Source organism: Netta rufina, assembly GCF_964035555.1.
Source record: "Netta rufina genome assembly, chromosome: 1".
NCBI lineage: Eukaryota > Metazoa > Chordata > Aves > Anseriformes > Anatidae > Netta > Netta rufina.
This window is the reverse complement of record NC_140123.1, coordinates 110,916,670-111,042,232: the sequence shown is the minus strand read 5'-3', so window position 1 is coordinate 111,042,232 and position 125,563 is coordinate 110,916,670. Positions and strand designations below refer to the sequence as shown.

The following is a 125,563-nucleotide window of genomic DNA, read 5'->3' as shown; positions in this document are numbered from 1 at the left end:
ACCCAGTATAGCCATCTTCTTTCCCCCGAGGCTCCCAAACACACATTGCCTAAGCTTTAGATCCAAGCGAAGGGTGAGGGAAGGCCAAGAGGGAGAGAAGTGTGCGCACACTCGAAAGGACCCTGAACAGCAACCCAACCAGTAACCTGCATGCCACCACGTGCCGTGCTGCAGATTAGACCACAGATAAACCAACCAAACAACAATCCCAAACCCAGGAGCGACAAAATGTTTCCTTTGGCAAGACAGATACAAGGAAAAGAATTCATGAGCAAACATTTTCCTTCTAACACAGTCAACCCCCCGCTCTGCCCCGACATCCACCCGCACCCACCCGACCCTATAAAGTTGTAACCTATAAACAGGATCTCAAATACATACAGCATAATCATGTTTATCAATCATAATAAACATCAGTTCAACTAAACTCTACAGCTAAAATTATCTCCACTATTTATAAAGTTTGCTTTTCTCTTCTGATTTTTCAGTTTAAAACCAGTTCTGCGACAATGCTAAGCTATGCTGAGGTATTTTATGAAGGTGCCAGAAGCCAGCTGCTACCCACGCGTATTGTTCTCAGAGCTGTATGGTGCTACCTTCCATAGAGGGCAGACAGGGGAGGAACGAGGAGGGAAGGGGGGGATGGGAAGGGGCCCAGATTTTTCCAATGCAGGATGGTTCTTAGCAGCGCAGACCGAACAGAAAGCAGCCCCAGAGGTTGCTCCGTTAATGGGAATTTGGTCAGAAAAAAGTACCTGATACATCCTGACCGTATCTGTCTACTCCACTAAAAGGTGTCTCTTCTCTTCTCCTACGGTAAAACTATTTGTAAGTCCAGTGCAATCTTCCTAACACCCTGCTAACAGCATCCCAGGGAGTAACAGCTGTGAGCAGATACCTGCTCAGAGCCTACTAGGAGAAGCGGGAGAGCAAAGGTTGGATGAAGATACGTATGCTGAAAGAAGACCAAGCACTGTCTCATGCGTTGGTTTGTCTGCAAAGATATGTAAGTACAGGAATCTCCTCTTTTCGTCATTCCAAATGCACTGGAAGGACTTTTGCTGGTATGCAGGGAGCCCCGTACTGCTTGGAGCATGTAGCATAAGATATGAGCATTTTAAGAAACTGCAAGCCACGAGTCTACTACCAGCTCTGCGTTGCTTTACAGAGCATATGATTCTGCAGCCCTGTGACATCTCTCTACGTAAGCTCCACTCTCATTAAAAGCAAAACCCAAAGGCATGGGCTGCAGCACCCTTTATGACAAAGTCTGTCAAAAATCTGTTCTAGTGGATTCCATGCTGGATAAAGAGAGAGGTTCACAAGCAGCAACAGGAGTTGGATTGAATGACTGAAAAGAGCAGAACCTCTGCAACTATCTATCTTGAATCCTGTATTGCTATAGTATTTTGGAAAGGGAGGGAGAAGTAAGAAGAGGTATTGTTACAAAAATACAAATATTCTGAGTTGGCTATGTGAGGATTGGCAACCAGAAGTCCAGTGGGGAGCAGCAGGTCAGCTTGCTCCTTTGGTAACATTCCACCCTCACCAATATTCAGATGTGAATCCAACAGGTGTACCCATGCCCTGTGGATAAACATCATGTAACTGTTTCAGGCAGAATAAGAATAGTGACCTTTAATACAGTTAACCTGGCAATACATTGACCTACGTTTTCAACTCCTGGTTTAAAACCAAGTATCGTTGAACGTTTGGGCCAGACAGGCCATTTTGTCTGGCCCAAGACAACCTAATGGCCACAAGAAGCTACTCGTCTCTCTAAGAATCATAAAGTTAAATTTTATCTAAGGTATCAATTGGTATTTAAGGTAAATCGGATGCTTTGGTTGAGTATCTATGGTAAGGTTGCAGCTGTAACAGATACTGTGCTCCTTTTACACTAAAGAAAGAGGGAACTTCTGCTTAAAGAAAGCTGCTCCACAGGAATCTGTACAGAGTTAAGGAATTAACACTGCTGTCTCCTTCAGTAACAGCTGGAGAAATCAGTGATGAGCCAAAGCAAACTGCAAGGCTTACACAGGAGACATTAGAACAAACTAAAACATCAGGACGTAGTTGCAAGTGAAGTTAAAAAAGCATAAAAACTTTAAAAGAAATCGTTGCAATGGATGCACATGGAGAATTTTCTCCAATGCGTTTCAGTAACAGCCATTTTCTTACTGTCCCCTGAGCATAAGTGTTTATTTTTTTGCTTTTTGGTTTTTGTTTGTTTTTAAAGGAATTGATTTTCCTAGAAGATTTTTAGAAGATCAGATGTATTCATTTTTTGTCTACATCTACTGCTCACTATGGAATTAAAATTAAATTAAATTAAGAAAAGGAGTAAAATAGAGGCAAGGGATTGCTCTCAACCAAATGAAAAGCTATCGTACTATGCAAGAACATATGCTGTTGCGTGTTAAGACCAGCAGATAGCTACTTTGCTCAGCGTTGGCATCCTCCTTATTAACCCTAAAAGGTACAACAAATCACAACCTGTAAGTACTTCGGGATCTACACTGTTTTTGCTGCAAATCCTTGTCAACCTGTTCATTTCAAGATAAAATGCAAACTTGAAGCTGCTGATGTTCTAAAAGGTCCATAATTCAAGCCATCAGAAAGAATGTCTTCCTCCTAATGTTCTGGCATTTTAGTTTTCCCTTGCAAGGCAAACCTCAGTAGCACTCAGACAACCGCTGAGCGATAGCAGCAGCACACTCCTACATGGAGATCCAACTAACTTTCAAGTATGTTCTCCTTGAAGGTTCATCAGAGCACAGATTTCTCATTCTTGGCAAAATTACTTTTTCAATCCAATTTAACTTGTATTTTTGACAACTATTTACTGAAGCAGAGGATCTGAAGAAGTTGTGCTGCAATGATGAGTCATCACAAGTTACTCAAAGAAAAACTAAACAGTGAGTTGAAGTGACACGAGCCAATTGACTGGACAAAATAAAAATCCCTTAAAAACCAGCTGCTTCTGCATGTAACAAGCATGCTATCATCCCAGCAATTTTTCTGAGTGCATGCACATACACACCACTTCAAAGCTACATGGTAAAATTAAAATCTACTCAGACAAATACATATTAATAGCTCAGAAACAAAAGAAATCCTCTTAAGGAGATTTAGACAGATATGACTCTTGTAAGCAGCAGTATCTCTGTGTACTTTTAATGATCTGTTCACCAGTCATTCTACAGTAACTACAGAGGGCAGCTTCTGAGGAGTTCAACTGTGCTGAAGACAAACTGGAATAAATTTTCCTAACAGAAAAAAATTTGATCACCAGCCTACAACACCTCACCGTGAAGCCGTTGCCTGTTTTTTTCTTCCAGACCTCCAGGGTATCTGTGGCTATGTAAATCTCTCGCTTTTTGAGCTAACGGTCCTTGGCTATAAACGAGAGAGTTTTTCACCCTCCCTTTTCCTGCATGTATCCTTTGGCATTGCAAATATGAAAAATAACCCTCACACCTGTAAACACGGACGCATGGAGCTCAGAAAGAGAGATGCTATAATCCTTTTCTAACACTCTGAAATTTCTTGTGATCCTGGCTGACAAGTCAATACAGGACCAAAGGTACCAGCATGCAGCTAAAAAACTTCCCTAGAAACTAACATTCTCAAAGAAAATCTTCCCCTAACAGAGGTAAGAATTTAAGACTGTGACCACGTAATAGAAAATCACTTCTGTTCACCATATGAACCCACCGATACTGGAATCAGAGACATTACTTTGCCTCACTGGAGCAAAAAAACAATTCCATTTGCAAAATGTATGCCCTGTGACTGTCAGCCAGTTTGCAACAATACAAGTCCTGGACTCATTCCTGAACTGTCTACTGGGACAATAATTCTCCATTTTAAACACTGGTAAACTCAGACAAAGATCCTATTTACTAGGTCTGTACACAATTGTCACAATCTCTTTTCAGATTCATCAATTTCTGCTGTTAGCATGATTACGATTTTAAAAAGAAGCTTTAATTCTAGTACTTGATCTCATTCACATTCCTTTCATGCTCTGAAGCTGCGTATGCGTCCTGTCCTAACCAGACAGAGACGTACACCTGATTTCTGTCTTTCACCCAAAGACTGGAGGTTGCCAGCACCCATGAGACAAAACGCTGCTAGGGAAGAGAAGCAGGCTCCAGGATCAAAAGTCAGTCACTGGGATGTTTTAGGAAAATGAACCAGAGCGCACTGGGGTTTAACCAAAGCATGCTGGTGACTGAAGCCAGGGGATATGTGCTATCTGGGTATTATGTCAGGTTCCACAAGCAAAATGAAGCCCTTTCTGGATATGTGGCTATTCTGAGTTTCCAGTTTCTCTCAGAAAAAGACTTGCTAAGAAATTCCCTGGAATCTGGGCCCCAGAGAGGGTGATGGGATAGAGAGGAGGAGGGCAAGGGGGTATATTAAGGTGCTCACACCAAAGCCATGTGACCAATGCAAAGGTAGTCAGGAAAAAAAAGCAGATTTTTATAATAAATAATCCATCCAAGCTGCATTAGTGTTCCAGATACGTACTCAACAAGACCCTCTCCCAACCACAAACCAGCAAGAATGGGACATGAAAACTCATTCAGACAGCTAATGGCACAGTCTCTCTGAACTGTGGAGAGAGGATTTCATGCTGATTAAGGCCCACCCTTCTTTGAGTTTCCTAGATATATGCAAGGGCCATGCCCCCACCCTGCCACAAAATCACTAGGGAATAGAAGATACATCGGAGAAAAGACCGACAGTATCTCTCTTTAACAAAAAAAAAAAGCTTCCTGATAAATCCTATTTTTGCACAGGTGTGAAAGTAAGTGGGAACTTTCAGACTCAGGAATGAACGTCTATAGCTGCAGTCTTCCCCATCCTCTTACTTCACTGAACTCAAGCCCCATGGGGCTTGCATTCCTTTGGTAGAAACTAGCCCACGCTATGGCCTCCAGACCAATATAGTGGGTACCAGCATCTCCTCTTCCACTTCTTCCCTACCTCCCTGAAGCTCACCCAGCTTACCTTTTTCTGCTCTGAAGCTGTTACTGTGGGAAATTTACATTTATGCAGTATTATTCATAGCCCTAAAAGCCTTCTGTGCAGCCTGAAGTCAAAAAGACATCAGACACATCAAAAATGTTTAGATTTATCCATACTGGTGGGATGAGGGTGGGACCTGTTGGATTAACAAACCCCTGACATTGCCATTCTATTTACACGTCAAACAAACAAACAAAAAAAAAAACCAACAAATTAAAATCAAGTTAAGAGTCTGCCCCAAGGATAATACAAATTACCAACCAAAAAAAAAAAAAAAGATTAAAAACAAGCAGCAACTTTTATATAAAATTAATAAAAACAAAAGACAAATGAAAAAGAAATTGTCAGTAGCATCTATCGCCTCTCTGCATCTGAACTGCACTTATACAAACTAGTCCATTAGTACAGCAGCTTGCTAGAAATTGACTTTGGTTCAAGCTTAGTTTTAAAAAAATAAAACATAAAAAAATCAAAAACACATTAGAAACGGTGGACGGACATTTGTTAGTTTCCCTGCTTGCAGTTCACTAGTTCTGAAGTTTTTTGGGATAATTGTTTTAAATATTCAGTAAAACAGGAAGGTGGAGATTTAGAGATGAACAGCAAAACCATGGCGGTGGGGGGAGAGATAAGGGATTCTGCCACTTGAGTGCAAACACAAATCCCACAATGCTCAGGTCGCAAACCAAAGCATATGTAGAGTTTAAAGTTGCTGCCTTCTGGATCTTGGATGAGAAACTCCAGGATCCCCCTGAATCATCAACAAAACAAACATAGCTGCATTAGCTCATTATTTTTGAACACTCTGGTGACAACAGAAAAGCAGGTGGGAGGAAGGGACTCTTCTAATAACCTTGCTAACTAAAAGAAATTTAGTTTTATACACATGGCAGAAACCTTTAAATCCATCAGGAATGGAAAGTTCAAAGTGAACTGCATTGCAGTGATCCAGTCTTCTCTTTTAAAATTATTCTTTTTTTTGGTTAAGATACTAGATTGTATATTTAAGAATATACAGATCTAACTTCTGTACAGTTTGTTATTCTTCCTCATCCACGTAGATATTCTTTGCTACATGGAGCAGAATCAACCTCGAAAAGATGGTTATGGTGGCAGGTAAGTCCTGACACTCTGGTCAGAGATGCTTATTGCGGTGTTTATGTAGCTCGCAGCATCACAGCTCAGACACCCCATGAGATCACCAAGGTATGTGCAAAGCCCCAGAGTCAACTCTACCGTGTTGGCATCAAAGATGGCAGCTTCTGTTCCCATGGTTTCTGCTGCCGTCTTTTGCAGGCAGAAGCACTTTTTACTAGAAATTTCTCCTAAATGCAACGTTGGAAACATTAGAAGTAAATGGAGAGGAATACTGCTATTTTTAGTGAGAGTCTGACATTTACACATCCTGCACCAATTCATCTGTCAGAAATCTAGGACTGTAAATGCTGCTCTATGTACTGACAATTAGCTTGAGCAACTCAACCTTTTTAAATATTTGTGTGTGTTCTTAACAGCAAAATCAATTCAACAGAACAAAAGAGCCATCAGTATGCCACACAATCTAGACTCAGGAGGTCAAATCCCACTCTCCTAAGGAAAGAGGAAACATGCACACGAAGCTAAGAGCAAAATTTGGCCATTTCGCCTAGGTAATCGAGGGAAGAAGAACTGCAGTTCAGAACTAATTCCTACCTCTGCTAAAAAGCATAGACCAGCCTGGAAGTTTGCACACCATGATCTCTATGGCTACACTGAGCTTCCTGCACAGGTGATGGAAATTAACTCTTCTGACCCCTTTAAGTAGCCATTAGACAAATTCAAGGATGAGGAAACTGTTCAGAACATTCCCAGAAGATTAGGACAAAGTCTATTTGTGCTCCATTCTTCCTCTCCACCCTCCCGCCCTCCCCCCCAGTGTGGGAGCTCACTGAAAATAATCCAGGAGCAGAAGACAAACGCGTCCAAACTATATATATAAAAATAATAATAATAATAATAATCATAATAATAATAGAGATACACCAGTAATACAGGCCTGCCTAAATTGTACCAGTTAAGAAAGGAACCCCCAACACGATTGATACGATTATAAACACCTTGTATGACATAATGGCCTGTACAACAGACCAATAAAATGATAATTAAAAAAGAAAGATATTTAGACCAAAAAGAAACAAGAAATCCCCTTCCTATGTTTGAATTGATAACCCACCTTAACTTGTCATTGTGACTGCTGGAAATGATAAGTAGTCCTTTCACTTTTTTTGTGTTTTTTTTTTTCATTTTTTTGTGTTTTTTTGTTTTTTGTTTTTTTTACATTTTTGGTTAGAAAGTTCTCCGATCCATGAAGCGATCCTGAAAAGACAGTGTTTATTATAAAATTAGGCAAATGTCTGTCCCAGCTTTAAATCCTTCCTGTTTTGCTTTTGTTTTTATCTTTTTCCTTCTCTCCCTTGTCCCCAGCAACACGGCGAGAGGATGCCCATCACATTTTTCAGTTTATAAACCCCGCTGGCAGCCAATCCCACCGCACAGTGAAGCAGGCTGCTGGCAGCACAGCTCAGCCTGGCTCACTGTGCCTTGGAGGCAGTAGTGGTGGTGGACGTGGCCCCACTCGCAGAGGCCACCGTGAGGAGAGAGTTCTGGATGGACTCGGCTGAGGTGGAGGTGGCGTGAAGGCTGGCGACTGGTCCAGAGGCCCCTGCGGAGGCTGCAGCTGCAGAGACCAAGCTAACCGGGTTGCTGGTGAGCAGAGAAAGGTTCTGAGGGTTCAGGAACAGGGGGGCAGTTACGATGTTAGGAGTACCTCCAGCATTGGCAAACACCAAGTTTCCAGTTGCATCCAGTGATGTTATTGGAAGAGAGCCACCAGATGCAAGAGCTAAAAAAGGAGAACATTAAGCAGGAAGGAGATAACATTAGTAGTAAGCAATAATGCAAAACCTGACTAAAAGCAACAGGTCTCTGCATTTGCTTTCTCTAGTGGGAGTGCTCTCTACCACTAAGGACAGTCATCACAGGTACCTGATTTATTTTTATTTTTTTTGAAACAACAACTTTTTATGAAGAGCAGATGAGACCTTGCAGATACTAAGATGCTTCTGTCATCTGCTCTTAATTCCATCACGTTTTTCTTCAGTTCTGTAAGCAGAACACTGGTCTATGTTTTCTGCCAAAGAAAAACTGTACGCTCAGGTAACCTGTATTGGAAAGGGTTGAGATGTGTGTTCACATAAAATGACAGGTATCAAAAGATGAACGCAAGGTCATGTAACCTTGAGTGTAACTTTTTAAATGCTGACATATAACCATGGTTACAACTCACTCTCACAAGGCTACAGGGTTCACTGCCTTACATTATGGTCTAGATTTAAGTGTGACACTTTATGAAATCTTTTTTTTTCTTGTACACTGCAAATAAGATTTGTTAAGCTAGTTTAGAAAATATATGAATACACAAGGTTAGCTAGCTGCTTAGGCACTTGCACCATCTAGTTTTTACAGATGGCAACTTATGAACTGAAAACAACTCTTGTTAAAGTCAGTGGAAACTTTAGGCTGCATGGCACTTCCAAAACAAATCTTTATTCTTCTGAATATGCATTTATGGATTTAAAGTTCCTCCGTAAGGACTTTAGGGAGGTAGGATCTTCTTTCCTCATTTGTTTGTTTAAAAGACATATGGGACTTGAATTTAGGATCAAGTCTTGCTCAGAACTGCCCCCTTACAGACCTCAAAACAGCGTGATTCCACTCAAGTTTACATTAGAAGAACTGTAAAACACGAATCTCTAACCTGCTGGAAACACGTGTGTTTTTATGCCTATGCAGGGAGGATAACTAAATAAATTCCAGATCACATGCGGCATCTTAAAGTCTTCCTGTGGATCTCTACAAGATCATACATGGTTCTAACCCGCTTTCTGAATTTGCACCTGCTCTTGAATCTGTGACACATAAAATGTATTTGGGCATTTGAATTTTGAAAACCTTTACTCTTATAACACTTATGCCCAGTGCTCTTTTTTGGTAGAGAATAATAAAGCATAAATTCAAGTTGTACGATGGAGACGCATTAGAAAGAATACTACTGACCTTGAATAGTTGCCAGTGTACTGTTGCTCATCAGGGCTGGGCTGAGAGCACCACCTAATGTCCCTGGATTGAGACTGAGTAAGGCACCTCTGCAGGAAGCAAGATCATGGAAGAAGAAACAAAGACAAAAGTGTTAAAGTGGCCACTGTTCAGAAGTACACCATCATGTTAAAAAAAAGGGGGAGGAGGGGGATCAAACATTAAGGCCTAATTCTAGTCTTTATTTTCGTTCTTCCTTGATGATGTCTTGAGTAGATGTGGCCTTTCAGCTCTGTGGTTAGCAATATGCCTGAAGTACAGGCACTGAAACTACATGAGTTGTATTGATTGTAGCTGTAAAATATTCTTGTAAGGTATTTGGGGGATACTGCAACTTGTTAGAGAGCTATCATCACCTTCCAGATTCAGATAAAAACGACGTCAGTCAAGATGAAATGAAGAAACAGAGTCATCTTTCACAGCAACTCTTCTTAAAACTAAAACTTCACCAATATATCTTAAATATCTTTTACAGCTTCTTGGTCATGATGAAGAAATGAATACAGAGGTGAGAAGTGGATCTAGGCTAGCTCTCCACTATAGATGATTCTATGATTCATCGCTAAGTTGCAGTCAAACTCTGCAGTGGGATGGATGACTTAGCAAATCAGAACATTGCTGCAACACAGCTTTTTCGTCTGTAAAACGAAAGCAGTATTTGTGTACATTGACGGGAATGGCAAAGTCTACTATCTGTAAGTAAACCTTCAGAATTTCAGGTAAAAGACACGAGAATCGCTGAGCGAGCTACCAGAAAACAATGATACATAAAAGCCCATGCAAATTATTCCAAGAATTCTCCTTCCCTCTCCTGTCACTTAACTTGCTAGCGTGTAAAACATTCATCCTTACCCAGCTGCAAACTGCGAGGATGCCATCAAGCCTGGGTTTAGTCCTGCTGCAGCAGCCATGGCAGCGAGACTTGCATTTGCAGGCAACTGTGCAGCTCCTTGTAATGCGGCTGCTGCCGCTGTTTGCAACCCTGATGCCGTTACCATCACCTGGCTGGTCCCAAGAGGGGAGGACAAGGGAGCGGAGGTTGTCTGTGTTGTGCTGGTCTCACTGGCACTGGATGCCTCTGAAGTGGAGGCTGAGGCAGACGGGGAAGGACTCATGGAGGGTGATGTCACTGCTGAAGAAGCTGGAGGTGCTGTTGAAATCACTGTTGCTGTGTTGTTGGAGTTGGTTTCTGTTGTGCCTAGAAGATTGAATCTGGTTAGATTGGTACAAAAAACAGATATAACTGAGCTGAAACCACTACCCACTTGAACCTGTATGTCCAGCTGAAAGGGAGAAAAGTACACATTTCTATAGGGCCAAGAAGCCCCCCAAGTGCAAATGAGAAGGACTGCTGAGTTTGGCTCAGACTACGATGAAATGTCACTTCAAGAGAAGGCTGAGGAGCTAGCAAAGGAAGGTAGCATCTTTCACTTCACTATCACCCTTGATTTTATCCCCAGGAAAGTCAACCAAATGGTCATAAAGACTGAAGTTTCATCGTGGAGAAACAAGGAGCAATGACAAGTGTCCTGGGATACCTGAGTGACCAGTACTGAGATAAAGAAAGACTTTCTGAAGAATATTAAGGGGAAAATGGCAGACGTTAATGTGGGGACAAGGGAAATCAGCACAAGTGTTTTTTTAAAATTGAGAGAAGAGGAACACTTGGAACCAACATACAAAAACCAAATGTAGGATATCTCAAAGATTCTTTATCTGTTATAAAAACATTTTTCTTTCCTGTTTTCCAATTGCAGCAAAGCAGCTTATGAATGTCTGAGACATCTTCACATTATGCACAGCAATAAAGCAAAATCAAAAACCTATTTTATATGAAACTTGGGCAATAGAACCCAGAGAGTTGTAAATTTATCCTGAATAATAAACTATAAGACAGGAATTAGAAATCCAACAAAATCTTTACCTTCATAAAATCTCAATTACTTGTTTGACATAGTAACTTACTTGACAACTAAGAACAAGTGACTTGTGAAGAAATGCTCATGGCATGCACCTTACCTGTGACTGACAGACTAGTTACAGCAGGACTGGTCAGAGGGAGCACAGGATTGACAGTCAGGGTAGTAGCTGCACTGCTAGTCACAAGGCTTGGCGTGGTTGCCACCTGGAGGTCAAAAAAGAATACAACTGTTAAACTGTTAAGGAAAAAGACAAAAGCAGTTAGCTACTAGACTTGCATTTCTTTCTTCTCATCCTCAGCTAAGGAAATTACCAGGGAAAATACCATGCATACACTAACTTTTTTGTAAATCCATTGCTTTAGCATTCAGTGGGCCAGCCATAGTATCTTCTTTAATTACCACCAATATCTTTATTCGTAATCATTCAGCATTTGAAGGCAGGTACATCCATTATACCCATACTGCTTCAAGACTGACTGTAAGTTGGCCCTCCACCTATCCCTCCCCACAATGACAGAACCTTGCTTTAATAAAGTCACTTTTCCAGAAAGATTTACAAAACATATTATTTATTCATAGTGTTTTCTTGCTTAAATGTCTTTTCAGCTCCAAATCTCTTTCTCTGATAGAATGACTTAAACATCACAGCATTACCAAAGGTATTTAGAGTAATGTGTTTACATGGAAAAACAGTATAACGTTTCCCTTTTACTGAACCAAACTATGAGCTCTATCTTGGTAAGTTTCCTTGTGTGTGAGGAATGTTCTATAAATTAAAAAAAAAAAACAAATGTCATTAGCTTATTTTACTCAAGAATAGCTTAAAATAAGCAAGCTACAAATAAACAAGATAATGCAGAGAGAAACATCCTAAGATTCAAGGCTGGAGGAGCTAGCTTATAAGCAAAAATTAAATATAAGGAGAAAAAAGGACTTTTTATGGACAAAAATGGTGTCCAACAGTAATATTTGAAGGCTGTTATACATCAATGAGAGAAACAAATACTTAAAAATTTCCCAAGAGAACATAGCAAAAATACAGGCTAAAACCTTCCTCCTTTCCCATCTCGTACCTAAGTTTATTATCAGAGAAATCTCCCTCATGCTGAATATTCTCTTATAGGAAGTCAAATGTTTTATGCATTTTAAACAAGGCTGGGGCAAGTGGGACAGGTCTAAGAGCTTTCTGTTCATCTCAAATAGTCCATGAAATAAAGAAGCACTAGATATACAGTATACTTCACACTAACATAGCCTTCACATCTGTCATCTGTCCACCAAACAGTGAAGGCCAAGGTCAAAATCAATATTTCAGGGCAGTAAATGACCTAAAATTAATACAGCTAACCCTTGTGGTTACGATGACTGACTTAAGCCAATACAAAAGGAGGTTGCCATCTAAAGGAGCATTCACCTCCAATCCTGTCCCAGAGCTCTAGTACTTGTGCAGTCAGGGTGCAAGTTAAATTGGTTATCCAGACATACTGCTGAAAATTAATCATTGTTCTTCACATGGTTAACTTGCAGTCAGGCTGGTAAACTGAGCCCAATCATCCTACAGACACATAGTCTCCAGACCTGACACAAGGAATCAACAGAGCATATAGCCAGTGAAGGCTGGGGGTGGTAGGGCTAGAATGTCCATTTGAGGGGTAGCACAATCTTAAAGGAAGCTCACAATGAGTGAAAATGCTTAGGGAAACATCACTGAAATAATTGAGACTGTGGTTAACATTTCAACTTCTCATATACAATGGCAGTTTATAATAAAAGAGGAATTTACGTAGGGAAGCTTTCTTAAGTTGCAGTCCAAGTATGCTTGCATGGTTATTAAAATACACTATCACAAATCTCACTTTGGTAGCAAGGCATGTAACCTTGCTTTCCAATTGTGGGTGAAAGAAAAGTACTAAGTACAGTCAACACATCCCTTCCCCTCAAACGAAAAGTTGCATGCACACATCCTGAGACAAGGATGAGGGGAAAGAATGACGCATCACCAAAATTAATGATTTAATGAAGTACTGGAAGATATTAGCTACTACAAAGATGAAGGTGGAATAAACACTACAAAAGGACAGCTACAGGCTACATCAATTCCACCACAGTCCTATTAGCATAGCTACTATTAAATCTAACAGCTACTGTTTCAATTTATGAAAACAGACCTCCATGGGCATTGGTAGCAAAGGAGCTGAAGGAACCTTGATGCAAGTGTTTTGTTACTCTTATTTTCATGAAGTTTGTGTTTACCTGAGGCAAATACAAGTTTGGGAAATTAATTACATGAGCATTAGCTATTTTTTTTTCCTTTGTTCCATGCCCTTTTTTTTAGATGTAAACCATCCGTGACCAAAAGTGACAACAACAATAACACTGGACTTGCGTGACTAAAGTCTCCAAAATACATGTATATGTTTTACTGATGCTCATCTACTTATCATTGCAGACAAAGTAAGATGGGGGGGGTAGAACTGTTGAGCAATTTTTATTACTATTATTTTATTTTAAAAGGTTTGGTCAAGAGAGAAAATCCAGAAATAAACCAGAGTTACTACCTGGCAAATTTACAAAGCAATAACCCAACTGCAAATTTGCTGGCCAAAATACTTAGTCATGAGCTGGCTAAATAAAATACTTGAACTGAAGACTGCTTTGTAAGCACTCCCTCTCTTTTGTAGTATGCAAGAAGGATATTTAAAATGCCAGTAAAATACAGACTTGTGAGAACAAGTTTGCTGTATAAAGAAGGTGTAGTACGTGCAACTTCCACAGTGAGCACAGTAAGACTATCTCTTCCAGTGATCTTTGCCAACAGATTCTTGACTCTTACCAGTGAGGTTGGGCAAGGGAAAATTGCTTTGATGGGCGAGCTGCTGGTTCCACCACTGCTGGGTGGGTTGATCCTTTTCTCCTTCTGGCGCCGGTTACAGAACCAAACGCGGATCACCTCCTTCTCCATGTTTAGCTGGTCAGCTATCATGGTGATCTCCTCCGAGGTAGGCTTTTGGTTCTGAGAAAAGGAAACAGGTACTTGAAAAGCTGTGAAATTACCTTCTGACATTTTACATTATAGCTTTTATAGGTTCCTTAGGGCAGCCTGCTCTAAGCAACCTGCTTTGGCAGGGGGGTTGGACCCAATGATCTTTTGAGGTCCCTTCCAACCCTTTCAATTCTGTGATTCTGATTTTCCTTCATTAGGCAGAAATGTGGGTGGGCCATTTATACCCAGAATCTGTGGTACACTCTCTAGAGAGAGACCGTAATAGATACTTCTGCCCTACATTTTCCAAGTTGCAGGAAAATTTCTGCCAATGGTAAGCTGTGTTCCTCATGGATGGATGATGAAGACTAAACCAATATGCTTCTTTTTGAGAGAAGGGATCTGACTTGTGAATAATCCTTCAAGGAATTCTAGATATTGATAAGGAAATCTTTCTTTTATCATCTCCTAAAAAGTAACAGAAAAGATTAACTACAGCACTAGCCAAACGAACCTCAAGTTGTCTCAACTTATAATAAAAGATAGATTGAGGCTATCTGCACATACAGCTGCACAAAGTGCCTAACAAAAGTAATATAATGCTAGCTAAGAACTTCATCTTATGTATGTCTAGACTGTCACATCATTCATCCAACCTCAGAAAAGGTAATCCTTTTTTCTTATTTTTGAGGTGCATAGTAACAAACCTTGAGCTATTGCTCAGTATCACTCGGTCAACAAACTGCAAGAACCATGAGATTTTGGTGGGGTGGTGGTATGGTTTTGTTTGTTTTAATTAAAATAAAGTAGGCACTGATTGTGTGGTCCTTGGAACAGCCTTTGTATTCAACTTCTTTAGCACAAGCAGTTTCCTAAATGGTATAGTAATAGCAGAAGCAACGTTAAATGAAATTTCTTCATTGCTGTATAGGCTGAGTTGAACAAAAGTGATCACTGACCTCCAGGAAACTCTTCTCTAAGGCCACACGTATGTTGGTCTCTATGCTGGTGCGTTTCTTCCTCCTACGGTTCAAGCCTTCGCCCCCCAGCCCTGGAGAATTCAGGGCACTTGGGCTGGAGAGTGTTGAATCAGATGAGAGGTTTTCTGAAAAAAATAAAGTTAACACAAATGAGGAGATTTTATTTGAATACACTGCAATTTCATGCAAGTGTTCTTCAACTGTGCAAGGCATGCTATAATCCACTCTGTATCTACTCCAGATATATAGAGATTTCTGAAGATCACATTTATTAATTACTGTACTTCAAAATTACAACATATACTCAAAACTTATAAGCTACAAGTAAGACCAGAGGGTGCTGTCTTTGTTCCTGTATTCTACCACAGTACCCCTTTTATTATATCTATACAAAGTTTCTTTCTCCCTAATCTCATTCCAACCCACACTCACTCACTGCAATCACAGTTTAAAGAAAAATGCAGTAGCTGATATCTAGAAGCCATAGCTATAAGCCACAGACTGAAAAAAATCTGAGAAGCCTGAAATTTCTCTTACCTACTCTGCAATACAGTAGAAGAAGAAGAAAGCTCACAGCCAGGTTTACAGTGTTCAACCTCTTTTCTCTGGAGATCCTAGCGGATATTCTGTGCTATGCAGCTCGGCTAGATAGCCTACCCAGCCAACAGCTCCCCCTCTCCTTAGCTTCAGAAGGTCTCTCTCTGTCAACCCCTAATCCTGTCTTTCTGGCTCCACAGAAGACTGAAGAGAGGACACACTTTAATCCACTCTGTACACCAAAGTGCAAAATAACCGATAGCCAGGTTCCAACAGGAAATTTTATCAAAATGACTAATTATGGCTGCACAACATTGCAGACCCCTCTCTGAACAGTGGTTTGTGCCTGATAAGCAGATGCCAGAGATCACAATGCCTTAGACCAATCTGCTGGGCTCAAATGGGCAAGTACATTCACCACATTATTTTCTAGATTACTTTTTTTTAGTAATAGCACCCATAAATCTGCTGGAACTCTTCTCCCTTGTGAAAATCCCACAGAACAAGCTGAGTTCTATAACAGTAAATTCTCCAACGCTCAGATGTAACATAATGGAAAGCATCATTGGTATACTTTTGCTGCCTGCTTTTACGTAAAAGTAGTTGAATGGCCTTTATGGTCACCTGAATCTTTCTTCCAAAGATTTTCAAGAAACTGAATGAGAGCCAAAGACAACGGTTCCTAACTTCCAGGCTGTGAAGGACCCCAACATTGTTTACAGTCCTTAACTTCACTTTACAGATCTAAGTATTTCTTCAGGTTAGAAGAAAAAGGAAATTATGACACTGGTTGCAGCATCAGACTTGCTCAGTATTGCTGCAAGGTTTGGGGACGACTGTCCTGTGGACTAGAGCATTTGCTGCAAAGATCTTTCTATGTTTTCTATCATAGATCCCAGATTACCTAAGGATAGCCCCTGTCAGCACAACAGAAATGACAATTCCTTCTTTCAATGTAGGACAAATTTTAAACATTACATCCAATTAATTTCAAAATTTCAGGGAATACTGTAGGCTTTGGCATTAAGCCCTCTTCATTTTGATAAAAATAGGAGGGCACACACTGTCTCTGCCATATGTTTAGCAGATCCATCAGCAGTTTTGTACTATGTACAGTTGTATCCTTCGAAGAAAGAAACGGCTGACAGCACTCTTAAACGTTTTCTATCCTAACACCTAGCACCATCATCCAAGCTCCTTTTGCTGGCACAAAAGAAAAAAAAATACATGCTGTCATCATGAATAACTTTTCTCCCAGGAAAAAAAAATAATTCTGGAAGGAAAAAAACCCTAAGCTGTAAAGAACTCTTCCTATGGGGAGAAAGAGAGCATTTATAAGGACCCTTGGAGAGAGATGAAAAGAATGCACACAGGGGACGTGGGAGGAGATGAATGCAATAAGCTCTGCTTACTGAAACAACAAACCATGCAACTCTCTCTATTACACATCTGAAAAAGAAAGCTAGAAGAGGATTAGAAGTTATATGCATTAACATACACGAAGGAGGAAAACCATGACACACATTATACCTCACCCCATGCAATTATTCAGCTGACTGCAGAACACAATTCTAGAAGTTCACAGTGGAACTCTTTCAGATGTACGTGGGCACATAAATAGGGAAATATGGACACTTATTCCTATACCCTTGTTTGTCCCATGGACAGTTACAAAGATTGGTGGCTTCATAAAACCATAAGGGCACCAACGAAGCAGTTTTTCAGTTTTTCAAAATCCTACTGATTTTGGTAGGCTGGTGAAGAAATACACAGACTCATTCACCTGCATCATTGAGCCACTTTTCCAGAAGTGGCTTTAACTTGCACATGTTCTTAAAGCTGAGGTTCAAGGCTTCAAAGCGAGAGATGGTAGTTTGGCTGAAGTCATTTCCATAGAGTTTGCCCATAGCGAGCCCAACATCACCCTGGACAAAGAAAGAGAAAAAAGGGATTCACTAACACAGGTACTTCCAAAGCAAGGAATCCTGCCACATCCTTGTGTTCCTAGTGACTCCACTGCTGGGTGGGATTCGGTTTCACAGAAACTTGCTTGGCACTAACAAGATTCATGCTAAAGCAAATAATGATAAAGAAATGTTATCTTTTCAAACTACAGGCAATTTAACCATGTAACTCTTTGCAGAAATTCCCTCATGCTCTGTCTTTTTAGCATTATCACTAAGCAGAACATTCCACTGAATATTAACTTGTAATTTTTCTCTTAGTTCTTTAAAAAAAATGAAAAGCCAAATGCTTTGGGAGCAGATTTAAGTATCTACATATTTCACACTGAAGAAGAAAAGTTCAAATAAGAAACGCAGTGAATTCATGTCCTTGTATTAGTAGTAAAACACTCTTGAAGAGATGAATGAGGTTTGTCTACAAACTTACATCACATTTAAATAAATGCAAAAATACTCTTATCTGAACTTTTAGTACCTTCTGTGATGTTCAAATCAAACTTTTCCCCACAGATATGCATTTCAAAGCAGACAAGAAGTTGAACCATATCAAATACTGATTAACTGTAGTCTCTGCTACCATTACCCATCTGCTAAAAGCTATCCACAATAGCTTTTATGCTATACAGACAGATAATCACATCTTTACATCTGTTATTTCTTTTCAAAACTCAGTTTTAGCTGGCTTTCAGACATTCTGCTCATACCTAATACACTTCTATATAGTTTACACTTGCAGAGTCTCATTTAAAAAAAAAATCCATTCTTGATCATAGCCACTAAAAAAACCCATAATGTTCTCCGGTTTTGTTTTAAAGCATGAAGGTCCTGCCCTTTCTGAAAACTTAGTAATTTTTTTGCTATATGCTCTAAATTAGATAAATTTAGATCTTTAAATACAAGAAGCAATGAAAAGTCTAGAAGAAAAGACTGAAGAGCTTGAGCGTAGTTAGTGGAGCTTAATTGCAATTGAGTTAGTTGGATGCTGCATAAAGCTTGCTTTCTTTCCTTTAGGTCAGATCCACAACCACCGCTTGAGACACGTATACTAACAGCATGCAGAGTGGCTACATCCAAGCAAGGAAGAGAACCTTTGCTAAGCCTAGCAAATTGTGCAGACTGCATGAAGAAAAATTCCTTCCTAGAAGGGGACCAGAACAATTGGTTTGTAAGCCCTTCAAACAGAAAAGGAAATGTGTGGAAACACATTTGTATCTCTACCCATATCCCAGGATTTTGTACATTTCAAACCTCATAAATCATTCCAAGAGAAGTAAGTAACATGGATGCTCTAGTGAGTTTATGAAGAAGAAAACCTGGCTATGTAAACCATTTTAGAGATAAGTTGATTTATATCTCGGCAGGAAAGACTTATGAAATTTGCTCCAGTCCCCTGACCAAATTTAATTCTGGTATTTATGTTGTTCTTACTAACATTTGCCATCTGATTTAAAATGAATAGTTAACCATTTCTTTGTCAAGAGTTTTTGATGCCGAAAGGTGGCAGCATTTCAGCTGTAGGCAAAGCAATTTATATATTAGGATGATAATTTTATGTTTTGGGATGGGCCACTGAAAGGATGGGTGGAACAGAGGATGAAGGTACGATGTCTGATCTACTTAATAGATTGAATGACACTCTGGTAATGAAATAAAACTGATTGTAAGGTACATCATTCTTGTATATGTTGCTCTGCTAGGAAGCTTGGATGGACTAGCAAAGGCAATATCTTGTAGAGAGCAACAATAACATTGTCTAAAACGTATGTTCACATAGCTTCAATCTGTCCTGACCAATCAGTCACACATCTGCAATAACACTAAGATGCAATGTGTTCATTGTATCTCTGTATGTCAAACGTAAGAGACATTTTTAAGGAAAAACAGCTAAACAAAAAGATTTAAATACGTCTACTCTGGAGAATTTTGGGGGCAGGAGGAAAAGACACTACTCAAATTCAAAACCTTTTATATTGCTCTATGCAGATAGAATAAACTTAGTGATTAGTTTGCAATGCAAACTTAAATCTTTGAAAAGCAGGGGTGGGGTGAGTTTGAAAAAGCTTACAGTACTACTGTAAAAAAAAAAAAAAAAAAAAAAGTATTATCCTCTGAAAGGCAATCTATTTGTCCAGATATAAGAAACCAAATAAACAGGGATTTCTAATTATTCAACTATGCAATTAAATAGAAGTTATTAGAGCTGCCTAATTATATAGGTACACACTCAATGCAGGGTAAGAATGACTGAATGCCATTTGATCACTTTCTCTAGGTTTACATTTTTTATACTCAAAAAAATACTGAACTGCAAGCCTGAGCAGTTATGTTCATTTTTCCTGACCATGAAAATTCACAACAGGGTCAATAAGGAAGGGTTAACCCATAGCTTAAAAACTTGAGTTGAGGCTTAATAATTACCTCACAGTAGGGCAGATTAAACGTAATTAACTAAAGATCTACATGAACCTCCTCAATCAGGCTATAAGGAAGCTTTTATATTTTACTCTGCTCTGCTTTATTCTGTTTTTCATGTTCATCCATCACTGCTGTATTTTGTACCTCCCTCTAGTGGAAAGAAGGAAGGGAAGAAGGCACACATGCCACCAAAACACACCTAATTTCACTAGCAACATTCTGTTCTTCAGTTATAATTAAGATGCTGCCAGGAACTTTCATTATGAACCCTGACTTTTCAAACATTTAGAACTTTATCAGAAAAATAAATCTCACTTCAGCACAAACTTTCGACTAGAGTAGGTTTACTTATTCCAGGGGTGGACAAATCACATATAGTGGGTTGACTGCTGAGCTCAGGATTTTAAATACCTACTTTGATTTTTGTTTGGTATTTCTTCTGGCAAAACAAGCCTGTGCTTCACATAGGCTCCTGCCAAAAGGAATTGTTTACCTGGACAGATTATTTTGTAGGAAAACATTTAATTTTTATATTAATAAGAAAGGACTCTTGTATGCAAGCAGCATTTCCCTTCAGCAGAATAACAGAACACAGAACTGCACACTGTACTTTTAATTGTACTCCTCATTCAACCATTTTCAATATGTTCAAATTAGTTTTCTTCATCTCTGTTGGTATTTCTGAGCTTTTAAATAAAACAAAAAAAAATCACTACTCCAGTTCACCTCTGTAAGCAGTGAACTTCAAAGGTAACAGCCCTTTCAGGTTTTGTTTAGGAACCTTAGCAAAAGCATTAAATACAGAAATCATTGATGTTTAATAGCAAAATACGCTTGAGAGATAAAAACCCTTTGACATCCAAAGCAAATTCACAGTTGTGACATACTTTTTAAACACACAGAGCAGTTAATTGTGCTGTATGATTTTCTGGAACTTTGTACTTCTGAAGGCAGCTTTAAAGTGCTTTGTCCCATTCATTTTAAATCCTATAGAATGAATAGAGCACATGCAATGACATCTGGAGCTGGTAAATGCATGGACCTGCTGGGAAAACAGCTATGCTTTAAAACCAACAGGGATGTAAGATGTATGTATGGCTTTTTCTGCTATTTCTGAGAAATCCCCTACATAAAGGCCAGAGCATAACCCTATTTAAGAAGGTACTCCTAGGAAAAGGTGGAATTGTAGTCTCCCTCCAGACTTGAAAGATGAGACCTCAGATTCCACACTGGCAGGCACTAAGGTACGCAGTCTCACCTGAGTGAATCCAAGTTTGATCCGTCTTTGTTTGAAAGTCTTGGCAAACTGCTCAAGCTCCTCAAGGTCACTGGGCTCCTCCAAGCTGGGAGTGTCAATTCGCTTTGGTGTTGACTGGCTCTGTGGAAGTGGCTGAATGGGGGTCGCTGCTATTGTGCGTGTTGGGGTTGCTGGCTATTAAGACAGAGAGCAAGGAAAAGATGAAAATCAGACTTAAAAGAATACTCAGCAAAAATTAGATTTAGAAAAGGTACATATGGTTTCTATGAGAAAGATCAATGAATTTGGCATTTCCAGTAATCTGAAAGTTCTTCCAATTTATTTACATTCCTCTCAAGTCATAATCCAGAAAACTGTATTAGTATGACAGTCTTTTAAAGGCTCTGTCAGAACCAATTAAAGAAAAGAGATGTTCAGTGCAGCACATAACCAACAACTTTCACTTGCTACAGAAGCTGCTCAAAGAAAGGCTGAACACTCCTACTTCATACAGTTCTATCATTTATAGACTGCTTGACATTCATCCCCTTTTAATCATTTTTAAATTGAATTTACTGCTTGTGTGTGGTGGCAGATTGTCATCAGACCCGAAGATTCAACCCTCCTATTGAATCTTGGAACAGCAAGCACCTACAGGGACAGCAAACATAGGAAGTTTCCTCTAATGCCATCTCTTGGGACTGACTTAACTCTTCCAGTAAGAAAAAACAGATCTCTCTCTAACCCTTCCATTTAGACTTGCAACAATAAGGGTAGATGCCCTGGTGATATGAGAAATTAAGCAAAAGCAACCTAGGGAAAATAATTCCTTTTAGATCTTTTTTTTTTTTTTTTTTTTTTTTTCCCAGCATAAAAGGCTAGTTTTCCAGGAAGTCAGCACAAGGTTCAATATTCCTGAATATTAGCATACTGCTAATATTTTGCTATGCAGCAGTAAGAAGAATCTGTTAAAAAAAAATAATCAAAAAACGGAGCATGATGGAAAATATTCGCAGGTGAACAATATATATTAAGATCTGGTATTGCACAGTGCATGTTTTATGTGCAACAGAAACACTGGAAATATGTTTTGTGTATAACTCTACTTTTTCTGTGCAATAGATAAACTGAAATGCAGAGACAAATCTTTCACTCTAGTTAAATTCTGTTCAGTTCAGTTGAATAGGTTTTATATCTTATGCCCAGATCTGAAACTACAGGCTTCTTCTGCACAATTAAGAACAGCTTCAAGTCTATGCAACACCAGAATAGCTTGCAAATATCCAGAAATGGCTGTTCTAAAAGAAATTCTCCATACATAGCAGAGTCTTTACGTAGCTCCGTATGTTGTTTTTCTCCTGGCTTAGTACAGCAGTATTGTGCAGTGTACAACAGATGGTAGAGGAAGGTCAGCATCTATAATTCCATTACTTGAGAAATAATGTGATCATATATGATCTTTCTAGGATTGCAGATATGTGTGTCACCCTATAGGGGGTTTTAGAGTTTTTAAATTTACATTAAACATACTGGATAATTACTGCTATGTCTTTATTGGCTTCATCCCCATTATATAATTTGTTTTCTCTTTGTGGTTTTGAGACTTCTTTTAATCCAAGCATAATCTTTAGCAGGGAATCATGCTACTAACCACAGTATGAACTACAGAGGTGAGACAAATTCCATTTTCCGCATAGTACATGAAAAATACTATAGGTGGTATGACAGAAAATACAGTTTTCTAAGACTCTGATAGACCCAGGTGTCTTATTACAGGCTAAAAATTTCTTACATGTAGCCAGGTTGGCAAGGAGATACTGGATGATATTACACACTATTTTAGAAACAGCATGCAGTCATGTAACTAAACTGCATAGTAAAATCCAGAGTGAATCAAAATTAAATTTGCAGGCACGTGCAACCTTAAAATTGCCTTTCTTACAGTCTGAAAGCTTAATCACCGAGCTTTAATATTTTAACATATATCTAACAGAATATTTTAATGCATTTCTGACAATACCTTTGCCTTCAGAAAAGGTAACTAATAAGATTGGCAATGTCTTGGTAATAATAGCAGAACAACTAGGCAAGAATAGAAACAGATTACCACTGCAACCTTTTTTAAAAATAAAAAAATAAAAAATAAAACGATACTAATCTGTAATCTTCTTTTTGAGGTTTTTGGGTAGCCCACACCTTGTTCCTCTAAATTTAAGAAACTCTTATATTGTCCAAGAAAACCCTACAGGAGATCAAACGCTGCTGTAGTCCCATTAACTCAAAATATCAAACATGAAAAATTTCAGCTAAAAATAGAATTTAAGGGTGTTAAGTGTGGAGGAAAAAAAAAAAAAAAAAGCATATTAGAGTAGAAACTTATAAAACTGAAGTTACTGATACTTCAGTTCTATACTGAATCTATCCAGAAAGACAAACTCACTATTATTGCTATATTTGCAGCTATAATTTAGCTGCATTTACTCCTGTAACCAATACAAAGAGTCCCCTCACTCGTAATAATTCACGGCCCCCCCCACAGCAACTTATGAACTGTAGAAACAAGCCTGACCTGCGAGGCAAGGGTGATGCTTGGCTGAGACTGCAGGAGGTTGGCTTGGCTTTGCTGAGGTAGTTGCGTTAAGAGATTCTGCGCTTGCAGGAGACCTGGAAAGAGGAAAGGGTGGTTTTGGTTCATCTGTACAGCAACAACTAGAACATGACATGAGGTGAAACAAGACTCTTGCCAAATAATTAAAATTATAACAAATTTGAGAAGGAAGCCTTTATTTTTATCCCTGCAGAGATATTTCCAGACCTTGGACTTTTCAATCCAAAACATCCTTGTATTTTCCTGTAGCATTTACAGTGACAGGTGAAATGAAGTAGCCTCTGCCACACCGCTCTGTAGAAACTGTAATGACCTAAGTTCTTCCAGTTCTGTATGCAGGAATCATTTATTGCCCCTTTCAGCTTACAGATGTTACAGGTAAATTTCTTTCCGTAATCAAAGCTGACCAAGAGTCAGGGAGCAAAAAGGACTTCAGCGACTGAATATTAATCAAATACACAGACTGGGCTCTAATCATTCTTCTCTCTCTCCATGCTACCCCATGCCAGCCGCCTAACAAGAAGACATATGTCTCCAGCAAAGCAAATCGTGCCAGAAGAAAAAACAAGCCCAGATTACCTCCTCCTGGCTGAAATAAAGAAGGAATCTTTTACAAAAGTAACGAGATATAGAACACTGTTTGAATTGCACAAATAGAATAAACATTGCACTTAATATATGAAAACCTCCACTATTATGAAATGACAACATTAAAGAACAAGTGAGACTGATACAACCAACATACACAATATGCTGTCACTCTAAAAATAAACTCTTCCAGTCTGCTATTTGCACTGTTTATCAAATCTCTCTAAAATTGAGGTATACTCTTGAATCTACATAATTTAAACAGGAGTTATCTATTTTTTTTCTGCATTACTAAAATACATTTTAAAGGGTAAGAATCTTGACAAAGATAGACCTATGGTTAGTCAACTCCCTCGATTTTATTATGAATAATACTGTACTCTGTATGTAACTTCTGACTACATCTATCAACTTCCCCTATAATTATTTTAGAGCCTGACTAATTAAATCTATGTTTAGCAAACATCTTCAATATACCAAGTTCCTAAAAACAGGGGTGACATGACAACAGATGGACACTATAGCCACTAAGAGGACAGAACACCAAATAAGTATCACATAAAGAAAACTGTGCAATTTGAGTTTAACATGGCCTGTTTTGGCACATCAGCTGGCCAATCCATCATGTGCACCACTCATGACCAGCTATCTCTTACCAGAGTACAGACATGGGACGCAGGAATTCAGGACTTGATAAATAGTGAGTGGGAAAGTGGATGTTTTATGAGAGGTTAAGGCCATAGGAGACAAAAGCTAGGACTATCATGGAGTACGAACGAGAAAATGTAACTTCAAAGGGGGATACTGAACTACAGAACTGTCTTCTGATCTTATCATAAAAAAAAAAGCAACAAATGTTGAATATTTATTTTTAGATACAATGCATTACTGTTAAAATGCTCAAGACCTACAGAATAAAGCTGGCTGCTTATGCAACATAATATGGCACCATAGACAACTACATACATTTTCTTTGTGTCCCGTAATCAACGTGTTTCAGCTGCTTTTTAAAAGGCCTCAGGGTGGGAATGGATCACTTCAAGGAATTTCCAAGATCACTACATACTGGTAGCTATACAATACTTTTTGCAAGGCAAATATCTGCTCTCTTGAAAGATGATCTCAACTACCCAAATCTAATTATTAATTAGTGATCAGTCATCTATACGCGAAGAGTTTTTGAACTTTATTTAGTGACTGTAAATTTTAACTAACTTGAAACAGAAAGGGACAAGCCATCGCAACGATGCTATAGAGCAGCTGACCAACAACGAAACAAGAAACAGGCAGCTGACAGTGACCACATTTGACCCGTAATCCACCTGCTAACACAATCGATCACAAGTTACTGACTCATCTTGTGACTGTAATCAGAGTAATTAGGATTGTCCTTTTGTGATTTTTTTGTCCTCAAAGAAATCCCAGAGGATATTTTTCTGGCAATAACACTTCTACTGAAGAGCATGAGATGACTACACTTTTCCTCATTTTCTTCTCCCTTGTACATTCTGAATTAATTATCACTGAAGGACAGAATAAAATATTCTGAACGTGTTCCATACACTCAGTTTTTACATCATTTTATCCTACTTAGGAAATACCCATACAAGGTCTCTCAGGTAGAAATGGGAGAAAGAACAAGTCTGTTGAAGCCGAGCCACTAGCTGACTGAAGTAATAATTGGGAAAGCAGCTGAACTGCTTCAGCAAAGCATGTCATGCATATACTTTGGGCTCTTAATGGCTTCCCTAAGTGGGCAGCTATAGTTTAGCTTTTTTTCCAGACATGACTTAGACTAGCCTAAGCTTCACCTTCATTTTCTCTGAGAAGAGACTATTAATCCCCACTTTGAAGATAACTTCAGTGACAATATACAGGGCGCATAGTACTGCCTTTAAATATAGTGTAAATTCAAAACTGCACCTCTTAGGTAACTGCTGTGGTATTTGCGTTTCAGACTTTTTCATTTCCTCAGGGAGTGATATGGGTGCCAATGCTGATTAATGTCTTTACTACAAAAATGATGGAGCAGAACAAATTTTCAGCTATTTTGTGGACAGTATCCAAAAAGTAGAGAGTAGAATATGTTGGAAGCCAGGGTCTAGACTGGCTGGACAAATGGTATCTTGTGAAGATCAATGAAAGAAAATGTGAAGTCCTAGTTATAAGCTGGAGTGACCCTGTAGTACAGCAATAAAGGCCAGGCATTGTTAGCCTAAAAAGCAGTTTTGCAAAAAATGACCAGGTGATGCTGGGGGAAAACACAACAAATATAAGTAAGCACCGTGCCCTAACGCTGAAGGAGGCTAACCACATCCTGGGCTGTATTAGTAAGAGCATAGGCAGCCGGTTAAGGGCCGTGATTCTGCCCCTCCGCTTGGCACTTGAGACACCACAGCTAGAGCATTGCGTTGAGCCTTAGGCTTCCCAGTACAAGAAACAATGGCATCCATGATTATACACATTCAGGGCCCACTAGGATGGCTAACAGGCTGGAACATCCGTACAAGGAAGGAATAAGAATGGGTACAAGTGCTGGATTTTTCGGCTATTGTTGTCCTCAAGGACAGAAATGGAGTCTTCTTGAGGGTGCGTGCAAGTAGTAAGCAGCTATAGATAAAAACCAGAACATGAAAAACTTCAGCTAGAATTTTTCCTCTTCAAGGAAGGGGGGGTTGCTGTTAGGTGGGTATGTTTTTTTCTTATTGAAGCAGGTACCTGAAGAGGTTGCAGAATCGCTAGCCTTGAAGATGTTCAAATCTCCACTACTCATGCCACTAAATACCCTACTGCAACTGCATGGGGTGTGACCAACACTACATGATTTCTAGAGGTCTCTTCCAACCTATATTTTTTTTTTGAATCTGTAAGAACTACTGTACTTGCATACCTAACTTTACAGAGGTAGAACCCAAAGCAGAGGGTCAGAAATAGCAAGAGCCCAGTAGTATTACTGCATTAAAAATATCAAATAAAACACTTGTGTAAAGCTCCAAAGAATGGTCATATGGACATAAAGATTTATGTAATAAAAGTATCATGTTTTAGAGGTATCTACTTTTGTTTAAAATAGTTAAAATAAATCCATCTACCATCACCCAGGCTTTTTCCTTTAATATCTACAAACAGTGTGAATAATGGCCCAAAGCCAAAAAAAATCCTCCTGCCAGCCAACAGTCCCTATGGACTGACCTGGGCTTCAGCTGTTACTGTCAAAAAAGAAACCACAGATAAAACTAACATTTAAGTGCCATTTTTTTCAGCATGATTTTTTTTAAAAGTTGGCCCAGACACACAATGCATAATTCATCTCTAACTGATCTCCCTAAAAGAGTGAAACTTTTAATCGAAGAAAAACCTGACTGCTTTTTCTCTGCCAAATATGTTCATCTTCTCACTAACATATCCTGGAAGTGGGCGTGTAAAGCTAAACCATTACAGTATCTTAAATTGATTAACTGAAAACAACAGAGAGGGAAGAAGAATGGGTATCACACTACACATTACATAGTGTTATTTGATTAACTTTGTTGATAGCTGTTGATGCAAAGAAACTCCAGGGTGCTTGGGTGTGCCTTGTTTCATCTAACCCAGTCCTTCCAAAGTGGGGACTCAGAAATGAAATCATACTGGGAGCGAAAACAGAGAAAGTACTGATTTATGGATTCCTACCAATGTGTTGCACTGAGATATTAAACTGCTGCCCCTTTTGCAGTACCAAGGCATCCTTTAACATCAGTTCAAGAACATGTTGCAAATATGCTGTGCAGTTTTGAAGACTATCGCTTCAGTGATCCATGAAAAGGTGCTGCCACACTACTACAATGAAAAAAATCAACATTTTCACCTATTGATGCCACTTGGATGGTTAGAACCAGAAGACTTTCAAAGTAGGCAGTAAGCATTAACAATTAAATTTATAACTTGGTAATGAGTACTTGCAGCCCAGGGAGAAGTCACCCTTTAAATCACTTCGTCCAAGTTCTTTCCCATCCCACTTTAAGATTTTCCCTCATCTGGGGCACAAATTTGGGTCAGTAGTTGAATAAAATGCAGTTGTGTCACCAAATACGCTGTCATTAAGATTCTCTTGAGAATGAAGAACATGGCATCCTCATCTGTGTTCTGATGGCACCAAAGCACTTATACCTGGTTCACATAGCATATTATCAACAAAATAATGAGTCCTGTAAGGGCAGTGCAGGTGCACAGTCACAGATGAGATTAACATTTGTGTTACAAATCTGATGCATATGAGAAGAAGCAGAGGCAACTTTTTTTAATCTGTAGTACAACTAGACAGTATCCAAGAACAGGGCTGGACTGGGCTTGCTGCCATCATCTCAGGTATTTTTACAGTAAAAAAAAATGGAAATCGTGTAACACATTTAATAATAAACAGCAATAACTTGAAGAGGTAAGCCCAGACTTAATGTTTAAAGCTAAACAGGAGCTTGTCTTCCATATTTGTTTTTCTAAATACTTTCCTTATCTTGTTTCTAAACCAGTTCTCACGCCTTCGTAACAATGCAGTCTTTTCTCACATTTTAACTTTTGTTTGCAAGATGAATTTAAATGAAACGCAGCACCGTTCCCCTTTCTCCCCCTCCATTCAGATTTTTATCAATATAATTTTTATTGGCAATATCTTCCACATAGAAAGGTGAATGGTCATCTGAGCATATTTTTAAAAAGCAAGTACAGTTACAGTAAATGATGTTGAACTGATGATTCTAGCAACATATCTATCACTTCACAGAATAGATACAAGAGGTATGAAGAGAACATAACATGCTACCTTCTTGCCTGCAACTTTAACAATAACCATATAATGGTTTGAATTTGAAGGGACCTTAAAGATCATCTAATTCCCATCCCCCTACTATAGGCAAGGACATAATTGCTCTAAATAAAAAATTGTTCCAAATTTCTACTTCCATGTAATCTTCTGCTTATCTGCTGAGGCTTGAAACAATTCCTTCAGGTATGACATTACCTATTAAAAGTTACAAAAAAACAAACTTTTTTTTTTTTTTTTTTAAAACATAACACTGAGTAAGTAGAAATCGTGAAAATGGAATTGGACACGTGGCAGTGGATTTACAGGGAAAAATTCACATCTGCTGCTGTGACCTGTGTGTTGAAGAATACAGAATAACAAATTAATATTTTTAGTATTGAATTTCCTAGAATTTTGCAGAAGTGGGATCTTAAGGGCTTAAGCCACGGCATTCAACCCCTTCTAAGAATCTATATAAGGCTGCTGATGATCATGTTGCTCGGCCCCCATCATCTCTTCAAGTAAAAGAAGTTTCTCTATCAAGTGTTTGCATGTCTTCTATGACATTGCTTAGGCATACTATTCTTTACTCATTTTTTTCAATACTGTTCTCCTGTATCAAAAATAATGTCTCACATATATGACATGACAAAAAATATGTAGTATAGTATGTAAAGCAACAGATTTCTTCCAGAATAGGTAATTGATGAATAAATCTGAATTTTTACTTAACTACTAAATGGGTGCATATATATAAAGTTGTATGCAATACCAATAAGGCATCCAAAAAAAACCTGAATGTCATTAGTTTTAAATAAAAGCTTTTATGCTAGTTTCTTCAGATTATTTATTTTATGAAGTTGACTAATGCAGCAATAGGACAAGAACAAGGAAAAGTCAGCTCAACAGCAGAGACAAAAAATACACCCTTTCTCAATCTCTCTCATAAATGATAACATGCTGTTTGAGATCTTCTAACAATAACTATGAAATACTGCAGAAAGCCATACCCAGAAAGTAAGATAAGGACTATTATGACATACACGTTGCTTTATCACTGAGTGCTCATGAAGAAAATTAGATCCATTCAAGCATTCCAGTTTGGAAGGTTGTCACACTAGTGGCTGATGGTCAGAATACAGAATATAAATCTTCCTACATTTTTGAACTATTCAGTTGTCCAGGCTGCACATTACCAGTAAAACATGGTGTTTCCATACACACTGTGTCACTGAAGACAGCAATATGCAGGTCTTAACTGTAGTCAAGAAATCATTCTCAGAGCAGGCCCCTGGAAAATATACTATAAAAGCCTCTTCTGGCAGTTATTCTATTTCAGAAGACTTAAAACAAAAAGCCTTCCTTCCTTTCTATAATGCAAACAACTCATTTTGAGAGATGAATATAATATGCTTCTGTCAGTTTCCTTCTTTGTGAAGCAACTTCAGAGACTTTTTAGAAATACAGATATTACAGATATTTAGAAAACCCAGGAGAAATTCCCTGAGAACTGTAGGCAGACATGAATGCTGATTATTGAGTTTTTCAAAACAATGCTTTTTTGCCTGCTGTTAGCTTAAAAGAATATTTTCAAGTTTTAACAATGCTGAATATCCTTGAACAAAACTTTAGTGAAGTTCCATGTCTTCTAAAAAAAAAAAAAAAAAAATCTTTTAAGTTCTGCTTCATTTTAAGAAACTAGTACAACACTAAATGCCTCAGTCTTTTAGTCATCCTCTACCAGTGTTGGTATAAAAGCTCTCCTAAATCAAGTACTGTTAAAAGAAGGTTAATTTTGACTAGCCCTTTATTCAAATGTTAGAGCATTCAGATGGTAAGAGAGCTTCAGCACAATGGAAAGCCAGTTCTATCCAAGTCATAGCGTGTAAGAAGAAATGATGCATGGAACAAAATTGAAAGGAATAGAAGAAAATGAGGTGCAAAGAGCTGCTTTACAGGACAGCCAAACTCTGGAAGACTCTTTAGCCATAACAGGATATGCCTTCTGAACAAGAACCTTTGGATTACTAGACCTGAACAACTAAGTGGAATTCATGTAGAAGAGACAGGAAAAAAAGGCCACTGGATTCTATCGGCATTGGAGTATATCAGCCATGGCCAAATACAGTTGCCTGAGGGTATCAACAAACAGTGTAATCGGTACTGTGATGTATTTAATCATGAATGCATTAGTTCTTAGAGTGAAACTCCTATACAGCATCTTAACTGGTCTAGCGCTACTACCTACCAATCAATTTGCATTTAACTTGCAAGCCATACCGACTCTATTGCCAAAATAATCTTTACAAGTGCTGTTATATGAAAACAAGCATCCTAGCTGTTTTCCCCAAGGTATAGTAATTATTTCAGTTTATGACAACATTACCTGTATTCCCTTTAGGCTTAAGGTCTTTTTTAGTCTCCCACAAGAATGGTAGATTTTGTAACCTTTTTCCAGTCTGAGAATTCTGTAACCCTTTTAGCATGGATCTAATCCAGAAAGCCCAGACTCTCTCCAGGTAGCTACTTCCTAGGATTATGACTATGAGTTCTGGAAAGTAGTCTTCCCAGGAAGCTTCCTTCTCTAGACCCTGGCCCAGAAATTCACGTGCTGCATTTCCCAAGAGTCCTTGCTAACTAATGTTCCCATAACATAATCTCTGGGCTGATCCTTGTAGGGAAGTAAGATACAAACTTTGATAAGGCTGAGGTCTAACACCAAGAAAGAGCCAACCTGTTAAGAGTCTCCTAATTGCAATACTCTTATTTCTCCAAGGGAATATCAACATCTAATGAAGGCATATAAACCTCCCGAGTTTCAGCTTTTCCTCCAAGAAGCTACGGCTGTTTTTTTTTTGTTTGTTTTTGTTTTTTTTTTGTTTTTTTTTTTTTCTGGCAAGGAGCACTTACCCTGCTGCCCCTGCGGTGTTTGTGAGATGATGAACTGTGCTGGCTGCAAGTTGGTTGTTGGATGCACCAACACAAACTGTTGCAGGTTGAGATTCTGCTGCTGAAGCTGCTGCAAGTGCTGCAAATCCTTAAGGAAACAGGAGGGGGGGGGGGGGAAGGGAAAAGAAAAGGGGGGAAAAAAAAGGGGGGGGGGAAGGGAGGAAGAGAGCTGTGTGTTAGACGTTTAAGTCATCCATGAATCCCAATTTAACTACATTTCCCAACCAATTGCATTATACCATTCAGACATAAAAAGTGGATGTCAAACACAGCAGTTCTGCTACTAAATATCTTTTAGACTGGCAATATGAATTTCACCGTCCTTAAAAAAAAATGCTTACTAAATAACCCATCAAAGCCTTTCTAACAGTGTTCTGCTTTTAAAAAATAATAATCAGTTCCCCTCTCAAAGTGTGTAAGTTTTCAAATACTTTAGCATACAAATACTGTCAGCACTTGCATTTCTCAGACTTGTTTTTTGCAGATGCAACTCTGCTACAACATTCATTGTTGCCAAATCAAGCACATTAGCTAGGAGCTATTTTTGTTTATAAAAACAATCTGCAATTAGCATTTTAATTAGCAACAGGAAAGCAAAAAATTAGATTCTTAGTATGCACTCTGGTTGTTTAGGTCAAAATTTGGGAAGCTGCTAACCCAAATAGTATACAATCATATTTGATTAGTTTTGAATGAAATTACAATAAGCTTAGTAGATATGGCTACAACTACGGGCAAAAGGAATAACCTCAAACATTGCACTATTGTAGAACCCTACTTTTATGTATTTAAGCCATTCAGAACTGTTAATTTTCTATAATTAAATGATTGGTCTTGATGTAAATGCTAATCTCTGAGAAACTGAATCATCACAGTTCAACTTGCTGTTTAGCTGGAGAATGAAAACAAAACTACTTTTTAAGAAAATCCCTCAAAACTAGCCCTTCTTTTCCAGAAAGGACGATAATTGAAGAAAATTAAAGCACAGCATAAAAACAGCCAACTGAACAGTCAATATGAGAGTTATCCATACACATATGCAGAATCTTTCAATCTTCCCCAGAAGCAGCTATTTCAAAACAGCTGCTCCCTGCCAAGCTGGTGAGCAAAGTCAGAAATACCTTCCATTCTTACAAGCCCCAATTCAACAAACAAAACACGTCCCAAAGCTTTCTTTCAAATAAGTCACCCGGATACCTGAGTATCTGTTTGTTGACAGATTCCCTCTGCTGGGTCCACCTGTGTCAGAAAACATTAGCAATGCCAGCCTAACTCTTAAACCCTTGCTCAGTCTGATTGCTTGAACAGAGCTGCTCCCATTAACATACCTCCTAATGTACTTCAATTAAAGTGAGCCAGACTAACAAAGACCTGCTTCTTAAGGCTTATAAACTAACCCCCCATACATTTTGACTGACACAAGTTAGTGAGCTCTCACACAAGCAGCTCTGCCAGCAGATGTGACAGGCCATCAACTGCCAGAAGCAGAAATGGTGATGAAAAGTCAAGACATACTGACAAGGATAACTTTTTATTTAACCAGCATTAACTACTACCATTTGCAGAATATATCTACCCACCTGTGCCCTTACGGTATTTTAAAGATGCTAAACTAAGACCTAAAAGCTGCAACCATCTTTTTCTGGGGAAGGGGGACAGGAGTGTCAGTGGGTGGAAAGGAAGACTAGGGGGTTGAAGAGTCCCTTGATTTATGAGACCACAAACATGCATTACAAGAAAATGACTACTTAACCTGCATTATAAAGACACTGGCCATCAATCACTGAGGCAACTTCGTCACATTAAGTCAAAAGCATGCAGTGTAATAATACGGTAGACAGACACCAGATGGCATTGACCAAACAATGCCCTTTAAGAAATGGAAACTTCTATTTTACAAGAGAATGGTAAAATAATTTAAAAGCGCCCCCAGCACAAGAGAGTGTTTTTTAAGTTAGCTTTCAGAAAAATTGAGAAGTACTGCAGCCATTCCTATGAAATCAAGGTCAATTTCTTTCATTACAAAAAAAAAAAAAAAAAAGACTTGCTCCATTTTTTTCCCCAGGAACATTCTATGTTTCTTCTGGTTTCACGGCAAAGTTATATTGGACGAACTGCTATTAAAAAAAACTCCTCCTACTTCTTGAGGCCAGTGTGACATAGACCTCCACTCATTTATTCATTGATATTAAATACTCTACCGGTTATCTTTGCAAACTGAGCAGACCCTCCAGCACAGAGGGCCTTACACTGAATTGGACATGAGTACCATGATGTAGAGAAAGAAAAAAAGAGTAGGGCAAGGTGACTAAAGGTAGAGAAACCTGTGTGGAAAGAGACAAAGAGAGGCTGAAGGATGAAAATACAGGTGGATAAGAAAAAAAAAGTATAAATCCAAAAGCTAGAGTTCAGAAGAAAGTTTTGAAGAAAAGAGCATGGACAGAAATATACAGGTTGCAGGCTTTCCAACACTAAAGAAAACAAATGTAAAGTCCCCAGATGACCCAGTAGATCTTGCATGATTTGAAAAACCACCACGGAAGATAAGAATTATGTACAAGAAAGAGTACAAATAACAGGACAGGGTATCGAGTAGTGTATTTCTAAGATCAAAGCGAAGGAGAGCTTTTTGTTTAAGACCAAAATATTCATTACACAGTACTCAGCTAAAACATTGCAGCTCTTATCATCAGACTCTTATACTTTAATATGAGAAAGCTGTTTTTAAATCAAGGCCTCAGGATAACTGGTATAAGCAATCCTATTCTCTGCATCTGTCTTGGTAAATGGTATCTTGGCTGAGTCTTGTTTAAATACAGAAATATAATTATGTAATGTAGAATGGAAGTGATACCTCCAAGGCTAATTGCTCAAATAGCCCTACTGGTGCCTCAGATGCATTTGAAATCCAACTTTATTTCTACCTTGGCAAAGTTTGATTATTTCATTAATTGTCTCACTACAATAAATCTCCCAATAGCAACCATGCAAACAACTCCTGACATGGTTTTCCTAGGCTGTTCTTTGTTTTCTGAACTGTCAACTCTACAATACTATTGCAAGTGCGTAGAAAGAGGTAGACTGATTTTTGTGGAAATGTCTTTTGGTGCTTCCCAAGAAGCTAGCAAGATCAAAGCAATCCAATTCCTACTTCAGCAGAATAATCCACCAAGAAAAGTGGAATATCTTGATATGAGGACTTTATTCAAGCTAAAATTCTAAATTTGATGCCATTATTTCAAGTTAGATCTTCACTAAATTCCAGTATGTCTGCCATTTTGAGGTTTATACCATATAAACACCGACGATGGATCTGAAAACAAGAAGTTTACAAAGTACTCCAAAACTTGGTACAACTGTTTAGTGATGATTTCGCATCAGCCCAGCAGCAGCACTAACATCTTAACAGATTTCTGCAGCAGATACCTTACGTTAACTGCAGTGCACATTAAAGAAGTCATGCTTGTGCAATTAGTTAATTAAAATAAATATGGTAATCCCCCTGCTGCAGAGACCTGCCAGTTAATCAATTATTCAAAAATCATCAAATAAAATAAACACTCAGCTATTTGTATAATCAGCTATGTGTTTACAATAGCAACACAATGAGAAGCACTGCTCATAGAACCATGTTGAGACAAGTCAAAAGACATACTGATATCCTAGTACAAACTTATACAGTTTTCCATAACATATCACAAGCTATGTCCAGCAGCTGCAAAAAAGTTATGCCCTGAACTTTTATTGTAAGAGGAAGCTAGAACAAATCAACAAATCTACACTTATATACCAGAATAGCCTATCCTAAAGGAGATTGTTAAATCACAAATTTAAGAACTCAGAAGCCCAAGAAAACAAATGAAACGTTAGTTTGTTCTACTTGCACTACACATACACATTATATAGTGGCAACTACATGATCACATGCTATTTTTCCATAGAGCCTCATTCAAGCACACAAGACAGACAATGTTCACTTCAGAAGATCCTGTTTGATGGCATACGCTTAATCATTTCAACTATACAAAAAGTCTTCTCAGAAGGCTTTGCAAGTTCTAGAGAAAAACCCAGCACTAAATAAGTAATTGGAAGTGCACACGTTCTCATAGCCTCCCACTGAAGAGGAAGAACAGGATAGCAACATCTCACACGTGAACAAAAATGACACTGAAAGCATCGACCATGTTGGCCAGGAAAAGGTAAAGCCAGAAAGCTCAAAGTACAGATTTAATATGAAATTCTAACACTCAGTGTTTCAGTAAAGCAGACCTTACTATCCTTAAGTTGTACACCCAGAGGATAAGAGGCACACGACTATGGATCACTTACATTTAGGTCAAAAGGTTGCGTAATAGCAGATGAGAGCTCTGACACATGCACAGAGAGATGCAAGAAACTAGCTGTCAACTTCCTTGACATGGACATTTTCTATTCTTTTGTTGAAATAAAGTCTGTCTTAAGGCTATATACAAAGGCTTAACAAAATGAAGAGATAGTCTTGGTAACTCAGTTTCCTTAAATGTTATATCCTCGAATCATCTCCAGATCATGACAGTACGCCAAGAGTCTCATCAGACAAGGTCAATACTAGCCTTTGAATCTGGGCTTCTCGTATGGCATCACAGTAGCCTCTGCAGGGACTGCCAGAGGTCAGAACATTTAGACCAACACCACAAAGAGTGGCTTCAGCTAATAAAGAAAAAACAGTAACAGAACCAGGCTCCACGGTGGGCTTCACAAACAGCTGTGATATTTCCATTCTTAATCAGTTCTCATCTTCACTTCTTAGACACTTCACCCCAATTGAATGCAAGTGAACAGTCTGAATAGAAAGCATTGGAAAGCCTTTAAAAGCTGCTCATGGTAAGAAGCAGTGACCTTGGAGATTACCTACCCAACATTGTACAGCTAGACTAATCATACTGAAATATTACATATCAAGAACTTTACTCTCTGGAGAAATGGACCCCAACACTAGCAACACAATCACCTGTAAATAGTACTCATGATACCTATGCTCTACATTTGGTTATTCTTGTCCAGAAGCCTAAGCAGTTTCAACACTACATGTGTTAGTTGTTGAGTCAGTGGTGCCTCATTCTCAACACTAAATTAAGCCAATACTGGAAGATTCAGGAGGATCTTTGCTGCTCCTAGTAAGTAGAATTTCCTTGGCAAGCAGTTCGTCAGAGGTAAGAATTAACAGGTCTTTAGCAACAGGCCATAAAACTAGACAAATTCTGACACGACTCATTCTGGCAAGATTTTCTCTAGACAAACAGGAACACTAATATTCTTTGTCACTGAACTCTGAACATTAAGCACCAAGCCAAGTTAGCACACTTATCTGTCAAGTCAAGCTGCCTTTTTTCAGCTGTCATTTTATTGTTTGGACCTAAGAAGCATCTTTCATGGTACGTGGATATTTCCTTCCCATATCTAAGTCTCAACAAGTGGCATTTCTATGGGCCTCTCTCTATCCATTTTTCTCCCCTTCACGCTAACTACAAGGAGCGAAATACTGAAAATACTGTATCTGCTCAGCTTCTGGAACCAATTCAGAATCCTAGTGGAACTGTTAAGCACCTGGTTTACATTCTCAGCTATAGCCACCAACCTCACAGCTAAGGATGAGCAAGGAAAGACTAAGAGTACCTCAAGGATTCTGGAAACTCATTGAATAAGGAATAAAAATATTACTTCAATGATGCAATTTGTCAAACTCCTTCATTTTCCACCCTCTCAAGCCTCAAGGCTCACCTGTGCAATCTGTATTGGCTGAGATAGAGGGATCTGCGTCATCGGCGTTGCAGCAGAGGCCGAGATGGTGGCACCAGCAGCGCTGTGCTGCTGACTGGCTGAATGCTGCACTGCAGCTGCCAGCAACTGTGCCTGCGCCTGTTGTAGCAATAACTGTTGCTGGGCTGGCGTCAACGTGAGCTATAAATAATTAGAAAACAGCCATTAATATCGGGAACAGCCACTTTAGCTACAGAGTCATTAACTAGCCCATTACTAGTTATATTAACCAGACATTCTTAGAACTATTACTACCGTTCAGCCATTACCTACCCAATGACTTTGGCCTTAAATAAGGACAGCTGGCTACTCAAACACGCTGTATGAATCAACCTACCACAGAACTGACATAAACCAAACCGAACGAACGGAAACATTGGCACTTACTGGAACCCACTGAACCTAAATTTACTTCTAAGTTTTCTCCATAACTCTACCAGGAGGTTCAGGGAAAAGGTAATTAAGTAGCAAGCAAAAGAAAAGAATCAGTAATGCCAGGACTTGAAAGGAAATTTACACCCAGCAGAACAGCAAGTGATTAGCCAGATGAATGAGAAGCAGGAATGCTGGCTATGGCTACTGAACAAACTGATAACACCCCAGCTGCTTCACATTAGCATGAATCCCTGCCATATTCCATCATTTCCATTATGCCCTAAGATATAAGTAAAGAACATGAGATCCATTTGTTTCTCTCCAAGTCTCCCCATCCGCCTTTTTTTTTCATTGTTATTAAATAGAATAGAGTTGGCAACTTTACATCCCTTTCGTTTCCCAAACACGCATTATCTCTGTGAAACAGGTGGCAGCAGTCTCTCCTTTACATGTAAATGAATCCTGATGCCCATATTTACTACAATCCATATCTGCCTAGTCCTAGAGTTCTGTGTCCCACTACTGCAGACATTCATAGAACAAAACCAACATTTTTCTCATTCTCAAAGTCTTGAAGTTATTAAACCCCACACACTCTATTACAACAGTCTCACTTTTAAAACTTCCAAATATAATTAAGCAGAAGCTACATAGGATGTTCCTTGCAATATAGCTTACTAGAAGATTCAACTATTGAACATGAAATTAAGATAACATTTCATTCAGCTGTAGAGATGACCTAACTTAACACTTCAAATTATAAGTATATTGCTAGAACTACCCTAAATTCCTTATTAACATGAAAACTCTTAAAGCTGCAAAGCTGATTACATGGAAGCAAGTTTGCTACCCAAACCAGCCCATTCACAAAGCTTACTTTTTTTTTTGTTGCTATTGGTGTTTTTAAACTGACTGAAAGCATTTAGGACTATTTAGAAGCACCAATTGAACACCTATCCTACAATTCCTCCAAAAACTTTGCAAAACTCAAAAACTCAAAATTGGTAAGTTAAAATAGAAGGATTGAATAAGCTTAAGGCGCAGACCATCAGAAGTTACTTAAAAAGAAATTTATATGAAAAGAGAAAATTAGTGACAGCAGTTCCATCATTTCTGTTCATTATCTTAACTCAGGTAATCCAGTATGACATGTTCTCGTCCTTGCACGCCTCATTTTAATCTTGCAATAAAATAAAAATTCCTCTTTAAGACATCAGTGAAATCCTGATGTGTACACAGCTTTATTGCAGAATTTTATTTTTATTTTGGGGAATGCCAACAGTTTGCAACAAAAACAGATGACTGAAGTGTGCTTCCTTGAACAGGAAAATATTTTCTAGTTCCTCTTTCACTCCAGCTTCTTCCTATATTAAAGGAAATGACAGTAACCTTCACTGACAATTCTACGGGGACAGCAATAGTGCCATCGTTTGCCGGACAGGAGGCTTTACTACAGTACTCGTGGGTAAATCTTACCCCGGTGATCTGTCCTCCGGCCAGCATGAGCTGGGTTTGGGGTATGGCCGCCTGCACTGAAGGCTGCTGGGAAGGCTGGCTTGGCTGCTGAGAGTCCCCAGATTCTTCATTAGATTTAGACTAGGAAGAAAAAATACAACTCTTTATAGTGTAAAACAGATGTTAATGTATAACACTGCTATCTCAACACTGCACAATAAAAATCTTTCATCTGCATACAAAAAGCCCTTGGGTTTATTTTAAGAGTGGGTTTAAGCAATGGCTCTGTGTGCCCACCATCTCGGCTATGATTGCTCAAATATGTCTGTAGGTAATGCAGTTTGAACAAAACAAAAAGACTCTCAGGTCTTTTGTGACTCTGACATTATTTTCAGATCTCATTTCATTTTATGCAATGCAACTGAAGCTGACACTACCTTGCACTGTAAAGAAAGAAAAGGTTGTTAAAATTATTCATTGCCTAAAATCCTCAACAACGGAACATGGGAAAGGAGATTGTGTTTCCATTTTCTGTATTTGCATCCTGCACCTCTAAGTCATCATATTGTTTGGCTTATAGAGAACTTGTCTGAGAAATCCTCACAGGTTTATCCACTTAGAGCAGAATGCACAGTACATACAGTGCTTCAAAATAATCAAGGTTTAGCATTTAATTGAATGCTGCTTTATTTTGAAAGGTTTGTTGTTATGTTTTGTTTTTTATTTTTCTTAAACAGAAGAAATTGTGAAGACATGAGGGAGGAAATGCAAGTGCATGAAGAGGGGGAAGAGAGTTTTATGATAATTAAAACTGGTTATGCAGAACATTAAAATTCAGCATAGATTTGCATATTTTCCACCACCTGTTTTGGGGACTGCAGAGCAGGCTAATTAACATAAAGGCTCTGATTAATTCTGCCAGTCATTGAGCGATAATTACAGCGCAGGACTGTAAACATTCTGCACTGGAGATACAGCCTGTTTGCCAACATCTCTCTCAGGGATGGAAGTTTACCATGGCAACCAAGGCAATTTTCTGCCTCCTTCCTCTCAGAAAGGAAGGTCACTATACCTCCTCTTCTTTCCAAATTGTTATTATGTATAAGTGGGTCCACATTCTATTGCATTTCATGTAATGCACTACCTACGTCCTTTAATAACAAGCAATACCGAAACCAGTTTTCAATAAAACTATGTCCCTTGCCCCTTAATATAGTACTGGAAAGAAGTGGCACGTTAACCAATACGCTGAAGTGTTCAGCATCATAAAAAGTTTGAAAGCTTTGTTGTCTCACATACATTATTAAGCAATTACTTTGACTTATTGTGAAGTTACTGCATGTTGTTTACACAAGCAATCTATGCTAGCCATATTACACAGCTAATGTCATGTTATATTCCTATATTCAGCTACCAGAAATAGGGACAGTTTACGAAGTAATACCTGCTATGTTTAAAGGAAGTGAAGTGGAAGAACATGAAATACTCCTGGAGTTGTACAGCTTTCACAATACATTACAACACCTGACTGAACATCAGAACAAAATGAAGACCACTGGATGTTCTAACTACCTCAGTTTCTGCATCCTTACAACCCTAGTCCCAATTTAGAGTTGTGAAACTACTATCCCTCTGTATCTACCACTTGCAAGACCTATCAAAACGAGAAAACAGAGTAACATATCAGGGGTTCAAAGGTATCTCTGACAGGATCAACAAGTTGTTTAGAAGGCAGAATGAGAGAAGGACGAACAGCAGAAGGAAGCAGTCTTTACCTGTACATTTAAGGACTGAGCAGCAGCCTGTAAACTTGTTCCAGCGAGCTGGACCTACAACACAGTGCAAAAATGGAAGTGAAGTAATGCTGAATCCACAGAAAACAGTGTAAGAAGGAAGTACCCACCCCCAAAAAAAACTGCCCCAAGAACAATGCCTGTCCCTCTAACACTCGAATCACTGAAATATAGGGGATGAGCTTCAGACCGGAAAAAAAAATTAGATGTATATCTGTATGACTCAGTGTTATTTGTCTATCTCTTGTGGAAGGTATTCCTGCCTAGGGACCCAGATATTAAAGTGGAATTGAGTAGAAACAGAACATTTTCAGGGTGGACAGCCTATTCATTCTGCTTGCTGCATAAAAATCCACAGTTCAGGGGAGGGTGCTAAGCTCTACTCATCATCCTGCTAGTATTTCAGAATAGGTCTTACCCCAAATATGCACACTGCATTCACCTGCTTCCTTATAAGACAGAGGAGCAATCACCTGCATAGCACAAAACCCACAGCAGAAAACTCTTCCACAGATCAACCCGATGAAGTATTTGCAGTCAGTCCTCAGCTACTGAAAAGACTGTCTCAAAACAGAGGACTGGAAACGCTTCACAAAGGTGGTATTGATCTAGGTATACTCAAAACTTGAATTCAACGTTTGTGATTAACAGACAGATCCAAAGTAGATCTTGAGTTACCAGCAAAAAGAATCTGATGTTTCAGAAACAGGTTTTTAAACACTGGCATTTTACCTATAAGAAGGATTTTCTCTGTATAACAAATGCTAAGTTTTTATTTACTGAAGACTGTTTGAATCAGTTTCTCCTTGTTTCTACCACCACTCCTGCTACAAATGAGCAATTCCATGTAATTACCAACACTTTCAAAGGTCAGATTAACAGCCTGTAGTGAAGTCCATCTCTAACCACGTTTGAAAACCACAGCTCATTGGAAAGACAGATAACACAAGAAAAAAATAAAGTCAAGATGCACCACTCTGGCATCTATAAAAATATGTCCACACATAACATACATCACAAATGTGTCAACATATGTGTAAGCACAGGAAGGAGAGTTTTAATTTAACATACTTCAATTTAAATTAGTAACTTGAGTATTTGAACAAGCAACCCTTAAGAGTCACTATGGAAGTATTTCCTACTGGTATGGATGAAATCCTACTAGACTTACTAAGCACGTTCTATATGCAAGCAAACACTCTCAGAAAAGCTCCTCCTCACCACAAGGAAAGTACCGGTTTCCAATTAATGTAATCTGAGCTTTTAACATGAATTAAGAGCAGAATAATAAATAATAAATCTAAATAATAATATCCTATTATCCAAAGTAACAGACTCAGGGTTTTTTTTTTAATCAATTGCATAATGATAAGGACCATAAAAGACTAAGTGTATCACACTCAGGTACAGCCAGAATATTCTTGAAAATCTCTCTGAACACAGTCTGGACACCCCTTCCACACACATTCTCTAATTAGGAATTAAATTGCTCCTGAATATTGCCTATATACCAATATTTTGTATTGGTCTGGAGGAAAGCAGCATGTGTTAAGGCTGAATAACATCCCACAAAGAGCAGTTATACTAAAAGAGGATAGCCAGTTTTTGAGTACCACACACCCACAGGTACATAAAAACAGTTGAGATTTTTCTTTGAACTAGAGTTCCAAGAAATTAATCACTTTACCAAACATGAAGTTACAAAGATCCTTACAACTGTTTAACTAAATACATTTCCAGAGCAAGAGAAAGTAGTGCACTAAATAAAACTACTGCCCTCTATCAACAAAACAAAGCCTAAAAAACAACCAGCCAACAACAACAAGCCCCCTAAAAACTCTTCAGGACAGCTCTGTCTCCCTGTTAAACACATAGTGACAAGCCACAGATGACAACATAGAAAGCAAAGCAAGTTCCCAACATTAACCCAATCATGCTTGTTTCCACCAACATCTTTCCTGCTTTTCCATAGGCATGAAATGCAAGGCCAGGTTATGCTCTTTTAGGATGGCATAAAAGCCTCAGTAGCTCAATTACACCGCAACAACCGTGCAACCCCAGACCCCAAGCATTCAAGGTCAGCCAATTATCTGCAGTATTTTTAAACTTCAAACTTGATGTCAAGGAAGGGAAAGAAATTAGGACATTTGTTTTCATATATATAAAGCGTAATCAGGTTAAAAAACTACAAATACACGCCTCATGCTCTTCTTCACCTAAGAATGCCCCATTTTGCTTCAGCCTACATCTAAAGATCTGCTTTGATTTCCTAAACACAGTACCAGAAGAATAGAGGGACGGTAGTAGAAGCTATGTACTGTCTTATACACAGGTACTTTTTCTTTAAATAACTCTTTAAAAACTCACAGAACCATATATGCTTAGTACGTTCCATCATTTCATATTTTTAGTTACTATGTAAGAGCTCAGAAGGCTGGAACATAGTGCTGACTACCCTTCAACACCATTTTTGTTTCCCTCGCTAGGCAGTGACAGTTTCAGAGTCTTGGCAGCTGCTGGGCTAACGCAATCCTTTAGCAGAAAGGCTAAATTTGACCTTACATTTCAACTCTGTATGTCCATTAACAATTTTAAAAAATATACTTTAGGCAGTTACAAGTCCCAAATAGATGCTTTCTGGTTCTCCCCAGTAGCTCTCACCCTGACACAGTCTAATGCAATGAAATGAGTGCCACAGTAAAAACTTTTCCCTGGCTAAGCTACTTAAGCATGTGGTGTGCCCACATATTCCTTTACATGACTACCCATTATTCACAGAAAAAGAGTACACAAGAGAAGTTGCATTTGTACCTGCCTGAGTCTCCTTGACTTTGAAATGGGTCTTCTCTTACCTGATGAAGGTGCCCAAGGAAGGCCTGGGCCTGGGCTGTAGAGATTGCTCCTCCGACAGGCACAGGCTGCTTTTGAAAGTCCAGGCCATTTGTTTGCGTGCCTGGAGGAAAAGAGATATGAACTATTAGCTATGATGTTTACTGAAAGAGAATATGATTGTACTGAGACTTACAAATATTTCAATGTAATTAGAAAACACTCAAGAATAACAAGAATTTAACTGAAAAGAGGTTTTTAACTGAAAAAAACTGTCACTTACAGATTTTGATAATATACCTTTCCTCATTTGAACTGAATCAGCTCCATACTTAAATTCTTTAAAATCACCTTCCCTACCCCATGTAAACTGTTATCTCCATCATTCTTGACCATGGTTTGTGAATCAAATGGCTGCGTGCTGATACGGTTGAAATGTTTCAGTTCTGCATACACTCTCTATTCAGTACCTGAATACAATCTTTAAGTTCAGAAAGCGGCAAGAACAAGGTTCAGAGATAGTCACCTTTCATTCAATATAGAAAAATAACACGTGAAGCAAACAGAAGTACAATGTACATAGCAGTTATGGGCCACAGTTTATTGATAAAAGATCTCTCCCCATTTTCATGAATAATTGTGCAGAGCTCTCATGACATAACTGACTGTGCTTACTTTTGCTCGTCCACTTGCATGTAGCTACAAACTGATTATTTTCCTACGTTTTTGTTGTCTTCTTCCAAGAGAGCTTGGAAGACATGAAAATCCTCAAACTATCCCTAGGTAATCATATTGTGAGGAAGACAACTGAGCACTTTCTCCACAAGAATCAGAAAACTCTCTTCTGCAAAGAGAACCATAAGCTATACTATGAACTACACAACTATAAAATTCAAAGAATCATTCTGTGGGGAGATGATAAAAATCAGTGTTGGGGACTACCAGTTCTTTATGTTGGGTATTACTACCTACCATGGCTAACAACAATAAGGAAGAGCGAGTTTGTCTGGCTGTATGGAATTTCTAAAACTTATGATGCAATCTTAAAAATAAATAAATAAATAAAAAATCAAGTGACTAAAATGAAGTACAAACAGCATTAGACTTGCATGTTCATATCTTCACAACAGATCTTGTTCATTGCTTATGGACAGGTGTTAAACTAATTCCTGCTTCAGAACTCTTTCATCATCTACATCTTTTCCTCCGCAAAAGCCTAGCTTATCTACTATGCAAAAGAGTCACCGTTGTTAAGTAACAACGGGGGTTTGCTATCCCTTAGAAATATCTGCAAAAAGCAAGGAGGCACAAAACTTGATTATGAAAATACACTATCCAATATTTTACACTGCAGTTTTGACCTACAGCTTACAGAAATAAAATTCCAAAGATGAGGTCACAGTTCAATTAAATCCAGATATAATGTAGACAGTCAAACACCCATTAAGGTGTACCTAAGGCGGCCATTCGATGTGTGTTTCTTTTGGTGGAGGTGGTGTGAGGGAAGAATTGATGAACTCTGTTTTTCACTCTGTGCTTTGGACCAGGTTTTACAGACTTAGAGAAATCTATTGCAGCCAAAGATCCATAGACAAGTTAAAAATACTGAAATTTCTAACTACATAAAATTATTTTGCACAGTGAATCTAAAATTCCAATTCAAAGTGCATGGAAAGACTATCACTGGCCTGAATTGATCATGAATATGAGTCAGTTGCATTTTGCCAAAGAAAGTTAGGTAAGAAGATCTGTTGGAAGAGCTAGAAGAGTTATGTCCACTCTTTAGAATAAACTGCAGAATTCTCTCAATGCAAAAGTGGGATTCTCTCAATGGGAAAATGACTAGGTCAATATAAAAAATTAAACTCCAATGAACAGCTACTGTAATTCAAGGAAAACAATCTACAACCTCCTAATTTAAACAGATGCTTTGAATCAGTTGTTTCCAATCTGCACCAAGGAATTGCCAAAAACAGGGAAAAAAATAAAGAAAATCTAGTGTAAGGCAGGTGTTTCTCATTTCAATCAGAAACTTGCAGGTTTCAAAAAAAGTGACCCATTTCCGAGCAAACTACCTGGAACCCTCACCTTAAATAAACAGGTGAGGTTGTCCCAGTTAGTTGTCTTACAAAAAGAGCTTCAAATCATGATACCATATTAAAAAAGCACTGCTACAAGTGCGAATAGAGATGCTCCAAGCTGGCACTTCTGTCAACTCTTGATATGGAGACTTGAAACAAGCCCCATAGGTTTGACAGTTTTGAACAAAGCAAGTTAAAAGGCTGAGCCTTAAAATATTCATTGGTCCCAAAAAGCTGTTTAGACAGGTACTGAGAGAAATTAACATTTTCTTTAAGTCAGTCCTTGAAGTACTATAACTCCTTCCCCCCACACCTCCCAAATTTCAACTCCAAGCAAAAACAAACTAAACCCCACCTGTTCATACTCTGTGCTACTTGCACCCTATGCTTTCTTTCATAACTGGAAGTAGTGTCCCTTTCCCCTTTGGATGAAGCCTTAGTTTTAGAAGGAACGCTACCAAGGTTGCTTGCATTTATCACAGGATGCCTACATCTTTTGAAGAACAGCAGGGAAAGTGAACTTTGAGTCCAGGATACAAGAGGCTTTGCTCTTAAGGTGCTCCTAAGGATGTGACAGCATGCCTGTGGAATCCAAGAAATCTGGTAAGGAGACTGGAAAATGAAGCTATCAGAATCAGAAGGCCAACACAGTGCAAGGACGTGGAAAGACCAGAGTGCCACTTTTCTCAAGATGAGTTAAATGTAAAAGAAAATATTAAGAACATGGCAGATGGAATCACAAGTACTGTGATTATAATACAAGCATTTACATGTTTTCCATCTCCTTCCTAGCTCTCACATAACTGCCAGAGCTGATCTAACAGCTCATCAACACCAAAAAAAGTGGGAGTAGAAAATCTCAGTCTCTTATCTCTTTGTTTCCAGATACATGATACCTGTTCTACCCCTTCTGATATTTCATGGACACAACAGTAAGTCAATTCACACTGCTAACTGAGTAGAAAACTATTCTGGTGAATTGTTCCTTTTCGCTTTTGGACAAGTTAATTCATATCTCACTGAACTGGCAAAAAAAAAAAAAAAAAACCAACTATCTTAGCTTAGGGCCTGATAAGCAGCAGATGATGCAAACAAGGGGAGAATGGAGAGTTGGCAGTACGCAAACAAGCCTCCCCCCATTTCCAAGTTGCTGGGTTGCAGCAAGCACTAGGATGAAATTTCACCCTTATAGCCTGAGTCCAATGCAACTTAAGCACCTTTATATTCTGGAATAAATTTAGTCATGAAGTTAGCTAGTTCAGGGAGCTGATTTGGATGAAGACTAATATAGAAAGTGCAATTAATTTTCAGATGAATCATATCTTTGAACCATCTCACTCAGTGCCACTCCAGGGAGAGGAACAGAACATGAACTACTGGGGCAGCCTGAGCTTGGATTAGTTTGTACTGTCTTAGAACCATACCCTCCAGAGGACAAACAGGACTAAACAGAGCAGGAAGGAAGCACTGCATCAGCAATCAGAAGAAAAACATGCTTTCAAAATCCTAAGACAACAATCATCAGAATTTAGCCCAATCTCACAAACTGCCCAAGAAAGCAAGAGGAGAGAAGAACTACAAGTCTGGGGAGACATGGAATAAGGTACGAGAAAGGTCTTATGAAGGGACAGCAAGCAGAGAGAAGGAAGATTTCCAAACTAACTTGAGTGTGTATCTATCTGCACTGTGCCGTGGGAGACGTCTTCTAGCACTGGCATTACATTTCCCCATCTATACTGTGAGCAAGACAGATCCCCAGTACCCAAAATTTGTTGATTCCTTATCCACATTACTAATGAAAAGTTTAGTAGCAATACACACCCAGCATGCTAGCAGTTCAAGAATATTTCACAGTCCCTCTCTCATAGACTTTCTTCTTCTGGAAACTGGAAATTCAATTTCAGAAAATGAGGCAAAGCAAACAAGAATACTTAGAAACCTTCTTTCAAATACTACACTTAAATTTTATTATTTTGCTGCTATGTCAATGCGTGCCCCAAGGCTACAGTTTTCAAAAGACATTATAACTTTGGCTTTCATACTACTGCATTCACACAGCATTTTAAAAAGAATATGCACTAAACAAGAAAAAAAGTTGAATTGTTCCGGAAAATTTTCCTACATAAAGGAATCAAAAAAAGCTATCAGTTTTCTTTAAGACAAAGTCTTACTTTCTCTCGTTTTTTTGTTTTTTTTTTCCAAGTAGATACTAGATGGCCTATCCAGCCACTGCTCAAGGTTGGAAAAGAGTTGTGTGAAAACAGCTGTCCAACAACTTTTGCACGCATTGAGACTTCGTTTTTAATTCATCTGAAATATGGGTTACTTTTTCAGATCCTTGCATGGGAAGTCAAATTAACACACAAAGTTAAAATCTGTTTCAGGCATTTTATTGTGACTAATTTCAGCGAACTTCACTGTGTTTTCTAAAGAGTGTTAGAAATACAAAAGCCTCATTTGTTAACTTTAATGAAACTTCATTATCAACTGAGAACTTTTGATGTTGTCATCTTTACCAATGGTAACTGTATTTTTATTCTCCTTCAAGTGTTTGCTCTGCCCAATTCCATATCCCATAGTATTTTCTCTTAAAATTTTCAAGTCCCATCAGCTCACTGCACTGAAAGCAGGAATGATCCAAACAGCCACTGAGGATCAAGAGACAGACGAGCAGTGCTTACACGGCAGACTCAAGTGATTTATAAGTGTCACCAGGAAACAGACAATTACTGAAAAGCCACAAAAATCAGAACTCTGAGCATCCATAAAAATAATCTTCATGCGTGTAACTTCAGAGCTTATGCTCCCTAGACAATCAATGGCACTCCCCCTTCCTTAACATCTGACTTGACTTCTTCTTACTAAGTATGCAGAGCCCAGAACCAAAACCAGAATACCCTGATCAGAAACCTAAAATTACTTTCCATGAGTATTGCTTTAAGGGTTTAATGTCTGTCAGTTGACTAACACAACTGAGACCCCAGAGAACATCACAAAAGTTATTAATAACTACCTCCAGTGGTTTATGAGCACTATATGCTTGAGAACAAAACAAAGACCACAGAACAAAGGGCCCTCAAAATTCCAGTATTGTTGTAGTCTGGGTAACTTTAGAAAAATAGATCACTAAAAGTCATGAAACACATGAAATGAATGACTGGGAACATTTAAGTTACAGAAGCAAGGTTTGCAGAAGGTCCAAACAACAATAAGAGTCAAACATTGTTAATAAAGTTACCGTAGCATGATAATAAAAAAAATACATTGTAATCCCTTTTGTAATAAAAGCATCTACAACAATTCTTCCTTTCTTTGTACCATGACCACCATCCTTACACTGACAAGTATGTGCCAAGGGCAGCAGAGCCAGGGTTCTGCTTAAAGCAGGTGTAACACTTCCGTGATAATGGACCACCTCCAAATAAACCAAGTCCTCCTCCTGAACAGCTCAGTTGAAGCAGAAATGCTAGTTAAAGCTGCACGTAAATCTAAACTTTCGAGAAAGTATACTCAGGGAACTGAAGTCAGACAGAGCAGCAAGTCTGAGTTTTCTCAGAGGTTTATACAAACCTGTCAGATACAATGGTTCAATAAGAAAAGGGATATTTAAGACCATTGTTCTCCTGATGCTTTGATTATGAAATATTTCTAGCCTGTACATTTTTGAAATAATGCTATAAATCATGCTAAAGGAGTATTAAATAGATAATACATCATTTTCGTACATGGAAAGCTATTTGTAATAGGGGAAGCACCAAACAACTGCAAGCATAAAAATAGAGATGCCAATAAAAAAAAATACATAGGTAAATGAGCTGAATTCCTTTTGACTGACCCCATCCATGACAGAAAACATCCAGCCCCTGAGATCAGCATCAGGAACATTCAGTCACTGTTAGCTGTATTGAAATCTCATACAAAGAATGAGGAAACACCAGCATAAAGTAAATTGCTAATTCAGCACATCTTCAGAATTTAAAATAAAAATTATTGAGCAAAAAGGAGGAAAATAATTCTCCTCACATAAGGTAACTAAACTTCTCTTAACTCAAGAACAGGTTCCTTCCTATTACAATTTTCTCTCCCTGAGAGCTACCCTGAGCTCAGAGAAGATTTTGAGTTTGATAGAACTATTTACTGTCCATTCAGAATTGTAATTTCTCATTTCTAAACTGAACCCTAAATTACCTGCAGAAAGGAATTAAGGCATGAGATAGCATGACTGAGTTATGGTGACTTAAACTTCTTTAACGGCTTACAAATTGGCCACATCGTGATGATGTGCCCAAAGGTACAATGGCCCCAATACAAAAGCTACTCTGTCCCAGCCAAATTTCAAGGTTCTGTTCTAACACATGACAACATTACATAGAGGACTAACAGTTTTTTAACGTTGAGGAGTTATTCGTTCTCCCTTTGCCTTGTTCCTGAGAACTGCTGTCACTTGGATAAAGTCTAAAAATGGAAATAAGATTAGCCAATAGCCCACATCTGCCAGGGAAAATTTCAGCCCCAAAATAAATGGAGGTTAGAGGTGCCAAAGATACATTCTGACAGGAAAGGATGGGATGACTTATGGAGAACAGTGGCACGAGACTTTCTGTAACATCAGAAGCATTACAAATAAGAGGAAGAAGGAAGGGGAGATCGTATACAAATATTGATAATGTGTGAGTAGGGCCTGCATAGAGCAGGACTAATGATTTGTTTTCAGCTTGGAGACAAGCAGCCTTCTCAAGTCTCTAAAAACAGTAGGTGCAGGATTTTTCTGGGGTGTGTGTTGCTGTTCCTGTAAACTGGTAACGAAATTTCACTTTTCATTTCATATCCATTTCATTCCATCAGAAAGTATCTGTGCACCAATTCAGCATTTCTTACCTGTGTTCCCATCTCCACTCTCCATCGATGGTTTACTGGTTTCTGACGGATTGTTCATTCTTGAGTCTGCATTGAAACAGAAACAAAGATGAAGTAACACGAGCAAAAAACACACAAACCTATCTATGCTTCCTTGTCCAGGAGACATACAGAACATCTGGGATTTGGTAGGTAGCTTACCCTAATTCAGCTGATTTTATAATAAGAAATGAACAGAAGCAGAACACAATACTGCAACTTCCAAATAAATACTGTTCCAACATTTTTTGTCATTGTGCACATATGCGAAAGCATAGAATTGAAGGAATAAAAGACAGCATGTTGGAAGCCAAGGATAAGTAGAACTTTATTGTAAGTTCAGTGGAACTGAAAAGCAAGAAGGAAAAATAGTTAAAAAGGAAGAAAACTATGAACAAATTCAAAAATACTAGGTCTGACCACCAAGGCCTATATTCTCCTTAAACCCTCCACAAGAAAAAGAAAATTCAGGCAACATAATCAAATAGATACCATTTATGTAATTCTTCATTTTTATTTTACAGGAATGTCACCGATATTATTTGGGATTCCCTATGTATTCATGCAAAAACCTTATGAATATGAAATATTTCTCTTCCTTCTCCCTGTAGATCAACCTATTGAAAAGTCTGCTCTGGACCTGAAAGCTTGTCAGCTGAGTACAGTGCAACAGAGAGGGCCTCTCCAGATGGTAGGCAGAGACTAATGTTTCCATACATAGGAATCCATACAGATGTTCTGCGTACAGCATCAGCTCCACAGCTTATTACCCCCTCCTTCCTAGCTACCAACCGTAGTGTGTCACATTATTGCAAACCAAATCTATAAAAAGAATCTCAAGACAGACTAGCTCATGAAATGAAGCATAAGCAAATCCTTAAGCACATTCTTCCATTCCCATAGCCCGTTAAATACAAATCAAATGACCTCAAAATTAAGTCTTTAACCTCAGGATTTCTGTTGCTTTCTACGTGCTTAAAAAGGTTACCTCTTTCATCAAAGCAGTGATTTCCAAAATACCAGTGGCCTGAAGAGGAATACAGTAACAGCATAAACGCCTGTATCTTTCCCCAGGTATTTCCAAGAGAGCCCAGACTCTTCATTGCTCTGCAGTCTAGGAGAGTTGCAGATGAGAAGCCAGACTATTGCCATGTGCTACCATACCATGTGCTGCTGCCCAGAGGAAACCAGTGCCCTCCTCGGGATATCAAAACCAGGGGCAAGGGCAGAGGAGGGACACACATATGAACCAAACAGAAGACACTTGGGCAGTGTCTGAATGAAAACCGGAGTCACATCAAAGGGCGTATTGATTAACTAGATGGGGAAACTAGTTAGAAATGCAGCATATAAGACAGAAAAAGGTAGAAGATGTAACATTTGGAAAGACTCCAGTAAGTATTGTTGTCTTAAGTCTTAAAAAATGTAAATATTTTTAAAACTAATGTAATTTTCCACATAAACAACTACTACAGTGGAACCAAGTGGGGCCTAGAAAATCCAGCGGATTGTAACAAACAGGAACCTGCCTCAAGTTAGTTCAGCCTCTCCAGAGTCTCAACTCTTCTTTGCGAGTTTCTATGGCTATGGATCACATCTTTTAAGTGTCAGCTGTGTGTACACCTGATACCTCAACTGGCCTCAAACATACTCCCTTATAAATGTTACTCTTAGTACAAAGGCAAATGCATTAAACTGCCTTTTGGAACAGGGAGCAACTGAGGAGAGCCATTCCAGCTGAGCACTCCTGGCCCACATATCAGCAAAGGGCTGAAGTTTTGCCCTGATTTCCACAACCTCTGAGTAGCACATTCAAGGTAAGAGTTTGCAGCCTAGAACAGAGCTCTGCTAAGGCTGCAGGTACAGAACCTGCTGCTCCCCAGCTCCTCACGTTGTCATTTTACACATTTGGATAACATCATACACACTTCAGAAGCAGAGAACACAGTTCCACTGACTACGCAGGAAATAAGCTTTTTTCATGTTGGTTGACAGCTTAGATGGGGCTTTGAGCAACCTGGTCTGGTGGGAGGTGTCCCTGCCCATGGCAGGGGGTAGGAACTGAGTGGTCTTTAAGGTCCCTTCCAATTTAAACCATTCTGTGATATGCCACTGCCTGCTGATGGGTCTCAAAAAAGAAATAAGTTATGGTTTTATTTAGTAGCTATGTGTACCTTGAGTTTTTTGTGGTAACAGCACACTTATTTGAAATGACTATAGGTAACATTCATTTGATAGCATTGATTTAGTTCCTTGACACACAGGTGGCTATTGAAATGTTTTTTGGTTCAGAGAACACTTGAACAGGACACTTCTTTTGGACACAAATATGAAGAGTGCTCATCCAGCAGGAACATGAGCTTACAAGCCCAATATACCCTGCTGTGGAAAGTAGGCTAACTTATGGGGCTGTTTGATGTAGGATCTCTTTTTAAACCCACAGCAGGAGAGCCTGAGCTCATGATAAGACTGATCACAGAGGGGAAGAGCACAGGCTGGGGAATCACCTTTCAACAACATAGGAGCTGCTTGCTGAACACCTTTGTAAAGCTCTTGAAGAAAAGCATGCAGCACCCCGTGCTACTACTTTGTAGCAGAAACCAAAGCACTAGTACCACCAGGAAGGATAGCTATCAACCAATGGCACCTGGAAGGGGACAGGTCTGTCCCCTCAGCAGGAAGCCAAGCTCTGCACTGACTCTTCCCTCTGCACGAGGATGCTCATACAACACATCTTCCTGCATGACAAGCAGGTTGGTTCAAGACAAAGGCAGAATGGTACAGGCCCCTTTCCACAAGGCAAGACATGTTTTTCTGCCAGGCTATAGTGTAAAACCAATCATTTAAAAAAGGGGTTCCAGTGTTTGCTAGTACTAGACATACAAATAAAGTTTACTCAAGTAGCAGAAGTGTGTATAAACGACAAATAATTTATTGTAAGGATTTATCCCTGACAAAGACCTCAAAAGCTGTAATTGTGAAAAAGCAGCAAGTTGGATGAAGAAACATCTTTCTAGTACTGCTCATGTTCAAATGAAGGATAGCATCCATTATTCCACCAGCTGACTGCTACTTGTTCAGTCTGTGGGCCTTCTGCATGTAAAGCATCAAGAACAATGCCGCTATTTCCATTGCAAATGGTATGGCATACATCTGAAGCACAGAACTGCCACCAGCAGAACAGACATATTCCTGCAGGATACGAAACCTACAGATTCATTATCAACAGAGATTTGCTTTATATATATACTCATAAATTCTCTGCTTTAAAGTTAAAAGAATAAAAACATGAAGTGGGCTATATATATATATATATATATATGTGTGTGTGTGTGTGTGTATATATATATATAAAAAAATAATATATATACATATAATAATAAAAGAAATCATAATGCCCTCACCTTTTCTTCTTCCTTTAGACCTTTCTTGGGTTTCAAATAAAGGCCCTGGGCTACAACTTAGCCAACATCATCTCAAAGTAAACTCCACAGAAGGAAGGATCGAAAGCAGCAGGTGCATGATTGAAATCAAACTCTCAGGAGTGATTCCAGTCAGTACTGCTGCTCTGCTAGCAGCAATGAGCCACGCTTTCGCAGACCCTCAGTAACATTTCAGAAGGCATTTGGAAGAAAGAAGCAGACACCGGACCAACATGGACTACTAGGAACTGTATATGCCTAGCAAAACAAAATCCTAACACAGAATTTCTCTTGCTATATCCTTTCATCCATATGAGTGAAACTGGCTAATACTCCATCACAGCCAGCAAAAATGTCTCACTGATGCACATGGAAATAAAACAAAGTTCAATGTGAGTGCACACATACACACCGAAAACTCAGCTGAAGGTTTAGAGTAGATTTAGAGTAGAAATTCATTTTCAGAAAACCATTTCATGTTCAGAAACAAACATTCATGTGTCTGCTTTAAAATTAAAATAAGAGTGCAAAATTTTAAATTAAAATAAGAGTGCAAAATTTTAAATTAAAATAAGCGTGCAAAAATGCACTGTTTATGAACATATATAATGCAATTAAAGAAATCAGTATAGTGAAGCTCAGAGAAAGAGCCTTGAAAACAAAATCTATTGCAAAACTAGAATGATCTTTTTTTTGAAAATAACTTAAAAATACATTTAGAAGAAATTATGGCATGCCTGTTCTGTAGTCCTGATGGAATCTCAGCTCAGGAAATACATTATCCCAGTAACCTTAGGCACAGCTTGCAACGGTATCAATGGCAACCACTGTGGACTCCACCTTATTTTCTCTTACGCTTGAAGAACCCTGCTATTACATTAAAAACACACAGATATAATATACATTCTGTTGGGAATGCCTCAGTGCAGCTAGTAAATTCTTTGAGACTGAGACCCCCCTCTTTCTTATTTTAATGCTCTGAAATTTCAGATACACAGACATGCAAGTCAAGTCCTAAGTCTCAATGTCTGTTAAAGGCTAAATGCTTCTCAGATTGAAATCTGAAAAGCAAAAGGTCTGTATTAATATCATCCAAGCACAAGCTTAACTGCAAATTTCTTCAGTGCAGAGGAAAAGAATTCTCCTGGATTGAGGGAAAGTGGGGAAAAAAAACAACACATTTCCCTGGTATAGATACATACAGTATATACATATCATGCAGCTACTTGCTGCCGATTCACTGGTGAGCTTCAGCCTTGCAAGCACCTTCTCTAGTCTCTGCATATGTGATTAAGCCTCTATGCATAGTCAACCTCACACCCTCTATTTCCATATTAAACGCTTATAAGAAAGAGCTGAGCTGGTACCCACCTAGAACGTAGTCACTGCAGTCCAGCATTGCTGTGGTATCCTCTACAGGTTCAGACAGTCCAAGGAAAGGGAGAATGGCAATTTCTATCAAATCTACACTACTGCTCTCAACGGCACAAGAAAGGGAGTGGGGAGGTGGGGGAAGAAATACAACTTCAGTTACACCATAGCAATCTTCAACTGAACAGGGAAACTTCAGTTGCTCTGTGGAGTTTTAGTCTCTCCTACTAGCTGTGTCTGACATTGTCAAGGCGACTGAAGCGTGAAAAGTTCCCCTTTTTGTAATAAAATAGAAACAAAGATTGCAGCTGGCAGTTTCCATAATGAAGCTTAATCAGTATGCGCCTGATTAGGGCCTTATGCAAATCTCCCCTCGTTAGCACAGCAGCCAGCACTTTGAAGTCCATGAACAATTCATTTGCAGAGTACACTGAAAGCGCTCCCTGCATAATTTAAATCACGGTATAAATATTTATCAGCTCATTTGCATATTAATTGGCAGTGCATGAAGGGAAAAATTATCTCCTGAGTGCCAGCATAATAATTAGGGAACAAAATGAAATTTCTTCCAATAGCTTGGCTTCTCAGCCCTAACTCAAGCACAGTACCACAGGGGAGCAGGGAGGGAAGAGAGACAGAGTTCTGTTAAAATGCCACTGAAATGACATGTACAAATTAGAAACAACTCTACAGACTTAAGCACCTTTAATCTTATTCCTGCTGGCAACAATAACTTCAGTAATAAAGGGGATTTGGAAAAAGCTTTCTACACAATCCAAATAATCCCATGAAAACAATTAGCAAGGTAGAAGCCGAACACAGAGCTGTCAAACTGGTGCTTGCACATCTGTGTGGCGTTTTCCACATCGCAACACGGACTGTCACAAGAAGGTCCTGGGCAGGAAAGAGGAATACCAGGGCAAGGAAGCAGCACAATTCTTTTTAAATGGCTAAAGAGCTTGGTGATTCATTATCTGGTAATCCCTTTGCAACGGCCAAGTTAACAGCAGTGGATGTGTCAAGTATTGTGTAACATTTGACACCCACTAATCTATCCCAAGTGAAATCAAAATAGATTTAGTTTTTTGCTTTCCAATGACTTCCAAGGAAGAAAAAAAAAAGCTATTATTAATCCCTTCCACAAGCAAACACAATATAGCTAAACAAAGCTTACTGCGGCGCTACGATTTTTAAAAGGGACATTTTACACCAGGCTTGCAGCTTTGAACCACCCAACGATAATCAGAGCACACTTGCTGCTGTGTCCATAATACGCTGAAGAACTGGGAAATAGGGAAGAGGCTTTGGTCTACGGAGGAGTCAGTCCTCTTTTCCAGAAGTGCTCCACAGAATTAAATGTACCAAAGAACTACAATGCTACACTGAACCACTGCAAATAGTTTGATTACCATTCAAATACCAGTGTCCAAAACAGCAAGAACATTTACATCAAAGTGTAATGTGGACATCCCAACACATAGTATTCCATGTTCTGATCAGAAAAAGAAGTGTGATGCTCAGTGCTGGGGACTACAGGGTTGGGCCAGATGTTAATGTGAATTTAAAGATTTATTTTATTTTTTTTAAGCTAGCTGTACTTTTCTTCTCCTCATTTCTGAAGTGAATTCAAGCACCGCCTCTCCAAACAAGAGAGTGCGAGAGAAAAGGGACTTCTCAGTCATCCACTACTGACTGGAATTTATTTCCACGCTTGACCTCTTCTTCTGTTCAGGTTCATATCTCTACTTAACACAAGACGTTCCCCACTATATATTTAACATGAGTGATCTACACTTGAAAAAGATTGCAAGAAGAGAACGTGCTCCTAACCACAGGGAAACAACCATGTGTACCAAATAGCTTTTCCTAATACCTGGTTTCCAACTGTTTTCTAGAGAGTTGAGAGTCCCATCAAGACCTCTGAGGCGCATCACGGTTCACAGACTTTCACTAGACCACGTCCGTCCACGCATGCTTTTGGATCACGCTGCGACATAATCCACCTGCTTCATCAGAGGAGGCAGGACACGAATGGTGACACTGGACAAAGCCGGTGCCAGCTCCAGCACTGGCTGAGCCCAGGCAGCCAGCAAGAGGTCAGCAGTGCCGTCCCTGGGACCCTCCTCTAACAGGAGGAGCTGGTCCCACACAGGTGCAGCATCAGAAGTGTGCGAGTGCAGGAAGCGACCGTTAAAGGCAGGCGTGTGTGTAGTGACACGCGATGCGTGGCTAACAGCACGACGGTGAAACAGTAAGCCAAGGCCAGGGAAGGATGTGCCTCAAGCAGGGCTGGCAAGTGCCCTGGAGCACCCCAGTGCTGGACAACAGGCACACTACCAACCTTATGCTGACAGCTAACAAGGAAAAGGCAACCAAGTTTTCTTCCCGTTCTGACTGTGCTGGACGATATTCCTTAACATACCCCCTCAGGCAAACATGCACATTTGAATGTAACTCCCATTGACCTGCTAATTGCAAAGCCACATACTTTGACTATTCAAACTAAACTTGACCAAAAGAAACAGTACTTTCAGTGACCACTTCATTCTTCATAATGTTATCCTGCATTTTATGTAAATTATGAATTTTTGGCCTAAAAAAAAAAAAAAAAAAAAGCTGTTGTTCCATCTAGGCTGCACTACTCCAACAGTTTATCTGGTAGGCCACGGAAGGAGGCCTGAAGACCGAAGTAGGAAAGCGCTCGGGGAAGAACAGCATGGACCACCTGGCCTCAAAACCAATGGCAGAGCACACAACTTTCTGTTTAGGTTCTGCCATGTCGTTGAGTACTTTTTGTGGTGAATTCTCACGTTAAAAGTTACTTAATACCTTGAACCAAAAGTCACACCTGTGGTACCTGCATTTAAACAAAATATCACTCCAGGTCATGCCTTTTCCTCCAAAGGCGCCTCCAGAAAGAGAATGGTGCACACCTTGTGATCATCTGTGGAAAAGTAAAACCCTCTCCATTTCCCACACTGTTAAAGCAATTCTACAACTGTGATATTGATGATTCCTCCCTGCCCCTTGTTCTGTTCATATTCTTCCATAAAAGTAAAGGAACTGAAGCCACTGATGGAGGCAGGTATGGCAAAGGCAGATATTCTTCAGTCAAATACTGCAGAAAGGTTTCAGAAGACTTTCTACCCTTTTTCTCTTTGCTTTTTGAATACCTTCCATACCTTCCCACTTTAAATGTTTTTGCTTCACTGTCACCACCAATTTGTCACTTCATTTACAGAGTCCTAATGATTATACTTGATAGTTTACCCTTTCCAAAAAGTAAGGTATATCTCATTTCCCACTGCAGCTTATGCAGCTCCTGGTTAGACTTGCTTTTGAATCTTTTATTCCTCCTCCCACTTCCTCCATTTATTATGCCCAATTCACTGTAACTGTAAATTCCACAAAATTATTCCCCAATGTAACATATTATAAATAAAATGGTATAAATAGGGAAGGTTGTTATAAACTAGGAGATAAGGATATTTAAACCCTTATCTTCAGGTGCCTTGTTGGTTTTTGGTGTTTTGTTTTGTTTTGTTTTTTTTTTAGGAGGGAAGGCGGGGGGACTACAGAAACAATGCAGAATTAAAAGGGATAAAAGGCAAAGTTATTACAACATTCTTTCATTGTAACACCTTTATGGAGAAAAAGCACCTCCATTTTGATATAGGCATGTTTCCATATATTAGTAAAATGTCATTTATTACATGCTCCCAATGACAGCTAGGAAATTTCTGCCACTAGGCAGCTCTGTGACAAGCGTGACCTTTGTAAACTTCCCGACATGATTTCTGATGGAACATGGCAAGATTACCCAATAAACCAACAGCACATTATTACACTGTTGTACACTGTACTTGGAACAAAACATGGTATTAATCACAACATATTAGCATTCTGCCTTCATTACTGCATCAGTGTCTAGTATATTTTACTGTGAAGAACCACTGAAGAAGACTGGTAACAAAAGCATTCACAATGGTGCATGACTTAGCACTCCAACACACACTGGATACACTTGGAGCACGGCTGCTTTCTATGCGTCCTGCCAACCAAGACCAGTAGATGCAGCTACCTCTAGTCTGACATTACACAGAGCTACTACATTTTAACTCGAGACATTTCCAAGTCTCTGTTCCACAAACTAAATGAAACCCAATAAAAGTTTCAAACAACTCCAATGTGCTATTAAAAAAATAAAAAATCACGTACTTCAAAAATAAACTGTGATTAAAGTTGGCACAATCCTCTTAGGGTAATTACAGACAGACAGACAGCAGCCTGTTCGTAGTTAGAGCTGCAAGCTAAGCTCTAATTTTAGCCACCACCTTTGACTTTGGCTAACAAAATTGATTTTATCTGAAAATTGCTGTTTGCTCTGAAAGCCAAAGAGCAGTTTTCTGGAAAAGTCTAATAAAATTGGCCTGTTTTAGAATTACAGGTCATTATACAATTACTATGAACTGGAATTTCAGTCTACATCTAATTTGACTTCTCTCTCTAACTCAAATCGTAACTATCCTTTCAAACTTTCCATTGCAAAGTGTCTTTCATAATTCTCTCACATACCTTTTTTGAAGGCTATTAAGTACAGAGACAGCAAGCCATAAATGCTAATTCATCTTATCAGTGCAGGACAGCAGACATTCATAAGCACCTGACACATTAATATAAAGGGTTTCATTTGTGCGTTTAAAAATCTCACTTATTTTTGTCCTCAGATGATAGTAGCTATAATGGTTTAAGTCATTTTTATGGTAAGAGAACTGTGGTCATGAGAAACTCATAGTACAGTACCACCTTATGGGCAGGGGAAAAAAAACAGGGCGAGTAGTCATGGAGGCAGAAGAGAAATTAAACACACTTAATTCAAAAGTCACAGTATTAAAGCTTAGTTTGCTTGCGACAGCTATATTTGAAACTCATGTCTGATACTGTCATCCCAGTGCATCATCTCAACAGTTTTGCCCTCCCCTTAAGACATAGCTTACAAGAATGGATCCATATAACATCTACATACAAGTCTCTGTTTCATTTTGATTGTTTTCTTTTCAGGAAGAAAGGATATAAATTCAGTGCAAGTTTAATAATTCTGTAGTACAGACAGCCCTTTGTGTTCAAAACCACACCTTCGATCCACAAGTCATAACATTTTCTTCAAAACCATGGAATACTTGGAAGACCAGCAAACATTGGATCTTCACGTTTTCTGATTTAAGAACTCATGTTTCACTCATATCATGCTTTCAAGGTTTTCATCACCATCACATAACGGCTTCAGGCAGTTTTATTTATTTTTATACTGAGCACTACATCATAAGCACTGGCTCCAGGAACTTAATTCAAAAAAAAAGAAGTGTGCCCTACCGCACATTTGAGAACAAATTTGTGTTAACTAGGACGCTGAATTTGCCATAGGGCTGTTGCACAGTTGCACTTTTGAATAGTTGCAGTAAAACACTAACTAAAAATAGCATGAAAATGAGCAAATCATGCTTGGATTCTGCCACGCTTGGTATGGATCCATAACATTAGAACTGATGTTCATTCCTCTACTACATTCACACATGGTACTTTCCATGTGTAGCATTCCAAAGTTATGCAGAAATTTTTAAAGTCTGTCAAACCATTTTTTAAATGTAAATATTTGAAGGGAGACACCTGTTTGAGTTTTTACTCACATATATCTAGGTCTTGCCTTCCTTTAAAATTGCTGTTTTGTCCAATTTGAAATACTTCACACTGACAAATATTAAAACACCCAGAGCAGGTGCATATTGTTTAACTAGTGAACTTTTCTTATTATTTCATTACAAGTTTTCACACCCTACGTTGCTTTTCAGAGAAGTACTACAGGACACCATCTAGGGGAAGACTGAAACAAAGACTGATGTGAAGTTACATGAACAAAACACAAGGGAGGGCTGAAGAACGCTATCAGTAGAACTTCAGAATTTAATGAATAAAAAAAGGAAGCAATCCAAGGGCACAGATCTGCATCACAGCAGTACTGAAACTAAGGAAAAAAACAGTCTTGCATGCTTTTGAAAGCTTGCATGGTTTTATGGTATGCATGCAGTAGCTTGTGCGATCTGGAGAACCTGGAGCACTCCCACCCTGGCAGTGTGAGGAGCAGGGTGACTTGGCTTCCCTTCCCTTGCCAGGAAAGCCAGCCCATGCTCACATATCCCCTGGGGCTCACACCAGCTTCCAGAGCACATCCCACAGTGGTCGTTTCTACTAGCCACGTGCTGGGATGACATTTATTGGAATGCATCTGCCACACGTGCAGTGGCTGCTGAAACCACTGTGCATGTGTTTGAATGGACTATATAATAAACAGCTCATGCTGTGTCATGGCACCCTTACTATTCTGCCCTGCATCTGCCCTACATCCCAAACAAGGAAGATAGCAAAACAATTTACAATATCGAATGTTATGCCAATAGACATTAAAAAAACAAGCATTTGAGTAAAAGACTGGAATACGTAAATCACAACACAATTGATTTGTCTGGCAATATATGAACACTGCTTATGCTAAGTCCAACTACTGAACTGTAATATTTGTCTTAGCGGTCCTCTGACCTGTTGTATTTATGAAATAGCACTGCATGTGCATTCCAAAAGCATTACATTTGCCTCCCCATGCCCACACATAGCAGGGACAGGCACTCAGAAGTGAAACACATTATTTTTAAACTCACCTGTAAATCAAAACATAATGCATTATACAAACATGCTGTTTCTCTGTTCTCCGCTTTGATAAAGTAGCAATTACTAGTCTAGCTTGATGAATAGGGGCTCTACAAAGAATAGACTAATTCAATATATAACTTAACCATACAATTCGGCTCAATTCAAATCCCAGAGCCTCCACACTACCTGTCATTAAATACACTACAGTTCACTCTCAAAATACATAAATCAAAGTCACCAGTTTAAGTTTATTATGATTGCTGCTGGAGCCAAGCGGATACATCAAGATCAGCCGCAGAGGTGGTATTTAGCTCTAGTTAGCATTCGGAGTGTTTGACAAACAAATTAATAGAAAAAAGCCCATGCAAAACATCTACAGATCATGGTATGAACTGAAGTTGCACCACCATTACTACGATCTTTTGCAGAAGCTGCTTTTGCTCTCTTTTCCTTAATAGCTATCTCAAATCTGAAGCAGGATATTGCCTTAGTGCCCTTAACACATTAATCCAGACACTATTAACACCTGTAGTAGGAACTACGAGGTATATCATGAGAATGCTACTTTCTGAAGCTTAAATTATTTGATCTTAAAGAGGAAAAGGCCAAATTGCAGACAAGCTGCTTTGTATCTTACAAATTTAACAAAAACCTGCAAGATGCAAGGTCCAAAAGAAGCAACAGAGCTATTCACACTGCAGACACTGATTCCATCCACCCGCAAACCTACTGAGCATCTATCGTTTTGGCTGGTCAGAGGTAGCATAAGATGGAATTTACTATCAATCAAAAAGATTTACAGGGCACCTGGGTCTTTAATTTATAATTTAGGAACAGTAGAAAGTGAAAACCTCACCATAACTACACATACGGAGTATTATCTGCATCATCTACATCAACTCTTCCAGGAAACGCTCACAAGCACAGTTTTGCCAGTTTTAGCAGCTATGCTAAAGCAGATAAGACATTGATTAGCTTTTCCAGGAAATAACCACAAGAACAGTTTCACTAGCAGTAATGCTGCAGGGCATGCAGTAGCACTACCACCTGCGGCTATGTTTGCAGAGGATTTGCTGGGAAGATGTGCACGTTTTCTTTACATGCACATAGACACAACTGAAGAAAGGAATGTGATATTTATTTCTAGAGCAAACTGTAGCAGAAAAACTTTTCTGAACTGTCCCAGTTTCTGTAACCTGGTTTTGATTGGAATCATTCATTGACAGATACAGAATCCTCTCCAAAGAAATTCATGATCTAGCCCCGAATTACATGGTAGAAGAAGTCAACTGAACAAATTAAGTCAAAAGAAGCAACAACAAAATTTAAAAATTGATACCCAAAAGATTCATTTATTCCTCAATAAAACACACTTCCTACGAGCACCAAAAATTAAGAATTGGACACCAAATTTAGGATCTCATGTAAATGTGAGCAGGCACTTACAGAGGGCCATGGGACACAAGTGCTGAGTCAGCAGAGGCAGCTGCAGCCCCTTTCATCCCCACCGCTCTGCTGCCTCCTTGCTTGTGCTGCCATGCAGGGAACTACACAAGAGAATTGATCCGTGTTAAAACTAATCCAACCACAAGGAGAAAACACTAACCCAGCTCAGTTTCTTATAATCCATGGGGAAAAATGTTTACCCCATTGAAGTGCAAAGGCAGCACGGAGGCAGAAACGAACAACCAGGGATCAGGCAGGACTGCTTCAGCAGCAGCAGTATTAGCTTAAAACTTTCACTGGCTACAGCTTAAATCCACTTGTATGTTATATTTTGGGTTTGAGCTCTATCACACAACTTACAACTTCGGCAAACAGAAGAAATCAACGTCTCACAACAGCTACTATTTCCTCTTTGGGACACTGACTCTCAGCCGTAATGCTGATGACTCAACCCGTTAGCGTACTCACACATGCACGCACCGTTCCAATGCCACTCTTCAGTAGATACTTTTTGATTTCTGGTCTCCCCACATACACCACTTCCACGCTCAAAAATAGAAACTCAATTAGTACACTGTAAGACTTAATTACTTAAACATTTGTTTCTAAATTTTTTCAGATGTGTTGCAGAAAACATTAGAACTAAAAGGTTTAAAAATTGAGAAAATGGGATGTGCTGACAAATAACTAACAGAGAAAGAAGCAGAGAAACATCTGCAATTACACCAGCAAGACTTTAGCTAGACCTTGCTTAGAATGCTAAACCCCAAATTCAAGAAACTGCTTTGAAGAATTTTGAAAGATACTAATTAACTAATTCGACAGCATCATTACAGTCTAAAAACCTGGATCTTCAAGGGAGAATGGGAACAATCTGATCTATGCTGATGTCACCTGATTTAAGAACAGAACATTTACAGGCAGGCAGCCACCCATAATCCCTCAGATTTTTATTAGTTTATTATTAAGCATTGAGGTTCTCCCATATTTCTCAAGGTTTCCACGGCCACTGTTCTACAAAGAGTTTACATGCTCCAGTAAGGCATTCCTGCAGCAAGGTACCAAGGAAGTCTGCCAGTTCTGTGGTACGAAAACAAGAGCAGGTGAAAACTGAAACCAGCGGAGGAAATAGCACAAAGAGCACGTCAGCATACAGTGCTGTTTTAATCACTTTGTCCGGTCTTGGTCAACAGGCAAGTTGATGTAGCAAGAATGAACAAGAAAGAAGCAAAGTACTTATGTGCCAGGACGTCATAATCCACAGAAATCCAGCTACAAACAGCCTGAAAGCTGCTAGCTGACCACTGCTGCTGACTTGAATGAAAATTGTTCCGCAGCCTTCTTAGGAAGTCGTCACAGTCATCGCTGGAAGAAGAGCAATTTCAGTGTTCAGGAAAAAAAGCCAGGCTAAGCTCTCCAGCAACACAATATTACACTGACATTTTAATATCGCACTGACCTGAACTAACATGCCAGCTTAAAAGAATGACCTGTGTTGCATTTTGCCTTCCTAATCCCTCACCATCACCAAGTAATTATTCATTACATATGAATAATTGCTAAATAATAATACTAAAAAAGTTTGCAAATTCACCGAGATTTACTAAGTTAGAGGCATTAACACCAGAAGCCCCCTGTGCCATTAAATTTCCAACAAGCCTCACAACAAAACGCATGAAAGGCTACGAAATTCAGAGCCCTGCATGAGTCTGCAAGAACCACAAATAAGAGCAGCTTTGCTGTCCAAAGTGTCAGTCTCCAAATGACAAGCCCTTTCTGCCTGCCTACTGGCTAGTCTACACTCCTTTTTTCTTCTTTTGAATTTTCCCCAACTTAAATTGAATGCAAATAAGCCAGGTGTGGTCCCCAGAGCAGTAATCTGCAGATAGTCCCCACCGAGTTCCCATAGCAACTTGCACAGCTGGCCATGAGAAAGAGGTTGTATCTGCTTCATTTTGGCTACAGTTTAAACACTCAGCAAGTGAAACACCAATTATGGCATCCTGTAAAGGAAACATCTACTAAAAAGCACATCCATTTTGCCTTGATTAATACAGGAAAATAAAAGTATGGATACGCTCCGAAGTTCAGCAGCCGCTCAGCATGCAAAATGAATATCTGCTATTTACAGAACAGGAGGCAATGTCTGCAAAGGAAATAGCTTTTCTCTTCTGCTGCAAGGTACTGAAGTTTAAGAAACACTACACCACTCAGAAAACGCCTGTCATCCTGCAAATTGTAATCAAGAAAACGCAGCAGAAAGAGACAAAAGATAAATACAACTCCTGCAGATCAAGTTATAGGTCCTCCACAAGACAATGGCTCTCCTAAGTACTTTTTAGGTATTTCCAGTTTTAATTGTATTCTTTCTGTCTCAGTTTGCTAAGTCCCCATCTAAAGACACAGCTCTCCCGTGACTGACAGGCAAGAGAGAGTGGAAGACTTGTAGGTAAGGAACGCGGTTTGTTGCTTACAAGCACGTATCCTATCTTCTGCTCATCACCCTCCTTCCTGCACGCTGCACGTGTAGCTCACTGCTCCTGCCTACGCCCACACCTCTGCTCCTGGTTGCTTCCCCCAGCCTCTCACCACGTCCCCATGGGCTAACCCAGGGGCAGAAGGCCAGAGGCGCACCTGAAGCTGCAGGGAGTTGACTGGCCATACGAATGTACCTACCTGCTGGTCGGCTGAGCAGACAAGCAGCAAAGGTAAGGACTGTGCTCTGTGCTTTGCCTTTAACATCGTCACGCACAGGACATCTCCCTGCTACTGGGTCTGTCGCAAAAAGCTGATATTTAGGTGAAAGTGCAAAAACACAGAAGGCACATAAGACATCTTCCTCCCCCCCAACGTTCTTTCTCCCACAGATTACAATTCAGGCTCGTTGGGGCAGTGGATGTTTATCAACACTGAGCAATCCTTGTGGGATTTTTCTCCCCCATGAATCTTTTCAACATTCCTTTGAGTCCATGTAAACTTTTAGGAGCCATCCTGCAGCAATAAGTCCCATAGCATAAGCACACGCTGAAGACCTTCCTCTGTTATTTTTTTCATGTTTTCTTCTGCAGCATCACTCCATTCCCCTAATTCTTGCACAAAGCTGACAATCTCTAGCCTACACAGACATCCATAAAAGTGGGAATGGCCTCCTCACAACGATCCCCAATGCTGCTTTCTGCATTTTTTTTCATGTGGGGGGAGAAGAGCTACGCAGAACAACATAGCATTAACAGACCATGACACAACACTTTTTTTCTAATTTTGCTCTGCACTTTGTTCTTTTCCTGGTGAAGTCCTGGCATTCAATTTGCTTTTTGACTACTCTTGAGCACAAAAATATAGCAGGCATTTCCATGAGAAATCGTACTATGAAAGATCTTGCACCTGGAGCGGGAAGAGTGCTTATCCTACACCATACTTAGGATCCTCTCTCTGACTTTTTCATCACTTTCATGAAAGCTACAGGAGCTTGGTATCATTGAAATACCATTTCTTTAATTTGGTTTCAATTGGCCAATTCCTTGAGGGAGAGCTGAAAGAAACAGTTGGACAGAAATGACACAAGCCTCTCTTTCCTTAGAAAATCTGGCTAAATATAAAAATAACAACATGATGCTTATTTATTTCTGAAGAGTAGGCTGTTGATAGAAATAGACTCAATATCAGTCAGTTCCATTTGTGCTGACTTCTCAGAACGCCTGTCCTTGTACCTTGTTTAACCCTCTGTCTACAAGAGATCTCTCTTTTTCAAGAAGATAAAGGCAAGCTCACCCAGGAACATTCAGCTTGTAAACATATGAGGGGCCACTGTTATGCTAGCCATCTTATATAAGATTAGGCATTTATGTGTAAAAGGGAAATAAGCAAACAGAAACAGTTTAATGTATAGCTAACTTCCAGGGTACACATTTTATTCATTCATCCATCAACATACATAAAGCACTGTAAAGCTATGAACTTCACCTGTTACTTCACCTGTGGGAACTATCCTTCATCCATCAAACCTGAAAGCTTAAGCTCATTTGCTTAAGTAGTTTGAGTTTTCCTTCTCTACCCTTTCTGCATTCCCTTCCAAATTTCTTTTCAGACTAATCAGCAGCACTTCAAAGGAACAGCTGAGCTGGTGGCATTAAAATGACCAGGGAAACGCACAAAGCTTTAACAGGGTACAACCACTGAGCAAGTGAAACATGCCATTTAGTGTTAAAAATGACTGCAAGCCCACTCAATTGAAAGAAATCATGATTCACTAGGGGTGTGATTTGTATTTCTATTCCCATATAGGCCTGGCACAGTTTGCACTTCTAGAACCAAACACCGTATTATTGTTAACAGTCCATCTTAGATTAATAAAAGGCAAAGAATTAAAACCTGAAGTCTTTTGGTCTGTATTGCAAACAACAGGCATATACATTTTACAGAGAGAACTGAGATGGGCTTAAAGATGGCAGAGTCTGGAATTTGCGAATGTGAAAACTCAATAGATTCTGCACTGGAAACAGAAATGGCATTTTAAAAAAATACAGTACCAGTTAATACTGGTATAACAAAAGTATTTAATGTCAGGTGTTAAGGAGAAGACACTCCAAATGAAGTTACAGGTATGCACACACACAAATACACAATCTGACTCAGATGTATCTTTTCTACAATGAAGAGGCAGGTTTTAGGAATCTCAAAACCACAAAATATTTAAGCACACATTGATTCTGTTCTCTACAGCTCTTATCTCTGCTGCAAGTTTCTATTTGTGAAAGTTGATGCATGGTGAGGATAAACTTGCAGTGAAATTGCCTATGTGTGATTACAGTGTCACTTAGCCAGATCGGCACTTATAAACAACTCAGGTGAGGGGGTAGATGCAGTTCTGGAAAAGGCAAGAGGGTGGACTGAAGGCTTTCACTTCTGAAAAGTCTTGGAGACAAGCACAACATTTTTTGAAACATTAAGCTCTCCTGTCTAACTCAGGCCTCAACTACCAGGTGATAGGAATTATACGAACGATAGCGTACCCTCGGTGTAACACTCCAAGAGATGGAGCTCCATTTTCTTAGCTTCAGCTACAAACTTGAGGCCCCCCCCACCTTTTTTTTTTTTTTTAAATATATAAATAAAAGGCATGTGTCAAGACTAAAATCACCCAGAATCAGCTTCCAGCAACTGGGTCTTGTCATACACCTTCGGTTGGTTAATGAGGCTTCCTTAAACTGAAGTCCCCTTACACATTGTGAGCACGTTGCTTGCTCTAACTTGGGTTAATCAAAGATTCTGAATTTTAGAACAGCTTATCAAACTGAATTTAACTCTGAACACATCACAACTCTTCTCAAAAGCATCTTTCTTTTGCTAGCAACTTTTCTAGTACTACAAATCTCCTATTACCAACCTAAGTGGTGGTATACCAGTCTAAACATTCCCAAATTGTAATTTATCACAATTCAATTCATATTTAGAGTCCACATGCTTCGGAGCACAGGCTTTTCCAGAAGTGGAATCTACATGTCTTCCACTGTACGTTTAGCAAGCACTATTGAGGCTAAATTAAAATACCTGGTTTGTTTCCCAGAAAGACTAGTGAATCTTAGATCCCATTGTAGTAACTTATCTGATATCTGTAACTCCACCCAGTGGCCTTTGAATCCTCTGAAAAACTTGACCGTTTCCATATTTCTTCCTGATCACTGGCAGATACAGAAGAGTACTTACCCAAGAAAAAGACATAGCTAGTAGATTCTGACTCTCCATTAACAACTACATTGGATTTTTCAGTTATCCTGTCCTTAATCCTTTTAGTACGTGTTCCTATTGATTTTGTATCACTTTAATTTGTTAATCAATACAGCAAGCCATTCTAAATCAAATGTATTATAAAAGAGTGTATTTTATCAATATAATTACAAAACAAAGCTTTAATCTTAACAAGGAATGAAAAAGCTTACAGCAAATTCATCTGACAAGACCTTCTCTCCTTCCCCAGAAAAATCATATATATTGACATGAGATAATTTTTGATCAATAAAAATAATCTAGTCTCTCAAGTAAGTGCAACTGGCTTCTAGTCTTTGAAATGAACCTGCACATTTTTCACATTATTGACCCACTCGTTTTTCCCACCACCTCTCTGCAGCTTCCTCGACAATTTTAGATTTACTGAAATGTAAGATCAACAAATTAGAGAGATTTCCTTCCAGTCACTGTAAATTACTAAATGCAAACTGACTCATGCTGCAGATTTTAGAAATCCAGCTCAGATATAGCCTGAAACATTCCCCCCTCTCTTTCTGTGTTCATTTACTTTGAGAAGAGCATTTTATCTCCATTTTTAGGAAACACTTAAGGCCACTCAGAAGCAGGTAGGTATCCAACAACGCTCAAAGCCTGCATTCTCACTCATGACCCTGATGTTACAGAGTTAAGAACCTGTACAACCTTTTCCTTATCAGCAAACACGGTAGTTTTCAGTCATGCCAGCTCCAATCAGCAAGTTTAATGGGGAGAGGGGGGAAAAATCTCTTCAGAAAACAGGTTTGGAAGTCTGCAAATTGCCAGCTATCTGAGGTATAATGCAGGCTCACCCTCGCACGTTTCAGCAAGTGCCTGCAGACCGCAGCTCCACAGGCTGGTCAGTCAACCTAACAACTCACTACCACCGGTGGGTGGGGGGGAAAATAAGAAGCCTAAAGAAGCCTATATCTTTTTTTTTTTTTTTGTCCTCCAACTTGGTTTTGGTTGGTGGGTTGGGTTGTTCTGGTGTTTGGAGGCAGGGGGAGAAGTGCTGCTCCTTTCAACAGCAAGCTGCTGTGGTGGTTCACTTTGCCTCATGAAATCCTATCTGCAGAAATATTCATCCTTTATCAGTGACACCCAACTGAGGGTTATATGTAAATTCTGCAACAGAGGCATTTACTGGCATTGCTTGAGCTTTATCAGCTTACTCAATACAAGCAGGAAAAGCAGATTAGGGTATTATTCCAAACAATTCTTTATGCACTTGTATTCCGATAGCTCAAGAAAGGCAGACATTGTAATTCTGTATGACTGCATCAGACAACGTATTCCAAACCACGCCTGTCCTCCTTATTTGCCAACCATGACATGACCACTTTGGAGAGAAAACACAGGCTGCTGCTTCCACAGGGCAGCAGGTAGCAGACTGATGAAGCTGTAGCTGGGACTTCGTCTCCCAAACCACCAGAAAGGTAACTGAAGACCAGACACCTAGCTGGACTGCTCTACCTCATCCATGGGAAAAGGGGGAGGGAGCCATTTAAAGATCTTACCATATTTTATTTTTCATTGAATTATTGTTATTTTTAATCTATAGCATCTCTTTAAATAGCAGTGTACAGGCAATTGACCATCATGCAAGTCCTGTTGATGTTAAGTATGTACCAGGTAGGAGATGGACACCTTAAATGAGCCAGCATCTCTGAACTTATTCTTGATTTCCCTTATTTTTACATTATTAAAAATATCAGCCATCAGTATTTGCATATTTCACTGAGTTCTGCATATCTCAGACTGCTAGGCTGCAATAGTCAACAGCCAGGCTCCACGGTCTGAAAGCTCCTTTGAACAGTGTCCCTTGCAATTTCTCTTTTAAATTTTACTTCATGCAAGTTGGAACCTTACAGCATTACTTCAGCTTATAACTAATTTGTCCTACCTTTGCAATAAATCATCAGTTTGACTACTATAATTTTTTTTTGTCCTGACCAACTACAGAAACATGTACATCACATTTTATTGCCGAGTAGCTCACCTTATTGTTTTTTAATAGAGATTTTTAGTAATCTTTTAAGATAACCGCACATGAAATGAGAGGCATGTTCACTTCTAAGTCATGCACCTGCTATTTTAGCTGTGCTGTTAAAATTCTCTAAGTGGTAATGTTAACAGCACCGACCTCCCCAGCATTGATTTTGCCTTTCATGTGCTCCTCCTCACTTACAATTTTCATCATACACCCCTGCTGCAAGTAATCATCCTTGCTATTTCTTTGTCAGGTTTCTGGTTCCACTTTGATTACAGCAGACCCTGTACTTTCTCCAGAGGCTCTCTCGTCTGGAAAGAGATCTTGTGCATAGCAAAATTTAAACTTTGCTTCCTTAAGCCGTCTTTCCAGCTACACATTAACATTCAAATCAACAGGTAAAATCTGTTTAAACAGTCATAAGAACCTGTTGCAGAGAGATGGTTCACCTACCTTAAAACTTGCCTGATAAATACTAGGTGCAAGAAACCTCACAGTGGACACCCATGGAATAGCCTACTTATCAGAGAAGTTTCTTCCTAATCCCCTTTAGTTAGCACGTTATTTGTTCCCTGTTGTATAATGGTTTTTCAATTCTTTACAAAGGCTTTACAAAGCTTTCATTTAACCTAACATAATGTACTGTAAATGAATAATCCCCTTTCTTTCCTGATCCTGTTAATCTTTTGGCCTCAGTTACATCTCACAGCAGTGAGATGCAAATGTTAATTATGCAAGAAGTATAAGATCTGTATTTTGATTTCCATCTGTCCAATACAAGTCCGGCACAAGAGGCAGATAACTGAGTGCTTTCCTATCACCATGGGAACGTGATTGCCAGGAACACACCAAGCACAACATCTCATATTGACTCCCAGAAGCCCCAGTCAAGTACCTTCTATCCATTAGAGCCTCCTTTATCTCTTTTGTTGATTCATATTTTTCACCAACTCCTGATTATTCCCACTGTAGCTCACTCTTCCTGAGGACTGAAGAAACACCGCCTTATTCTGACTCATGTAATATTTCCCGCTTGATAGAGTTATGGCTGTCAATTATCTCATCTACATAATTTATGTGAATGCAGAAGTACCTGAAGCATTTTATTGGTGTGGCAGCAGAAACAACCTAAATTGACAAAGCTGCAGTTGCATCCCCCTCTTTCCCTGGTCATATCTTGTTCAGCGTGATACCAGCACTCAACCGACACCCCCCAGTTAGCAAGTTTTATGACAAGTTTCATGAGTTCAGAGAACTGGACAGCAGAAGCTTAACCCTCCTGAAAAACAGTTTCTACCTACTCAGCCCCCTAACCTGGATGACTCTGGTGTTAAGACAAGTGCAATGGAGCAAATGCTACTGAGGGTGGGACTGAACAGAAGTCTAGTTTGGTTTGAGTTGTTGTTTAAATCACAGCCTCACATTACATTTAGATATCATAATGAATTCAATCTAACAGTATCCACTACTGGAACAGAAGGTTCTCCTCTTGTTTCCTTCCTCCAGTCACAACATGGTGGCTCTACCTCTGCCCTCACACTGGAGGCACAGTATGTTGACTTAACTATGTGTAGAACCACAATTCAGTACATAGACTCCTCCTTCTGAAACAGCAGCGTATGGTTATACTGTAAAGTCTGTAAAGAATGATGTTGTAAATGGATATACATAGGAGTCACCATCACACATCCATAGTTCAGAGCAGGTGCTGCTGGTAGCCAATTGCTACCTTCTTTGGTACACTAACAGCAGTACATTGTAAAGTTAGCTTTCCTCTCAAGCAAAAGCACTGGACTGTGATCACCTCAAGTCTCACACTGCAAAACACACTTGCACTCTTATGTTCTGAGCTTTCTTCACCTACAAGGCAACATGCAAAAACTAATACATCGAACAGCGCCAAGAGAAAGCCACAGCCACATCAAGACATTTTATCAACACTGACTCAGGACAGTTGAAGCAGTGTTCATCTCTTAGAATTACTAGTTAGATGGTATTGATCAACAGCTGAAAGATAAGCATGCTCAAGATCAGTTGATATACTGCTCTGACTGCAAAAGAAAAAAACACACAAGGTTGAGTTCTGTCAACTCTTTCTACTGATGGAGAGTGAAAAGACATCCTGAAACTCCTCCTTCTTCTGTGTTGTTTCTACTTCCCACCCTGGTAATGAGGAACAAGATGACAGAGCCCAAGCCATAGAAATATTTGTCTTGGGTTGAACCAAGATCTGATACATATAATATTCTAAAGGAGAAAGCTAAAAAAGCTGACACAGCACTGCTCAGCTTCAGGGTTTTCCTTAAACTCTCAGTCTATTTGCACTTTAACAGAAATAAAGCCTTCAAGAAAATATAGGTGGCTAAATATCGTTCTCATATTTTGCTCAAGTTATACAAAGCTTTTCCCCCTCAAAACGATGCAAGACAGAAGCGTTAAGAAAACACAGGCAGTAGCAATGTAATTCAGCGGGAAATCAAACTAGCAAAGGTTCTTTTCTAAAGTACTTGCCTCTTGCAGTTTTCTCTCTAACCAGATTATGACTAAAGTAAGAGCTTGTCCCTTTTGGTACATCAGGGACTCCACCTACAAAAAAGCTGTTCTACGTGTCCTCATTTCCAGAAAAGTTTAAATCCGCATCACCCCAGAACAAGAACCCATGTGGCAGAGAAGCAATCTTTTTGGCAAGCGTTTCTTTTGGCAACTGTGTCTCCTGCAACACATTCCATGCCCTTGCATTTGCTTCCACCCCTGCTCTACTCCCTTGGTTGTGCCCGTGTGATTGCTTGTATTGCCTCCCAGGAGCAGGATTAAAGAATTGATCCAGGTTGAAAGTAACTGTACAGTTCACCATACAGAAGAGTTGTCTACCCGAAGGGCATGTTCTATAAATACTCACTATAGATTAAGGATGAGGTTCCAATTTCATGAGCTTTTCCTGCAATAAGCGTGTTTATAAAAGACGACTTCTCTGCATTAATGTTCTGATAATTGATGAGACCTCCATTAGTACTGAATTCTTTTCCTTCTTTGGAGCATTAGCAGAATTTCTTCTATCTGACCACCTACTACAAAGTGCTTAAGAAACCAGTTGCCTCCTTGAGACATCCACGCCCCTGTCATATGTAAGCAAGTGGACAAGTGATGGAAAAAGGTGTAAGAGAAAAGATTTGATCGTGTTGACTGCTGATCCCAGCTTTCTTTGGAAGCCAGGCTTAAAGATACTCTGCAAAAAAAAAAATCCTGTCAAAGTGAGGTTTAATAAAGCTTACACAAGCTTTCAGTATCATATTTAAATTAGAGCTTGTAAACAGGTTAACAAAAATATACTCCCAAATAAAAAAATCTCTTGTCAATACATCATTTTTCCTCGCCACCTGGAAGCTACGTAAAGGCATAATCACTCTGATCTTAAATCTCATTTTGTTCTCTCCCACTCTATAAACACACTGCGTATTCCATAACCACTCACCCTCAATTTGTGGGACAAGCCACTCTTATATCTACCTTGTTTGCATCATAAGTGCACTGTAAACCTATGTTAAGGCGCAAGAAAAGATGTCTAGGTCTCAAAGTAGATGCAAAGAATGCAAATGTTTGAAATCAGGACTGAAACATTATGTGCTCTAGGAGGACAAGCCTCAGAGATCCAACTTTGCACAAAGGGAAATGCTATACCTATATTTAATCAAAATCCACTGGGCACAGCAGTTGACTTCACAGCTCTGGTGACCTGAAAAGTAGTTTAAATAGACAGGAAGATAACTATTTTCAAGTTCTCACTTCCATTCCTCACTACTTCTCCACCTTTCCCCATGAAGGAGGAAAGTTCCACAAGCAGTGTTTTTCCAGGTTCCTCCTCAGGAAATTCTCTCAGAGAATAAGAGAGCTGCCATCTGTTACTTGGAGCAACACACCTTTTTAAATAGCACATGCTGAAACACAAGAAAAAAAACATTTTAATTTTAAAGCAGCGCAGCCACTTTGAACTTCTAAGCACATCAAACAAGCTCAAAACACATTTGAAGAAACAATGTCTGCAACTTCAACACACACGTTTCCAAAAAGCCTGGACCCCAGTACAGCTTGCATAAACAAACGTAGCAGGAGCAGAGGGGGTAAAGCTGTCCCAGTAATGCTGTAAGTATCTGCCTCACAACGGTTTGGCTCTGTTCAACTTTCTCCACCTGAAAAAATACTGTTGTTACCACCTATGAGGACGACAGGCTACATGACATTTCATATCGTATATATACATTATGCAATGTTTTACACACCAGCGAACACTAAGTAGCATTTCTGTTATTTTAATAGCATTTAGCCCATTTGTACACAGCATACTTTTAATCTGTGCCACTAATCCTCATTTCCCTATGAGCAAAAAGGGAACATTTTAAGTTTCTTGCTTAATACCTACATAGGTTCTGACTACCTGAAGACCTGTTAATTTTGCTCTGCCACTGCCTAGTAAAATTGCTGAGCAGCTTACTTCAGGCAAAGCAATATAAACACCGTATAATAAATACTTGTTATATTGGAAGATTTTTTGAAGTTGCATGAGTTGGGTCTTTTTTACTATGAATAACATAAGTTTTACAGGTATAAATGGTATACGTCACTATTCCAGCCCAGAAAACCTTGATTTCTTAAAATTAAACAATAAAAAAGTGAGCATTTAAAGCTCTCCCTTTACTACTACCACCAGTACATTTCAGCAAAAAAAAAAAAAAAAAAAAGATACCTCTGCTAGCACAGAACACAACCAGATATGCACGTTTTCTCCAAGAAACAAAATACCCATGGCTCTGCAGTCTTCATTGGATTAATTTTTTCTCCACCCGTGCCCTGTGCAAACTTCAGCTTGCTTTAAACCAAAGACCTTTATGGTTTTAAGTCCCTGGAGATGCTGAGAAGGTGTTCTCAGTGGAGCAAACTTTTCCAGAGAAATCACACTCTGATTTGAGAGAATTCATTTCTTTTGGCCTTTGGGAGCACTGCGAGTCGCATGTATTTGTTCAAGTCTTTACCTAGTGAGAGCAGAATCCCTTCTAGGCTTTGTCAGGTTTGTGCTGATCTTGCAACATCTGGCTGTGTATGGCTATATTGTTCACATTTTTAATTTTGTGCATCAAGGAGTTTCAACCTAATCTTTTAAATAAGTGTTTCTCAGTCCTTTAAAACAGGAACTTAAGACAAACCTTCCAGAAATACCAAAACACTTACAGAGTTAAAATGTATCATTCTGAACAAGAAAGAAACAGTTGATTAGTTTATAACAAAAATATCCAACTAGAAAGTCACAGTGAGGTAAAGCTTTGAAGACTGAAGTGAAGTGCTGTGTAGGCACATGAAACACTTCTAATATTGACAAAAAGATCACAAAAGGCATTAGCAGATACAAGAGGTATCCCAAGTGACACAGAAACAATTTTATACATTTGAAATATAAAATGTTATTATTCAGAAGAAAAAAAAAGTTAAAAAAGTAAAAACAAGGAAACAAAAAATAAATGACTGCAGAGGAAGGGAAAAAGTTAATTTAAGAGCAGCCCTTCCATTTCGCACAGCCACAAACATCTCAAGCACCTACATTATAACTGCTCACATAATTAATTCAGCCTAGCAGTCAGAAACAGCAATACTGAGACACCCACAGTTCAGCATCAGTCTACGCTTTGCTGTAAGGAAATTTTTCCTGAAGACAGATGCCACCCGGAGGAACAAAACCAGAAAAACAATCCACTGCCTGACCAGAGGCAACACAAGGAGAGATTAGAACTGCGAGCCTTGCTCTCCTCCTGAGACTTCCAGCCTGTGTTCGCAGAACAAACCCATGCAGCCGACAGCAGCAGCAATTTTCTGAGCTGAGACAAAGCAAAGCAGCACTGTGGCTACCAGACATGCAAAGGAAAAAGCAGAATGGCCTCTTGGAAGGGCTGCACGCATTGCTCCTAATGGTGAGCACAACCACGAGCACTACTTCTCAGTACCTCGGATCACACAAGTGTTCAGTGCACACCGGTGAGCCAGAAGACAGGGGTTTTTACTCACTAACTGTAATTTTTATTTTTAAAGTGGGTTGTCAGCAGTGGTTCTCTGTTTAGGAAACCTGTGTTCTCTCAGCTGAGAAAATTACATCTTCTGGGGAAAGGAACTGTTGGGCCGTGCCCATGCCTCCCTTGGAGAGCTGAGCGCTTACAAACAACAGTCGATAAGCAGCCACAAGCACGACAGCTTCATTTCCTTTCTACTTTCTTGCATTGTATGTTAATACACAGCAGGAAATGTAGATCTCTTTGAAATAGCAATTCACTATGTTAATTAAACTATCCAGGTACAGATATGTCCAGAGAGGTTGCAGAGTCTTCTTCTCTGGAGATACTCAAAACCCTCCTGGATGCCATCCTGTGCAACGTGCTCTAGGTGATCCTGCTCAGCACGGGGTTGGACTAGGTCATCTTCAGAGGTCCCTGTCAACCACAGCCATTCTGTGATACCAGAAGTACCCACATGGCCTCAATGTAAAACTGCGTTTTGCTGGACTACCCTCTTCCAGTACGGGTACTATGCCCAGAAACTGATGAGGAAGACCCAGTGCTTTCTTACAGACCGCAAATTCCAGGCAGCAACTCCAAAGCACAAGCCATCTATACAATACCCCTGACCTCACCACAAATAGTCAAAGTTACTTCAACACAGCATTACAGTATATCCTCATATAAATATTTCAGAAAAGAAATCAAGGGAGAAAGCTGAGGTTGGGGCATCTTCTCTCAAAGTAAATCAGAGAACTGCTAAGTGGAGACAGCTTACATCTCTCTAGGTGACAGGTTAGGACTACACTTTAAGAAGTACTCCACATCAAAAACCTTCTGTTGAGAACTGATCTCTCCAAGTTTTAATCACTACACACACATCCAAAAGTCAGTGCAACAGACTTTCCAGGGACTAAAATGAGGTTTAGACAGGTAGATACACAGACAGAAGAAAGGATCTAACTTAAAGGAGTTAAGATTATGACAGTAGTCCTATCTTCTCTGTATAGACTGCTCTGTCATGGTAAGCAGAAAAATGAACAGATATGATCAGAATATAGGTTTCATGGCCTTCTTCACTCCTGTTGCTGCTTTTAGCAAAAAATTCTAATGGAAGGGTTAATATTCCTAGAAGTGGAAAATCCTGATCTGTGAAGAAAGAAATATAATGCTCACCATATTAACTTCGGGCATAGGAGACCTGGTTTCAGACCTCCCCATTTCTAACGTGCGGACAAGTCACGAGAAAATCCACAGGAGATAATTAGGCACCAATTTTATCCTGATGGCACTTTTAACAAAGTAATTCCACATGAGAGAAGTGCTATATCTAAATACCTTTATGGGCTTGCCCTTAGTGCCTCAGTTATTATCTCTAAAAATCCTTCCTGCCTCACAGGATATTGTGAGGAAAGATCACGAGGCTCTCAGATACTGCAGTGACAATGATCTAAAACAGAGATATATGGCTTGATTCCAATCCCAGAACAGAGAAAATCAGCTAGAAATAGTTCTGAGCATAAAGTCTTTAAAAATTTCCACATTCAGATGTGCAGCACCAGAAAGTGGAATGATGGTGAGATCAAATAGATCAGTAAGAGCAAGAATAGCCTAGACTGGGTCAATGAGAGTAGATAGGAAAATCAATATAAAAGATTAAAAATTACAGTTGGTTTGGGGTTTTGTTGTTTTTGTATTGGTGAGAAGTAACAACTAGGTTTCACTTTAAAACAAAACATGCAATCTTCAAAAAATAGCTCACTGGATTTGACACCAGTAATCTGAATTAAGATGGCTGATTATACATTGACTTTAGTTTGGAGACTCCTCAGACCTGAAAAACAGCCAAAAACTGTTGAGAACAGACATTCAAGTGACTAAAGACAAAGAACCCAAACTGACAAGATTAAGTCAGGACTAATTTTCTCAGTTACATCTAAAAGCTCCAGGACTTGATGCCACTGTCTCCATTTTAAACAACAAAAATGTGTGAGGGATAAAAAGAAGGAGGAAGGGACGCTATAGCAAAACAGCAAGACCAAAGTCACACAGAGGAAAAAAGCCACCAGAGCTAGGGACAGAAGCCAGCACTGCCATGTCTAGAAGTCAAGGTGATGAACCTGTCTTAATATTCTTGATGACTCCAGAGACAGAAGCACACACAAGATGATTCCTTTGATCTGATAGAGAATGGCATGTAAAAGAAAGCCAGGTCTCCAGTATCACAAATTGTATGTCAATAACCTGTGCTAAACAGCTGTGTGCCTACAGCTGCACAAAATAGCTCAGACTAGTTTTGTCTTCCATGAAAGCAGACCGCAGTCAAAACAACGTTGACCAAGCAATGTATGCAGACAGTTACCGTATGTCCTTCAGAGTACGTGGTTACCACAAGGTAATCTTTTTGTATGCCAAGTCCAAAATCTCCTTGCTTCTAATGCTTAGGCAAGAAGTCCATGCTATCATGGCAGAACATACGGGTAGTCCTTTCCTAAAGCACTAGAGCACAAAAAATTAACCAGAGGGGTACTCTACTGAACGTGGCTGAACTGTTGCTACACCTATTTCTAATTATTTTCGCATTTTATCTTGCCCATAGCAAGGAAAACCTCAACTGTAAGGTACACAGAGCAGAGTAGTAATAAACTCGTCAAGTTTAACTCAGCATTCAAAATCCAACATGCAACTCAAACTTCTCAAAAGTTCCTCTTTCATGCTGCTGCCTGAAAAAAAAAAAAAAAAAAGAGCTAAGTAGAATAAACATGTTAAACAAATCTCCATATTATAACTAGTAAAAAAAAACTAGTAAAAAAAAAAAAAAGAGTCCAGTGAAGTGGCAGAGAATTCAGAAAGCTTCTTACATTTCACAGTGCATGGAGTATTGCTTATCGTTGTCTGCAAACCAAGGAATAAGCAGCAGAAAATTTTATTTGTTTTAACTCAATACATTTTACATTTTGCATGATGAGAATGAGAGCAGTTATACAGCTTCAAAGCTCTACCAGGAATCTAATAAGAAATATTAGCCCTTTGGGAAGGAGTAGATGATGTAATGGACCATTTATCCTGGACTGACCCCGTGAGAATCTCAATGACTAGAATAACCAACCTCACATTTCAGAGCTGTGATAAGCAAGCCTTTCCTGAATGACTAAGAGTTCAAAACGAAGACAAACCTGAGAAACTTCTCGTGGCACCAACACGAAAGAAATAAATTCCATTTTCACACTGTGGGAGAGAGTTATAGATATAGAAAGCCCTTTTAGTCTCAGTACCAAACATTCAATCTGTAGGGCTGAGTCACATATGGCAGCTTGGCACTAGCACTAAGGAGCATTCAGGACACCACAGACATGCAAGAAAGCTGAGATCTTGAAAATGTAACGGCAAAGTGACAATCTTAATGTCAACACAGCCCTTGTAAAAAGAACATAACCCAAAATCCTCTTTTAAAAGTCTCTTTCCGGGAGTTACAGGAGTTTAGGTCAAAACCAAGAAAACAGCGTGGAGGCTAGAAAGGCACTCGGTGATGGGATGGCCACCTGCTTGCAGCACCCTGTGATGGCATCGTTGGCTCAGGCATGGGGGGCTGCCAGATAAACCTCTTCCCCCTCCATCTCTGCAGCTCCCTATCAACTCCAGAAACGCGTGCTGTCAAGAGGATAGTAGAGATTGCTGCTCTGACTGAATAAGATTCTTCTTTTCTTGGAGGATACATTTCAGCCTTATCAGGTCAGCAGCAGATGATAACAGAACAGGCAGAAGTACGCAACTGGTGGCAGAGAAGAGTAGGATCTCTCTTGAAGTAGTCAGAGCACAGTGTTAGGTTCAAATCCACCTGAATTATTATCAGAAAACCCACACATTCACTAGTCCTGTGTCCCAATTTCCACAACAGGAGATACAGCTGTATTTCAGTTGGTTGAAAGATTCCTATCTCCACGTCACATTCAGTACTTTTTGATGCTAATGCAGGGATCTCAGCTGAAATCTGGTTTTGCAAGTGTCAATATGGTGACACGAAACCCTCCTGAAGACATCACTGTTTCTTTAAAATATCCAGCTTATTTCAAGAACAGCAATAGAAGTCTTTTCCACTGTTAGGTTCTATCTCAAGGCACTGGACACTGTAGCTGAAAATTCTGAGTTTGTGTAATTAACGAACTCTGTTTTCAGTAATTAAAATTAAGCCTCTTGATAGTATGTTATTTTATCACTTATTTCAGGAAGGTTATTTCACCACTTATTTCAAGAAGGCTTCAGCAGGCGAAGTCCCTACTTCCATTATGTGTTACTGGGTTTTGTACAGAAGTAACCAGATAAAACTCATAAAATTCAGGCCATAGGCCTGCAGACATATCACTAAAGACACATCATGGTCCCTTTTGGAGTTTAAATATTCAGTAGAGAAGCAGACCTCCCATCAGAACAATTAAGCTGGCTTTTCACGTGTGTTTTGTTTGTTCTTACAGAAAAAAATGATGTAATCTGATGGAATTTGAGAACACGGGGTTTTAAATTAGTGACAAATTGTGCACGGCAACTGGGAGAAGACAGACAAAACAAAGGTTCATCTTCCAGTTTCAGACAGCTACAGCCACCGCCATTAATCACAGCATCCACACTTCGCTCGAGTGGAGATTCTACTGTTAGCTACACAGTATTCTACCACAACACCTGAATTATGGATTTTGCATAAAATATGAATCAAAATAAGCCAATTATTTATTGCAAGTACATTAAGTGCTAGCCTCATTTCTCCACACACACACAGCAGAAAGCTAAATGGGCCAAGTCCAAGTGGACAGGGAAGTGAATTCAATTCCTTTGCAGGGATGTGGGCTGTGTGCTTGTGTGGATGCATAAAACCTTACTCCCATGCAGAGTGAAGAGAAGTTTCACTAATTACAATTGATATAACTTATTACAAGGTTTATTACGCAACTTGACCAACAGGGAAAAAAAAAAAACTTGCCATGAAAAGTCAGATTTCAAGGTGGATTTTCCTTGCTTTGTAATCTACAAAATAAATCAATTAAAGTCACTGTTACTTCTTTAAGTGGCATTGTTGACATTTTGTCTGGAATTACCAGAATATATATATATATATATATATATATATATATATATATACTCCATGAGGTAAGGTAGTAGCATTAAATGGCAGTGCCAAAAACAAAATAAAAATGCTACGGCATTTTGTTTTAACAATTGCATATTTAACTGTGTTATACAAACTACTAAAAATACTTTGTCAGTGAAAATGCAGAATTATGAGATGAAAGCAAACAAATCTCAAACCAAATAAATATCCTTGAAAATGATTTGTGAAGAAGCAGAAGTTGGGAGAACATAAATTACAAATTCCAGGAAATACTTGTCTGGAAACAGTAAAGCATACAACTTAGGCATGAATTATGCTATTCCATACAAATTATTTATGGCAGAGTTTTTGAAAAATGAAAAAAAAAATCAGCTCCCCAAAAGGTGCCTTAGGAACTATTGGGAAATTTTGTCATTGAAGTACTAGAAAGTCTAGTGGCTGTTTTAGGCTTAAGGTACAACATTTTATACTAGTTAAAGTTTTTGCATATGCTTGATACTTTTCAATGCTATTTTTAAGTGTCACTTGATTAAGTTCAAATTTGAAACCTGTCCAGGTCTGAACCTTTGCTGGTACTTTTCACCAAAACTCTGGAACAAATAGCTGTCCAAATCATACAGAAAAATAAGAAGGCTTAAGAAAAGATTTCTATACCTTTAAAGTCTTGTGGCATGCATTTCCTCATAACTCTGATTTAGTCCTATTTTCTTGTTCCTTTTTGAAATACAAAGGAAGAAATTATGAACTTCAATGAGATATGCAAGTGTAGCAGGGACATAGAGACAACATGTTAAGAAGAAAAGAAAACATCTGTATTTCCTTCCCATTCTCTTCCACCTGAAATAAATTCTTTGGCTGCAGTTTGTCTTCTTTTCTGGAAGCATTTACACAGTATCTAATGCTATCCACCACCATGACTACCCCTGGGGCTTTTATGAGGGTGGGAACAATCAGTATAAGAATTACTAGGGACATCAAAGAGACAAAACATTTATTGAAGAGGGAAGAGGAAGAGAGAGTGTGAGGTAACGAGGGTCCTACTGTATTTACCTTATGTGCCAAGCATGTGGACAGCAATAAAAACCATGTAGGGAGCAATTTTGGTCAGAGAAAGAACACGGCAGCCTAATGGGAGGCCTTTGTTCTTCAAAAGGGTCTCCTTTTCCCCTTTTGTGCTTCACTTAATTCATGGCATCTGAGCTGCTCTTGAACTTGACAGACAGAGAGAAGGAGGGGGGAAATATGGAGAAAGGGGGAGACAGACACAAAGAAAGAAAAAAGAAAAAAGGACTTCAAAGAGTTTTCCTTTGAAAATTCACTTGTGCTATATGCATTGCTGAAGGTTTTGGATTCAAAAAAGGGCAGAAAACATTTCATATAATTTCATCATGGGGATAAATTGTCCAGCGCTCTTATTAAGGAGAGGTAGAAGGAAGGAACAGAACAAAAATATATAAATAAATAAATCTCTGAACTAAGGAATATAAACACAGTAGAATTATTCCCCAGGGTGCTTTTTATTTATTTTCATGTTAAATCTTATTCTCAGTGGATCCCAATACATTTATCAAAATCTTATCAAAAAACATCTGGCTTCCAGTAGTCACCTGAAAAGCATACATTTTACACACAGCCCAATCAGAATTCCCAGCACAGCGATTCCTGCTCGGACAGCAGCGAGAGAGCATTAAAATAACCAGCGCCATCTGCGGGGCGAGCTCACAGCCAAACACCGCCTGCATCCCTCCAGCAGAACACGCAAGACCTCTCCACACAAACTGCTCCGAAGCACCAGCTCCCCCCAAATGGTTTATCGTTACTTACAGTAGGAATCACCACATTAATTCTTCAGAATACAAAGCGGCTAGAACTCAGTTATCAAAAAAAAAAAACAACAAACAAAACACAACATCAGGGTGCATCTGAGACAGACTTCCAAGTTTGGTCTCCTCCGCTTGAAATTGGTTGAGCATGCTCCACTAGCTCACCAACAGCAGTTAATATTAGCGCTCGTAATATATTCGGCTTTTCACCCTCTTTAAATATCCATGCCATAGGCAATACTTATATGAAATAATTCATAACTGCAGACTGCACTTTTCTCAAGCATCTTTTTTGTTCTCTCTAGACCACCACCTCCCCTCAGTACTGTGCAGCAACTACATGCATGCAATTTAGATATTCCTTTGTGGATTTTTATCTGCGATGTATATACTGAACATCCTTGCCAATAATATTTCTAATAAAATGAGATTGCAAAGCATACAGTCGTGTGTCAATATCACGATAAATTATTAATAGTTAATCATTAAGTTAATTCCATAAGAGACCTCTAATGCATAGGGATCTTAAGTTGTCCCTTATTGACAATTACCCTGTCTCCCTACTGATTTACATATTCTGACAACATAAATGTCTACCTACAGTACACTATTTCCAGAGTGCAGAAAGTAGCATCCATAATGCAGTGTACCTACTTGATAATGCTCTTCTTGTTACTTCACTACTCTAATTTGAGAACAGATCGCTTCTCCATCTGAACAAAAAAAGGTGGGATTAGTTTAAAGATTTGGAGTTCAGGTACAGCTTACACCCCTTTTTCTTTCTTTTTTCAAATAGCACTATGAAGCGTCTACTTTTTAAGGATTTGTATTTTGATGAGCTTGCACAATGCTAATCTTATTTCGAAATCCAAATGCGCAATTAGCCTATGCAAATTATACAAACATGCACATTTATATACTAACTCACAAACAAGTACAGCTCTAGCAGACTGCCAGAGCAGCCACGGACATAGTGGAGTTTAGCTGTCTGTGCTCTAAGAGATTCCCTCTCATGTTGCCACCATTTCTATCCTTAAAGGCAGGAATCCATGTTACCACTTCAGAACCTGCACAAATTCCTCACAAGATCAGGCATCTACTAAAAAACTGTTTTGCCTGATGTACAAAAAATGAGAGATTCCTTGACAGTTATCAAACTTAAGAACTAAGCCAAAACGCATGCAGAGTTCAGGGGTTTTTTTAACCCCAAGTCCCTTTTTTAAGATCATATATTTTACCCCTTTGTCTGGAAAGAGGAAAGAGGCTTCCTACTTTCGTAGGTTTTCCTTTACGTGTGGAACTTAAGTCTAAAATGACTGATAGCCTACTACACCACCCATAAGGTAACCTGGGAAACATCATGAAATAAAACTGGTAGAAATGTTGTTTCTTTATCAGCAGCTTGCTTTGTACAATTAAGAATTGTGTTTTCTGAAGTCATTGTGCTTTAAAAAAAATAATTTGGGGGGAAATTCCACCACAGAGTTGCAGAATCTGTACTTATTATGTCAACTTTACAAGCTAGATAATGTATTTCAGATTATGGATACTAAGTAGAAGCAAAAATAGATCGAAGAGCTTAAAGAGCAATTTAAGCAATTGAAGATAAAAATCAAATCTGTTTTGTGCAGCAGGAGTGCCTCTGAGTATTAATTACATTTATAAAACACTTTGAATACTGACAGTGTTACACCCATATGAAGCAGACAGCACTAGGATATTTACAGCATGCTAATTATAGAAATCTAAAATATTTGAGACTAAAACTAAAGAAACTTTGGGGAAGAGTAGAAGCACTGAATCCAGAATTTCTGTTGCCTTCTGTAGGATCTAGTTTGCTCCCACATTTGTTTCTTTGCAAAAGGTAGTTTACCTTTATCACCCAAAGCTCTTACATATACCTGAAGAGAACTGCAGTAGCAAGTATCTGACTTGATGCTGGAAAGCATTTAAGATTCTCTCAGCTGGCAAAGAAAATATATTAATGATTACAGAGACTTCTGTTTCTGAGAATCCCCCTACCATATTAAAAACAAGCCATACATGAACACATTAGAATTACTTTTATTCTACACAAATCCAGTCTTGACCGACTTAAACATGTCATCCTGCGAACACTGATTTGTCTTCTAAGTCTTCATTACATCATGTTTAACTGAATTTTTTCTTTTATATAATGTTTTTAAGGACAGCTTTAATTAATGTTAACTCTTGAATGCCTGTCATGAGTCCATCATACTACCTTCCACTCCTAGGATGCCTCTTCTCCCCTTACTCAGTTTCATGGAACTTGCAGAAAATTTTCTAAATACATCTGCTTTTTTGTCAAATTTCTAAAATCTTGGTTGATTTCAAGCAAGTTAATCAGGGGTCTGGAAACAAAGTTTAAAAGATCTTTTATGTAATATGTTTCATGTTTCAATTCCCATAGAACATTTCCTCTTCCTTAAACCAAATAGCTGAGATTGTTAAAATCTGGTTGTTGGGACTAAAAGTAGGATGAAGAACATTTCAAGTATATGGATAGAAAACATTATAGACAACTAATATCTAATATCATGATGGTACTGAGCGGCAGAACAGTCAAAAACTAATTCCTTAGCAGATTTATCCTAAGTTACTAGAGAACAAGGTGCTAATCACAACTTCTGAAGAAAAGGCACTTCCAGAATAAAGCTAATACTTAACATTTAGGGCAACAAGCAGAGTAGTCATATACCATATTTGAACCAGTCATCAAAAAATAGTTTATAAAGCAACCCAAATAAAGCATACTGCATTAATCCAGCATACAGATCATAAAAAAAAGTCATTCATCATGACACTGACTGGAGGCAGCAGTGTTATTATTTTAAAGTTAAAAAGAAATCTCATCTGTTTACTTTGTTAGTGCAGCTTCCAGGCATACGCTTTCAGAAAGGGAATGCATATATTGTATAAATAACTCTTGCAGAGTCTTCTTCCTCCTGTGATGTGCACAGCAATCACCTTTCTACTTAGAGGCTTTCTATTCTCAAAGTCACTATGTAGATTATGTATTCTGTCTCCAACTATTTACTTCTCTTAATTGTGAGCATCCGCTGGGAATACTTCAGGGAAACTTCAAAGAACGTCTCCAGAAATGTTGCTACCAAAACCAGGTAATTGCTCTGGTATTTGGGGTTTAAGATACATCAGACTTAAAGGCTATACTAGATATACGGAGGGAAAAAAAAACACAATCCACATCATGATCATAAGAGCCTGCTAAATTCTCATCTCCTTTTAAACATTTCTGATATCCTTTCTCAGTCATACCAAAGAATGAACTCTAGACTTTTTAGTGCCTACAGAAATGAAAACTGGAAGCAATTAGTCCAAATATCTTCTCATGCCAAAGATACTTTACCATATTGCTTCTTTATCTCTTCTACGATTTGTCCATTCAAAAGTCAGTATAAAAACAGTGTGGCCCAACACACCACCAACAGCTATTCCCATCTTCACAACCTTTTCCAGAAGATAAGAATGTGCATGTAAGAAAAGCTGCTTAGGCAGCGTTTCCTTCTTTAAGAGCCATTCTCATACAGACTTGCTACTGACATGAAGGAAGCAGAAGAACAGAGGAGAGTCGCTGTATCAGTTCTTCCTATGCAATAAGGGCTAGAAACTCAAGTTTTGTGGGCTGGAAACCCTCCCTTTTTTGGCCTCTCCATCCATCTCTCACACCAACTGCTGCCATTGGAAAAAAAAAGGCTACTGTTTGAATGACAGAGCTGGGTACACTACTGCTTATAGAAACACAGGATTAGACAGCACTTCTGTCCCCCAACTGAAGGACGGTTTCGTACATATAGAGAACAGACTGTCAAGTAGTCTCAAACTCAGCCAGGGAGTTTACTTAAGCTTTCCAAATCTGATAGAGCACAAAAACAAGGAACCACGTCCTTATCACAAGCTGTCAAATCAAGCTTATGAAAACAGCAGCCTTGAGACCTATGGCTTTGGTGTAATCCAGAAGCTGCAGTTAAATGGTACTGTAAAAACTATACATTGTTTTACCATGTATTGATAACAACACTTTCCTTTTTTTTTTTTTTTTTTTTTTTTGTACCAAGAGAACTCTTATCTCCCTGATACCTCCTTTATAATCACACGAAGAGTCATTCTACCTCTTGTCTTGGCACGGTGCAACTTCCACAGCATCTAAAACACCCCTTTGTGTTTATTTTAGAGTGGCCAAGAGACTAAAAAGAAACTAGAGTAGAGGGAACAACTTCGCTCATGGCAAGGCTTTGTGCACCATTCGCTAATGGGTATTTAAACACAGACTGACTCATTTCCTAGCAATTTATTCAATCTTGTCTTACTGTACTGAAATGGCAAGAGTGAACATTTGACATCACCTTCATTTTAACAGCAACCGATTAAGATATCGCAGATACGCGACTGCTGCTTCACAGAAGCAGCAGCTCACACCAGGCAGCCTATGAATGCCACTTGGGAAGAGTGCACCAAGTCCTCCTGACAACTGATTAATTACTTTTTGTGATGCACTGTTAGCGACTCCTCACTTACCTATCCTCATGTCTTAGTAACTGATTCAGGTTAATAGTGAAGGATAGTTTTAAGAGCATTCACTACTAATTCAGTCAAAAAAGCCCACTGGTACAATAGCTTTGCTATCTGGATGTCATTTCGTTTTCAGGAAGCTGATGTAATACAGAGTCAAAGCTTTCTTGGTAGCCATACTTTTGCTATTTTTACTAGTTATTATTGAGAATTCAAAACAAAAGATTCCTGTCATCAGTGCTGGGTTACTACTAAGTGCTATCAGCTCCAGAATACCCAAAAAGAACTATCAAAAGCTAACTGAATATCATAATGCAGATATTTGACAGCAATCAGAAAGCAGAAAGCTGAGCAGGTAGTGCAATAGAAGCCAAATGCTGCAAAGGGTTATTGCAGCTTGAATAATGCTCCGTGAAAATGACAAATTGAATACTGAATAACACAAAACAGACTGAAGATTCAGAAAAAAAAAATCAGAATCTAAAAACTGAATTCAAGACACTTGCTATTTCTTTGGCAGGAAAAGTAAAGGAACATACCTTTCTGTATGGAGCCATACGCAGTTAAAAATAATGCTGTCCCAGTAGTAAAAGATAAGGACTACCTATTCAAGCAGTACTTAATGTTAGTTGAAATACTGGGAGAAGAAGGGAAAAAAAAATCATTATCTATCACTGTATATTCATTTAGTATATTTTAACTAATGATCACAAAATACTTCCCAAACATTAAAACCTCAAGCACCCAACAAGACAAAGAAGTGTGTGTGAGTGGGTAGGTGGGGGTGTTTTGGGTGGGTTTTTGTTTGTTTCTGTTTTTAACTAGGAAAAGTGAAAACAAACCAAAGCCCCGCACCCGGAGAAGCTGAGGAACATGTCAACCTGGAAACCTGCTTAAGACTATTTAGAGGCAGTATAGACTGGTGAAAACCTATGAATTTCTAGCCTCAGATCTCTGAAGCTACTCAGATGATCATATTTAACAGCAGTATACTAATATTTTACTTGGTAATCAATCTTTATTTTCCAGATTTTTTCATTTTATGTTTTGCCTTATGGAACCTAGTATCTTAAATTTTTTCTTGCTGTGTCAACACACAATTTGGTTGCCAAAACAGTATTACTGTTCAATTTATTACATATTTCGTATCACATTGCTTTGCTTTCCAGTTAACAGCCTGGTATTTACCACACTGAATTGGTTTTCTCACTTCCTAGCTCACTTACCAACAATATCCAAAACCTTACACAGCAACTGCACTATGTATATGAAATAGCTGTAGCTGAATATGCGCAAAGTAAATGCATGCAACCTTAATGGAGCCAAGAAACAGCAACACCTCGGGGTGGAATTTTGTTCAAGGGAGAAGGAAAAAAAATCCTGCTCGTGCTTATGAAACAAACCCCCTCAAGGAATTTCAGTTGAGACAAAATTATCCCTAAACAACAATAAAATTAAAATTTGGTGATGATGGCTAGATGCCAAGAGCTGCAATACTCCGGCAATAGGCAGTGCCTCTCAGGCGCTGGCTCCAAGATCAAAGCTCAGAGACCTTGAAGCCTCTGACTTGGAAAGCAGGAAGACAATGCCAAGACCGTTGGCTTATTGTGCCACTTTGAAAGGCTGAACCTTCCGGCTTTCAGCAAATTTCCACGAGCACACCAAACTTCTGATTTGAAAAAGAAAATCCTACCTCTTGCCATGGCTAGTACTATTCTACAATGGTACAAAGGAAACTTCCAACCATCCCTATTCATCCAAGTACCAGCTTTTATTCTTTCACTCATATTTATTGTCACGTTTCATCAGAATCCTGGTGACCAGGCATGCTAGAGCCCCAAGATCTCCATGCAAAAATAAGTTTTTAACTATTAATTAATTGTAATAGCATTCCTAGACCATCTGTTACTTTGGTAAAGTCATTAAAATGATTTGAAATATCACAGCTGAATATACATAATCTTTTTCAGGTGAAAAGCAACTGGGAACTTAGTGTTGCTGCTGAATTAGACCTGCTTGTTTCCAAGTGCTGAAGGAAGCTGAAGCTGTTCAAAGCTTTATAATGACAGGTTCCCCATTCTGCAAAGAAAGTAATCAGAACTACAGCAACCTTATAAAAGAACAGTTTATTACCTTGTGATATAATTTCCCCTTGGTTGACGTTAAATAACACATTAAATACAATATTTATTTTATAACATCAAGCAATTTCTACAGAAGGGCTGGCACTCCATCAAGCTGCACGAATTCAGAAAGAATATTCATTTCTTCTCCTTTGCACTTGAGAATTAACTGTTGGGGTAGCTTTGGTACACAGCAGCAGGCACCACAAGCTTGCTTCTCAGGAAGCTCACAAGTGCCCTATCATTTCTCCATGTGTCCATCCAGTTTTACCTTGAATTACAGTTTGCCACATTGGTCAGACCCATCTACTGAGAGGAGCATGTTCTTCCAGAGTTAACCTCACATTCAAGGCTTCAGGAAGGTAGAGAGTGTCTTTGAATTGCTACTCAATTGAAAGGCAATCTAACTGCCTTCATCCTAAAACCCAGGGAAGGCTGTTTCCAACTACTGTTTTAAATACCAAATGCCCCACTTTGCAGCACAGGCGCATGAGAATCTGTTTCTACTACACATTTAAGTTCTGGCACTCGACTGCAGTTCTGCACTGTGCTGTCAGTTTACAATCTCAATTTGTAATGCATTTACAGACTCTATTCCTACAGAGACTTTGGAAGGGCAAAAAACTTTCTCACTAGGACACTATAAATACAAAATAGGCTTTTATTACTGTAAGCTTGGACTATCTTTTCAAGTCATAAGACTTTACACACCAAACTTCCAGTGGGCAGAAACAAACGCATCAGTGCCCTGAGCAGTCTGGCTCATATGGTTTCTTGTGTCATCGTGTCTCTGTAACACTAGCAGGTATCCGTCTCTGACCAGCCTTGTCAGGAGAACTTCTGTCTGTCTGGAAGTGACACGAGGTATTACGTAGCTTCCTGTCCCAATTCACATTTCAAAACACTTTTTACTCTCTCGGTTAAGTAGAGCAGCAGCACTGATGTGTTCACATCATGAGAGCACTATATTTAGTGAAATAGTTATACATACATCTAGTCCATCACCTGCCTTAACCACTCAATGCCTCACGAGGTAAAAATCAGACTTGTCAAATGGAAGCACCATATCCCAACATCGCAGTCCAAATGCACCTCATTAATGCCCACCAGTTCACTCTGAATGCCATACGACTATCCTGTACCTGGAAACACAGCCTCTGCGTACTTTTGAGAGTAAACAATGCATTTCAAGCAACAGATTTGTTCAGGTGTTCTGATCTGGCACTGCTTCTTTCTCTCCAAGATATTACGTAAAACAGACATGACTCAGAGATAATGAGCAAGGTCAGGAGCCAGTCACTTCAGATAGGGAGCTTTTATTCCATGATCCTGCAAGCCTGGATGGTTAACTGCTGTCATTTCTTTCTTGGGGTTTTGGGGAAGGAGAAAGGAGGGGAAAAAATCCCTACACTCCTAATAGCAACATCTTCACAGAAAAAATAAAAAAAGGAGCCATCAACAAAACATTCAAATGATTATTTAAATGCGATCGATCACTCTCCTCCCCACTGCTAAAAGAAAACAAGAATTGCGATCTAGCAATGCAGATCTCACTTGAGCTTTTTCTCCACGGGCTGGGGCGGAGTGCTATTGTGCAGGCACTGCTCTGTCCTAAGCACCCTGCAGCCGCCAAGCATGGTTTTATTTCTGCATTCAGCTTGCTTTGCCTTCACACACACACAGCAAAGAATCTCGCTGAAAAGGTCATTAAAACTAATCAACAGTGGCAGTGCTCCCAAAAATAAGGTGAGACATGGGAAAAGTGAGCAAAACTGAAAGGAACAGAATCAAATTGTGACTACCAAACTAAGCTTGCGTCACAGAGAACAAACCTCAGAGGAAAGTCAGAGGGGGAATTACATTTCTATGGTAAAGATGGGGGGTGAGCACCAGAGAAAAATGGGAGGAAAGCTGTGTAAGCTTTCACTCATACAAGCAAAAAAAAAAATCTCTATTCTTTCCCTTTTGAAGTGCCATAAAGAAAAAAATATTCCAGCTGTTAATTTTAAGATGGCTCTGCTTCTTTTTTTCTTTTTTGGAACTTGAAAAGTGATTTGAAACCAGTTCTTGCAGGGTCCTCCCCTCATTAGAAAATTCTGATCACACAACTAAAGGCACTGACACCTGGATGAACTGAACTGCTTGCCAGTGTTACAGCAGGAAGAAAAGAAGAGAATTCATCAATTGCACTACTGAATATGAGTTCATTTATCCAGAAAAAATGCGCATCTTATTGAATGAAAGCAGTATGAAAAGAAAACGCCTCTGCAGTGGCACATCATCCCAGTATTTAAACAATCAAGTGTTCAGGCTGTCTTTTTTAAATATAAAAAGGAAATAAATTCAACACAGCTTCTCAGGCACAGGTTCTGGAACTGAAAATATCAGACATCCATGTTCTTCTTAACAGGTCTGTGTTTCCTCCCTGGTGTAGACCCTGCACAAATTCAAAACCCAACACCATTGAGTTCAACCCGTTGAGATGAGGAGACTCTAGACTTAATTTCGTTCTAGAACAAAGTACTGGACTACTATAATGTACATGCATCCAGTAAAACATGGCAAAGGGAATTCCCCTATCTCAAAAAAGATGGGCCACAAGAACAATGCTCTGCATATTCTCAGAGCTGAAATCGTCCCTAGAAATCACATAGGAAACCCTGCAATCCTCTCAGAGCCCCACCATGTCCCCCTAACTGCTGTCATCTCTGCAGTACAGGCTGTGGGCAACCTTTTTATGGAGAACCCTTCAAGGGTACTTCTTTCCAGTCTGACTAGATATCCGCCTTGCCTGTTTATTATTCCCACCCCATAATTAATGTTTGCTGTCTACAAATGAAAGATAAGTGTTTATTGTAAACACCCTCTTTTTTTTCCCACACATTCAATGCTATCTCAGAAGCTAACAAATGAGAAGTGGAAGCCAATGCAAATACCACAAACTCAGAGCCAAAAAAAATACCAGTCTCTGCCTAAAATCTTGAGGTTGCTTTACTTAAGCACTGCACTCACTCCAATTGCTCTTCTTAAATGCATGCATTAATAGGTAATTGAATGAAAAAGAGCAAGTCCACCGATCCTAAGATTTCTTCTTCACATAGAGACTTTCCTCTCAAGAAGCATTTACTCCAACAACACTTTGCAATTACAACCAGGCAAGTATCTCTTCATACCTACTACACCATTGGCATAGACATGAAGATCACCCACATGCTGCGCTGCTCAGACTGAAGTGCATGTGGAGTATTCTTTTCCTCCAGAGCTGTTCTTTTTCTGCTCCTCTTTCTCCCGTTTCCTTAGTTTTTGCAAACACTTTCTGATAGCTTACTTCCCTATCTTCATGCTTCTTCCCCCTCTCCCCCAGTTTTTTCCTCCACCATAACACGCACACATGCTTGCTTCTGCTGCAGTGCTGTGAGCAAGGTGAGAACATGACACAAGACATTAAGAAGGGTGTAAACACACCACTTACCCCTACCTCCCCCCCAAAAAAGAGATTTGTCTAGAAAAAGCAAAACCATACAAACCCACAAGCTTAATCATAAAGACCGTCATTAGATTACTAAAATTAACCTTTCCTTCTCTCCATTTACTACAGAGGCAGCCTACATTTTACAGCAAATTGTGTTTTTTAAAAAATTGGATCACCTGACATCATTAAACAGAGTCACCTTATGTGAGGCCATCACCAGACTACAGACTGACCATGGGAGGTTTGTTCTGATGTGCCTGTTGTGCATGAGGACCTGGATACACAGGGTGTGCTGCTTCAGGGCTACAGCCTGGAGCCATCAGCTACTCTGACTGTAGAGGGAACCTCGGGAGCTGAATCTCAGGATGTTCAAATTAGTTAGGAACACAAAACTCCTGAAATAAATACAAGCAAGTTAACTGTGCCTATGTTTTCAGGTTTATACAGATAGCTTTATCAAACTTTATCCTGTCAACCATGCATACTTTTGCTTTTAAAATATCATTCACATGTGTGTGTCAACTAGCAAGCTATTTCCCAAGATTTACATTCATTTTTAAAAGGAAGTTCTGGACTCAGAACTTTATTTGTCCTAAGACCATTTACGTAACGGTCTGGAAATCCCCAAAGGGCTATAGCAAACCATCACCCTTTCTTTCTGAGCATGTTATTACAATAGCTTGTTTGCTCAGGTTTGTGCCTTGAATACAGTACCTTCTACTGTGTTTTGGGACAAAATAAGATGCATGGGAACACAGTACTTCAACTGCTAATGGTATGTTTGTTTCAGAAAAATCATGGCTTAACGTCAAAAGGACAGATGAGCTCTGTATTAAGGAACTGCTGAAAAAGAATGCCTTTTTTTTTTCCTCCTGGAAACACACCGTGCACACGGAAAACTAAAAAAATACAGGGATACAGGGGAGTTTCGCTGTTAAAACAGGCACAGCAATTTCCTAAACTGATGATTCAATCTCTGTAATTTAATGATTACTGCTGAAACACGTATCATTTCATTATCAATTAATTTAACATCAATATAGCGAGCAAGAAGAAACAATAGCTGAGGTCACCAGGAAAGCATCCGCAATGTAGCATGGATGCTGGCAGTTAATAGCAAGTCAGAAAGTACAACCATGCTATCACATCTGATGATTAAACCCAAAGAATGTCAAAGAACACTCCGGCAGTAATACATGAAACGAGGAAGTGTTATTTTTTTGCTTTCCCAACAATGAAAAAAAAAAAGTATTTTTATTGTCATAGCACTTCCAGCAAGTTGATATTAAAAAGGAGATTTCATGCCAAAGTCGGCTGTTTAATCAGATAAAAAAGGCTTTCCTATTTCCCATTGTATAGATCAAGTTGGCTACAGGAGCCACACAGAGCTTTGAGCAGCACATTTTTCCGCGAGCGCTGTATCGTTTGATCACAGCGAAGCACAAGGGCTGCCGGGTAATCTGAATGAGAGCTGCAGAAAGAGCGAGCCAGGCAGCCTGCTGAGGCCGAGATAACCGTGTCACCCCGGCACCCCACTGCACTCCCAGGCACAGACCTAGGTGCAGGGGAGAATCCCATGCCTCCGTTCACCAGCTCGTCATGGACATTCCTGCAAGGCTCCCAATTAGTGCTTCATGTGTTTTACAAAAAAAATCACCCACGAGAACTTCGAAAAACCTCGGCAAGGCCAGCCTCCCTGCACTGAGGAAGAGTCTCTTGATTGCTTGCAAAACATTAAATTTCAAGCCCTTGCTGCATCATAAGGCGAGATATAGAATTTTCTATATAGGTCTTTGCAAGACACGTAGCAATTTATGAAGCCAATAAAACCCTGTCCTCTAAAGACGGATTTTATTTTTAGAGGACAGGACACCTCTAAAGAGGTGTCTTTCAACCTGCGATGTGGTCCATAGCATCCAGAAGCAGCACAAGACTGTTGCTTAACATCTCCTGATATGCAGGATCATGACGGAAGGACCTGTGAATAGGTTGGGCAGGACCCCTGAGCAGGATCAAGTTTAGAAGCTCAGCTTTCTACCAAGCAGTGTCCCCAAACACCTTCCTGAAACCTGCAGCCTCCTAACCTTTCTGCAGAAGCTAGCAGCCTCACTCAGTCAAGCCTTTGCTTTCCTCCCGTAACTCCTCTTTCACACAGCCCGATTCTGAGCCACGCTTGGTTCTAGGCTGTGAAAAAAGTCAAGTGACCTACACATCAAGCACCTTAGCTCTTTTCATCCAAATCCTTTTGTAGCTGCTGAACTGGGGAAAAAGTCTATAAAGCTGCAGCCAAAAGTACTGAATGGCCACCATTAGCCCCAACCCCTGAACAAAGGCAAACTCAAGCCACTTTTAGCCACCATATCATGAAATGCAAGCTAATTACTTTGACATACTCCCACCAACGTTACTACTCTTTCATGCGATTCCAGCACTGGCAGTAAATTGCAAGGTGGATTCTAGACTCTGTATAAGCCCAGCACGTAGAAGTCTCTAATGTGAATAAATACTAATGTACTGCTTCATTTCCATACTGTATTTCCACGTAGAAGCAGCAGCACTGAACTGAGGTCATTCCAACTAGCTTACTTATTTTCTAAATAAATAGAACGTAACTGGCCCTCATAGAATAATTTGTAGTGAAATAAAAAGCATCAACAGTTTATGTTGTTTCATTTAATACTTTAAAAAAAACAACAAACACACACAGAGGGGAGGTTGTTGTTGCTTCCTCCCCACCATGACTGTTATCATCCTGTTCTCTTAGAAATTAAGTTTGAAAGAAACAGCAGCAGGTTCTTTTCTGGTCTATATATTGCAGACAGGCCATAAGCCTGCCTGTTCATTAAGGACAGTAAAAAGACTTGCACAGTAAAGCTAATTTTTGTTTTTTCTGTTCAAAGTTGTCATTCTTTTCCAGACTTGAGTTTAAGGTGATCATTTTTCCCAAGAATGCCAGAAGAACTTCCTACACTCCCCTTTCACTTCAGAAGAATTTCCACTGCCAAGACACCTGCAGTCCAGAGCTTTAAATTCCACACACACATAAATATAAATCCATGTATTTATTCAGTCTAGCTTTAACTGCCACAATACTATTTCTAAATGTAACCCTAGTTCATGCATACGCTGTTGGGAACTGAATGATCTAATCTCCATGTGACTAAAAAGTTTGAGTTTTGAGTTAGCAATTTTTCATGTATAGTTGGTTACGTCAGTGTGTCATTAAGAAGCTGTATTCCTTCCAGTGGTTTAGTGTTTAGAAATGAATAGAAAGAAAAAAAAAATAACAGCTAAATTACAAAACACTACTCTGAGAATCATATAAACCTAGCCTAAAGACCAAAAGCTTTAGCAATCAAATCATACCAGTACTCTCAAATTAATAAAACCCTCCATGTGCACAGGCGTTACAGCAAGATAAAAATGTTTGCGTTTTTCAAAAAGCATTTAGAGATTTTAACGCAAGCTATCCTAGCAATAGCACATTTATGGTGATTAAAGAAAAAAGCAACTAAGCACAACTGTTACCAACATAAACCAGCAAATCTTCAAGCACAGGACCTCTACACTTAGATAATGGGAACAACAGCACCTGCAACAGCATTTTGCAGCCTGCTCTGTATTAGGAGCTCATTACAAAAACATCTCAATCACATTTTTAACTCCAGTTGCAGCACGCCAGAATTCAACTTCCATGATATGCTCATCAGAAATGACAGGCTACACAGGATATCTTTTTTCTCGTCTGCAGAGACAACTGCAACTTTAATTTTGCTGATATGTTTTTCATCTTCCTTACAGGCTGTCCGTGACATCCTCCCATTTGCTAGTGGATGTGTTTCAAGTCTCCATCTTTCTTCAGAGGAAGAAAAATGTGAAGAGGTCATTTAATTCTAACCTCACCTAAATGGATATATGCTCAATACAATTTAATGCAAATAACTGCAGTAGTAAGCCACAAGAAGAAATCCACACATCCTACATTTTCTGCTGTTACAAGTGCTGAAAGCCTTTCTAATAACAACAAACTCGGGCCCTATCTATACACAGAAACCCACCTTTGTCAAACTAAGCCAAAGGTGAAGAATCTTTTCCTTGCCAATGCAAAGAGGCTGTAGAAAAAATAAAAATACCTGGCATGCCACTCCAACACGCTTTGTGCTATTCACTGATAATGTAAGAAGTCAGATGGCCTCGAAGTCTCAGGCAACCTTTGAGTTAAGCCATTAAGCCAGCTCTAAACAGATACACAGTTATGTCAACAAAATAAATGCACCTAGTTAAGCTCCATGTTTTTATTCACATTTTATTGGGGCTAAACGTGGAAATCATCTCTCTTTACAAATACAGGAAAAATGCTAAATACTCCTTCGGCTCTCAGAAAGCAATGGAGGATGGGCGAGAGCAGGCAGCAAGCAGCCAGCCCTGCTACCTGGGAAATGGAGGTGCGCAGCCCAGTGATAAATGGGAGTGCTCACAGAGCAGAAAGCAGCTGACCATTTCCAAAGGCTGATGGGCAGGAAGTTTCCTGGTGCAATTTGCAGGTCAACAAATCCTTGAAACGAGACTAGGAAAATACTTCACCTGCTTCGGAAAAGAACAGGACAAAGAAAGGCAAGACAGAACCGAACAAAGTCTTCGGGGAGAAGAGACAACAAGCCACTGCTACGTTGCGTTTTCATGTTTTAAAGGTTTGATTCTCCTCTTCATTCCTAACACATCAGCAAACTTTTCAGGCTAACAGAGCTAAAGGAATCGAGAAAAATGAGAAAAACACAAATGCAAGCTGTCAGTTTCCCAGACTTGGGGGTAAGCAGCGATGAGGTTTAATTGGAGCGGCCTGGATGACGTTAGCGGCCATTACCATTTAATAGCCCAGCCGGAGCATCACCCAGCGATGAAGCTGGGGATGAAGATAAAGCCGACCGCAGTGAAGTCACCGCTCTGAATTCATGACATCACACTAGTTGCCATGGCAACTGGCCAGTCTCCAGCCCGGTCCTGCCTCCCCTGCAGAAACCAGGAGCACCTGGGCTGCCACAAAGCAACGCGCTTCCTCCAACACGCGGCGATTCAGCAGCGCAGGCAATCAGATATTGCTGCGAGCAAATGGCCTTTTCAATATCTCATGTCTCGTTCACCTGGCGTGAGACCTTTTAAATGCTCGGGCACGTATGAAGAGGCCCGGTAAAGTATACACGTGATGAAAAGGGTCTAATTGAAAAACTGATGGGTTTCTTCCGCAGCGCTCATCGTCTTTTCCAGCGAGGAGCAGTTTTTCTATTTGAGCTTTTCCTCCCTTACACACGCGTCTGCAGGCATATACAACAAACCTCTGTTCCAATAGGAAACACGGGGTAAAGAAAGACTCCAAGGGAAAAAAAAAAAAAAAATCTAAGGCAGGGAGCCCACAGCTCCTTTGTTTAAGGGCTGCCCCAGCAGAGCCTTCAAACACCAGTTGGGTGTTGTTCATGCGCTCACTAAATGCAGTGCATCAAATCCGCAGGCTTCTATGAGCAGCCGCAGAGCAGTCGTCTTGCAAATAAAAACTTCACCCCTTTCCTCTGAACAGCCCTTTTCCATGAGGAATGGCTGCCATACCCAGCCCGCCACCGTTTGCAAACAAATGTAAAAGCTTCAGAAATTAAATCTTTCCCCAAAAAGCTAGGCAGTCAATACAACCATTTATCAGGTCACGCTTAGCTTTCTGACTTACGGTTAAGTATTAGAGGCACAAATATTTGAGATTGCAGCATCAGTTGTGGCATTTATTAAAATAAATCTTTTCAGCATTAGAACAGCACATTAACTTCTTCGTAATAACCCACTGAATAAAAAACTAGGAGCTTTAACATCACATACTCAGGTCAGCAATACCATGTACAACGTTTTGTAGCTCAACCTTGAGGAGAGTCGATTAGCATCAAAGCAATCGTTTCAGAAGGAATTTTAACGAACAGACCACGCTATATAGCAAAGTACAAAGTACATTTATTTGCTACCTCAATGGTTCTTAAAGAGCAATCTATAAATTTCTGCCGGACCCAACAACACTTCCACACAACCGTATGTAATTAGTCAACCTGTCGGCACCGTTTCAGTATGCTCTGATGTTTACTGTCAGCTTTAAGAAAACAAGACTGTCCAGGTTACCAACTAAACAACAGCACCACGTTTCTGTCCTGGCTTCATGCTTTGTTGGACCCTTACTCTCTTGCTATCAAGCACATTGATGACACCCAAAGCAAAGGACAAGAAGTACCGAAGTAATCTGCTTCTGCAGTCCCCGCTCTTTATAAAGCTCGTCTCAACAAATGAGCATTAGAGACAGCAGGGAATGCAAACAAAGCGAGGACTTTCACAAGCAGATGATTAGCAGGCAGCTGTATCCCACGTGTTTATCTTCATGTTCTGCTAATACAATCACACATAACCAAGAATGATGGCCGCTACCAGAACGAGCGCAGCAGGAAGACCCCTGGTTTAACTACCCGTCCACAGCACCAAGCGTGCTCAGGAAACAACTGCCCACACTTGACTGTATATTACACAAAAACTGTCCAGCACAGAAATGAGCAAAGAAATGAAGGTGCCTTCCAAGTGTTTTTAAAAGCCTTATGAAGAGATGCTGCCACTGGTGATAATCACTGGTGTACATAGGCGCAAGTCCTAATGCACCAAGTACAGTTAATACAACTGCCACAACCTTGGAAAACTGCAAGAAGCTACTAAGTTGATAAAACCTCAAGCAAGTTATGCCAGAAATGCATTCAGATCTCTCAGTTTCTCTGTAATCCTAAATTTCTTGAAGTGTCTGTGCTTTACACGACAAATAGCAGCGACATTCCCTTCCTTATTTGTAAATAGATCGTTTCGAGCTTAGCCCCACACCATATGAAATCACCACCTCAGTAAATAATGAAAAGATACCACTCTGCCCGCAGTTAATTTTGCTTTTTGAGAGATTGACAGATTAAGTGATCCCTTGAGCAACTAAAAACAAATGTGTCTTCTCTGAACGCACACAGAAAATTACGGATTGTCTCAAGACTTCAGAGAGCTTTTTATGCAACTTTTAAATGAGCTTGTGGAATGTGGTTTACCCCTTCTGTCAAGCCTTACCTTTGCTTACATTAACCCTACATATGGAGAATGAGACAGAACTGCTGGCACGTTTCTGTATGTGGTATTTTTTCCTCATATTATTCACTTACCAGTTGGTGCTTCCTTTAACAGTGCTCATTTATTTATTTTTAAGATCTTTAGAGATGCCCACAACACCTGCAATCCTGACAGAGACACCACAATGCGAAGAAACTCTACCTGTCCCTCCTTTCTCTCCAGCAAACCAAGTTGAAAAGCTCTAGCAGCTTTAAGATGCAAAATAACCCTTTAACCCTTTATTCAAACTTCCACCCTGCAAATCCTTTCTACTGCTGCAGAGTTCATCATCTAAAAACATAGAAAAATGATAAGCATTCAAATTCAATGCTATTTATTAACAGCAAAGTATATAGTTATATTTGCTATGGATGTTGTTAAAACTGTTACAAAACGTTCCTGGATCCATTTTCTATTTTAACTACCTTGGAAACAATATTAACAAAGTAGTTTTCAGCACAGGCACAGCTCTGTCGCATTCTCTGGAAGTTTTGTGACAGTGGGCTTTAGTCAGTCCTCAGCAGATTTTGAGCGAGTCCCTGCTGCACCACAGAACAGAACCATATAAGGTGCAACTGTGCTGCAAGTAGGTTCCCAAACAAATTAAATCCTATCATGATAGAGCACAGCATTTCTACCTCTCAAAACTGAGATATTCTGTACAATGCCATTGTCTCCTGCTATAATGAGAAAAGAAGCAATCTCCGAGTAAAACAAATTCCAAAATTCTGCAGATTTCCACAGTCTCTGCCCACAGGATACCTCTAGAAGATACTCTACATCCTCAGTGGGTCTCATGAAGCTGAACATCTGCTCAGCTGAGGATCCTTTCTGTGCAGTAGTAACAAAGGCTGAATGTTTAACACCCACCCTCTTATCTTCCCCGTATCTTCACAAAGTATGGGACAGCAAAAAGTGATTCCAGTTCTCTGGTTCCCATGCAAGCAATTAGTAGGAAAGACCTAGGGGCAACCACCAGATTGTTTCAGAGCTGGAAACATGCAAAGCACGCACAGAACATCATCTTTCTGGAACTCTTTTGTGATGCTGATGAGCACTTTAGGATAGGAAAGAGAACCACCTACAAAGCCTAAAATGGACTGAGAGTTAGTAGGGAAGAGCCTTCTATTTGTTTGAAAGAAGAAAATACCAAAATCACCATGGACTGAAGATCTACCTGACCCTCCAACAACAGTCAACAGCAGACACCCAGGTACGGGTGTAAAAGCAGGGCAAGCACAGGGATAGTGCTTTTGGTTATGGTCCCAAATGCCAAGAATTCGCAGCTCTGTGCTTGCCTGAGCCAGAGGTGAAGAACAACATGCAACTGTCTGCTTAGCCCTCCTTTGTAGTACCGTGCACAGACAAATGTGTAAGCAGCTGAGGTTTGAAATCAGTTTAAAACTGAGATGCATGAAAAAAAAAAAACACACAACTCTGTAGCCTTAGGAAATCCATATTTTTTTTTTCAAAACTGAGTAAAGATAACATTGGAAAATTATAAGGTTTCTAGTTTACGCTTTTCCAGTGGATGTCTCCTCTTGATAAGTCACAGAAGTTTGCCCTACAACTGCCGCTACTTCACCACAGTCTTTGAGGGCAGTGCTTGGCTAAATCTGGTAGGAAGTGGTGCACCCTGGCAGCTGAAGGCTTCTTCCTTACTGTGGCACATCCAGCCTAACCAAAGAGTAGCAGTAAAATAATAGTTGCATAAAGGTTAGCAATGATGTGATTAGAGCAACTCGCCATGTGCGACTGATTTGAAATCAGAAGCTGCTAGACCTGGACTAAGCAAATATACAAAAGAGTGAGTTCTCAGCTGATCTGAAAGGTACTCCTGAGGTGCCACGTTCAACCAGCTTTGTTGCCAAAAGCTTTCCTAAACTACACTCTGACTGAAGTGGAACAGCAAGTAAAGATAACCTTATGACAAAGCCTGTGTAAGGGAAACTAGTAAGCCCCACCTTTTGCTCGAAATATTGGAAGCACTCATAATTTACGTTCTGTAGTTCAGATCAATGTAAGGTCAATTAAAAAGTACCATTGGAAAGCCACATACTTCCAGCCCTTGGAACAGATACCCTCACTCACTCAAACATTACAAATGGAAAGTTATTGCTCCCTTATCCCCCCTACCGCCAGTTTCTCCCCATGACCCCATCCCATTTCGGCCAGTTTTGCATAGGCTTTACTGCAACAAACAATAGGCCAAAAAGTGACAGCCCACTACTCTTCCTGCCTCTGTTCCCACTTCTTTTTGGCAGCAACCCACCCTTAAATTGGATTGAGTGTAACATGAACTGTACCCCCAGGTATGATGACAAAGCAACTCAGCCAATCCCTCACTCACAGATCTCAATCAGAATTATCTGGGTGACTCCAGGCAGCTTCGACCACAGTCCCTGTTAACCCAGCTAATTTTAACCCAAACAGATCAGACAGCACCCACACGGGCAGCCCCATCAACAGACGCAAGGGAACAGCAAACTCCAACAGTCAGAAGCAATAATGACTTTCCTGCTACAATTAGGAGTAGAAGAAACCATCCGCAGCCCAAGCTTTCCCATACATTTTCCAAAGCATCTACAAGCGTGGGTGTGTGGATGTGTGTACTGCAGGACAGGGTGGGAAACGCTCACGTGGGTTGGGAGGGAGGGGGGCAGCATTTCCTGGCATTGCTATATCTCTGCAGCCTTTGAAATAATCAAATTCAATTACCTGTTTAAACCCATCTTTGAAAATTCAAATAGAAGAGAGAACCTGCTGTACTAAAGATCAGCAGGTAAGAAACAGAATTATGGATAAATAGAAAGGCATCTTTGCAACAGGATTCCTGAAAGAAACTTAAAGCACATTTCTCATTCAGTAGACCATATTAACTAATAATATAGAAATGAGTGATTCATCAAATGTCTGAGTCATTTCTACCTTTATTCACTGTATACTCCTCCCCTTGGGCTATATCCAAGCAGTATAAAGCTACAACTTCACACTGGTATGGTCAGGCACAAATTACTAAGTCACATGGTATTTTTCAAATAAAACTGAATCATCAGAAGGACAAAGAGAACAAACAGCGAAGGAGCTTACTGCAAAAAGCATGGTGGCTTCCTAACAGCCCTTGTGCCTTAAAGAAAAGGAGAAGGGGAAAAAAGAAACAAGCTACATCTCCACCATCATTCAACAGGTTTTTGTCCATATATATATATATATTTTTAAAGTCTTCTACAGTATTTACTGTTTTAGTAATTTAACTGTTCCATGTCTTCATTTTCCAAAACTTTGTGCCATGTCATACAGCGTCAAACACTGTCATTTTACAGAGACTGCCATATGCTACTTCATTTCTATACAGCCAAATCTAATTTCTGGGAAGGGAAAAAAAAAAAAAAAAAAAGGATGATGAGCAAAAGGTTTGTTGTCACAATGCCATAATTTATAGGAAAGATCATGTCTCATACTGATCATGTTAAATGGCTGAAGCAGGGATATCAGTCAGAAATTTAGCAAAAGTAATAGTGTGTGTAACTTCCCAGGTACCTTTGTTAGTATGTCCTTTTGAGCCACGGTCTTTTTAGGGGTGTCTCACTGCAAGCAGCACTAAAACAACAGGAGCCACTCTGAGGTCTCGTTCACAATTTTTATTTGAGTGTTTCTGCCATGACTACCATTAATGCAATCACACCTGCGCCTGCATAAACCACGCCAAATTGTCAGCATCTGTTGGTCTCTAAGCCACTCTTTTGCCTAAGTGCAGTTTCATCACCAGCTTCAGACATCTCTGTACAGCCCACTCCTAGAATAAGAGGTGCTGCACAGCGCCCGTGGCCGTACAGCCCATCGCTTCCCTTGGGTCAGCACCGCTGGAGATCACCTTGAGCTCATCAGCCGAAGTTTCACAGTGGTTTATGTCAACCTAAAGGTGAAGCTATACAACTAAGCTAACCAAAATGCTCGCTGCTGTTTCTGAAAAGAGGAAACTTCGATCCTCTTCCTTCTTTCCCCTTCTTCCTCCACTTTCACCCACATGGCTCACCCACCCTCCCTCCTGCGCTGGTCCTAATGCAGCTTCAGGTGTTTGTTGAGCTTATTTCAACTCACAAAAGCAGAGATCTAAAATTATCTCGGGCTAGTTTTCCACCAGGTTAGCAAGTTAAATTTGAGCATCCTGGAAATCAGTAGGTGCCAGGACCGGCGCCAAATAAGTGGTACGATCATGTTGCCGAGAGCACGACTCTCCGTTTCTGCCAACGGGAAAGCCATCAGATAGAATGAAATTATGAGAAGACTCGAGTCAACACATGTGCTTCTTGTCCCCTTCCTTCATTGGCCCTGCTATTTGTCTAATCGCATTGTAAGCCAGTTCAGAGAGCTAAACCAACAAAAAACCTATTCATTATTTTTGGCAAGGCTTGTTTTCTGCCAATTTAATTCCCCGAACTCGCTCAGCAAAGGAATCAGGCAAGCATCTGCACCAGCGCAGAGAAGGGGGCAGGAACACACAGGGAGAGGAGGCCAGACTCAGGCTGATTTAAATTGTCACCGAACCGCATACCCTACAGCAGATCCACATCACGGTGTAGTTAGAACTGACAGTAATCTGTGCCTTTACAACAGGAGGCCTCCACCGCCAATGAGGGGACACAAACGCGTCGGCACCGAAACATCCTGAGCAAAGTTTAACCTGGGCACGAGCTCACACAATCACACGCACAAACAGGAGAATCCCAGCCCTCTTATCCTCGGAAGCGCTATAAAACATCAGCTAATTATTCCCCTGGTAACACCCCTGTGAAAACGTTCGCTATCATTCCCATTACACGGATTTAGCCCAGGACTGCAAAGCAAGCAAAGCTGGTGGCAAACTCGGGATTGGAACCCACTAAATCCTCTATACCGAACCACCACCTCGTCACTCAGCTGCGCTGTTTATTAACCCTAAACTGATTCAATTAGCCAGTAGCAGTCTAATAAAAAACCCTTTTGCAAAGACTTTGCAATGCACCAGAGAGGTCAGTTTCTGACACAGTTATGTTAACAACAACAGTAGGTATTTGCTAGGCAGTTGTGGAATAAGAAGCTAGAGAAAGGAATAACACTGAAATTGTAAGGAATTATTTCTACTTCTGGGGATAAAAATAAGCACGCGTGAAGCAACGCAAGGGTCAATTCATAAAACTCATGAAATTTAACACAAAGAACCACAGAAAAGAAAACGTAGTTATGTGCATATTTTTTTCCTCAGTTAACAATTGTCAAACAATTTCAATCAAAAAAGAGCAATTGCTCAATATACACTAACCAAGACCAGTATCTTCCCTTAATTTTATCAACCCTCCCACACTCAGTCCAGCGAAACCCACGCTTAACTCGCCTGTATTGCAATGCAGCACAAAAGGAAAAGGGGTGGGAAAATTTGTCAACAGAGAAGCAAATCTCTGCAGCAGCAGCCAGCCAGCACTGTAAGTCTATCCAGCAACATGAGCTGGTCTCTCATTCACGTACTAGCTTAAGCACCCAAACCACGCATATCACATTTGAAGTCATGCTTAATTTTATTCAACCCCTTCTTTTGACAACAACTTTGTCACAGAGATTGAAAATGTGTCATGAAGCAGTCATTCGCCAGAACTGCCACTGATTCTCTCATGATAGAAATAATAAAGCCATAACCGTAAGTAGCTGCCTAATTGTCAGCTGTATAAAACATCGATATCAAGATTGTCTCATTGGCAACAACACTTTGAGGGGAACTGAGAGTATTGCTGGGGGAAAAAAACGTACAAAAATAAGCTGACTAGATGTACACATTAAAAACGCTGCAATTGTTTGGAAGTCTCGAACTCCAAAATTTGAGGAAGGCAAATGAATACATTATTTCATAGTACAAACAAGTAACGCGAATTTTCCAGAGAATTGGGAGAGAAAAAAAAACGTGTGTCTGGAAAAGAAACACTATGTAAAAGAAAGAGGCTGGATGGCAGATCAATCAACAGCATTCTGGACAGGATGTTCTATGCATCTTTGCATATTTGAACAGAACGAAAACAGCAAAAACGGGCTGCTTTAAATGTGGGATTTACTATTAAACTTTGACAATAATTATTTAAGTGACAGTAGCAGTCAGGATCTTTTTTTCTGGGTATTATTGGGATTGACCAGAAGTGGGAACAACAGTTCCTCACACAGCCCAAGAGGCTCCTAACAGAGAATATGCTGGTGCTTCACAGGCCGAATGGACAGACGGAGCTGATGGTTACCTCACTGATCCCGTCAACTGAGGCAGCTCCAGACATCATCACCATTACTCGCTAAGACAAGCATTCAGAAGCTATCCACGTTCAACATCAGGAAGTCAGTGTAACACTTATTTGCTTGAATTATTACTGCAGGGTAATCTCTGAGAAATTGCTAGTGACAGCAAAACTGAGATTTCCCCTCGAGATGACAGGGTGGGAAGCTCAGGTTCTCTCCTCTTCCCTCTCGGAAGGGAGGAGTTAAGCTCTAGCTCCAGCAGCCGACGGGGTTACCACACTGACACACATCCACACATCTTCCCAGTTCTGCTCTTCATGTGGCAGCATGGCTACTGACACAGATTAACCTTTTTTTCCAACCAGCTGCTAGACTGGTCGGTCGTGGTCAGTTTTGAGGGGAAAACAAAGAGGCAGAACCACCTGAATAAGTAAGCAGAGGCAATCAGACAGTAAAACTGCTTAATGTGGGGGACAAGCCTTCTTCCTTCTGTCCCTAATAAAATAAAAGCTTAAAAGACAGCCAGAGTACCAGAACATGCTCACCTTGCAATAATTAGGAAGCACTAAACCAGCAGTGCGACCCTCCACCCTCACCACAGCCAGGTAGTCCAGAGGGAAGAAGAGACATGTTTCCTTTATTCTCGTGACAGAGAAGACCCAAGAAGCAGCTTAAAATCCAACACCCATCAGCAGGAAAGTATCATAGAAGTCCTCGTTTAAGGCTGAGGAGCAGTACCCCAACACTGGCCGTAGTACCTTCCAACAAGCAAAGATGAGGCCAGGGTTTGAGAAAAGGGACTTCTCAGTAGCATGCTGCCTATAGGCTTCCCTGCTGAAGACACTGCTATCCGCATCAACTGGGATGCTCCAGTCAAATTTTAAGCTACGACACAGGCACACAAATATATGTTGGAGAGAAAAGCATTTGTATTTTGGCATGTAAGTAACTAAATTTGGAGCCATAAACCCCAGCTCAGCTGTAAGACTGCGCAAGGCCACTGTCCAGTGTTCTGTTCTATAAAAATTACTAAAACGTCAGGGACAAAGAAATTTTGTTTGCAAGATGCAATGTACATTTTTATCATCCTGGATAAAATATCTACAGTCTCAGCAGTGGTTAAATTGCTGCTATAAAGGAAATTGTCCTCAGATAAATGGTTTCCCTATGAGAAGGTTTCAGTGCTACACCTCACCCCAGGTCAATAAATCAAATTAACTGCACCTTGTCCTCTGGCCAATGACATCATCGGCTTGACCACATCTTGTGAAGCGAGTGCAAAAACATATGCTATTTAAGGCATGAAATCATATTACTGCTTTTTGTCCAGCCAGCCTTGTGCTCTTGGTCTGTGAAACAGTCAGTCACCTGAACAGTCTCATTACTGCTTCCGCAATTTTTTTTTCCTGTAGTATTCAAGGCCTGTCTTCACCAAGGGTGAAGAAAAAAGGATAAATAATCTGAGCTATTATTTTTTGAAACCAAAACGCTTTTCATTAGCTGCAGCTTAGCATTTTGATACAAATTAAATTTAGTACCAGACTGCAAAACACACTGCCTGCATTTGTACGTGAACTCTTCCTGGGCATGCTTCTGAAATGTTTACATGCTAATCTGGCACAGTTACTTTGAAGAACCCTGCTGCTGGGTCTTTTTCTCCATGGGGTGTAAACAATAGTCATGAACGAACCCCCCCCCCCCTTTTTTTTTTTTTTTTTAAATCTGAAACCCATACCTGCATAAATAATTACTGCTTCTTCCTAATAAAGTAGCCCATTTGTTTTCTAAGTAGCCTAATGTCTGGTTTAAATTATCTGAAGTAATTCAGTGTTAAGAGGATTAATTTCAATTTTCACTTGGTGGTCTTAGGGCACAATCACAGCAAACTTATCTTCCTTTCTAGACCCTGTACTGCCTAGTAGCATCTTCTGTCTTGAAAGCCAAATCTAAATGGGGGAAAAAAAAAAAAAAAAAAAAAAAGAAACAACCAACCAGAGCAGTCAGAGATACAACCAGCGACAAAAGCATCTGACACACAGCACTGTTAAACTGAATCCACACTAAGCAAAAAGGTGAATAAGATTATCCCCAACGTATTCAGTTCTGTTTGTGCTCAGAGGGAGGAGGAAAAAAGCTGTTTAGATTTTGAGTGTGTCTTCCACAGCTCCCTCAGTGCCAGGAAACGTAAATTAGAAGCAACTCTCCTTTAAGGAAAAGAATCAAGGACAAAGGGACCAAAAATGCCCAAGCCTCTGAAAAGCAGATATGAAAGGCACAGCTTTACAGTCTTGAGTTGCTATAAATTAAAAATAAGCTTCTTATTTAAAAGACATGAGTGTTTGAGAATCTATGAGCAGATCTGATGCTGCTCGAGCCCCAGGAGGGTTTTGTTTTTGCTGGCAGGGGTGGAGAGGAGATGGGGGGGGGGGGGGGGGGTCATTTTGGTTATTAGTAAATAAATCAAGCAGCAGAGAGTGAGGCCTAGGCGCCTGCCAGAGGAGCCAGGGCCTAGCTCTCCCCCCTCCTCTCCTCGCACAGCCTGGGTTTGATCTCGGGGCCCTGTGGGTTGCCAAGAAAATTTTTAAAAAGCGAGAGAGCGAGAAAGAAGAATCATATTGAACCACAAAAGCACATGGGGCGAATGTAAAATATAAACACGGCGTTGGGCTCTGAGTGGCTGTTATTAAAGGTCTGAATTACTAAACATGAGAGGCGGGGAAAGCCGGGCGGCCATTTCAATAATATAAACCTCCCCGAATTAGACATTATTCAAATGAGAAGGGGAAGGGGAAGGGGGGGGGAGCCGGGACCCGCACCCCCAGCGCCAGCCCACCGCGGCTGCCGGCACCACGCAGGGTGGGGAAGGGGGAAAATGGGGCAAGAAGGGGGAAAAAGGGGAAAAGCAGGGGGAAGGAAGGGGTGCGGGGGGGTCGGGGAGAAGAGGAGAAATGGGGTAAAGAGCGGCTGGGGAGGGGGGGGGCACGGCGGAACTCCGCGCACCGCCCCCACCCCAAAACGAGCAGCCACCCCGCGCCCAGCCTGCCCTTTGGGGGCGGGGGGGGCGGCTTTAAATAATAATATATATAAAAAAAATAATAATAAAGGCGAAGCACGCCGTCGCCCTCCCCCCTCCTCGAGGCCATCCGCACCCAACCACCCCCCGCCTGCAGGCCCCGGGGAAATCACCCCGGCCGGCGGGGGGGGGGCTGGGGTCGGGGGGGGCTCTCCCGGCCCTGCTCCCTCCGCCAGCCCCCCCGGGGCCCAGCGCCCCCGGCCCCCCCCCGCGCTGCTCCTGCCCCGCTCGGGGCTCCGGCGGCCGAGCGGCTTTGGGGGGGGGGCGTGCGGGGAAAAGGGGGGGAACCCAGGCGGGCTGGGGGAACCCAGAGGGGTTTTGGGAACCCAGGCGGGTTGGGGGAGCCCAGGCGGGTTAGGGGAGCGGGGACACCCCCCCCCCGGCCTTCCTCCCTCCTCCTTCCTCCTCCTCCTCCTCCCGGCTGCCCCCCCCCCCCTTCCCCGACCCCACCGGCGGCACCGCCGCCCCCCGTGTCCCCGCTGCCCCGGCCGTGCGAGCCCGGCTGGGTGCGAGGGAGGCAGGAGAAGGGAGGGATGGAGGCAGGCGGGCGGCGTGTGCGTGTGTGCCCGGGTGTGTGTACGCGCGTGTGTGTGTGTGTGTACGCGTGTGTGTGTGTGTGAGTGTGTGTGTGCCTGCCCGCACGGGGAGGCTGCTTTCCTTCTCCCCCCCGCGCCCCCCCTCCCGCTCCCTCCTGCGCCGTTAATTATAATAATCCGGAGTACTAATAAATTATGCTAAGCGGGGCGGGCGGGCGGCGGGGGGGCCGCGTGTGCGAGTATGAATATGAATATGTAAAACGCAGTAATGATTACCTGCCGCTGCCGCCACCGCCGCCGCCGAACTCTCATCTTGACTCGCTGCTCCTCCGTCCGCCATTTTGAATATTTTAACCAAAATCGGCCGCCCGCCGGGCCCTCCCCCGCCCCCCGCCCTCCTCCCCTCCCCTCCCCCCGCCGCGCGCCGCCCCCCCCCTCCGCTCCCTTCCCCTCCTCCCCTCCGCGCCCCCACTGCGCAGCCGCCGAGCCGCGGCGCCGCCGCCTCGCTCTGCGCCTGCGCAAGCCGAGCTCCCCCCGGCCCCCCTCCCTCTCTCCCCCTCGCTCCTGTTCCTCTGCGCGTGCGCGCGGCGCTCCGTCTCGCCTCACCCCCCCTCCATGCGCGCCCCCGCGCAGCCGCTCTCCCTTCACCTCCGGCCCCGGCGTCGTTAAGGCGCGAACCGCCTCTCAGCCCCCCCCCGCCTTGTGCTGCCGCGAATGGGTTGACCTGGCGGCCCTCCCGGGGGACGGGTTGACCTGCTCGCTCTCCCCTCCCCTGCCCACCCCGGGCTGCCGCCCGCTAACGGCCGGCGGGAGCCGTTCCCTCCCGTTCTGCCGCCCCAGGGGGCGGTTAGTCCGGCGTCGGGACGAAGTGCGGGAGGCTCGGAATAAAAGCTCCGTGGAATAAAGGTTGTAGGCTGAGGAGGCGTTTCCGAAAGACCTGTCTGTGCAGGTGGCGGGGTGGAAATTAGAGAAACCGCCTCCGTGAGACAGGTGCGCCCCGAGCTCCCCGCGAAATGAATCCCCTATGAATAAAAAGGAACTGAATACAAGGAAAATGAAATAACGGCCGTCGGTCCTGCGTGTGAGTGGCAGACTGTTGCTCCGTCAGAAAAGAGCAATTACACAAGGAAACCCGTCTCCTCTTCAAGGAACCCCTCACAACGCACCTCACGGCGTGGGCACTGCCACGCTCATAGGGCATCTTTCACCAATGAACATTTTGTCCTCTTCCACCTCAAATTTCCCTAAACCCAAAGGAAAAAGGAATCAGGCTTCGTGCCCCCATCATTTACAAAGCATAAATAACAAGAGGCTAGAGAGACCCTCAAAGCAAATCAGGTTTAGATTCAGAATTTCCAAATCCCAACAGCAATAAGCCAAGCAGGCAGAGTGACAGAACTTTGCTGGCTCTTGACAGATTTGGCAGAGGAAAAATAAAACTTGCTAATGTTCCTAGCCTTAACATTGCACCAAATATATGCTATCGCCAAGCTTTGTAACGTGCACTCATAAGAAGAGCAAACAGAAGGTGCGATCTTGTTCATTGAGGACTGGGTCTTAACGTTTTCCAAGGGTCATTAACTTCACCGGGTCAGAGTCCAAGCTGAATTTTCTTCTGAGGCTCAAAACGTCATGGAATAAGATAAACCAGCAAGAATTCATTCTTGCAGGCTGTTGCTGAAGAAATTATGAGCTGTATCAGAAGCAGTTGCTGGAATTTTTCATTGCAGGGAAGAGCCAAAAAGGAAAGGCTGAGGGAGGGACACAGCAGGGTTTCTCTGGGAGAGCCAAATCAAAGAGGTAATCTTGGCATTTTCATTTCAAATGAAGCTCCTCTGGCAATACTTTTTCTGGTTTTCATTTTGTTTTACTTTTTGTTTGTTTGTTTGTTTGTTTGTTTGTTTCTATTATAAAATAACACCTCCATACTGCTGAAAGCAGGAATGGAAATGGACTGTGCTATGAAACAGCAAAACCCATGCCCTAACGCTGTAATTCTACACTTGCACATTCATTAGATGATATTCCCTACCGGTAATTAAGCACTTTGTCATGCAGAAGATCTATGCTTAACTCACAGGAGTGAAAATGTAAACAAAGGCATATTGTCATGCCCCTCTTCTGCTCAGCCATGATCCTCCTGGGCCAGTTAATCCAGTTTTATGGCCAGGTTATACCAGCGCTGCAGCACACAGTGGCTGCACCGTGACAGATAAAGGTGCAGAGAAAGGGCCGGCTAGATTAAGGCTCTGCACAGCTCTAATCCTGCCTACGCCACATTCTCCCGTATCTTCCCATCTCACCCGCAGACTCGTCTCAGTCCCGCACGCTGCTTCCAAGTCACCTGCAGGAGCTTCTCTTCAGGGAGCATTTGCTCCCAGTACACCTGGTTTAGTCCTTGCCCTCCCGCAGCTTCTGCATGCTGAGCTAGAACCCACAGCCACGGAAAAAAATGCTGTCTGAAAACAAATAGTTACTGCTTTTTCCAGTAGCTGCTAACCTGCTCTGTGTTTTCTAATTGGCTCTAAGGAGAACTTCCTTCTATTTGGCCACAGGTCTGCTCACCCTCCCCGTGTGAAAGTTGCTTCGGGTCTCTGTCTGCATCCTCTCCAGTTTGGTTCAAATGCATCTCTCTACCTGATGCCTTCCCCAACATGTCATACGTCCCTGTGGCTGTATATTGAAGAAAGCTGGCAAGTCATCTATGACGAATAATCAGTCAGGTAAATTTTACCTCTATTTGAATTGTGAGTTATCTGCGAAGAGCTTATGATTTCTACAGACGTATTATTTGATGGTATTTGCCACATAATGCCTGACCGGTGGCTTATTCATGAGCAGATTGCTGGAAACGTTTGAGACAGCTAGACACAAAAATGATATGAAGCTTACTCCTGTGAGAAGCTGAGCACCCCAGATTCATTTCACAGAAAGACTGAAGTGCAAAACTTGGAGTCATCTGGCCACAGACAGTGAGGCTGCAGTTACGCACATGCTAACATGCTTTGTTGAAGCAGGGCCTGAAGCGGTGCGCATCTTGCAGGACACCCTGTTTCTGTTCTCTGACTGGAGTTGTCTGCTCCGTAAAAATGATTTCCTTCAGGGATTTTGCTTTAGAAATACTTCCTGGCAGTGAAAAACAATAAAGAGTTCAAAATTAATACACCTGCAAAGGGAAGAAATAGTATTTCGGGATCTTTTAAACCCCAGCAATAAATCAGTGTCTGTTGTTTTGATTTTGATTCAGATATCTCCTAATTCATAGCCCTCCTTGGCCTCCTCTACTTGTGCCTATAACCCCAGATTTTCCACGATGGCTATATTGCCTCCCCAATTTCAAATCTCCTGCCAGAATTAATTCAGTACTGTTTCAGAGACAAAAATATATGTTTTTGTATTAAGGTGTGGATGCAGGGGACAAAAGAAAGACAGTTTAAGGTGGGAAGACAGGGACAAAAGAATTCTATTATTTAAGCAGAAAGCAGACCGGGAAGGAAAGGAGCCTTTTCACCACACAGCTCTAATGCACAGAGAAATTAAGAACAAACTTATCTGCTCTGCTCCAGCTCCACTACGCCACTCCAATCTGAATCCCTGACGCTGCGTTTCTCACACAATGTCCCTTCTCTCCATCATTTTTTCTTCACGTCAGATTTCGCTCTTTCTCAGGGTGCTTCAGTTTCTAGAATGATGTTGGCTGCAGCTTTCTCTTATGCTCTCCATGTTCCTTCTCTACACTGCAGCAGAGTCCTATGCCTTAAAACAGCCTATCTTTGCCCCACGTGTGTTCAAGCACACCTACCCCAAACCTCCCCATTCCTTTTGCTTCTAGACGGCTCAGATTGTCTCACCTTCAGTTAAACCTGTCTGCATGCCTCTGTTTACTGCTTTTCATGTGTAATACACATCCTTACAGAGAGCTGACATCCTCTCTGCTGCAGTCTCTGTTGCAGTTACAGAGGACACAGTCTCACTTTTAACACAATGCAGAGACAAACAGAAAAAGGAAGCCTCTGTCTCCAAAAGCTTGCAATTTGGAGAGGTGGCAAGCAGAGAATGAGGGAAAAATAGGAGCAGTAGCTCCTTAGTTGAGGTGGAGATTGCAGAGATCACATCACGCGCAGTTCCTCCGCGGTCACAGCACAGACACTGGTGGGACTGGGACCTCGGCCAAGGTGCACTGGTGCTATGCAGTCCAGTCCTTCCACCACAGAGCTGTTGGCCTTTCTCCCATGTGTTGCTCCCTATCCCCATCCTGTTTCTCAGCACAGAGGGGACAGTCCCATCAGTCACTGCCTGCTCCTGTGTGATGAGCATCAAGAGCAGCAAAGGGGTGTGGACTGTCCGTTGCACGTGCAGGCTCTCATTTTCCCCTGCACACTCCTCAGGCTTCCTCGGAGCAAACTGCTTTCTAGCTCTGTTTCTGTCCCTCTTTTGTTGCCTCTGGATTGGAGAAAGGATGACTCTGAATCTCTCATTGCTGAGAGCTGTGGCTGGTCCTGTGAACCTCCCAGCTAATGAAACCAGCAGAGAAGTTGTGCTATCTCATAAACCTCTACCCCTCCCAGGTGCTAGCTAACTGCTTTTCTGGAGATAAGAACTGGGGCACAGACAAAAAGAAACATGGTTTTCATTTTCATATTAAAAAAAAAGAAAAAACATAACTTAGAACCTTCACACATCCTCAGGAAAGGGAGCGGTAATCACTAGGAGGACACTTACCTTTTCATGTGGGTTTTTCAATCCGTTTCTCCCCCTCTGCTGCTTTGGCTGCATTTACTTTCTCTAGCTTGATTTTTTTATGCATTTCAGTGTCTGTCATCAATGCAGCCTCTGAGCGCCTTCCAGTTCCCATCATTTACATCTTACAAATCACTGACTCAGAAGGTTCAGGAAGTTATCGCTGTGCCTTTTTATCAATGCTAAACCAGGGCAGGGGATCCAGGAGTGTGTCCTCAGCCACCTGTGTGGCAGGGCAGTGCAAGAGGAGCCCCCATCTCTCCCTGCTCTGCAGTGATGGAAGGACCCTGTTCAGCTCGCTGAGATCCACAACCTGTCCCTCCGCCCACAGAGGGACAGGGTTGGGGTCTTGCAGCTTGATTCGGAGCTCCTGGGGAGTGGGATTTCCATTTGCCTGATCCAAGCTGCCGCTCAAAACTGCCACGCTTTTTGTCGCTTTTCTCTGCCTCCCACCTCACTGCGAAGGAACACTTGAAAATTTTTCAAGTTTTTAATTAATCCTTGGGAAGTGCTCAGAGATCACAGCGATATATTAGTGGGGCTGCAGCCTGGCAGACCCCATACAGAAGTGATACCATGCCAGAAGGAGGTATGGTTCTCTCCCTGATAGAATAATAGGGCCAAAATCTGAAACGTTTTATGAACAGATAGGCCAAACCTTTACTGTGTTAAGTGAGATGGAGGGAAGTTTAGAAACTTTGTGTGTGTAAATGGTGACCCAGGCCTGGAGGATGCCTCTGAAAAGATCAGGTGAGGAACTCATGGTATGCATATGCCCTTGGACGTGTAAATGACTTAGCTTAGTATGCATGCCTGAGTTGGCCATTGACAACCACACCACCGGAAGACCCCGAAAGACCACCATTAGAAACAAATGTGAATACTCAGGGATATTTACATACTTTAATGAGTTTCAGGAAATAGTGAGAACAAGTGAATTATTTCTTGGAAACTCAATGAATATGTATGGTTTGATTGTATATAATCCCTGTAGCTTGAACAATTCCACCCGCACCCTAGGTATAGTGAAGCCCTGTGCGTCCGGCGGCGCAATTAATGAATGCCTGCTTTCTAAAACTCCAAAGTGATTTTTTTTTTGACCGACTTTTACAGTAACAGGACAAATTGTGCTTTGCATCTCTGTGAAATAGAGAAACAAGTGCTGGCTGCACTTGTTCCAGCCAGCCCCAGAGCGTGCTTTCTGCTGCAGCCCTCGGGAATGCTTTGGTGCTGCTTACACGAGGAACCAAATTGGTTTTGACCTCAGCGAAGAGGGGGCCAAGAGGGATGCATCTGACACCTTTTAGCAACCACAAGGTTTTCTGTCGAATAGACACAGCCCGCGAGACAAACACACAGCTGGAGTTGGGGTGCTTTTGAAAACATTGTCTTTATTCTCTACCTTCCTTTCTTCCAGGACAGGCGCTTTGCTTATTCCCTCTTCAGAAAGGACTTTTCTGGCACACAGCCTAGCCTGGCTGGAGATTAGGGATTCTCTCTGCCCCTTCATCCTTGAATATTTCCTTTTAATTTCACAGTTTAAATTCCAATTGTGTAATTATATTCTGCCTACCCCAAATTCCTCTGTAATTTCAATTGGACACGGTGTCCTTCACTCTCTAGTCTGAACTCTCGCAGTGCTGTGGGGCACTGTTAAAAGGCTGCCACGCTCCGCTCTGGTCCCATTTCACGTATATGGAGAAAGAGAATGGACCTAGACCCCTTTGAACTAAAACTGCTGCTCCATATAGGCGAGACAGGGCTTGCTATAGAGTGACAAGGCAGTCTTACCCCGTGGCAATACATCGGGCGTTTTTCACAATGCATCAGTCTGAACAAATTTTTTGAGTAAAAGTCTGTCTGGAGGTATTTCTCCCCCACAACGCATACCCTTTGATCTTAAATAAAGCTGTACGGGGACCCCCCAAAACACTACTTTGCTGAATTTATGTGGCCTGAGAGTACCTGCTTACACCATTTAACACAGCAGAAATGCCATAGTGAATTAATTTAGGTTCAGGGAGCTGTGTAGCAACAAGAGGGTAGGCAGCACAGATGCCTAATTCAGTAAAACACTTTCCAAAAGCAGGCAAATCCCAAGCATTTTAAGACCCAACCCCAATATTTCTTGCAGATTTTGCTCTGTCAGCATTTTACCTGAATCCCAACCCTGGTGCAAACATCCCGATTTGTTTCATCACGGCATTTTACATCAATTTGAAAATATTTCTGCTCCTCCTCTCTCCTCTGGCTTTCCTTTTCCCTCCTTACTGTGGTGCGTCTGCTTTGTCGGTGTGCCCGCACGCTGCCCTTCAGGTATCAGAGAGATTCACCCTGCATATTTCCACTGCCTCCTGCTGTGGTCTTCTGTGGAAGCTCGTGGGGAAGAGGGAGAAGGGGAGGCAGCGTGTTGCGATGGGTGAATCCTCCTCGATCAGTCTATCTGCCTTTGGAACAAACTTCCTCTCCAAGTACAAGTTCTGTGGCAGGCTCAGCACAAGGAGATGCTCACCTGCTTTAAAACCTTTATAGGCAGCTCAGCAAAATGCAGTGGGTTTACTGGAGAAACGGGAATTATTTCATGCAGGTCCTTGCTGGCAGTGCTGTATCTACATGAACCTCTGTCACTTTGACTTTTGATGGGACTTCGGCTTCATATATACTGCAGGTTTGGTCCTGCTCCCCAGGGAAGCCTTTATGCCTACTTCCATGGCAGCAGACCTGAGGCTGCTGTTTGTGTCTCTGGCAAGCAGCACATAGCTGGGGTGAGATCAAGTAGACCATATTTCCATGTTTCCTTGGTTAGCTTATACTGTTAAAAGTGAGTTGTTGTTAGGAGGAAACAGAGCATGTAATAACTAGAGTTGGGTTTTGTTTGGCTTTGAGTCATAAATCTTAAAGGAAAGGAAGGAGCCATCACGTTCATCCCCAAGTTTGTCATACAATCAGCAAGGGGCAAGGCAGTAGTATGGGCAAGAAAATGAAACATGTGAAGGTACAAGTGCCAGCGGGGGGAAGTCACTGTTGCTTATTGTCAGTTTTGGTGTGACACAGAAAGTTCAGCTAATCCTCTTAGTTACAGAGACACACGGGTGGGGGGAGATTGTTATCTCAAGCAATTTGCTGGCTCTACTCCTTTTTTCCTTCGAGTTTCTTTTCGCCTAATTGAGCAGCATTTCTTCCCGGGACTGGTTTGCAATAATCCTGGGGCCTCATCAGGGAAAACGCTAACAAATATAGAAGGGGGAAGCAGCCTGAGCGGGGCAGCTATCGCCACAAGTTTCTCTCTGTGGAAGGGCATCAGATTTGCCTCCAAGTGGCGAGGGTGAAAAATGAGATAAAGATTCGAAGCAGTATGGAGCATGTTGGTCAGAGCCAGCAATCACTAGGAGAGGCGTGTCTTGGTCCGAGCTGCAGGGACAGGTAATGAGCAGCACCCAGGAGCTGCAGGGTCTGAGGTGGAGCAGGGTGAGGGCTTCACCGGCGCCCATCACAAACGCGTGGGCTCCACTTTCATTGCCAAAGGGAAGTGTCTGCGGTAAATCTAATCAAGAGTCAAAAGGTGAAGGAGAACAATAATAACCTGGGAGGTTTGTTTTTATTTATCCAGGAGATAAGGATTCAGCTACAGGCACTGAATGAGAAAAAGCCGCCTTGTTCAGAGCAGACAATTATTCCACCCACGCTCTCTCATCATCAAGGTTTTAGTATTATAATACTCAGGGTATTTAAAAATTTCTCAGCCCGAGGGCCAGCAATGTTTGTGCAGGTGCTCTGCCAGTTGCCACAGGTGTCATTTTACAAAAGACCTGAATAATTACATGGTATAGTCCTGAAGATGGCAGCAGCTGGGAGCCATTCTTCATCAGCCTCCCAGCACTGTGATGCTGTGATGCAGGGTTGGTGTTACCAGCAGGAGGACACGTATGAAAATCACAGCCTTAGCTCCTGAAGGGCTTCATTCATTTCCTGAAGGCTTGAGACTGTTTCCAGCACTGTGACCTTATGTCCCAGGAAAGTGAGGGCTCTGGTTCCCAAGCCCTAGTGACTCACCCCGGAGAAGTTGAAGAAACTGCTGTCTTCAACCCGCCTTGCTGAGGTGCCGCAGGGAGTTAACACAAAGAAGAGGTGGCTGGACAAATGGTGTGTCCACTGCTAACCATTTCAGCTTATAGCCTGATGCACCAATGTAAACCACCACTGGTACCACTTTACTCCGATATCCTGGACCGAGAAATGCAGAAAGGAGTGATTTAATCCAGGATCATATCAACATATATCACTGTGGAGAATAAGGAGTTTATTGCCCCCAGCTGGGGAGATGGGTTACCTTGCCAGCTAGGGCAGCTAAATCCAACAGAGTCTGTTAGTCAGAGCTGTCAGACAGGAGAGAAAGGGCCAGAACAGACAGCACTCACCAAGCAGCTGTAAAACAAGTAGTGTAGTGCTTTTAAGAGAAAAGATGTTCTTCTGATATCCTGCTAGCACAGGACAAGGAAATGGCAAGTTTGCTGTGTACATCACACCTTTCTGGTTGAATGTGAGTTCTTTGGCTAACGTGGGGCCTGGGACCGCCTGTGGGCTCGCAGGTCCACAGGGTACCTGTCTGTGTCTGGATTTGGCCCGACCATGGTCCTGTGGCACACACTTGGTGCTTGTGTGCTGGTTTCCAAACAAAGGAAATGTCGGGGTGGGTCAAACGAGTCACAGTGCATTATGCCAGGCTTTTGGTTCAGATGCTTGGAGGGTGAGGGCCATGTGCTGTGTTTTGTGCCTTCAGGTCACTTTGGACAGAGCTTCTGAGACTCTGCTGGATGCCTGCATAAGGGTAATAACTGCATTTCCTTACTTCACGTAGATATTGTGAGAATAAATGCATTTAGCAGTGTAATTACCAGATGCTACAGAGGTGAGGCACCTTCAATAGCTTTCTTTCAGTTCTTTTGTTTCTTTAAAGATATGGGTAAAAAGACATGGGCATTTGATCAAAGCCAGAATTTGCTTTCCCAGACTGTTCTAGTTTATGGTTACGTTGTGCAGGGGAGCAGGGGCAGAAAGACAGCAACTTGCATCCATGCTTCATGTGTCCAGCATGCGTGATGACCTCCCTGGGAGCCTGCAGTGCTTCACACGGCACAAGGGGCAAGGAAAGGACAGAAATTACTGTGTTCAAGGATTCGTCCCTTCCTCATGCAGGTCTGCACAGCTAGCTAGCTGCATGCGGGAGTACACCGTGCTCTTTAACCCTATCAGCGAGCATTTGGGTTTGTAACGCTGAAAACGCTTGGGAAAGTCACGTGCGTTTTAGCCACATGGATACGCTTCCTGCATCCTACTCTGTAGCATCAGACTGCAACTCTGACAATGATGGAGCATTCACAGTTGTGGAAAGTGTAAAGCAATTATAAGCGTATTAATTATACGCATAATGACTTTTAAAATTGTGTTTAATAAATACTTTAATAAATACCTTGTGTTTCAGATATAGAACTGTTTTCTGTTAGTCAGAAAACCAATGTCTAAGGCTGCTAGAAGAAAGAGACAGAATTGCCAGCTGAATATCATGAATGAAAAAACATTCACCACTGTGACCAGGGCCAACATATTTCCCAGTGGCAGCTCCCTGTCTTCCCCTAATTCCCCCCTCCCTTTCCCCTCCCTCCTCAGATGCACACGCAGGCACTATGGGAGGAATGACAGCTGTTCTTCATGGAATGACAGCCCAGGGATATTGCATCCTCCCTTAAAAAAAAAAAAAAAAAGACAGGCAAGGTACAGAGTAAGGTCAGTGAAGGGAGACAAAGGGGTCTCCCAGAGATGGCAAAGGGTAATTTATTGACAGATGAGATAGACGTTACTACAGAAAAATATTAAATGGATTCTTTTCCCCTGTTTTTAGAAAGGGAAAAAAAAAAAAAGTGGAGAAGGGTTAGGAAGGACAGATGCCAGAAATAGAGACAAATTTCCCAGGAGAGGAAGGAGAAATCCTGAAGGAAATTAGGATCATGATACAGAAAATAATAATAATAATAATAAATCTGAAAAAAAAAAAAAAAAAGAGCATCTGAAAAGCTAAGAAATTCTGCATGGAAACGACAAAAAAGGGCAGTGGAGAAGGAACACCACCACTAACAGCGGCACCGCTTCAAAGGCACTGTGAAAGAAAGAAGTGCTGGTAAAACAGAGCCTGATTAAAAGCCAGCGTTTGAAAAGGGCTGTCGGGAAATTGCAGAGCTGTGCACGCGCCCGACGTCAGCCGTGAGGAAGACTGCGGGAGCACTAATCAAAGTGAGGCTGAGGGAGCATATGGAGCACAGAGATTTTATTAAGGACAGTCGTGAACCGGGGCTCGTATAATGGGAGCAGCCGAGCTCAGGAGATGGGAGGGAAGAAAAGGCCAGGTCTTCTGGTGCAATAAACCGGCGTAGCGCTGTCAACTTTGACAGTGTGTGAGTCCCTGCTGCAAGGAAAAGATCTGAGTGGAAAGCTTAAATAGTGGGTGTTGATATTGTAGTTTCTCTGGCCTAGAGTAGTAGATTTCCCCAAAATAATTGTGCAGGAGAGGACAGGAAAAAAACACTGGACAGATGTGCTCTAGTTGGGGTTCTCTAAGTCCATCCTGCCCCCGGTTGAGACAGCAAGATACCAAGGACATGTTCTTACAGCTTGTGACATGAGGAGAGCTTATTTTCACCAGTTTTCACCAGTCAGGGCCTGATGAATGCCTGAGGAGTCACCAGGAAAAGTTTCCACCAAGATAAAAGCAACAGAACAAAAGACATATGATGGATAACAGATTTAACTTATAAGCAGGCTAGTTTTAAGCCAAACCGTGTCTTACTCTGCTCTTTTTGTGAGGAACCCATTTTTATGGTGTGTAACAGTCCATGTAGTAGAATAAGGGAGGGGGAGCATTCATCCCGGCCCTGCAGCTGCCATGCTCAGAGCTGAGGGAAATATAAGCCAGTCTACATTGGGCTTGGAGCTTCGGTACTCCAGAGGCATTAGCAGGCCTTTTGGGAAAACAGGACAAAGCAAAAAGAAAAGAATAGGTCTGCTCCAGTCTTACAGTGGAGTTTTATGTTGGTGCATCTGGGGATTTGCCCGAGACAGAGTCATGATGACTCCTTCATCTCAGAGACAGCGATTTGGGTGGCCACAGGGCAGTCACTAACACCATTCCCTCACCTCTATCAAAAGATGAATTTTATGTCAAATCAACACACTGATCTGACATGCCCACGTTGCCGCTAGATGTGATGTCAGAGATGAGATGCCTGTGTGCTGCCCTGACGTTATCCTGGATTAGTCCTAAACACAAGACTGCAACGAAGTTCCTAAACATGAGACTGCTTCTTTCCAGCCTGATCCCACAGCCCTGACCTCTACCTGAGTTTCTGACTCCAACCCTTCCCCACAGACAGGACACGGCCCGTGAGCAACAGCTGTCGGCAGGCTCTTTTCCCGCTCAGCATTCAGGCATCTCAGAAGATGGCAGATGGAGCTTTAACGTGCCAGGAGAAGCCGAATCTGTGTGCGTGTGGACGCAGAAGGCTCTTTTCCTTCACTATCAGCTGTTCTGGGGTGCTGCTAGCGAGTTCCATGTCAACTATTTCCCCTGGAATGGATTATTTCAGTAGTCTTTGGGCCAGAAAGATGAAGTGCAGCTTGGCGGTTGGCGGTCAGGAGCGCTCACACGGGAGGGGATAAGCCTGCACTAATGAACCCTTAACTCTCTCACATTGTATATTCTCTGGAAAAAGGCCTGGAACATATGTCTCCCCCTCTCCGGCGAACGCCTTAATCACTAGTTTAGAGTCATGCTTGTGCTCTCTTGAGGCCAGCGAGTATTTAATTGTGCCACGTACAGCTGAGTGATTGCTCAGGGAGAATGACTTTGTTAGTGAGATGAATTTTCAGTCTTTTGAACTTTTCCAGCAGACTTCCTCTATTCTTGTACAACGTTGGGCTCAGCTTCTGGGTCTCAAATACCCTCAGATGCATCTCTTTCTCCCAGCCTGGGCCCACTTTGTTCATTTAATTTGTACCTCTTTTAGGGTGAGAACATCTTGAATTGTGCTCTGTGCCACATTATTACAATGGAGCCTGGGTGCTGGTGAAAACCTCCAGATGCTAATGGAGAAAACGTACATAACATCTTTAGCTGTTACTCTATCATATAGAAACGTCCAAAAGGATGCTGAGACATAAAAAGAGGTCGGAAAGGGGAAATATCTGGAAGTGTTCAGCATGGATATCAGGAAAAAAAAAAACAAACAACAAAAAACAAGCAAACAAACAAAAACTTCATCACAAAGGGGAGGATAAGTCTGTCTGCATCAAGGCTAGAAATGGTCATCGGGCACAGCTCTTCAATAGTGTTATGACAGGCAGAGGTGGCCCAGTTCTCTTCCTGAAGAAGGTTTGTAGTTGTAGGGGTAAAGTTAACCACTGGTTTAAAATGTTCATTTTCTGTGTGACAAGGAAAGTATAACAATTATTGGAAAAAGGGAGGAAAATGAGCTAGAGGCAAAACAAACAAACAAACAAACAAACAAAACACCTGTTCCTGTCCCCCCATGTATAAAATGGAGGGTATGTTCCCTATTAACTTCAGCAACCAACACTGCA

At 40.6% G+C, this 125,563-nt stretch overlaps 1 protein-coding gene across 2 annotated transcripts; it reads right to left on the bottom strand.

Annotated features, from left to right (window-relative positions):
• Positions 1-7,009: 7,009 nt before the first annotated feature.
• POU2F1 (POU class 2 homeobox 1) lies at positions 7,010-112,532 on the bottom strand (the record flags this gene model as incomplete). 2 transcript variants are annotated; one of them, XM_084281337.1, is made up of 16 exons in its annotated part: positions 7,010-7,918; positions 9,133-9,221; positions 10,024-10,369; positions 11,191-11,296; positions 13,927-14,106; positions 15,036-15,181; positions 17,377-17,518; positions 21,231-21,404; positions 23,779-23,873; positions 32,096-32,222; positions 37,895-38,074; positions 39,785-39,904; positions 41,539-41,592; positions 44,409-44,509; positions 51,345-51,410; positions 112,469-112,532. In XM_084281337.1, 16 exons carry the CDS (start codon positions 112,530-112,532, stop codon positions 7,608-7,610), a joined length of 2,301 nt encoding a protein of 766 aa, XP_084137463.1. In that variant the 3' UTR covers positions 7,010-7,607. The 2 variants fall into 2 exon arrangements, with proteins under 2 accessions (XP_084137463.1, XP_084137464.1); XM_084281338.1 differs by having other exon boundaries at positions 32,096-32,213.
• Between the last annotated feature and the right edge of the window lie 13,031 nt (positions 112,533-125,563).